This window comes from Oryctolagus cuniculus, chromosome 3, assembly GCF_964237555.1.
Source record: "Oryctolagus cuniculus chromosome 3, mOryCun1.1, whole genome shotgun sequence".
Classification (NCBI taxonomy): Eukaryota; Metazoa; Chordata; class Mammalia; order Lagomorpha; family Leporidae; genus Oryctolagus; species Oryctolagus cuniculus.
The window spans coordinates 18,404,818-18,548,996 of NC_091434.1; the positions used below are offsets into that span (position 1 = coordinate 18,404,818).

General features: G+C 39.5%; 1 long non-coding RNA gene across 1 annotated transcript; it reads left to right on the forward strand.

The window, feature by feature from the left end:
• Nucleotides 1-32,639: 32,639 nt before the first annotated feature.
• Nucleotides 32,640-98,163, forward strand: LOC138849103 (uncharacterized). The gene is made up of 3 exons (XR_011387527.1): nt 32,640-32,867; nt 40,445-40,562; nt 97,618-98,163. It is a non-coding gene; the product is annotated as an uncharacterized lncRNA (long non-coding RNA).
• The last annotated feature ends 46,016 nt before the right edge of the window (nt 98,164-144,179 follow it).

Genomic DNA, 144,179 nt, shown 5'->3' on the forward strand with positions numbered 1-144,179 from the left:
CCAAATTGCTCAGAATAACAACAGTTTCCATTTTGTGGCATCATAAGAAACTACTCCAGGGTTTTTATCTAGCCTTTAGATTGCTTAAGAGACATCCCTTATTTAAATGTTAGTGAGAAATATTTTCATGATGACAAAGATTTTAGAGTGCACCTTTTTTGCATATCCTTTCCAGACTTGAGTATTTGCATGATGGAGCAAGCAGAGTGGGCATTATTCTCTACCTAGCATTTCCTTCTTCTATTTTCAATCCTCACCTTCATCTTGGGCAGGACATATATTCCAGGGCTGGGACTCATATTATTTCACCCACCTTACACAGGAAGTTGGTTTCTGAATAGTCATTTGACCTTCATTGACCAATAAGAGTCATCCACTAGGATTTGGTTATCTCTTTCTAGAAGGCACCTTCTTATGCTAAAATTGATAGCTTTTAGAATGATGAAGGTTTAGAGCTTCCTGAAACTACCTCATGAGGAACATGTGTCTAAGAAGGAAATCAACCCAGAGCAAAACAAAATCCTAAGATAGGGAGACATATATCCTAGTAATATTTCAGCCTGTTGGTAGAGTTGGACTTGAAATCAGCCACAGCTCTGGGCTCCTCAGTACATCCTAATCTTAAATAAGTTTGAGCTGAGTTTTTATCACTTGTAGCCAAAGTACTACTTAAGCAGAGACGTCATGGAGGAACCTATTCATGAAAGTGCCAAACATCAGATTACAGCTATAGACATAGAACAGAGACAATTGCTGAAGCCAAACGCAAGGTGACATTGATGTTACCCTTTGTTGAGTGTCTGCCTCCTGACAGATGATTGCAGTGTCATAGACACATGCCCTCTTCTACCTCATCTCCAGCTTTTCACTGATAGATGACTCCTGACTGACAGAACACATTCCTAGAGTGGACAGCCAAGTGGAATGTGACACCAAGCTATTTTTTCCTCTTCGTTATTTAATAGTGCTAGTTTGTCTTTGTCAAGTGTCATTCAAAAATCGCCCAATTGTTGGTCCACTCTTGCTCGGTTGTTGATGAGAATGCCATGTGGACTGAAATCAAAGCCTTGCTGAAATTTGTCTATTTTACATCTGTTCCTGGCTGGAAACTTAATGAGATGCATGGCATAATGAGATGTGTGTCTGGAGTGTGTAATGAGATTCTTGATTCAAGTGTCTAATGAAGCCTATAGCCTAATGAAATGTATACCATAATGAGATGCATGGTTTGGATGTATACTGCAGCTTTGAAAGTCCTTTTAAAAAGTATCATCAGATATGCAAAGGTTTTTCCCATCTACATAAGTCCCTCCATATTTCTTTAGGATTTTCAACTTGTTAATTTCTCAATGTTACTGTCATCTTTTCCATGGATACTTCTCATATCCAAAATAAAAGAAAAAAAACAATGGCCCTCACTAAATATAATGGGCAGTTTGAAAACAATATAGTTTTGCCTATTGAGGATACAAAATCATATCTTTATTATTTCCATTTACTTTCTGATTTTAATATATCTAACCACGTGAATGAGTTACCTAACAAGATGGCTAGAAGTTCATGGCTTAAAATGATTACCATTTATTATGTCTTATGAGTCTACAAATCAGTTAGGTGGTTCTTTTGAATGCACCTAGGAATAGTCATGTGTTTATGATAAGCCACAGATCAGTGAGAGTCTCTGTTGATCTTAGCTGGGCTCTCTGACATCTTTAGAAGTCAGCTGCCTGCAGACTTGCCCCAGAAGGCATTGGTTAGGGCACTTGAGATTGTCTTGATTTGGTCTCCCATCCTCTAACCAATTAGCCATGGCTTAATCTAATAGTCAGGAGAACAAGACAAAGACAGGGAAAGAGCATGGCTTCGTCCCATGAGACGTTCACTTCAAATTGCCATTTCAATCTCTCAATCACTGTTATTTTAAGTGCATTATTTTGGAACAAAAGAATGCACAAGTCCAGCCCAGAATCAAGGGATGAGGTGCTGTATTCCATCCTTTAATGAAAGGCAAGGCCAAGTCAGATACAAGATAGAAGACACAAGGGACATGAACACAGGAAATAGGGAAGAGTCTGTGCACTTATTTTATGTAACTGCAAAGTGGAAGAGACCATATTTGCACCGCCTTTCCATGCCTTCATCACCAACAAAATTGAGGGAAAATTTGTCAAAACACCTCTCTGTCTACAGATGCAGAATGTTGTCCAAAGGGTAATGGTATGAACCTAAACGTCATGTAGTGCACAACAGTGAACACCTACATCCTGTGCACTGATGACGGGTGCTCTCAGCAAATACAACAGGTAATATAACAACTTGCCTGGAAGCAAGTAAGCGAAATTAGAAATAAGAAATATACTTAATTTTCCTTTTAACATGTGGAAAATACCTGACGGTGGATTATAGGAATATACCTCATGCTTGAATTAAAATCTTGCAGACATTTTTCTTCTTTTCATGAGTTTGTTTTAAGAGCACTAACGTTTTCTTTCTGCCAAGAACTACTGGTGACTTACCCCAGGCATGAGGTGTATGTTACATTAACTTGCCCTAAAATTTCTGAAGGACTGCAGAGAGTTTTAGCAGTGTGGATCTCATTTGTAATAGACTCCTGGATGAAACCCAGGACACTCTTTTGAAAATTTATAGGGACTAGTCTATCCAGCAGTTTAACAGGCAGTCTGAGTTTCTTTTTTAACATATGCTAGCCAAGGTTTTATCTCCTTCCTATCTCCCAGATTGAATATCCATTATCTCTCAAGATGCCATTACCTTCGGATGCCTCAGATTTATTTGTCTAGCTATTTTATAGAATAAAGGCCTGATAGGGTCCTCTTTAAATACACATCCTAACTACATTTGAGAAACCAGCAGTTGGTCCCATCATTTCCCTAACTTAAGATTATGCTTTTCTGTTGCATGGGGATCATAAATTTCACTCCCATGTGCATTTTGCAATTATGGAAAAGAATGAATCAAACAAAATATCCAGAGATCAGATTTTTTTTCCAATTTATTTTCCAGCTGTGCTTTCCTACCCAGGGAATAGTGTACCTAGGTACATGCACATGTGATCCCTGTGCAAAGGTGCTCAGTGCAGGCTTGTGGACGTGTTGTTAAATGAGTCATTATTTAATTCAAGACTAGGCATCAATCTGATTAACTTAATTAGTCTGTTTTTGCCCTTGCTTGGTTAGCTGACTATTTTTTTAAAGATTTATTTATTTATTTGAAAGTCAGAGTTACACAGAGAGAGAAGGAGAGGCAGAGAGAGAGAGAGAGAAAGATCTTCCATCTGCTGGTTCACTCCCCAATTGGCCAAAACAGCCAGAGCTGCGCCTATCCGAAGCCAGGAGCCTGGGGCTTCTTCCCGGTTTTCCACATGGGTGCAAGGGCCCAAGGACTTGGGCCATCTTCCACTGCTTTCCCAGGCCATAGCAGAGAGCTGGATCAGAAGTGGAGCAGCGGGGATTCGAAATGGTGGCCATATGGGATGCCGGCACTGTAAGGGGCGGTTTTAGCTGCTAAGCCACAGTGCAGACCCTGAGCTGAGTATTTTTAAAAACATCTTTCATTACCAGGAAACATCTAGGCATAATAGCTTTTTCTTAAATCTCTCTTTGTTTCTTATATGATGAGTAGTTGTGAACTAGGGGCTCCGGAATAAATACTTTTTGTGTCTTTCCTTGCAAGTTGCCTCTACAAACTGACAGCAAGCACACGTAGTTTTTTTACTTTTATGACGGTCTGTTCAAATCTAAAATGTTCTCTGAAATATGTTAGGACCTGCCTGAACAGGTAAAGTGCCCACACTGATCAAATTAATTACATTGCCACCCAATTTCCATTTCCTCACTGCATTTGATGAGTCACAGGTTTAGCTGCTCATATCCCAAAAGAAATTCCATAGACCATTCCACTTCCATGGGTAGTCAAACTCGCACATTATTTACTCCTTGTGTTATTTTGTGGAAGTGCTCAAGGCAGTCACTGGTAACTCAAAGAGTGGACACAAGTCAAAAGGCAGAGCAGGCAACAACCCTGGCAAATAAAGGCCAGCAGGGAAGAGGGTAAGCCTTGGAAAGGAGTAACAACCATTGGCTCCAGGGAAGCTGGAGATTTTAGTCAGGGAGAAGGGAATACACACATACCAGGTCACTTTCTAAAATGAAATTTTCATACTACCTGCAGCAGAGCAACCCAGAAAGCCTACTTAAAATATATAAATGTTTGGTCCCCATGCACCCCACTTAAAATCTCTGTGGACTGTCTCCAGAGATGGACATTTTTATCAAGTTCTCCAATGATTTTGTGTGTACTCCAAATTTGAGAACCAGCGTGTAAGACTGAATATTTCATGTACACAGTCAATAACTGCTCATCATTATATTCCTAGTGCTTGGCAGTTTGTAGATGATGATTGAATGAATGAAGAGACTCTATTGGTACCAAGATCAAAATCATGCAATCTGTTTGAGATGCAGTCTAAGGTTAGGAATGCATAGACACACACACACACACACACACACACACACACAAAACAAATCAATTAGAGCAGCCATCAACAAAAGAAGGCTCGATTCTGAGCCAAATACTATGGAAGTCTTGCTTGATATTGGTTCCTTTCTCACATTTTCACATGTGTAGAGGAATGGGCATTGGATTGGGAGAGAAGTCATCTTGATTTTGTTCTGTTCTACAACTAAGTTCAGTTCTTAACACCCAAAACAGCTCATTGAGGTATTTTCCTAAACAATGAACCATCTCTACTAAGATATACGTATTGAAAAGCTTGCAATAACTATTTTAATGCAACTATTTTCTCCACATGTACACACACACACACACACACAATCTTTATTCTCTCCAATTACAGATCCTCCAGTCTTGACTATATCCCAATTCTTGATGACCTCTTATTCTTGATTTTAAATAACTACAAATGACTGTGACACTGAACCAAATGTTTGTTACTGCTTGGCCTTCCTGGGCTTGGCCCTGCCAGCCTGGCTACCACCCACAGCTCCAATGTGTTAACAATCAAATATCACAGATGGTTTAAGGCTGAAAACCCTATGAGATCACATAGAACAACTCCATCATTTTCCATGAGAAAACTGGAGCCCAGGGAAGTCAAATGCTTTGCCGAAAACTTTACCATGTATACCATTGCTCTTTTTTAAAGCCATATTTGTTCTTCAACTCAGTTGAGATATGAACAGATCCTATTGCTACAATAAATTGCTGTTTGAAAAAGTGTTTCCTTTTAAAATGACCTTGACACATCCTATAGCAGTCCATATTTAACCATGGCAATATCTAAGTATTCAGCTTATCAGCCACACTTGGGGTATGATAATAAAATAGCCAGATCAAATATGATGTAACATATGTCATTTTCATACAGTCTATGCTTTCATAAGTCAGTCCACTTGAGAGAAAAATGGTAGAAGGTTTCTAAAGTCAAGCAAAGATTAAATGGTGATTTGAGGTTAAACTTGCAGGTGATGGAGACAAGCTGCTTCTCTGCTGTTTAAAACAGCAGTTTACTGCAGAGTTTACCATTTCTCAGAGAAGGTCTTATCAATGTAAATGTCAGGGAATTTGTTGGCTCTGCCTCTGACTTTTAGCAAACATGTGGATCACATTCCCCTCGTCCATGGAAATACAAGATTGTATATTTTAATCCATCTGAAGTTTCACCACAGAGTCTATAAATATTACATAACAAATCTGAGCATTACTAACTTTCTTGTGCATTCAGGATACATCTCTGTGATCACTATAATCAACCTAATTGGGCAAGACTCTCTAAGTGAAGGCAATAACATTTGTTTACTTCATTGTAGGAATGCGCTCACAGCCTGGTACCACCACATTCAAATTAGTTTTTATCCAAAACAGAGAGAAATGCACCCTTCAGTCAACACAGTCTGTTAATTTGAATGCGTTGAGATTAACTGTGTGGGTGCCCTGCAGGAAATTCTGAGAAGCTCTGCTCTTTGTCCTCTTGTGAGAGGACTCAGTGACATTTAGACCTTCTCCTTCTTTCACATTTTGCAGAGTGTAGAGAAGAGATAGCCCTCCTCTGTGCTCTGAGGTGGCAAGTCACATGTCTGGAGCTATCCCAGGGGACACATTCCTGGTTGCAATGAAAGTGACAAAACGATTTCTACTGAGTGTTGGGGTATGAGCACATTGTGAAAAATGCAAGACTCGTAGGGGAAGAGAGAAGGAGCACAAGAGTCATAGAAGTCAATCCAGACGAGGCTGGGTTGCTTACGCATCTTTTGTAGGAATCCTATGCCAGTTCAACCTGCAAACTTATCTCAGAGAATTCACCTTTTAATACCAGATGTTTCCTTCAGGATTATCACGGCTTCCTCCCTGATGGTGGAATTCCTACATTTTTTCCATTCTGTCCCACATCTTTTCCTTTGCCTTTTGTTTTATAAACCTTTGCCAGGTTCACTTTCTGTATCAAATCCCCACATACTCATTGCAAAGTGGTAATTCTGATAACAAATCTAGAGGCAAAGGGAAGGGAAGTATGTGAGGGCAGTTTAAAGGGTGCTCCTACAATTTGAGCTATTGCTCATTGAGGCATTTTTGTGCCATTATGTAAAACACACTTATTATTGTTATTATTACTATTATTATTATTATGACTATTATTACTACCATTCTTGGCTTGAGCACGTCTTTCAATATAGACCATTTAAGGACGAGGACAATTTTCTATTGAGGAAAGAGCCATGGGGACAGTTAGGAGTGGATTCATAAGAATGCTCTGCTTTGAGGCTGGTGCTGTGGCATAGCTGATAAAGCTGCTGCCTGCAGTGCCAGCATCCAATATGGGCACCTGTTCAAGTTCCAGCTGCTCCACTTCCAATCCAGCTCTCTGTTTTGACCTGGGAAAGCAATAGAAGCAGCTCCTGACTCCTGGCTTCAGATTGGCACAGCTCCAGCCCTTGTGGCCAACTGGGGGGTGAACCAGCGGATGGAAGACCTCTCTCTCTCTGCCTCTACCTCTCCTCTCTCTGTGTATCTCCAACTTTCCAATAAATAAAAAAAAATTTTTTGACAGGCCGAGTTAGACAGTGAGAGAGAGAGACAAAGACAAAGGTCTTCCTTTTTCCGTTGGTTCACCCCCCAAGTGGCCGCTACGGACAACTCGTTGTGGCCGGCGCACTGCACCAATCGGAAGCCAGGAGGCAGGTGCTTCCTCCTGGTCTCTCATGTGGGTGCAGGGCCCAAGGACCTGGGCCATCCTCCACTGCACTCCTGGGCCACAGCAGAGCTGGACTGGAAGGGGGCAACCGGACAGAATCCGGTGCCCCAACCGGGACTAGAACCCGGTGTACCGGCCCCACAGGTGGAGGATTAACCTAATGAGCTGTGGCGTTAGCCTAATAAAAATTCTTTAAAAAAATGCCCCCCCCCATTTCAGGGAGGCAACATTGCCAATGGATGGGAATTGAGGTGAAGAAACATTGAGATCAAGAGAGATAAACACCTACTGACTCCAACCTGTGCTCAATACTCCACAACACACACTACAGAGAAAAGCTTTAGGGTGCTCAAGCTACTCTGTATTATATGATGTTGAATTCACAGCATTTTGCAATTGTCCAAGCCCATGGATGATCCAACACAACAGTGAGAATGAACCCTTACATAGTGTGGATGCTGTATTAATGCTTATGCAAGACAGCCCAAAGTAGTAAATTTCCTCATTGCCTTCATATGCTTTCTTCAGGAAGCATTTCATGTTTTTATTGTCTAAGCTTTCAGGGAGGGCCAAGGAGTTTGATATCCTGGTGGTCATTTTGCCCAACTTAAGCAAAAAAGCCAATGATTACTCTGCCCTTCAAGTACCTACTCTACATAGTCCTGGCACAAAAGTGGCACTCATTAAATGTGTGGTGAATGAAAATCAGACCCTAGGACCTGTTCCTGGTTTGCTGTAAAAAATGGTAAGAGTCTGACAAAGTGCTTTTCAGCAACCATAATAAACTCTACTAGTCTGAGGGGCAGCAGCCTGAGAGGTGCGATCTAGCAGAAAGGGTGAAGCAGCAGCAACTCTTGGAGGCAGACCCACAGCAGAATCGCGGAACGCCACTTTCATTTCTCTCCTTCCCCTTTATGACATTCATGATCCTCTAACATGTGACCACTTTCTTCTTTATAGCACTTCCTGTGTTCTGCTGTGTGGCCACTTTGTTAGCTTTTGCCAACAGTTCACACCCTGGTATATCTCTTGCTATTTCTCTTATTTCCCTATGAGTCCCTGATTCTCACTATCTGATGTTTTTCAGTGGCTCATGGTAGTTGCCTAACTCAAATCTCCCCAGGAATTTGTTGATTTTTTCCTTGGCTTTCAGGAGGGCAGGTAGATCTACAGATACAGCTGGATCCAGGGTCTCACAAATGCCTCTTTCTCTCCTCTTCCATACTTTCTCTACAAAGGTTGCCATGAATGGTGATAGTTGCACATTCACCCGTTTCTACTTTTTTTAGTTTCAGAAATAAAAACAGTATTCTAATTACTGCAATTGAGGCATTCTACTAAGGATTCCAATGGATCTGGTGTCTATCACATTTCTATCACTCACAGATCACTTTTTTTTGAGAGAGATGTATGTTTTGATGGAGTAAAAAAAAATGCTATGACAAAGAATGAGTTTAACTCCACCTGACTCAAGGTGAACAGATTTTCCACAGAAATGAAAAGATCCCATTTATTTGAGAGGGAGACAGGGTATCAGAGAGGCCAAACATGTTCCCACAACCATTTCACTCTGGTGATATTTTTTGATGCTTCTGACCTTGCAAGATAGTGGCTTCGTGTAAACAAATCAAGTGAAACGAAAGTCCTTTCGCCACAAGAGTATTGCTTTCTTTTACTGGTCATGAATGTGAAAGAAAAAAAAAAATTGAGAGACAATGGATGCTGTAGGTATTTCTCTGAAGAACAACTCCCAAGTACTAAAGTGAGTCCTTGGGAGTGTGAGTACCCTGTGGCCAACTCACCAATTATACCCTCACTGCTGCATTTGCTCTGAGTTTTTTCAGCTTTGAGGTTCCTTCTTTTATGGATCCATTCTCCCAGGACACATAGGTAGGGGGGTCACAGTGATTAAAACTCCAGCCTCTGAGTCTGGGTGTCATCATCCATACATTTTGTATATTCATGGGCCCATTCTTAAAGTTCTATGGGGTTCTCTGACAAATAAACCAAGTCTGTACATTTAGCTCCTATGGTACCAGCTCAGATAGCCTTTTCTGATCACATCCAAAACAGTACTCTGCCCTACTTTTCAAATACACTCTCACCCTGCTTTGTTTTTCTCCATAGATCTTATTTCTACTAAAATTACATCACACATTTCTTTCTTTACTTACGATCCGTCTCCTCTACAACAAAAGCAGCCATTGGAAGGCATTCCATCAGCTCTCGGCTTTACCTTCTGCATCTAGAGTAGTGTCTGACGCATCTTAGACACGCAGTGCTGAGAAGTGAATGAACCAGCAAGCAAATTTATAGCAGGTATAGATCTGAGACCATAATTCTGGGACCCTTAATGCACAAAAATATAAACGTGTTCAGTAAAAATGGCAATGGGCAATTTCTAAAATTCATGAATAAACATGTTTTTAAAAGGCCTTTGATCATGCACTGGCATTTGGTGTAGTATTACAGTCTTGCAACTCTTCCTAAGTTTCTTCTGCTTCACTTAACTCATTTACTATTTTTTCCCAGAATGGTGACTAAGCTGAGGGGGTCACTAATAAATAAAATAGTATATACTGATGTGATTTTTGCTAACTTGAGTCAAAGACAAAGAATAAGTTAAATTGCATAAAACATGTATATTAATTCTGCAGAATTTTACGAACAAAGAAACTTTATAAAGCAAACCCAGAACTGTGACTTCCATTTTTCCATTGGGTAGCAGGGAGTGCGTTCTTGCTGTCTTTCTCTGTCTGGACTTTGGGTTTCTGTCCTTGAGAAGCTTTATTTTTAGATTTGAATATTTTTGCTGCAACACAGTAACAAATCATGGCGTCCACAAAGAAGAGTAAACTGAAGCAGAAAAGGCCAGTGTCATCGTTTCATCTCCCACCACCGTTATCCTACTCCTTTGTCTTTAAATTGCCTGGAAGCAGTGGGCAGAACAGAGCCAAGTAGAACCAGTAGCCTGCTCTTGAGTCTCTGCTACCCCTCAAGTGCAGTGGGAATTCCTTTCTGCCTGAGTGAAATGTCTAGTCTATAAAACTGGTTAGTAAAACATACTGTAATTTGGGATTTGGTAATACAGGATTCATTTTGACAGAACCCAGGCTGACCCACAGCATTATGTCATGAACAGATGTGAATTCTAGAGGGGTGAAATGATTAAAAACTTGTTCAGAAAGAAGAAAACTTGGTCATAGGAAGGCTTTGTTCTGTAGTGTGGGCAGTAAGCTGTTTAACCCTGTTTTGTCCAAGAGGAATTTGGTTATAGTTGGCAGTGACCCCTTAGAAGGTTAGAATTATCTTTGACTCTTTTGATATATGGAGAATCTAATGGTACCTATAAATTGGTGATTTTTTATAAAGCTTTGTAGGTAATAAGACACTCTCAAACTTCTGACATTTAAACATGTGAGGTCTTTGATAGCTTAATGGTTAATGGCAAGTCCATCAAGATACTCAATTCTCAGTTTTTTTCATATAAAGAACAACAACAATAATACCTTAGGTATGGTTTTATTGGAACGGAAACAATACATTGAGTGTGGAGTTACAGTGAAGAACAAAAGGGCAATGATCATGTGAAATTACTTTTCAAACTATGAAGTGCTATAAAAATATTACCAGTAGTTAACATTAACAGCTATGGGTAGATCAAAATATTGCCAATGACTATGCCATATAAAAATTTATTGCTAAGTGCCAGCATTGTGGTGCAGCAAGTTAAGCCACTCCTTGAGACACTGGTAACCCTTATCAGAGATCCGGTTAGAGACCCAGCTGCTCAACCTCTGATCCAGCTTCTTGTTAATGTACCTGGGAGGGCAGTGTAAGATGGGAGATCAGGTCAGATTTCCTGGCTCCTGGCTTTGAGCTGGCCCAGATTTGGCTGTTGTAGCCACTGGGGAAGTAAACCAGCAGATGGAAAAAGCTTATTGTTGTAATATTTTTAAAAGACAATACCATGCTTTATGCTTTTGATAATTCTTCAAACTGTATTTGCTTTAGTCCTAAATTGATTATTTAACCACTTCAAAAATGAAGGATAGAGGAATGTTAACTGTGTGTGCGTGCTTACAAGTAAACGTAAATCTGTGTATGTTTCATGGCAAATTTTAGTTACATACTAGATACGAGCTGATATGAAAGCTTTACTGAACCTGAGGTCAAAATGCTTTTCAGTAGAGTTCTATTAAAATAAAATTCTACTTTCTTGAATCATGTCACAAAAGATTAAAAACCATAGTGCTGATTACACTCCATTTGATTATTTGTAAGGTGAAATATATCCTTCAGAAATGATCCCTGTTGAAGTAACATTGTGTAAGATGACATCTGTTAGGAAACTGGTGCAGTTTTAGCCAGATGGCTGCATGGCCCAGCTACCTGAGCCAGGCTCCACTCCCATCCTAATGGGATTCGCTGCTCCTGCTTCCCTACCCGCCCTCAGGTGAAGTTTTAAAAGGGCCTGTTCCTGAACACGTGCTCTCTTGGCTCTTGGTTCTTCTCTCTTGGCTCTGCTCTCCTCTCTTCTCTTCTCTGCTCTCTCTTCTCTCCTTGCTAGCTCCTCTTCTCTGCTCTCTCTTCTCTCCTTGCTAGCTCCTCTCCTCTCTGTTTCTCTCTTATATTCTCTCTTTCTTTTTCCTTCGCTGCCCCTTCACTCCGGTCTGTAGGGTGTTCCCCAATAAACCCTTTCCCTTACTCCAGCGTCCGGTGTGTTTTGCAACGGCTAACATTAATATGTAACAATATCTACCATTAACTTTGGAAACCAAGATGGGGAGTAAATATGGATTTTATCCATTCAGCCTGGGAACCTATATTTTACATTATTCAAATGGGTTATAATCACTAAGTGAACACGTCATGTATTCTTGTAGGTATCAGAGGAATTATTGAGAACAAGATAGACACTGGTCCAGACTTCATGGAGTACACATTCTTTTTGCTTTATTGGTTTTTACTTTCTTTGAGAGTCAGGGAGCTGGGGGTAGGGAGAATGCTCCCACCTGTTGGTTCCTGCCTCAAATGCCTACAATGGTCTCTGTCAGAGGCCACTGCTAGAAGCCTGAAACTTGATCCAGGTCTGCCACAGGAGTGACTGGAACCCAATTACTTCAGATATCACTGCTTCCTCCAAGGATTTGCATTAGTAGAAAGTTGAAGTAAGTCAGGAGTGGGGGCCCAGAATTGACCTGAGATATTCTGATGTGTAATGTGGGCATCCTAGACAGTGTCTGAGCTACTAGGCCAAAAGTCTACTCCATGGTGTGTGTATTCCAACAGAGAAAAGGGACAATAAACAAATCCTTAAAAGAAAACTTTAATTCTTTAGGCCTCAGTTTGCCAACAACTTTCAACTGGGATAGTAAAGTCAAAATAGAAAAAATATGCAAGAGCAATGGAGACTTCATGATGTAACAAGATACTGAAAGATACAAACTTTTTGGCTGTATGGTCAACAGCTCTCAATACGGTTGTGACTCTTGTCAATTAGTACTTCTGGTGACTTTGCAGGCTTTTTGAGTTAAACATCCTATGAATGTCAAGTAGACACTGAAGCAGGGAAGTCTGGGATCACCAACCAACACTGTGCTCTCGTCACTGGTTTGAGGATGGGTCCATGTGTTTGTTCTGTGCCCTGTTTATTCCACAGCTGCATTCAACACAGATAGAGTTCTTGACTGGTCAGCCTTAGCCTGGTCACTTCTTGCTGCAGTGACTGTGGATAATGATGATGCTATTGTGGGGTTTGCACTGTCCCAGGATGTATTCCCCAGCATGTTATACAGATACCACACACTATCAAGGGCCTTCTAAGTCTCTACATATGTAAGGGTTCACAGTTCAGTCCTTATAATGAAGTTCGCATCAAGTGCATTTCTCTTCCTGCAAATATTTCCATCCATAATTGCACAGCTCTGCCTTCCGGGAGCACAGCAATTACATAATTGGACTATGTGTCCTCCTCCTATATTCTACAAAACTAAGTAAATCCTTGCATTTAATTAGGTTCCATGTGACTCTCTAGATTATGTGTATTCAAAGATTTTTCAAACTTGCTTTAAGAGATATTAATCAGTTGAGCGTGTCTCTTGCTGCCACAAGAGAACACCATGATGCCTAGTATTTATCTCCTCTCTTAGTGTTTACCTTGGAAATTTTATATGTGTAATAGTAGAGAAACATGGGTAGGGAACTCCCATATACCCATTCCATAGTTTTAGCAGCTATTGCTACAGTTTTGTTTTACCTATCCCCTACACGTATACTTTCTGGAATGCTATATTTAGAAAATGAACAGCTCATGACTTTTCTAGATGATGTAACAGCACAGCATGGCAAACAGTGTCTGGACTAGTTATGTTGAAAGGGAGAGCAATAAAGAAAGCAGAGGAGAAAGAGAGGGCTTGGCAAACTAGATAACCCACTCACAGGAAAATAATATCGGAAGGATGAAGTAGATTCAAGAGGGTCACAAATTCTCCACAAATAAGTAGAATTTAGTCTCTTCCCATGGAACTGTGATTGCTTCTTTTAAAAAAAGATTTATTTTATTTTTTGAAATAGAGAATTACAGAGGGAGGTAGAGAGAGAGAGAGAGAGAGAGAGAGAGGGAGATCTTCCATCTGTTCCATCTGCTGGTTCACTCTCCAAATGACTGCAACAGCCAGAGATGAGCTGAGCTGAAGCCAGGAGTCAGGAGTTTTTCCAGGTCCCCCACATGGATGCAGGGGCCCAAAGACTTGGGCCATCCTCTGTTGCTTTCCCAGGCATATTAACAGGGAGATGAATCAGAAGTGGAGCAGCCAAGACTCAAATCGGCACCCAAATGGGATGCAGGCACTGCAGGCGGGGGCTTTAGCCCACTGCACCACAGTGCTGGCCCCGACTGCTTAGGACTTAACCTGCACGGAATGTGGCTGAAGGGATGATGTGCAAGCTCTGAATCTACCTTCAGTAGTGGCAGACTATCCCTCCCCCCTTTTGCAATACTTACTCTTGGGAATACTTCCCAAGGAGTATCTAAGGATGTTAAATGAAATGGAGAGACCACATGGTGGTGTCCGCAGTTCCAGCTAAGTCCTAGACTGACTGTCAGAATAACTTGCTTCTGGACTCTGATGGAGGCCTTCTTGGAGTTTCCAGCCAAGTCAAGCTCCATTGTGAGATTGCAAGGAACAGAAGAACTACGCAGATGAATCTAGCCACCCCACAAATTTGTGGGCAATAAAACAAAGGTTGCTGTTCTAAACTACTAAATTTTGAGAGTAGTTTGTACCCTAGTAATAAATGATTGAAATAGATGGGTACTGGAGATATAGTGCTGCCTTGCCAAAAAAAAAAAAAAAAAAAAAAAAAGGTATATCGCACTTACTTGGGACCCCAGCGGGTGCAAGTTGGAAGAGTCTCAAGAAAACTATTGCTAAAGATATGAAGGAAAGTAGAAAGTTGATTTTGGAAGCTGAAGAAAACAGGACCCAAGCTATGTAAAGGTGTAATAATTAGTGAAAATGTTGCATGCGGCTACATAGGAGAAATAGTAGTAGCTCATGAACACATGAATCTGGATTAAACTATTTCCAGACAGAACACTGAAAAGTGCTTCACTCTATGGGTCAGGAAATCCTCAAGCCCAAACCAGATTCAAGTTCAGGGAATGAACTTCACTTTCTGTGGGAAGAGAGGCTATCTTCTGTGTGGCCTTCTTGATTCCCTAAGGGAGGATGGTACTGAAGTGTGTGTACAGCTCTGGTAGGCAGTATAGAAGCTCAAAAATAACACTGACTTTCAACTTAAGAAATATATAAGAAAAAAAGGGAAGTGCTTAAAATTTCAACACTTTGGATAGAGTCAAATCTATCGTCCAATTCTATAATTAGCAAGGCTCACCAGTTCTGCAAACTTGATCTTTGCGTTTTCAATTATCCTTGAAAGTAAATATGTGGACCAACTAGAATAATCACAGATATAAATAGGAAATTTGATCCCACTATGAAAGAATAAATCAATTTCATTTTTTATGATGAATTAAACAGCCAGTCAGGCTTTTCAGTTATACAGAACAAAAATCCTTATCCAAGTCAATTACTTGGTTATGCCTTAAAATAAAAGACCATCCTTGTCAAGATACAACCTGTTTCATTTTTATCACAGGAAGAGATACTAAGATAGGTTAATGCCTTTAGAAATTATTTATCCCTGGAAATCTACAGTGTACTACATTGAAGTAGACTGGGAATTAGGAGACATTAATCTGAAAGAAAAAGTGGCTTCTGTCTTCCTCAATTCCAGAATAAAAAGAGATCATGGTTGTAACCAATCCCGTAAATACCTAAACGGTTACATCTTTTCAGTCTGTACAGATACTCTGACAGCAGCTACATTCTAGTGAGTTGCTCTGTATGCCCTGAAGATTAACAATACATTTACAAACAGGTTTTATTTGCTCATGATCATTGACGGTTAATGATGAGGGCCTTGGGGGGAAAATTGGGCTGTAGATGAAGCTCACACTTAGACAATTTGGCCTCCTTGTTCCCATTCGTTCCCTGGTTTTGTAAAAACTCTCCCTTCAGAGGGAAAGGTGAATCTCTAGATGCTAAGACAGGAGAACGAATTCAGACAGTTAAAGGGAAGGGAGGAGAAGGAGTGACAGTGAGGTGGGAGAATAAGGATAAGGGCCAACTCTGCACAGGCAGGTGTGTGCTCTTGCATTAATCTAAAGAAGGAGGACAGAGCACCCTGACTCGACTTCTCTCACACCCATTTAATTCAGAGGTGGTCAAGGCCCTTAACAGACACTCCAAGAACGTCCAATTTGCTACTTCAATGTTGAAAAGTACAGTTGGAACTGCAAAGAGTGACCAGCTGCCTTCGGCAGTCTGCATTCAGAAAAGCAGGTTTAGCAAGGACATGGAGTGTGGCAAAGACACTAGGAAGACTGCACTATTAAACCTCTCAGCCAGTTTTCTTAGCCTACATTTCTGCTTCATGTACAGATGAACCTGCTGCTTCTCCAGGGGACTGTGGGGGAGTTCACTGACCCAGCTCCTGGTGAGGTGTCCCCAGGCCCCCACTGGTCCAGGGTCACTGTCAGGTTCAGGACCTAGCAATGGTTGTGCCTCAGCGAAGTCCTTTCCTTATACTGAGCTCCTGTGTTCTTTCTCCCTAGCCTGCATGATTTCTTCTTCTCAGCAGGTTTTGCTTTCTTTTCAAACTAAGATTCCCAGAGTGCAAGGAACCTAGATTCTAATATTGATGCTCCATTTAACTAAGTGAATAGATTCTACTGGTTAGTTCACCAAGCCATTGCGTTTTCCATCCACAAATTGTGTGGAGGAAGCCTCTTTAGTACCAACATCATCTGATGCTGGAACACAGGGCCTGAAAAACTACTGAGTCCCTGATTTTTCTTAGTCATGCCCCAAAAGGCTGTGCAGAAGATCACAGTGTCTTCTATTTTTAGGCACCCTCCCCTTTTGCTTTGATAAACACAAAAATGATTAGTCCAGATGAACAAAGGAGCACAGTCTTTGAAGAAAAATTAGCTTGAGTGTCCAACACAGGAGCCAGCTGGTATTTCTGCAATGTGTTTTGTATTCTCAGCCAAAATGCTAACAATAGCACACAACACGGTGACAAGTAGAAGTACAAGGGCCACTGAGTGTGACTATTTCCCCAATATATCATGGCGACACAAACATCTGTTACTAAATAGCAGGGATGGTCTATGGTGAGTATTATTTGACTGGCTTTAAAATACCTTTCTTGTTACTTTAGGTTTGCTAGAGACATGCTGACCTTGAGTTGAGCTAAGAAGAATGACAGAAGGATTTGCTGTTTCATTATAGAGCAGAGTTGCCTCTCAACAGTGAGGAAATGCACTTAGCATGAAAATACTTCAAAAAGTTTTTGAAAATAGAATCAAAAGATGTTTATTTTGGTGCAAAATTTTTGAAACCCATGCATATGAGGGAATATACAAAAACTTATGAGAAAAGCCTATGATGAAAAATCTATACATAGGTTATATATATATATATATATATATATATTGCACAGTAGTAAAATTGTCTTTTGGTTTCTTTTGTCTACAAACTTCTTGAAGTATCTTCATATTATATGAATAGAAGAAAAAAACAAAACACAGTGCCAAAACAACCAGTGAATGTTGGAACTAAAGTAGATTAAAACTAAGATGATCTACACTTGAATGGTTTTACTGGGGAAAACTCAGCCATGATAGAAGTTCCATTAAAAAGGTCAGTGTAAGTGTTTGACTCACGGCCCACAGGAGGGGCAAGTATCACTTTTATTCCTCCCCAAAACTTTTCTTGCTTTAATATTATTATTATTATTGTGTTCATTGTTAACCTTTCAGAGTTTTGAGCTCAAAACACAGAAGTTGCTTTCTGTCCTCCTGTGCACAGGCTGGTGACTCCATCTCTGACATGTCTTTTCCATTTACTCACTTCCTCCGCTGATACTCTCCCTTGCCCTAACTTGACTGCAGGGTCTATAGCCCTTTGTTCACATCTCTTCTGTAATATTTATCAAATGTTGCTTTGTTTTGGTTTGCTTTGCATTTTGGGCTGCCTTGTATACCTTACTGAAGCATACATTGATGTCAGATAATCTTTTCTTCATGTTTGATTCATCCACAGTGTTTAGCCCTGTTACACTGTATGGAGTAGAGCTTATATCTAGTTTATAAGTTGAATGTAAAAGCTGAGAAATTATTTCTAAAGTCCAGGCAGCCTATGGAGTATGATAAGAATAGAATTAGGCATATCAGGGCAAGTTTGATAATCAGTACAAATTTCGTATTATTTGGTGGTAATAATAACAATAGAAACAGCAAAGTCAACAAAACAATTATGGAGTACTTAGAGGTCCTGAACACTGTACTAATTGCTTTATATTTATTTGTTTTAATCTAAGAAAAAAACAAATGCAAGCTTTATTTGTTGTTGTTTTGCAAATTTTTCCATCATTTTAGATCACAATTTTTATTTTGTAAACTTAAAATTATCTGAAATAAAATATAAGAAAAGAAAGTTGTGGAACGGAGAAGTTAAAAGACCCTGCCCACCATCATTTAGCACTCAAGTCATGAAGCTCATTAGTTCTAGGTTCCAGAGAGCCTGGCCCCAGAGCCTGTCACAGTACAGCTTACTCTGCCCTGTATGGCTCTCTTCTGGCTTCTAAAGGGCAACCAGTTCTTTGGATACCCATTTGTCCCAACTTCCTCATGCTCCTGCAGGTGATACGCTGATACACATACGCCTAAACATGTACAGACATGCATACCACACACAAATATACATGTACACAGACACACAGAGAGGCTGTCAATCTTCTAAGTTTCTGATCAGCTAAAATCAAAAATTCCTCCTGGGGAAGGGACAGATGCACACCGTACACACGCACATACACAAACACACACACCACCCACAGCAGACACATAAACATACACAAGGAATCACAATAACCTATTCCATCTGTCTTGGACATACTTTGAACATATTAAGGTAAAGAACATCTCCAGTTGTTTGATTTGAAGCTTTATCAAACCAGGTGGAAGAGAGCTTGTGGCTGGGAGAGCTTTGCCAGCACTCCTGGGAGCAGCCCCCATAGCAGTTGTCACCTGCTCTGCCCATGTCCAAAGACAGGCCTCTGCCGGATCAGCTGCTCTCCAGGTTGATGTTCTTACAATGTGGGTCTTACCTTTAAGCCCCTCAAAAGACATTTCAGGGCAATATTTTTAAGTAAATTTCAGTCTATTATTAAAACACCTGTTCAATTGTGAGACCATTCCTGACATATGAGGGATTATAGGCTGGAGAGAGATGACAGCACAATTTATTAGTTGTCACATGGCTTAGTTTTGAGAAAACTAATCCCTTGTATTTCCTGTCCAATTATTCTTAATAAAATTAATTTTAAAAATTCCCTTTATATTTAAAAGATTATGCCAGACACAAGAGGTTTATTTTTTACATGTCACCATTTTGGAACAAAACAGGAAGACAGCATAAAATAATTTATTCTTTGAACCATTTTTCTGCATTTTAGCCTGTGTGATAGTCAAATGTCTCAGATAACTTCCCATTTTCAGTAAAGCTCAGCAGTTATATATTCTGCTGACACATTGAGAGAGAATCCAAACATGCTTTGTTATTTACCTTAATACATCTCAGTCCTCGTATTGATTGTCTACAATAGCCTGTTCTGAAACACAGGGATCAAGCTGGTCACACAGGGATCCTTGCCATTCTTCTCCATGCACATTAAGTCCATTAACAGAAACTGCTTAACAGTATCAGTGTTAGGTCAATGGCTTTTACAACACGGGTTCCAGCTTGCACAAGGACTTTTCTCAGAGAGAGGAGAGATGACACAGAAAGTTGAAAAGGAGACACATATGCTTGAAAATAAGGGCAGGAGGGATCTTGCTTAATTACAGGACTTTTTCCAAAACTGTATTAAGCAGACCAACATTTTAAGTTTCACAGATCATTTTCCATATCTACCCCTCCTTGCTTCTGCATACTTACATTATTTTACATTATTATCTTTTTATTTAAAATTTATTACTACTTTAAAATTTTTAGAATTTGATGAACATGTAACATTTCTACCTTTTTAAGGGTTGTTGCACAATATCTCAACACATGTAAACAGCAAAACAGATCAAATCAAGCAATTCGCATATCCATTTCCTTATCTTTTTTAAAAAATATTTATTTTATTTATTTGAAAGGCAGTGTTAGAGGGAGAGGGAGAGATGGAGAGTGTTATCTTCCATCCACTGGTTTACTCCCTAAATGTCACAGTGGCCAAGGCTGGGCCAGGCTAAAGCCAGGAGACAAGTCTCCCACATGGGTACTTGGGACCAAGAACTTGGACTATCTTCTGCAGGTTTAACAGGCTATTAGTGGGGAGCTGGATTGGAAGTGTAGCAGTTGGGACTCGAACAGGCATCCCTATAGGATACTGACATTGCAGGCTGTGGCTTATCCTACCATGCAAGAATGACTTACCTGTATTTGGAACCAGCTCTTCTCTTCCAGTTCTTTATAAATTGTACACTATTATGTATTATACTATCCCCCACTGTATTGTGGATCACTGGAACCTATTGCTTTATCTGTGTTTTGAAATCCCTTATCAAACATTCTTCTTTCCTCATACTCCCACCATTTTGCTTCCCTAATCTCTAGTGATCATCATTCTACATGATCTGGCTAAAGAAAAGGTGATATAGATACACAATGAAATATAATGGGCCCCTGACATCCTGGGGAGACCAGGATGGAGTTCCTGGCTTCAGCTTGTGCCAGCCCCAGTTGTTGTAGCCATTTGGGGAGTGAACAATCAGATGGAAAATCTCTCTCCCTCTCTCTCTCTCTCTCTCTCTCTCTCTATATATATATATATATATATATCCTCCCCTTTCAAATAAATAAGTAAATCTTTTCAAAGGAGGAAATTACAGTCCATTTTGGGGAAATAAGCAATCAGCATTTATACACATTTTAATGTAATATTAGAGGTTATAATACTGCTAATGTATATTTAAAGTAACCATGAGACAAAGAGATGATTAGACATGGAACTCAGAGTTCAGAAAAGAGGATGGGGCTATACAAATAGGACCATCAACAAATTTGTAGATGGTATGTAACTCCAGGGCATTTACTGAAACATCTATTAAAGAGTAGCCAAAGAGACTGCTTGAGGACCCTCCAAAATTGAAAGGTTGAAATATACCAGAATTCAAAAAAGAAAACTGAAAAAGAGGAGAGAAAACTTAACAATGAAACAAGAGGTTTTAGTTTTCCAGAGGCCAAGAAAAGAAAATATTTCAATGAGAGAAAGGTCAGCCTTGCTAAATGCTGTTCAGAAATCAAGAAAGACAGAGCGAAAATTGGCCACTGGGTCTGGCAACCGAGGGTCGCTGGTGACCTTGGCAAGCAAAGTTGCAGGGGAGTAGAGATCAGGAAATGTGTTGGACAAAGCCCCAGCTGAGTGATTTTGAAAGATAAGGCAATGAAGAAAGCCAGTATTACAATACATTCAAGTTTTGTTTTATAGCAGAGCCAAGAAATGATGCAGGAGCTGAAAAAGAATGTGAAATGAAGGAAGATATTTAGATAAAAATACTACAGCATGTTTGTGTGCTGATTATAATGATCCAGTAGTGAAGGAAAAATCAATGTTTCAATAGAGAATGGAGAAAATTACAAAAGCAAAGTGCTTGAATGAGAGGATAAGAGATGCAGAGAACAAATGGAAATCCTGCCCTTAGAGAAGTCTGCATGATTCGCCCACTATAACAGGAGGGAGGCAGACTGTAAGAGCCCATATGAATGCCAGAAGGAAGGTTGGTGGTAAGCAGAGACAAATGCTCTCTTCAGATTTCTTCTATTTTTCTCAGGAAAATGAGAAGCCAGGTCATCCGTTCCGAGTGCAGAGTGAAGGGGGATGTCTTAAGCTTCAGGAAAGAGAAAAAGCATCAACTGGCCACCTGGGAAACCTGGGAATGAATCGGCCAGGGTGGATCACGGGGCTGCCTGGCAATGCTAAGGGTCCACTTGAGATTTGCTGCCACTTTCCACCAGTGAAATTCAGATGTTTCAGTGTAATTATAGAATGTAGAAGAGCTGGACTTAAACAGAACTGGGATTTTTCTAGGTACAGACAAAAAGGTGAAGATGGGCAAGTGAATCAATTGTGAATGCGAATGAATGTTTATAATAATGGTTAATGGTGTCTGGAATTTATTCAAGGAGTCATGGGAGGGGGAAAATCACTAAACAGTAGGAACATGTGATAGATGTTGATGGCTCACAGGCTCCAGTGGTGCCAAACTGTGGAACTGGTGAGTACTAGAAAAAGTGACCTGGAAATATAGGGGGAAGTGTCAGAGAATAGAATAGTTTGAGATCTTCAAAACAATGCACTGGCAGGTAAAAGTAAAATACTACTGGAGAGATTTTTAAAATACCAGCCAGAAAATTTAAATCAAAAGCTCAGAGGAGTAGGGCTCAAACATTGGTGCATTTTTTTTTTTTTTTTAAGATTCCTGAATGTTCTCCACTGGACTCAGAGGTGGGAACCATTGGTTTGGGGATATTTTTTAATTTGTATGGGGCAAAGCCTGGACATTAGGTTGTTTTGTTTTGTTTTGTTTTGTTTGACAGGAAGAGTTAGACAGTGAGAGAGAGAGAGATAGAGAGAAAGGTCTTCCTTCCATTGGTTCACCCCCCAAATGGCCGCTATGGCTGGCGCAAATGTGCCGATCTGAAGCCAGGAGCCAGGTACTTCCTTCTGGTCTCCCATGTGGGTACAGGGCCCAAGCACTTGGACCATCCTCCATTGCACTCCCAGGCCACAGCAGAGAGCGGGACTGGAAGGGGAGCAACCATAACAGAACCAGTGCCCCAACCTGGACTAGAACCTGGAGTATTGGCACCTCAGGCAGAGGATTAGCCTAGTGAGCTGTGGCACCGGCCTGGGCATTAGGATTTTAGGTGATTCTGAATGTGAAGCAAAGTATAAAAATCACCTGGAGGTATCATTAGGGCACAGATTTCTGGCCCCGCCTCCAGAGTTTCTGATTTACTAGGTCAGGGGTGGAGACCAAGCTTTTGCTACTATAATATGTTCCTAGGTGATGTTGATGTTCCTGGGACAGGTCCATACCTTGAGGACCAGTGACCTAGGCTAGAGCATTAACTTCAGGAAGAAACACAGGACATGAGCAATGCTTCTCAAATTTTGATGTGCATACAAACCTTTGAGATTTGCTTTAAAAAGCAGATTTTGATTCAGGAGGAAGAAAGTAATGTCATATTCTGCATTTAGTATAATAAAATTCGTTGATGTTGATGTTGTTAGTCCACAGTCATGAGTATCTGAGGTCAGACATTAAGATAATAGATGGGTGCCGGCACTGTGGCGCAGTGGGTTAATGCCCTGGCCTGAAACACCAGCATCCTATATGGGCGCCGGTTCAAGACCTGGCTGCTCCACTTCTGATCCAGCACTCTGCTATGCCCTGGGAAAGCAGTAAAAGATGTCCCAAGTCCTTGGGCCCCTGCACCTGAGTGGGAGACCTGGAGGAGGCTCCTGGCTCCTGGCTTCGGATTGGCTCATCTCCAGCTGTTGAGGCTATCTGGGGAGTGAACCAGCGGATGAAAGACCTCTCTCTCTGTCTCTATCTCTCTGTGTAACTCTTTCAAATAAATAAAATAAATCTTTTTTTTTAAACGTGAACTAAGAGACGAGTACTTTCAATGAAAGAGACAGTTGATGTTTATTCAACCCCTGCTCTGTATGTCAAGCAGTGTGATAATTTCTTCTAGCAAATTAAATATGAAAGGGCAGCAACTTCCTAAATACATTCTAAGTTTCAATAAGTGTCCTTGCTTGATTATAAAAATAACATGTTGGTGTTACTGGAGACAGCCTGGGGTGACCTGGTGCCACTTCCTCAAACTTTTTCTGTGTAAGATTGCCAAATGCAGGGGAGATTGGATACTTAATCCTGCTTGTCTCATAGATGAAACAGTCCCCTTTTGCTATACGCCATTTAAAGTTGTGTGTTTTATCTTAAAATGCTATGTAAATTATACCTATGTCCATTTTAATAGAAAATAAATTTCCCTTCTGTCTTCTAGGAAAATTCATGTTCCAAGACGGCCTGTTCTTGCCTTCCAGTTTTGTGTGTCTGTTGGAGTATGTATAGTCAGTGTAAGATTCAACATTGGTGAGGGAGGAGGAGAAGAAGAGGAGAGGGAGGGGGAGCTGAATGGAGGGGGAGAAGAAAACATAAGCTGTAGCCACTGCAGATGGTCCTCAACTTACTGCTGATTCGACACAACTTCACAACGGTGCGAAAAGCTGTGTGCACTCAGTGGAACACAATTTTTGAATCTTGGTCTTGCCTGGACTCACAGTACATTCACAGTGCTCTTTCCAAGGCTGGGCACCTTGCAGCTAACCTCTTAATCATCAGGGTTAACAACTGATACTCTATAGTGCACTGTGCTGCCAAGCTACAACGAATAGTAGTTTAGCTGTACCAAACACATTTCCAACTTACAATGTTTTCAGTTTACCATGTTGCCAAATTAAGATGGAGTGGAGGAGCATCTGTGCTATGAATGGTTCAACATGGTTCAACATGGTTCCAGACTCTGAGCTCAAGTTCAGGGTCCACAGTGGGCACTCTGTAGCTGGCCTCTGAGGAATGATTTAACTTCCATAAACCTCCATTTATTCTTCTGAATAGGGAAACCAAGTGATAGTTCCCTAACAGTGGTTTTGTATCAAATGTAACATCTGCACTCAGTATTCTGCCTAGTGCCTGGCATGTGAGAAGGACTATTCAACTTACCAGCTGTTGTTGTTGTTAAGATACAGGGTTATAAGTAGAGCTAGATTCTGGTTCTGCTCCTGTTTTACTAGACTTCAAGAAAGTCCCATCTCTTTTTGGGACATTAGTTTTCCTCCCTGCAATTGTGCGACGAGCATACAGCTCTGCCTTTCCAACTTAAGCAAGCACGAGACATCAGTAGCAATGTCTGATTCAGCAGGTCTAGGGTAAGGTTTGGGGCTTCACAATTCTAATCAGTTCTTTCCACATGCCAATGATAATGGGCAGAACAACAAGAGCCTGTTACCATGTTCAAGAATTAGTGGAATGAAAGAATTTGAAAACTGTGGCATCATAGAACTTTGAGGTTAAAAACAGTCTTATTGATTACAGCACATTCCTGCATTGATAGAATAAGGGGATTCAGAAGAGCTGTGGCTGCTTCCAGTGAATTCAGACCCAGAATCAACACCTTAACCATATACGCCTGTTCATCTCGCCTTACTGCTGCCCCCACTCACACGGCACCTGAGAAGTTGTGATTCACTTAAATCTGGCTTAACAAATGGTTGACCAGATTGGAGCAGCCAGAGTACACAAATGGCAGTACAATAAAAATAATGGCTTACATTAATTGGTCTTTATTGTATGCCAGGATCACAGGAAAAAAGCCACATTCTGTGACTGGCACCAGCATTTGACATTCAGCAGCATTAGCATTATTCAGATCTTTCTCAGAACTTCCAAAAGCCCTCAGGGACGTGTCACATGTGGTTACAGGCCAATAGTGGCTTTGCCAAGTTTTCTCTCCCCTGTTTGAGTTTCCTTCAGGGAGATTCACTGCTGAAGTCCCCTCCCCAGACTTTGCTGCATACGTCAGGGAAATGCCTCCCATCGTGGCTGATCCCTGATCTGAAGTCTCTGTCTTGGAAGTTGGATGAGTTGAGCATCACTTACAGGAGTGGTCATGGCTGTAGAGTCACAGACACCAAGCACTGCAATGGTCTCTGGAGCCTTCGGTATACCAGTGCCTCACTGTGTTTTGGGCAGATAGCAGAGAACCACAGAGGCATCTGCCCAAACCACTAAACTCCTGCTTCCTCGAAAACCACTCCCTATGAAGACAATGGCTGTACAGCTTTCTGACTCAGAGAGATCTTGAATTTTCCAGCCGGGTGGAGATGATGGGGAAAATGACAAAGGATCTTCATTTCCATCCTCTGGTTTACTCCTCTCCTCAATGGTTAAGCAAGACTTTGGCTACCAACTGGGGTTTTCTCAAGTTTGCATCATCAGCCTGATTTAGAGGGAATTCCCTTATAAATCTGGCACTAGGAGGAGGAGAGTCAGTATTTGGTGGTTTCATGATTGCCTTTATAATTAATGAATATGTTACTAACAACTGAAAAATCCTGAACTAAGGGATTACTTTTTAAAAATGTATTCAAATAGAAATGTTGCAATGAGTATCATGAAGTTCCTTCGCATCCCTCACTCAGTTACTATCAATGTAAAAAGTTTGCATAACCGTTGCACAGTGATCCAAATCAGGGAATTAACTTTGATTGTTACTCTTAATGAAACTTATTTGAACTTCACCAATTTTTTCACTATTTTTTTTTTCTCTCTGCTAGGATCTTCTCTGCCTTTGTGTTATTTTTCCTTATTCTCCTTTGGTCTGTAATGGTTCCTGAGTTTTTCTTTGTTTTTCAGGACCTTGGCACTTGGGAAGAGTGCTGACCATTCTTTGGCCTTCAATTTTGCTTTGTCTAATATGTTCTCGTGTTATAATGTGGGTACAGGTTTTTGGCGAGAATGATACAGGGGTGATGTTGTATCTTCACTGTATAATACGAAGGAGTTCATAAGGTTGGTATTTCTTTTACCTGGTAACCTTTATAGTGATTACTGCTTAAAGTAGCCTCTGCCAGAGCCTGCGCTGTGGCGTAGCAGGTAAAGCTGTTGCTTGCAGTCTCTGCATCCCATATGGGCGTGGGTTCAAGTGCTGGCTGTTCCACTTCTGCGATCTGTCTCTCTGCTATGGCCTGGAAAAGCAGTGGAAGATGGTCCAATTCCTTGGGCCCCTGTACCCACTTGGGATACCTGGAAGATGCTCCTGGCTCCTGGCTTTGGATTGGCTCAGCTCTGATCGTTGCGGCCATTTGGGGAGTGAACCAGTGGATGGAAGACTCTTTCTTTCTCTCTCCATCTCACTCTCTCTCTCACTCTCTGCAACCCTGCCTTTCAAATGAATAAATAAAATCTTTTAAAAATAGTAGCATCTGCCACATTTCTTAATAAAGTTATATTCCTTTGAGGACAGTCGCATAGCACAGTAGTGCTCCGCCTGTGTCACTGGCATCCCATATGGGTGCCGGTTCTAGTCCCGGCTGCTCCTCTTCCAGTCCAGCTCTCTGCTGTGGCCTGGGAGAGCAGTAGGAGATGGCCCAAGTGCTTGGGCCCCTGCACCTGCATGGGAGGCTGGGAAGAAGTACCTAGCTGCTGGCTTCGGACTGGCACAGCTCTGGCTGTAGCGGCCATTTGGGGGGTGAACCAACGGAAGAAGACCTTTCTCTCTGTCCCTCCCTCTCAGTCTGTAACTCTACCTCTCTACCTCTCAAGTAAAATCTTTAAAAAAAAAAGTTTTACTCTTTTTTTGGTAATGAATAAATATATTAGGTGAGATTCTTTGAGACTATACAAATATCCTTTATTATTGACCTTTTATTCATCAATTTTAGCATCTATCAGTTGATCTTAGCTACAACAAATACCGAATTACTTCTCTAATGATGACTTTTCTATTCCTTTCTCTTTTTCATCTATACTTAGGTAAGATAAAAATTATTCTAGTCTTTAATTTATCGATGTGGATATATGAATATTCCTGTTTTATTCAGAGGGTTAAAATCTAGTTATTGTTTGCTCTAATTGCTCCACTTTGGCCACTCAGAGCTTCTTCAGGTGTAGTCCTTTATCTAGAAGCATTTTCTCTTACTGGAAATTTACATTAATATTATTTCTTTTTGGTTGTACAGTGCATCTCGCTACAGCATAATCATCACCTAAGGGACTTGTTAATATGTGATTCTTGCCTCTCTCTTCCTGTGTTCTGATTTAGTGCGTGGGATTTAGACCTTGGAATCTTTTACGGACTGTTGTGCGATGGGGCCTGAAGGCTCATGTTGGGGAACACTGGGCTAGAGGATGTTTCTGTGTATATTCTTCAGACTTTGTGTCCACGCTCTTTATGCAATTGCATGTACCTATCAATCACACCCAGGCACAACATGTACATGATTTTAGTAGACATTCTGTTTTGTGGCATCTACCAATGCCATCTCACTAGTCCAAGTGATCAATTTCAGGTCACAATTGATCATAATTATAGGTCTAAGAATCAAAGAGATCACATAGATAAGGCTAGTGTCTGCTAATACTATCTGATATAATTAAGAAGGAGAGAATGATCCAACATGGGAAGCAGGATACACAGCAGACTCATAGAATGGCAGATGTCCTAAACAGCACTCTGGCCTCGGAATCAGCCCTTAAGGCATTCGGATCTGGCTGAAGAGCCCATGAGAATATTTTTGGCATGGAAAGCCAAGACATTCTGGCAAAAAAAAAAAAAAAAAAAAAAAAAAAAAAAAGAAAGAAAAACAACAACTAAATGAAAGATCTCTGCAAGTGAGATACCAGTGGAAAGAATGAGCCATCAAAGAAGGAGGTACCTTTCTCTGAAGGGAGGAGAGAACTTCAACTATGACCTCATTTAAATAAGATCGGAGTTGGCGCACTCAAAAGGCTTCCATAGCCTTGGCAACTCATGACAAGAGCCTAGCTTGATTACTGATGCTATAAACAAGAATGTCAATTTGCTAAGTCAACAACAGGAGTCACTGTGCACTTACTCCTCATGTAGGCTCTCTGTCCTTAATGTGTTGTTCAATGTGAATTAACGCTATAACTAGTATTCAAACAGTATTTTACACTTTGTGTTTCTGTGTGGGTGCAAACTGTTGAAATCTTTACTTAATTTATACTAAATTTATCTTCTGCATATAAAGAGAATTGAAAATGAATTTTGATGTGAATGGAATGGGAGAGAGAGCGGGAGATGGGAGGGTTGCAAGTGGGAGGAAGTTATGGGGGGAAAGCCATTGTAATCCATAAACTGTACTTTGGAAATTTATATTTATTAAATAAAAGTTAAAAAAATCCCATTTTATTTATGGACAGTAATCTCATTCAAGTTTCTGTGTGATAATAAACATGTTCTACTACACCAATTTCAATGGTCATTGCATTTTACTTACTATAGTTTGTTCAATAATATTCATTCAAGCAATACAGATCACACATATATGTGTATATATGGATTTGCATATGTATGTATCACATATATAACTATTTTAACTATTTTATTTATGTTATGGGAAAGATTTCAAATAAACACTTTTGAAAGCATAATGATATTCCTCACCATTCCTTCCCTCCTGCACTCATTTCCATACTCCTGTCTTTATTTCTTATTTTTCTCTAAATCTTTAAAATTAATCACTTTTTTAAAAAGATTTATTTATTTATTTGAAAGTCAGAGTTACAGAGAGAGAAAAAGAGAGAGAGAGAGAGAGAGTCTTTCATCTGCTGGTTCACTCAATGGCCGGAGCTAGGCCGATCCAAAGCTGGGAGCCAGGAGCTTCCTCTGAGTCTTCCCACATGGGTGCAGGGGTCCAAAGACTTGGGTCATCTTCTACTGCTTTCCCAGGCCATAGCAGAGACCTGGATCAGAAGTGGAGCAGCTGGGACTCAAACCGGCACCCATATGGGATGCCAGCCCCCAATTAAATACTTTAAAGTAAATTTTTAGAATGAAATCAAAAGTTATGCACATCGCTAAGGCTTTGGAAATATATTGACAATTTGATCCCCATTGGCACTGACAGCATATGATGGTGTTTCCCCTAACAACAATTTAACTTATGGTCAATCATGTTCATTTTGTCAAAAATTATATTGAGATTTTATTTGAAATTCTTTTATGTTTTGTGAAAATGAGACCTATGGGATGGGGTGGATGTTGCGCTGTGGCACAGCAGGTAAAAGTCCTGGCCTGCAGCCCTGGCATCCTGTATGTATGCTAGTTTGAGTCCCAGCTGCCCCACTTCCAATCCAACTCCCTGTTAATGTGCCTGGGAAAGCAGAGGAGAACACACCCACATGAGAGACCCAGAAGAAGCTCCTGGCTCCTGGCTTTGGATAGTCTCAGTTCTGGCTGTTGGGGTCATCTGAGGACTGGGTTAGCAGATGGAAGACCTCACTTTCTCCTTCTGTCTCTACCTCTCTCTGTGACTGTCTTTCAAATAAATAATCTTGAAGAAAAAAAAAAAAACAAAGAAAATGAATACTACTAATATTTTTATTGGCCATTTATATTTCTTCTTCTAGGTTATAAAGTTGAAATTCTTCTTGAACAATAACACTAAAATGGAAGAGCAAAAATTTTAGGAAAACAGACTTCATGACAAAATGAAGGACTAATTGTACAATTGAGAGTTGCAAATAGGGTTTATGTATCAACTCTGCTACCAAAAATATTGCCTACAAAACTTGTGTACTGCATGTAATTCCAAGATAATATTTTTACACTGCTTTATAATCACTACTTGTTCCCTAAATTATGACTGGACCATTTCTTGAGTGTTGGAGCTTTATTGTGCTCCAATTGTAACTCGCTCCCCCATAATGTACATCTGAGTGGGTCTTTGGCATCCAATTGTGTTCTTTTAGTACCTTTAGTTGGAAGATTAAAAGGATCTCCAAGATATCCATTTATAGTTAAACATCTAGTGTCACCACTGTACTGAGAAGAGGATGTCAGCCAGTCCACTGACTCACTATTGAGAGTTATCGTATCTTTTCTTCTGCTAAAGTCTGTCATTCGTCTTGCTGCTGGGGGTAGTTTTTTGATGGCTTGTTAACGTTTTCTATGGTATCATGTACCCACTATCCATTCCAAAGTAACATTTTCCATGGGTGAAAGTAGTTAAAATAATGAAACAAAACCGAAAATTCAAGAAGTATAATAAAATTTAAGATTTCTGGGAGCCAAGAACAAAGGTGAACATATTGAATTGCAAATTTTTTGTTGCCTATGAAAGGAAGCTGAGGGGGCAAAACTTGGTGGAAGAAGATTTCACCACTAGTATTTTTATGAACAAGACACATCAGCTAACATCAAGAACAATACCTTCTACTAGCAGTTCACAGTTTGGAAAAAAGGAAACATGAGAGTACACATATGCCCATACATGTTTTGCACATACGTGTAAACATGCTTTTTTTCATTCATGAACACTCAGTAATTCAGCCTATTTTAGTGAGCATACTTTAGTAAAATGTAGTCCAGATATATGTTCTCTGAATATCTGAATTTATGTAAAGAAAGAGCTTAGAAACCCTAGATCCACACAAGCAAAGGTAGCTGAGACACAGGTACTCTTGTAAGGGTATTAATCAGGCATTCACAGGTCTTTAAGTAGGCTTCAGCATACCTGTACATCCCTAAAATTCTTTGCAGTCTGTAGATATTCTCTGGGGAGAGATCTGTCCCTATCTCATATTTTCAAAGGGGTCATTGATTCACTCTGTTTAAAATCATTTTAATAGAGTCAACAGATAACCCCCAAACACTGTCATTTTGTTTAGAGGTGGTACCTTTCGGGTAATTTTGAAAATTCTTATCCCGTAAACTGAGAATCAGAAGAAGGTATTGTGGGATTTTCTGGAAGCAGTTGAGGAAGTCAAAATGGGACGGGGGCTCTGCCCTTGCATACCCAGAAAGCTGATGATGTGAGGGAGCTGACAGAATCCTGGAGCTGGCTTTTCAGGTGGGGCCCTACTTATTGAATAACTCCAGACCATAAATTGCAATTGCTTCTCTCCTTTGATAATTTCAAAATCTCTCATTAAAAATTTATAGTGGGCAGTCATCCAGGTATTTATGACTATGTCTAGACACCTGAAAAACAGCAGACAGTGGCGGGGTCGATTTGGCAGTTTTGCTTGTCTTGGTGACCAGTTCAGATCAGCACAGAGATGTTCAGATCAATTAAGCAGAACTCAGATGTTAATGCCACAGGAGAAATAGAGCTTGGGAGTAAAATTGATTACCACTTCTGGGGCAGGCTAGGGCCATAGAAGAGTGTCTATGGCTTTTGGTTTTCAAGCACATGTCATCAGGGGGACAGTATCAGTCTGCTCTGGGTGCCTTAACAAAGTACTGTAGCCAGAGGAGCTGCAAGTTCAAGAGCAAGGTGCTCTTGAGTGTCAGCTGGTGGCCTTGTCTGTGTCCTCCGCTGGCCTTTGTGCATCCCTATCCACGGCACCTTTTCCTATTCTAACAAGGAGGCAGTCCTGTGGGATTGGCACTCTACCCCATGACCTCATTTAACCTTCTTGTTCCTGTAGTGAATGCAGTCACACTGGGGGTTGGCGCTTCAACATACGAACTTGGCGGAAGGGGAATTCAGTCCTTAACAGTCATTGACTAAATAAGAATCACTGAGAAATTTCTTGTGCATATAAAGTGACGCCTCATTGTTTTGGAAAATACTTCTTAATTACCTCTGTGGCATTGACATCCATTAGTCATTCTCTGGGAGGGGTTATTAATTAATATTCATAGGTTGTTAAGAAATTATCTATGTCTTATTGATATCATAACTGATGAAATGCCTGGAGACAGGCAAAGAACACTCAGGTCACTCGAGGGGAAGGACGGACAGAGCTGAACCTCGTGGCCCATAGAGAATTCCGACGTTCAGAGTCAGGAGCCTGGAGTGAATAATGTCTGGTAATCTGTGTCAGCAGCGTTCCCTGCAGCGCTCGGGGAATGCATGGTTCAGTGCCCAGATTCTCCCCATTACAGAGTGTGCATTTGTTTGCTTGTGGGGTAATGGGCTATGTGTAATTCTTAATGATGTGGCAAATTGGAGGATTGTGGAAGCATAGGACATTCTCAATCTGTGTGTGGAAAGAGCAGAGAATCATAAAATTTTAGAAACAGTGTGCTTACAGAACTGAGGAGTGCACTCCCCTGTGTTTCTTTGGAGCCTCACAAATGAGGAGGTACTCCTTCAACCCCTTCCGCTTGGCAGAAGCTGATGCTGGGTGTGCACACTTGGATGGAGCTGACATGGCCAGATTCTCTGTACTAGGAATTTGGAATCGGAACTGAAAGTAAGTGGTTAATTTTTGCTGATGTCTGGAACTAAAGGTATATATGCTTAGGAGCTATGAGAAAGCTGTACGTAAATGGAACAGTAAAAGCTGTTTGGCAGAGAGAGAGTGATTGGATATGCAGAGTTGCAGAGCTGAATTATGGAAAGGGAAGATGGTACAAGGAAAAGCAGAAACAAGAGAGATGGAAAATATGGAGAGTGATCTGAGAAAGTCATTCATGGCTTAGCTCCTCATGGACTGGGCATGGCCATCTTTGTGGGTGGGTACATAGCAGCAGTTCACAGAATAAAAGAATGGGTGTTATTGTGAGCTTTGGAAACCCTCAAACAGTTTTCCTGGAGCTGGTTCTGTGGCACAGCATGTAAAGTCACAACCTTTAATGCATGTATCCCATATGGGCACTGGTTTGTGTCCCAGCTGCTCTGCTTCTAATCCAACCCCCTGTTAAGGCATGAGAAAAGCAGCAGAAAATGACCCAAGTATTTGAACCCCTGCACCCATGTAGGAGACCCTGAAGAATCTCATGTTTCCTGGCTTTGGCCTGGCCCTGTGCTGGCCGTTGTGGCCACTTTGGGAGTGAATCAGCAGATGAAAGATATTTTTCTTTCTCTTTGGCTCTCCCTTGCTCTCTGTAACACTTACATAACAAATAAATCTTTTTTAAAATGGCTTTATTAATTTTACGATTGAGATTCTAGTGACATACTTACTTTTTAAGATTTTTATTTATTTATTTATATGACAGGTAGAGTTACAGAGAGAGAGAGAGAAAGGTCTTCCTTCCCTTGGTTCACCCCCCAAATGGTTGCCACAGCCAGCGCTGTGCCGATCCAAAGCCAGGAGGCAGGCGCTTCCTCCTCGTCTCCCATGCAGGTGCAGGGGTATAAGCAACTGGGCCATTCTCCATTGCCCTCCCAGGCTACAGCAGAGAGCTGGACTGGAAGAGGAACAACCAGGACTAGAACCCAGTGCCCATATGGGATGCCGGCACCACAGGCGGAGGATTAACCAAGTGAGCCACGGCGCCTGTCCCCGTGTCATACTTAGTTATTAAACAATAATGCCCTTAACTGAAAAGTGATCTCTGTTAAATATGAGTGGGAATAAGAGAAGGAGGGGATGTACAATTTGGGACATGCTCAAGCTGACTTGCCCCAAATGGTGGAGCTAGAAAGGTGCCAGGGGATTCCAATACAATCCCATCAAGATTGCATGTACCAATGCCATCTCACTAGTCCAAGTGATCAATTTCAGTTCACAATAGATCATAATGATAAGTCTAAGAGTCAAAGGGACCTCATAAACAAGACTAGTGTCTGCTAATACTAACTGATATAATCAAAAAGGGAGAGAACGATCCAACATGGGAAGCGGGATACACAGCAGACTCATAGAATGGCAGATGTCCTAAACAGCACTCTGGCCTCAGAATCAGCCCTTAAGGCACATGGATCTGGCTGAAGAGCCTATGAGAATATTTTAGGCATGGAAAGCCAAGACATTCTGGCAAAAAAAAAAAAAAAAAAAAAAAAAAAAACCACCTAAATGAAAGATCTCTGTGAATGAGATCCCAGTAGAAAGAACAGTCCATCAAAGAAGGAGGTACCTTTCTCTGAAGGGAGGAGAGAACTTACACTTTGACTATGGCCTTGTTGAAATAAGAGCAAAGTGAGCTCAGGGGGCTTCCATGGCCTTGGTAACTCATGACTAGAGCCTGGGGAGATTGCTGATGCCTTAAACAAGAGTGTCAATTTGTTAAGTCAACAACAGGAGTCACTGTGCACTTACTCCTCATGTAGGATCTCTGTCCTTAATGTGTAGTTCAATGTGAATTAATGATATGACTAGTGCTCAAACAGTATTTTGTACTTTGTGTTCTGTGTGGGGGTAAACTGATGAAATCTTTACTTAATATATACTAAATTGATCTTCTGTATATAAAGAGAATTGAAAATGAATCTTGATGTGAATGGAATGGGAAAGCGAGCAGGAGATGGGAGGGTTGAGAGTCGGAGGGAAGTTATTGGGGGGGAAAGCCACTGTAATCCATAAACTGTACTTTGGAAATTTATATTTACTAAATAAAAGTTAAAAAAACAATAATGCCTTCTAGAACACTTGTAACATTGTAAACATCGCAGTTTAAGTCTCAAAAGTTGTTTTTCATATATGGGAGTTGAAAAAAACTCCTGAATTTAAAATAGTGATTATGAGAGGCTGTGAAGGCTTAGGAGGGAATGGGTAGTGGGAGATTGGATAATGGGAACCAAAACATAATCATAAGTAGCAAGTTTAGCGGCCCTCAGTGGAGGGGGGCAATGAGAGTTCACGACAGTGTGTGATATATATACATATACATATACACATATATATTCTGTATAAAGAACTGGAAGACAGGAGCTAGTCGGCTCCAAACAAAAAGAAAAGATAAGGAAATGGAATGGTTACCTGCTTGGGATGATTGATTTATGCTCTGTATATGTGTTAAAATATTGCACTGCACTCCATAAAAATGTGCAAGTTTTACTTGTTAATCAGAAAGTTTAAATAATATAATTTTCTTTCAAACAATCTTAGAAGTGTGTCTTGATTCAAAGAACTTATCTATGCAATAAAATACTTTCAAAATAACTCAAGACTTTTATATTTAGACCTCAGAGCGATTCCTGAAGAGTTTTATTGTTCTTCCCTAATCCATTCTTCCCACACACCAATCCTATTCTGATTCATTTCCTGTCATTGGGTTGCTTTCAGAAAATTCCTGACATCTTTACCATCTCGTGAGGTCTCTTCCACAATTTTTTACTTATCAATTCTAGAACATTCTACAAGGATGAAGCCAGTAAAGAGATGATTAGAATTAAAACAAAATTCTCCCTTTAGCAGCCAGAGAGAAAGCAGAGCAATTACAATCTTAATTTAATTAATATACCTATTGTTTATAGATTAATACAGAGACTCTGATTGGGACATCAATAATCGCTTGAGTAAAGCGATGTTTGACCCACACCCCCCCACACACATGTACACACATGCTCACACACACACAGAATCCTATCTGATTAGCCCCAGTCTACATTTTATGCTCCAGGCAAAATTCTGGAAGCTTATAGAACTATGTAAAGCAGCACTTAGAAGCTTCTCAGCCCACCCTATACCATGACATTTTCTGTCTTTGCAATGCGTGGTATGGGAGAATTTGTGTTTTCAAAGGAGAATGTGTCAAAGGAAATGCATTTGTTCTAAAACATTTACTCTATAGCTTATTTCTATAAAACAGCCTAGAACAAGGGAAAGAGTGAAAAGAGGATTAAAAACGAATTTGAGATCTGGCCTAGCTGATTTACTTAGAAATAATCATTCACTTCTGAGAAGGCAAAAGAATATGATTTTGGTTCCATGTGTTAAGACTGGAAATCTATCACTAATCAGTAGATGTTTGGAGAGAAAACTGGTTGTCATTTCTCCTCAACATATAGGTCAAGAACAAATAATTTTACTAAGTTTTGAAATGCTTGCTAATCTTCAAACATTTTCAGTTAGTAAGAGAATCTGCTGAATTTACTAAAAAACTAGAGTTTATTCTCTGCATACACATGCTTGTTCTGATGCAGGCAGACTAGTGAGCCCAAGAGAAATTTCCTGAACACTCTAAATAATAAACAAACCCTCATACTAGGGCAATGAAGGCTAGAATAAGGATTAATGAAGGAATATAACAATCTAATCCAAACAAGAGACAAATTTGCAGGAAAGGAGGTAAAATTAAGCATAAAGGGATGACATTTCTTTCATGATGAGTTAGTGGAAGAATTCCAAAACTGGCTTCCCCTTATCCATCTCCATCTGTCAAATATTATACCAAAGGCCTCATCTAATAATGTTCTTAAACTACTTTGAATTTGAAATGTCACTAGGATAGGAAATAGAGATTTTTCTAAAATTCAGTTTTATATATTGGTTCTTATATACTGAAAACAGCAAGATTAAATCGTGGCTTTCTAAAACTAAAAATACATATTTTCTATGAACGGCCATGTGATATTTCTAATTGAAATAATACAAATAAACACAAAGGCTGAGTCACTGAAAAGGTAAAAAGAATACAGATAAAAGCAAATACAATAGTGTTTAAATCTGGAAGGAAATGTCCTACTGTCAGACTTTTAAAAAGATGTAGAACATATTTTCAATAAGAAATTCATATGTAATATTTTTAATATTTTAAGAACTCTATGTAGAAACTGGTCTTCCTGGAGCTAAAAAACTCTGCTGTATAATTATAATTCTGGTTTTAATATGCTCTCATTTTATCTACATTAAGGTATCCTTACAAAGAGAAAAAAGCTATTATCATGCTAATCTTAACCTTTATTTGAGCTTCTAAGTACTCTAGTTTTAAGCCCATAGAGATTCATGGGCAAATAGATTCCTGTGTAAGAAACTTTAGAAGCCAATGATAAAACCCTATTAGGATCATGATTGATATAATCAAATTTAACATACTGTATCAAAGGCACCCCCCAAAATAATTTTTTATTCTAATATCTTCTTTAATAGTTTCAATAATTGCAAACTGATGTGGTTCATATCCAAATTTACTTGGCATGACCCAAAACAGAAAAATTGAGAAGAATTTTCAAATAAACTGATTATTTTCACTCTAGGATAATTTTTATTCAGGTTAGTTGGGCAGTTAATTGTGTGTGAGGGCAGAAGAATTAAGTATACAAGTAATATTGCTGGTATACCTTAATAAGATGAACCAACTTTTTTCCATGTAACATCAATATTTTCAATTTGCAAAAGAAGATAAAGTGTTTTCATGTAAAGTTAGTGTACAGTGGTGAAATGAGCCTTAGAGGTGGAACAAGAAAATTTAACATAGAGGCTCACGCATGTTATTTATTCAGAGTGACCTTAGTCAACTTAGTGATGGGGGCTCAATTTTTCCATTGTAAAATAAGGAGTTTGTACCACAAAATATTTTTTTTTTGACAGGCAGAGTGGACAGTGAGAGAGAGAGACAGCGAGAAAGGTCGTCCTTTGCCATTGGTTCATCCCCCAGTGGCCGTGCGCGCTGCGTCCAGTGTACCGTGCCTATCCGAAGCCATGAGCCAGGTGCTTCTCCTGGTCTCCCATGCGGGTGCAGGGCCCAAGCACTTGGGCCATCCTCCACTGCACTCCCGGGCCACAGCAGAGAGCTGGACTGGAAGAGGAGCAACCGGGACAGAATCAGCACCCCGACCAGGACTAGAACCCGGGGTGCCAGCACCTCAGGTGGAGGATTAGCCTATTGAGCCGTGGCTCTGGCCCACAAAATATTTTAAAGACCCTTCAGAGTCAGGGTATTTTTGATGACAACTATAAATCCTTGTAAAACATATTTTTAAATCTAAAACATAAAATAGAAATTATCTATCAATGAGTAACTTAACAACAACAAAGAATAACATATACTCCATGCATACTGAACATACAAACTAGAAAATATGACTTAATTCCCATATTTAAGAAATCAGAGGGGGAGGTATCACTAAAGACCTGGGTCATCAACATGAAATATATGAAGTGCTAAAACCCACAAAAAAATAAAGTTACCTTTTTTCTTAACACACTTCAATTCCAGGTTAAATATAATTTCTATGGTAAACATTTGAAAGGATTTTAGCTTTGACTGTTTGCAGCACATAAAAAGAGAAATTATTTAGCTCTTCTTATTTAAATTTCTCATGTAATTACGTGCACTGAATTTCATAACTGACAACTTTCAACATTTTTAGATATTTAGTAGAACACTGAATAATTATTTCTGAAGTTTTTTCTATATTTTGGAATATAAATATATATATATATATATATATATATTTTGGTTTCAAACATGATTATAGCTTTTCAATATCTTCCAGGTACTGGTCAGTGGACATACATTGTTTAATGAAAAAAACAAAAGTTTTCCAAGAGTTTTTCAGCTAATGTATCTTAATGAAGCAGTTCAGTCTTGTACATCCTTCAATCCTTAGTCTTGGTCTAGTTGCCTTTCCTGTTTATTTCCTTCTTTATGGAGATGGAGCAGACATTTCTTTGGAGGTCTATCTATAAACTGATTATTTACTCCACTTGTAGTGCAGAAACCATGTTCTGTTAAAGCTTTAGCTCCAAACACAATGCCTGCCACAGTGTAGATGTTCCCTAAATACGCCTAACCCAGCCAGAGGAGAGCAGAAATATGTTCTCACTCCCTCCCATCCTTCCTCGCAAGGCAGGTTTGGATGAGATCAATACAACTACTCCAGTCTCCTTTTCTCCCTCCCCAGAGTGCCATACCTGTGACTTATTCTAGGGGCTACTAGGCAGCATTGAACAAAGAGTGAGTTTGGGATCACATGGAATAATATCTCAAGTGTGAAGGGATAGGAAGGTATGCCCTGTGTTCAATGGAATAGTATCCCTCAGGTAAACCTAGACAACTCTGTCTGCAGCATGGAGGCTGATGGTGGTCAACGGGAACCAGCATAATATTACTAACAACAACAACAAAAAAGTAGAGTCGTAATCTTGATGTGGTGTTCATGGGACACATTTCTTGGAGTGATATCTGTCTCAGCCATTCTCCATACCAGTTGAAGAGGACTTTTTGCCCCCATGGGCCTTGCTCCTTTCTGAATTAGTTGACTTCAATCTGGCTTCCACAGAATCACTCTATTCTATTATAGTACTTGTCCCAGGGATAAAACAAAATACAAGATGCCAGTTAAATTTGAATTTAAAACAATGAAAACATATTTTAGTGCAGGTCTGTTCCAAGAATTTCAAGGATACCCTCTATTTGCATTTGTAAAAGCTGACATCCCTCCTCAGGGACCAATACACTTAGCCTGACCCATGGTTCTCTCATAGGTTTTTCTGTTAACTTTTCTGAAAGACCTGTGGTGTTCTCCCTATTACATCATTTTATAGTATCCAGCTCCAAGCAGTTTCTCTAGGCAAGCCAGCACCCTGCATTGATTTCATGATTCCAAGGAAACATTCTACAACAAGAATTCAGACTAGCACAAAACTGAGGAGTACAGTAGTCCTCCCACCATTCTTGGAGACCAGCTGCATGTGGACTCTAAAGGGGTAAAGACAAGACCAACCCCATACACATGGGCCATGAGCAGGAGGCCCGACTTCCCACAGTACAGAGAACACACGTTGTTGCCTTCAATTTGAAGGAAAACCACAGCAGAGTTCTTTACCTTACACCAGGTAGTGGCTACTTCCATTGGAAATAGTGCCGTATTAGGAGTGGGTATGAGCCACTGGAGTTTGTTCCCATTAGGTCCTCCATGCTGGTGCATTTCCCAGGGGTGTAGGGATGTCAATAGCCACGTGCAGCTTCTACTTTTGCTACCAAGCTTGCAAATGTGCGCAGAACCAGACCAAAGGTCAAATTTAATTTTGTTTTTATTTTATGTGTGCATTCTCAGGCTCTTGTGAATATATTAGCCCTCACATAGGTGCAAAACACTGTATTTCCCACTTGCTGAAATACTTTAGTAAAATTAAAGTAGGTAAAATCTATCTTACAGGCACTCTTGCAGGATGTCACAAGTACCATTGAAGATTCAAGGAGTAAAGCGGAAGGGAGAAATGGCAGTGATCATCTATAAACTCAGAACAATGTTCAGTGATCACTTGTCTCAAAAGGTAGGAATTGCAGGAATGGCCCTTCTGTTAATATTGAGTATTAATTCAGAGGAATCTGCTGTTTCATTTCTTAACTTGAAAATAATTTATAACAAAAGTGTTTGAAATATTTGAAGAGCTATACCTTCTTGGAGTGGAAAATATTGTCAATATTTATACCAATGGGTTATTATAAATATAAACAAATGAAAATATTTTATTGTGAAGCATTGAGTCTGATCCCAAGACAAATTAGTAATCACCAGTCACGGATACACTTAAGTGCCTGTTTTGTCTGTACCCAGTAAAAGTATACCTCTGGCAGATAAACTTCATACCACCCTATACTTCAAAAGCAATGTCCTACCGATCAACCATCAATTCTCTGTTTACCACACCGTTTCTAAACTCTCTGCTCAAATTCAGCCTAATGAATTTCCTTTTATTGGAGTGAAGTTAGCCACTGTCCACCAGCCTCTCAGGTAGAACTTCATTACTTGCTAACGTGTTCATAGGCGTTTCCAACTGGTCCCTCTTTTTCTTTTTGCCTAAGTGTTCCAGAACAGAACCTGCTCTAGACAAAGCTGCAGGGACAAGGTGACACCTTCCACACACACCCCCATGTCTTCGTCATGGAATGAGTATAGTGTTGTAATAAGGGATTTTTTTTGTTTGTTTACTATAGCAGAAGCTAGGTTTTTCAAAACTAAGCTAAAGCAACAAAAGCAGACAGTCTAACGGGATCGTAATGAAGCTTAAAGAACATATGTGAAGGCACAAGAACTGCTCCCAGCCCTGGTGGGCTCCCACTGTTATTCAACTTTGCATCGCTCTGCTACTTGTTCTAGTTACAGGAAGAGATTTTCTCTTGGTCCTAATGGACCACTGGACCTCCTACCTGCCTGTCATAGGACAGGACAACTCGGTTAACCGTCCAACTGTGTTACAGCCTCTTGGTGGAGAGGAACTTACTCAAGTAGAAATGAGGATGCCTTCAACAAAAGATGAGGAATGTTTTCTAGACAAACAAAATGTCAGTTAATTGGCATCATGATTGTTAATGCAGATAATGGCATATTTACCTCTAGAACCGCTTAGGATACATGCTGCAAATTGAGACAGCATAATAAAGGAGTAAATACTGGTATACATACACCTGGATTTACCAGTTACTTACTGGGTGACTAGTCCTTTCTCAGCCTCCATTTCGTTGTCTGTAAAACAGATCTAGCTTATGACACCTCATGGGGATAGCTTCAGATAATATGTGAAAAATACACTACCTCATATCTGACAGACTATGAGAATTCTACATATGAGCAGTTTTACTTTTTTTGTTTAGTGGTAGCCTTTGTTCCCCAACAGTTTTAAAGACAATTCTGGTGGTCGGAGTTGTGGTGTGGTGGGTAAAGCCACCGCCTGCAGTGCTGGCAGCCCATTTGGGTGCCGGCTCAAGTCCTGCCTGCTTCAGTTCTGATCCAGCTCTCTGCTCTGGCCTGGGAAAGCAGTAGAAGATGGCTTAAATTCTTGGGCCCCTGCACCTGTGTGGGAGACCTGGCAGAACCTCCTGGATTCTGGCTCCAGATCAGCTCAGCTCCAGCCATTGCAATCATCTGGAGAGTGAACCAGTGGATGGAAGACCTCTCTCTCTCTCTTTCTCTCTCTCACTGCCTCTGCCTCTCTGTAGCTCTGCCTTTTAAATAAATAAATAAACCTTTGAAAAAGAGACCACTCTGGAGCTTTTTGTCATCTCTTAGGCAAGTATTCTTTCTCTCTCTCTCTCTTTTTTTATTTGACAGGCAGAGTTAAAGAGTGAGAGAGAGAGAGAGAGAAAGAGAGACAGAGAGAAAGGTCTTCCTTCCAATGGTTCACCCCCAAAATGGCTGCTACAACCAGAGCTATGCCGATACGAAGCCAGGAGCCAGGTGCTTCCTCCTGGTCTCCCATGCAGGCACAGGACCCAAGCACCTGGGCCATCCTCCACTGCCTTCCTGGGCCACAGCAGAGAGCTGGACTGGAAGAGGAGCAACTGGGACCAGAACCAGGCGCCCATATGGGATGCCGGCGCTGCAGGCGGAGGATTAACTAAGTGAGCCATGGCGCTGGCCCCAAGTATTCTCTCTTTAGAAGACCTAAACCACCTCCAATTGAGACACTCCATCACTATTTAAAGTTCTTGGTGAATTCAGTAATTAATGGTCCATCTTCATCTTTTCTGAATCTTCTATTTCATTGTTGTCTTTACCATTTTGTTTTCTACCATTTTCTTATTATTATCCCAATTCCACCACCACTGCCGCATTTGCCATTTTCCCCTTCACACACCCACTCTTCTGAGTCTCCCATGTTAATAAACAGGACCATCAACTATCCAGTTGCCCACAAGGACATTTTCATCATCTTATTTATCTGTGACACCCTTCAATCACTATCTTGTCCCAAACCTTATCAACAACCAGTTCCTATGGGTCCTGTTTTCCAAATATTTCTTGATCAGTTTCTTTCCGTACCTACCACCAGTACCCAAAACACTTGTTTCTTACATAGACAACTTTTTGGGTGAATCTCCTTATCTCTGGTCTGATTCTTCTCCAACCTTTTTCTATATAATATTAAAAACTATTTCTTAGTGGCAAAACCCTTCCCGTTTCTTCCCACTATAAATGCATCCATTGCCTTTCCCCTCCCCTTAGGATTAAACCTATGCTCTTTCTCATGGCCAGGCCACCGCTAAGCTTTTTGCATCATCTTTACCTTGGTGGCTTCACCCCACCATGTTTTCCTGATGTGCACAATGCCACAGCCAGGCTGATCTTTTGTTTCCTGGAAGAGCCCAGTGTTCATCTTCCCTTGCCAGGAGCTTCAAGCTAGCCATTACTTCTGTTTCAGTGTTCATTCTTCTGCTAATGTCTGCTCACCCATCAGGTCCCAGTGTAGATGCCAGTTTCTCACCTAACACCCACGTAATCCTCCTTCTGTCTGAATTGGAATTGGCTGCCAAATGCACTCATGGAACTATGAACTTCACTGAATTCATCAGGACTCGATACAGAGTAACATGCATTTTTTGATTTGTTTATTTCACCCCTCAGGTGAGCAGGGACTAGCTTTCTCCTATAAATCACTGGTCGATGACCCTAATATTTAATACATAATTGATTATATGAAAAAATATGTCCAACTATGCATATGTAAGGCATTCCAGTCCCAAGCATGCAAAAATTAAATAAATATGAGTTAGAAATTCTTTTCATATAAAAATTATTATCTGTATTCACCAGATGGTAAGAATAAGTCTTTTTGTAAAATTTAACCTTACTTTTGTTGGTTCCAAGTAATAAAATAGAATTGTTTTCTCATTTTTGCTGATGTTAATTTTCATCCCATTGCTTAACATATTTTATATAAGACCGATAATAAAACCATAAAATGTTTTTGTTTTAAATTAAGAAACCCTTTTAGTTCTCTAATAAATGTAATTATTTTTATTAATATTAATACCTGATATCTTTGAGGACATGGTATGTATCAGTCACCATGACAAGCACCTTACAGGCATTTATTCCACTCAGTTATGCTGCAGACAAGGAGCAGTAATTACCACCCCATTTTACAGATGAAGAAATGGAGACTTGAGGATATTCAAAAGTTATTAAAGGTCACTTGGTTGTTTTTCAGAACCAGCTGATGAGTTCTGCCTGTAGCTAACTATATCTCAAGTTCTTAAGCACTCTGCTATATTTAAATATACTTAAAGTGAACTTAATAGTTGCGATTTATGATGACAGTAATCTCCTTGATATTTTACTGTAAAGATATCTTAGGGCATTGTTAGGGTCCATAAATAAAAGAAAATCACACAAAATGGTTTCAACTCTAAAATGCCAAAGCAGTCGTGCAAATAGTGGCTCCTCTTTATAAAGGCTTCAGCTATCCTGTGGGCTGTCTTTGCTACTTCACATGTATTATCTCATTTAATCCTCATAAAAGAAATCTGATAGGCCCTGTTAGTCCCTGTTAAGAATGAGGGAGGGAAGGTTGTTCAAGATTAGTTAAATCTGCCAAAGCCCCCTGCTGTTTAAAGGTATAAACCAAAATTAGGACCCATGTGTTGACTTGGAAACTCAAGGTTAAACACCTTTCTCTAGAAATTATTATTCATTTATATATTTTATTTGAGAGAGAGAGAGCAAGAGCGAGAGCAAGAGCGAGAGAGAGAGAGAGAGAGAGAGAGAGAGATAGGAGAGCTCTCATTTGGTGGTTTACTTCCTAAATGCCCACAATGGATGAGCTTGGGCCAGGCCAAAGCCAGGAGCCAGGAACTCAATCTGAATCTCCCATGTGGGTGGCAGGAACCCAAATAATTGAACCACCACCTTCTACCTCCTGGGATCTGCATTAGCAGGAAGCTGGGATCCAGATCAGAGCCATAACTTGAGCCTCAGTCCTCTGACACAACATGTGGGTATGCTAAGCCTCATCTTAACTGTTGCACCAAACACCAGCCTGAAGTTCAGACTCGTAATGGGTGTGCAACATGCCCCTTTCACTACCCCACTCTGCCCCACTCACTGCCCCCATTCCCACCATTGCATCATTCACTCCAGCCTGCCACAACTCCTCCTCAAGATCCCAGATTTGAGGTCCGTTTCCCTTGGCAGGAAGAATTGCATCATCTTGACATAGCAGACCTTACTTTCTCCAACAGTAAAATACCTCACAGGGCTCCCTCCATGGGGATTTTTAACTTATATGTCTGTCACTGAGTTAGAACAATCATAATTCTCTGTAAATGTCCAGGATTTTAGTCATTCCGTTTGATGTATGATTCTTGTTTAAAAACTCCCATTCTCCCTATTTGGCAATACTCCCCACTTATTTGTTAAAAAAAATGAAAATTTCTAAATTTGGAAGATCAGAAAGATGTCACCATCTATCACTATTTTAAAATGTAATTACAGACTACATAGTCTATTCTGTTATGATAGCAAACTCTATTGTGTTTTAATCTTAAAATCTAAAAACACTTATACCTTATTTTTTTACTCTTTTTCAATGTCAGTATAATATCTATATTTGGGGTGTGTGTGTGTATGTATGTGTGTGTGTACCAATATATAAAATATATTTTTTCCTCAAAGGACTACTTTTTATGGGATTTTGGACTTTATCCAGGTGTTTTTTTAAAATATCACATTTAAAAGATTTCTTTATATGGCTGGCTGTTGTTTTCCTCTCACTTGTCTTTGTTACCTCTGATGCCTGTTTTCTAAAACCAAAGTTGCCAGTGTGTTCGTGGGACAGTTGGAGATCAGAGGAGAAAGTGTTGTTGTTACTTAAAAGGTGTCATAAAATGCATGTCTCCCCTCAGAATTCAATGCAACACACATGCCAGCTTTTCCATTTGCAGAAGTCTATTTCGTTGTAAAAACCATGTTCAATGTCCTTGATGCTTCACTTAATATGAAAGACTTAGTTGCCTAATGCAGGGAATTTTCTGCATTTATCCTGTCTATGACCTACGTTAGAAGAATTTCATACACTTTATTTACCAGTCAGTCAATTTGCCTGTGTGGATGGCTATATAACATAAACCCGTATTCAACTTTTATTGTGTTTCTTTTTGTAGCTTTGAAATGACTTTAAAAGGACCCTAAGTTCTAGTATTTGTTCTAGTATTTGGGTTTTAGTAACAGAGCAAGTTTATTTTCCTTCTTTAAAAATGCCACCGTTTCCTTTCTAGTCAGACTATTCAGAAACAGTATTTCCCAGAGGGACCTCAACAAGAGTCGTTCCTTAATTTTACAAAATGCTCTGCCCAGGGCTTCAGACTGGGTCTCTCCCCGTTGTGCTCTGAGCTCCACCTCCCTACTTATGGAATCCAAAGTGTCTCAGGACTCTGGCTGGTGTCCTGGTCATGTCGGACACTAGAGTCCCCTCCAACCTTCTTGAGGTACTGGGGACTGTTTGCTTCTACCTACTGTTACAGCTGCACATAGCTATCTAGCTAACTTATTAGCATTTGGCCACGTGGCACAGTAACACTGCAGTTCTGGGGCTGGCACTGTGGTGTAGTGGGTAAAACTACTGCATGCAGTGCCAGCATCTCATGTGGGTGGGGGTTCGAGTCCTGGTTTCTCTACTTCCAATTCAGCTCCCTGTTAATCTACCTGGAAAAGCAGCAGAAGATGGCCCAAGTCAGTGGGTCCCGGTACCCATGTGGGAGATGTGGAGGAAGCTCCTGGCTCCTGGCTTCAAACTTCAGACTGGCTCAGTCCTGGCCACTGCTGCCATTTTGGGAGTGAATCAGCGGATGGAAGATCTCTCTCTCTCTCTCTCTAGCTCTCGCCCTCGCTCTCGCTCTCTCTCTCCTTCTTTCCCTCTATCTAGAAATATGCCTTTCAAATAAATAAAACAAATCTTTATTTTTTCTAAAGTGACACTGCTGGTCAGACAGCCTTACCAAGACAGGTTGACTGCCATGAGCACTGGGGAATCCGTAGTTATGCTGTGGATTAATTAGTTCTCCTTATAGAAACCTAGGGCAGGAGCAGATCAGGGGCTTAGTAACCACAGCAGGAATGGAATTAGAGGCTGCACTCCCTAGCAATAGAGAGAAAGCATCAATATCTTTCAACTATGGCTAGAATTATTACAAGACAGGTCTTAGACGAAAGCTTTCCAGCCATTATTCCATTTAATCCACTTAACAAACACATAACTAAGTACTATTATTACTGCTATCCCTAATTTTCTCAGTGATTTAGATGTATCAATTTGCTCAGTTCTCCTAAAAACGATATCAAGTATTTATTACATTTTAAAAAAATATTTTTACAGATGATGAAACTCCTACCTCTAACATATACACACCCTCCATAGACATGGGGACACACAACACACCCACAACAACCTACTGGAATCAAATCAGGGTGTTTCTATTTATGTGCTTGTTACACATAACAATCACAGGAAGAACCAGTTTAGCAGATCTTGGCTCCATCCATTTGTTGCCTGTTGAAGTTGTTCCAATGTTCACAAAGTCTCTTGTTTGGAAGAAGGTATGTCACTATCAAGACCCTCCTATGCTCAACTTCCTGGGTTCTTCAGAGTTGCCAACTGTGCACTCAGAAAATTTCACAAGAGCAGAGTTGAGTAAACCACATGATAGTTTCTTGATCTGGGGGAGGGAGATGCATATTCAACACTGTGATTATTAATTTTACATGCCATGTAAAATTACATGGGCTAAGGGATGCCCTTACATGGGCTAAGGGATGCCCTAATAGAGGATAAAATGTGATTCTGGGTGTGTCTGTGCGGACAGTTCCCTAAGAGATTAGCATTTGAATTGGTGAACTTAGTAAAGCAGACAGGGCTCCCCAACGTGAGTGGGCCTTGTGGGATCTACTAAGGGCAGATGTGGAGGATGTTAAATTGAATTTACTCTGCTAGAGATGAAGTATCCACTTTCTTCTGCCCTTGGACATCAGGACTCATGGTTATTAAACAACAGGTCCTAGAGGGAACTCAACATTCTAGGTCTCCCTGACCCTCAGCTATTTGGACGGAGACTGAATTACACCACTGGTTTTCCTGATTCTCTAGTTTGCAGAAGGTAGATCCTGGAACTTTTTGGCCTCCATAACCACGTGAGCTAATTGCTGTAATAATTCTCCTTTTATATATACATGTATATGTGTGTGTATATGATCTGTTTCTCTGTAGAAACCTGACTAATACAAACACATATGCATTTCATTTGAGCAGTGCAATCTAGAGATAAACTTTCAGTCCCTTTATATTTTATAATAAAAAAGGATTTGAAAATTGATGTTTAGTTTTTTTCCCCCTTAGATAAACATTGCTAATGTAATTGCTGGGCTCCTTAAATTCCATTCCATTTATTTTTTCTGTATGACTTTTATTGAAGTTCTGTTTAAGTTCAGGCACCAGGCCACTGAAAAGCATGGGGCATTTAGGCATTAAGAATTTCTTTAAGACATCCATGTCAAGTAATTATTTGTGTGTCTTAACGATTAAATTCCATTTCTTCCTCTCAACACTTGCGTTGAGGGACACGAGTTTTGAAGTGATTGATTGAAGATGGGAATCCTTCTTCAGCGGGCTTGTGGGAAATGCTGTCCTCAAAACCGTCCATGGATGCAGGAACACTAAAGCAAACAGTGGCTTGGGCATTATTGTTCAAAAAGAGCTTTCCAGTTTTCTATTTGAGTGTATGCTGAAACCCCAACCAGATTACTATGCAAAATCATTTGCTTTCATTTTCTGGTGATCGGTATGTTTTTTTCAAATGACTATGAATATTTTTTAAAGAATTATTTATTTATTTATTTGCAAGACAGAATTACAAAGAGAATGCAGAGTCAGAAAGAGAGAGAGAGAGGTCTTCCATCCAGTGGTTCACTCCCCAACTGGCCGCAACGGCCGGAGCTGCACCAATCTGAAGCCAGGAGCCAGGAGCTTCCTCAGGGTCTCCCACGCGGCTTCAGGGGCCATCCTCCACTGCTTTCCCAGGCCACAGCAGAGAGCTGGATCGGAATTAGAGCAGCTGATCTCGAACCAGTGCCCATATGGGATACCAGCACTTCAGGCCAGGGCGTTAACCCACAGTGCCGGCCCCGATCAGTATGGTTTTATCCACAAGAATAACATGGCTCCTGCAGGCCAAGAACATTGTAATGTGTACTATTTATGGATGTATATGAAACACTCTAGTTAATACAAGGTTTGGAGGAAAGAGACTGGGGAAAAAGGAAGAATGAAGGATGACTCCCAAGTTGTAGCTTGATGATGGGTGAAGCCGTTTAGAGACAGGAAAACCAAGGGACAGTTTTCAATGAAACTAATGGATTTTTCTTAGGTCATGTTGAGTTTGGGATGTCTGACAGACCCCCGGTTGAAAGTGCCTAGCCATCAGTTGAGTATATTCAGAGCTCAAGCAAGTGGTCAGGACTTGGAATTTGTGGGTAATGAAAGGATTTGAGGTAATGAGAAAACATGGACATTTATGGATTAATTTCTTACTATTTTTAGAAAAGGATTCCTAAAGCCACAAAAACCATGAGAGAAAAATGTCTTTGGCATCAGTATCCATTCAAGACCTTTATGTCTGTGAGATTAACTGTATGTGACTTAATCCTATAAAAAATATTTATTTTGCTCTTACATTAAGATTCGTTCTAACACCACAAGATTATTTTGGCACTGGGAGGAACATGTTCAGTTTCCAGGTATAGATAATTAATCTTGCTTATTGATTGGATACTCACTCCAACATTCACTCTTCTATACCTCTGTTGAAACAGCTATTAATCAAAATCTGAAATTATTCTGTTTATTTTATGAGCATTGGTAAAAAAAATCCAGCATGAATACAATAGTTTTCTTTGATTTGTACAATATCACCTTGATAAATATATATATATATTCAAGTAATTTCTAAAGATAGTTATAACAACTATATATTGCTACATATAACGCAAAACAAATAACCCCAAGACATCAGAAGCAAATAATAATCAATTTGTGTTTAAGTATTTGGGAAACACTGAAGCCTGGCTGTGCTGTTCACACGTTCAGATGTTAGCTGGTTATTGGGACAACTGGAGCTGTTCTGCTCCATCCATGTTTTTCCAGCTCACTAGTCCTGGGATGTTTCCATGCCAATGTCTGAGGTACAATGAGTAGGCCTGAATTTAAGCATATTTTAAGTTCTGCTTACATCTTTTATGTGAACATTCCGTTGGCCCGAACAAGTCATGTGGCTTACCCCAGTGAAAAATGGTAGCATGTGCTTCAATCTTGGTGACTAAGAACTGAAAGGTTTCATGGCCCAACACATGTGTTCAGGGGTCAGGGAGAGAAATTGGGTTAGTGTTGTCATCTGTTACAATAGCATAGCTCCTATCTAAAATGGTTGTTCCCTGGAAGTCACAACTCACTCATGTTTCCTGGAGTTTACTCACAGTTAATTGGATAAGGGGCACCCGCTAGCTAAAAGCTAAGATTCTAAACTATATATGCAAAAAAAGCTCTGCTTGTGAAATCAGAATTCACATTATAGCTCCCTTATAAGCACAGATTTTGACTGTACCTTATGAATTATTTATACTGTCCTTTGTAATACTGTACAAAGGAAACTCTTTAATAAATATGTAACTAATATATTCATTGCTTTATTTGGTCAATATTTTAAAATATGCTCTTAGTGTGTTTTGGAAAAATTGGAAATAAATAACATATGATACAACGTGATATGTGACTAAAATTATATTCAATTTAAATTCTATAGGTTTTTTATATCAAAGAAAAAAACCCATGATTCTTAGTCCTGACCTTGTAAACAAAAATTTTAAACAAAAATACAAAGTTAGGTATTTTATTTCCATTTGGCCACTAAGAAACTGAAGTCTAGAGTCCTTAAGAAATTTGATTAAAATTCAATCACCTACCAAACACCTGATCCAAGATTTGAATTTTGATTATGTAAATCTCAGAACCCAGGTATTTTTTATTGAGCAAAATTGCCACTTTATAACAGGAATCTTTTCTCTATTTTTCAATATTACAGTAACTCATTATGCAATTTTGATGTGAAGCCATCATTTTACTAGAGAAGACATGAAAAGAGAAGAAAAATTTATTTAGTAAAATGGAAATTGTATATTTTTAAAACTGTAAACTGAGATTTTTTCACTCTACTCTTGCTATATAAAACTCATATTTTTTTTCCAACGTGTATAGAATTCCATTTCAACTTCCTGCCCATATTAAGCATTTTAACAACATAAACAAGATGTTGGTTATATCTTTCATATTTTGCTGATGAAATGAAAGTCTTCCATGCATCCATAATAAATTCTGTGGTCTCTGCCCTGAGAGACTAATTAACTAGGGCCACAGAACATTTAAGGAAATGAAGCACCACTAGAAAATATCAACTCCCCTGCAAAAAGCTTCCAAATGACTCAGAAATAGGCTTCATGAATTCAGCCAGGCAAGACATACATTAAAATAATGTGAATATTACTTGTGCAATAAATATAAAGAGAAAGTTGCTTGAATGTATAATTTAATATATTAATTATTAAACATTATCATTAAATTATTATTAATATAGTTATTAAAAATTAACACATATCTATTGAAACTTGTGAACACTTAACCCTAAGGCAATATAGTAAATAATCACATCAGATTTTTCTGCTCTAAAATAATAGCAATCTTCAAATTGAATGTGAAATGCACAAAATATTTTAAAGTCACGTATTTAAGCATATTTTGACAAGCAATGCAACTTTCATGTCTTTTGATTCCCATTTGTTAACATTTTTGATTTTTCCAAAACAAAAAAATCTACAAATAAGCATTCTTAAATTCTTGATCACTTTTTGTAACTTGCATAAGTACAGATACTGAATTTCTCCTTTATTTCCTATGGATAAATAATTTTTTTTTAAAGATTTATTTATTTGATTTGAAAGGAGGGAGGGAAGGAGGGAGGGAGAGAGAGGAAGAAAGAGAGAGAGAAAAAGAGAGAGATTTCATCTGCTGTTTCAGTCCTCAAAAGACCACAATAGCCAGGACTAGCCCAGGCCTAAGCCAGGAGCCAGGAACTCCATCCAGTTCTCCCACATGGGTGGCAAAAACCAAAGTACTGTTGACCATAATCTGTGCAAAAAGGCAAGTTGGAAGTGCAGAGCAATGGGATTTGACACGGCATCCTGATATCAGCTGGGGGATACTCAACCAGCAGTTTAATCCACTGCACCACAGCATTCACCTCTAGATATTTTCTTGAGAAATGTGTGGCAACAAGAAAACCTAGGTTCTCAAATCCATATAACTTTAAAATATGGTAAACTATCTTACAGATGACAGATCTCAGGTACCTACCAGAAGCAAACCAATGTGCTTTGAGGTTTCTATAATTGAATAATGTAGTTCCTGGGAAAAGGAAAAGGAAAATTAGCACAGAAGTCTGAGTCAGAAAATCACATATTGAAATTTTGCGCTTCTGCCTCTCCTGGTTGTACAAATTATCTGAGGCATTTTTAAGGCACATCAATGGGACCCCACCCCGAGATACTGCAGTAATTGATGGAACCTGGAGTGCTTTCTCAGAGCACCTATAGGAGCTGATTCCAAGTTCACAGCCAGTTTGAGAAACAACTCTAGTGCATGGAATGGCTGGGCCTGTATCCTCATCTGCAAAGAAAGGTGATTTTGTTGGTTGACCAACCAGGGTGTTTAGCCAATCAGCAATGTTTAGGAGGCTCAAATACCAAACATACTTGCGACTTGCCAGCTTTCAATGCTACGTCTTTATTTCTATTAGACTGCTTTAATGAATAATGTTCTTCATTAGTAGTGTGTGTGTGTGTGTGTGTATGTGTGAGAGAGAGGGAGAGACAGGGAGACATCAATTCTTCTCTTTGAATTTGCCTTGTTTTTTATGTAGAGAAAATTTTATTAAAGAAGTTTATAACTAAACTCAAATAGATTTAATATGTGATTCATGTTTTTCCCATTACTATGGATGAATTAATTTTATTACATATGAACACCTTTTCTGATAAATTCTTGTGTCTGTGAGTCTCTATTTGCAAATTCATTCATATTTCTTCTACATTTTAAAATTATGTTTATTAGGTTTTTTCAGAGTATATAAACAATGCATGCTAACAGTTGTTAAGCTAGAAAATATAGAAATGTATCAAAAGAAGAGTAAATAAGCTATAATCCAGAGAAGAAGCATTGTTGATTGGCTCATTTTTCCATTTACTTTTACTTTTAAAATTATGTGTATGAATACATTCCATTTGAATATCTCAATATTTTGTTTGTTATATATTTTTCAAACATCTTTTGACTTTTATTGCCTACTTATTTTCACTTTCCTTACCCACTTGATTTCACAAAACTGGTTAAATTTTTACTCTTAAAAATTGAATATTTTCCAATTTATTTCATTGCTTTAATGTTTGTAAAATCTTTCTTGACTCAATGTTTGACAAATGTTACCACATTTTCTATTTGTTTCTACCCTTTATACTTAGTTCGCTAATCCACTGTTACCCAAAGTAGAATTCATATATCACAGATAAATTTAATTCCATGTGGTATAGAATCATGGTTAAATTTCCCTGAACAATAAAAGGTTTTGTTTATTTTCTTTGAGGTATACCTTAAGCCTTTCAATTAAATCAAGAAAAATGTCTAGGATTAAGGCTAATATGTTCCTGAAACTTTTAAAAAACATATCTTCATCTCTTGATAAAGAAGCCAGTGTTGTGGCCAGCAGGTTGAGCCGCTGCTTGAGAAAAGACATCCCATCCACTTCTGACCCGCCGCTCTATTAATATGCCTGGGGAGGCAGTGGAGGACAGCCCGAGTACTTGGGTCCCTAACTCCCATGTAGGGAACTCAGATATTGTCCTAGGCTCCTCGCTGTGGCCTGGGCTGGCCTGGCCCAACCCTTGCAATTATGGCCATTTGGGGAGAAAAACCGTGGATGGAAGATTTCTTTGTTTTTCTCTCTATTCCTCTCTCTCTATCACTCTTTCTTTTTTTTTATAATTCAATCATTTTTTTTAACTTTTATTTAATGAATATAAATTTCCAAAGTACGATTTATGGATTACAATGGCTTCCCCCCATACCATCCCTCCCACCCACAACCCTCCCCTTTCCCACTCCCTCTCCCCTTCCATTCACATCAAGATTCATTTTCGATTATCTTAATATACGGAAGATCAGCTTAGTATACATTAAGTAAGGATTTCAACAGTTTGCTCCCACACAGAAACATAAAGTGAAAAATAATAGATGATTTTTTTTAAATGATGATGAAATCAGATCAGACCTATTGTCATGTTTAATCCCAGTGAGAGTCAACTTGGGAATTGATATTTCCTTTTTTTTTTTTTTTACAGAAGATCAGTTTAGTATGCATTAAGTAAAGATTTCAACAGTTTGCACCCCATAGAAACACAAAGTGAAATATATTGTTTGAGTACTCGTTATAGCATTAAATCTCAATGCACAGCACATTAAGGACAGAGATCCTACATGAGGAGTAAGTGCACAGTGACTCCTGTTGTTGACTTTACCAATTGACACTCCTGTCTATGGCATCAGTAATCTCCCTATGCTCCAGTCATGAGTTTCCAAGGCTATGGAAGCCCTCTGAGTTCTCCGATTCTTATCTTGTTTAGACAAGGTCATAGTCAAAGTGGAGGTTCTCTCCTCCCTTCAGAGAAAGGTACCTCCTTCTTTGAAGACCTGTTCTTTCCACTGAGATCTCACTCACAGAGATCTTTTGCCAGAGTGTCTTGGCTTTCCATGCCTGAAATACTCTCATGGGCTTTTCAGCCAGATCTGAATGCCTTTAGGGCTGATTCTGAGGCCAGAGTACTATTTAGGACATCTGCCATTCTATGAGTCTGCTGAGTATCTCACTTCCCATGTTGGATCACTCTCCCCTTTATTTATTCAATCGGTTAGTGTTAGCAGGTACTAGACTTGTTTATGTGCTCTCTTTGACTCTTAGTCCTTTCATTATGATCAATTGTGAACTGAAATTGATCACTTGGAATAGTGAGATGGCATTGGTACATGCCACCTTGATGGGATTAAATTGGAGTCCCCTGGTATGTTTCTAACTCTACCATTTGGGGCAAGTCAGCTTGAGCATGTCCCAAATTATATATCTCTTCCCTCTCTTATTCCTACTCTTATGTTTAACAGGGATCACATTTCTGTTCTACTTAATATGACTGGTTTAATTCTGTAATTAATACACAGTTATTCTTAAGTGTTGAAATTTCACTCTGTCTTTCAAATAAAAAATTAATAATAAATCTTAAAAAAAAGGAGACTTTGGACTTGGAGCTCAGGCATCAGTAAAACCAACCTTATGTATTCTGCTACTGGAGTGTCTATACTTAATACGTGCCTCTGGCTCCAGACTCTGGTTTTCTGCTAATGCGGGAGGCAGCTCCCTAGGTGGAAGACCTGGATTGCCTTTCAGACCCCTGGCTCCCGAATCAGCCATTGCAAACTTTTAGGGAGTGAACCTGCAGATTGGTATTTCTGTGTGTGTGTGTTTGTGTGTGTGCCTCTCTACTTCTTAAATAAATAAATAGAAATTAAAATACTGCTTCATGTGGGTTGAATTTACATTTACAACTACTCTTCTGGGCAAATCATGTTTTCCATTTATACTAATGATATAAAGTGTCTTGCAAAAATAAGTGTATTTAAAATTTTAAATATTGCATTGGCATAAAAAATTAAGTGGAGAAGGGTTGAGGTAATGAAATGTAGTGGAGAGGTTCAGGGGACTGGGGTGCCTTAGAGTCCCACTCTGCCTCTAGTATTTTCCCAGCAAATGTCCCATTGCAGTACTTCACCTGGCTGAGTGTCCAGCCCTCACCTGTAAAACAAGGGAGATGATAGTAACTGTCACATAAACTCACAGAGGGAATTCAATTATTCATTTTCCTGTAATACATTTATAATAGTGCTCAGTAAATAGTATTATTAATTATCGTCCTTAATATGATACATGGAACTTGTATCCTTCATTCTGGAGGTCACTGAGACACTAGCTCTCAAGCTGGGGTGTGCTTCAGAATAGTCTGGAGGGGTAACCAAATCAGGGAGCTCTTGCCTAGACAGGGGAGCTTAACAAACGCCTTAACTAACTCTGATGCATTAGGACCAAATTTGAGAGCTACAGAAACTGCATCAGAGAACCACTGATGGAAGTCAGAAACCATTCCAAGACGCTGGGCAACTCTGCTTTTTCCCGGGTTTCTGCCCTTTCTTCTTTGCTTGTGTTTCTGTTTTTTTTTTTGGTTTTTTTTTTTTTTTCCTGTCAGGAATAGTCCTGGGAGAATAGAAAGAGGCCAATACTTATTTGCTGGATGAATAAGTGAATGATAAACAAGAATAAAATAAGTTTGATAATACAGAAGATGATCAAGTTGAGCCCTACTGACACTTGTTAGACCAGGAATTAGAAGTCTGGTCAGGTTTGCAAAGCAGTCATACAGAGAAGAGCCAGTTTCAGCCAAGTCTCTGAGTTACACCGACAGAGCTCAGTGAGACATCCTGTTAGGAAATGTGCACACATGAATGCAGAGCTCTCCTTTGTTCCAACAATGAGCACTCTGAAAATATGATGGAGCAGTGTTCCATCCCATTCTTAACGACATCCAAATTAAACATAAAGTTAAAGATCCTTTTCTCAAATCAGTTTTTAATTTTAGGATTGTTTTGATCCATATCCCAAAGGAGTTTTCTTAAAATTTGAAAAAATGGTTTGAATTTCATTAGAAAAAATAAACAGAAATTTCCAAGAAAATAACTGAAGAAGTAAAATAATGTGGGAGGACTTTTACCATTATGTAATAAAATATTATAAAGCAGTAATGAATTACACAGTGTATAGATAGATCCAAACTTACTGAATGATTAACAGAGAAAATGTGGTTAATGGGAAACAAGAAATATTGACCAAAATAAAATGATGGAAACAAAATCATTTAAAATATGAAAATGATGACATTTTAAGATCATGAGAAAATTATTTTTAAGCAAATGATTCTGGCATTTCAAGCTATAAATATATTTTAAAAGAAGGGAAAAAATGAGAATTACTTAAGTAATATGAAACCATGTATTCCAGGTGTATTTAAATTTGATATATGTCTATCAAAATAAAGTCATAGAAATAAAGCTGACTTTATATAATGTTGGGGTAGAGAAGACCTTTCTAAACAAAAAAATCTATTCACATAGAAAATGGTAAATAAATTATGCTCAGAAGACAAACAAAACTAATAAGAATACAAACAAAACTAGTAATATGAACAAAACTAAGAAACATATAAACAGAGGAATCATCATCACTCAAATTATGCCAATAAAATGTACCAAATTCAAATATCAAGCTTGGAAATATTATATCTTTGGAAATATTATCAAGAGGTTGGGCAGTAGAAAAATCTTAGGCAGTGTTTTTGGAGTATAAATCTTCATAGCATTTCTGGACAATGGATTGGTGAATTTTTCAAAAATCTTAAAATGTACAAACTCTTACCTGTACTTTCCTTTGCAGGATTAGAGCCTAGGGAAGTTATAGAAAAAATAAAAAGCATTTACAAACAGAATTTGCTTCTCTGAAAGAAATAAAAAAAGAAAACCACTGAAAAGCTCAGCAAAAGGAAATTGACTCAAATAGTACATTTTAAAAAATAACTAACATCACAAAATGTATGTGATCACAAAACATATGTCAGTAGAATATGTAGGGTCAAAGGAAAGTATTCACAACATATTTCTAAGTGAAAACAGTATGTAAGCTTTTTTAAAAAGGAGACTGATATAACGTTTAAATAACACACTAAAATCTAAGCAGTCATTTTTTGCATTTATTAATGAATGATAAATCATGAATAAATAAATACTATTAGAAAATTGTAGCTTTGATAATTCACTGAAGTCAGTTTTCACTCATCTGTAAGAGACAAGTGGAGAAACTAAACCCACACTTATTATTCTCCTTCAACTGAATACAATGGATTAGATGCAACAAATCCCTTAGTCCAGAGTCCAAAGCTTATAAGGAAGTTTGAGGATATGATAGGCTTCGCTGCCCTGGACAGGTAGAGAAAGTTTATCCATTTGATCAAAATATAGCTTTAGGTTTGATGATGTGATAGTATTAAAATGAGAACCAGTCTCAAATCCTAGCTTAATCTTGAAAAAGTAATAATATCTGTTTAATTGTTAGTTTCTTCTTCTACGGAACAGGGAAGATACTTGCTCTGCCATGTGAGCGTTGCAAGGAGTCAAGGAAATTGTGTGTGTGTGTGTGTGTGTGTGCGTAAGCATTTCTAAAATGCAAAGTTGCATATCAATAATAGAAAGTTAGACCTGGAAGTTCCACTTAAAGCCATTTAATACCATTTTCTCATCAAGAAGACACTATTAATCTAAAGAAGGTATACATAATCAGATAGATAATCAGGTGGGAGTCCAAGTTTTGGCACCTATGCAAAAGTTCTTAGCAAACTCGATATCGAGGGAACCATTATTAAAAAATCCCACACCACTGGACAATTAAAACATTGTATGAAGATAAGTCAAAGAGTCATGTTCCTTCTCAAATAAACATGCAATCTAAAAGGAATAATAAAACCTAGTGATTTAAATCCCTATAAAATTAATGCATTGTATATGAAGAATTAGCATAAAACATACTGACATTTATAGAATTGTTTCCAAAATATACTGAAGGAATTTCTTGTTAGAGAAAACAGTGGTTTGGAATTATTTCCTCATGTGAGCCATAAAACGTCTTATTCTTTGGTACTTTTATTTAGTTGCTGTAAACCACAATTGAGTTCATGTAAATTGGAACTTAGTACTCAAATAATTTTAAGCTCTCTAGTTCCACAATGGAACCAGCTACTGGATTTTTTATAAAGATTTATTTATTTATTTGAAAGGCAGAGTTACAGAAAGGCAGAGGCAGAGACAGAGAGGACTCTCATCCTCTGGTTCACTGCCCAAATGGCCGTAACGGCTGGAGCTGGGTTGATCCAAAGCCAGGAACCTGGAGCTTCCTCGGGGTCTCCCACATGAATGCAGGGGCCCCAAGTACTTGGGCCACCTTCTGCTGCTTTCCAAGGCACATTAGCATGGAGCTGGATTGCAAGTGGAGAAACCAGGACTCGAACCTGTGCCCACAGGGATGCTGGCAGTGCAGGCTGTAGCTTTTCCTGCTATTTTACTGTGCCGGCCCCTGAATTGCAAGGATTATTAGGAAACTCCAGTGAAATGACTTCTCTTCAATAGAAAAGATACATGCTATGAATATTAGCTACTTCTATAAACTAACATGTTTGAAATGTGTGGATGAACTTATTTGTAAAAGAGCACACAAATTTCAAGATATCTCTAACGAAGTCGCTACAATTGTTATTGGGTTTAATTGACGATTTATCAGTGGAATTTACTAGTCCCATTTAAAGTAAATGATCCTCATTTTCAATTTTCTAGGAAAACACTACATACAATTGTCTTTTACATCTGAGACAGAGAAGTAACTACTCTCTGTCCTCTCCCCAATTGTTCTACAGAAAATTGTTAATTGTGGTAAAATACATACAGTATAAAAATTACCATTTTAGCGATTTTTTAAAAAAAACATTATTTAGTTGGAAGGCAGTGTGACAGAGACAGAGAGAGGAAGTGAGGGAAAGGAAGAGAGAGATCTTCCATCCCCTGGTTGACTACTCAAATGACAACAGCAAGGGTTGGACCCGGCTGAAGCCAGGAGCTGGAAGCTCCATCCCGATATCTCTCGTGGATGGCAGCAGCCAGGTCCTGGGGCCATTTGCTGCTGCTTTGCCCTGGCACATTAGCAGGAAGCTGAGTCAGAAGCAAAGTAAAAATGCTCTGATACGGGATGCTGGTGTTGCAAGTAGCAGCTTAGCCACTGTGCCGTAACAGCAGCCCCACCATTTTAATATGTACAATTGTCATTAAGTGCATTCATAATGTTGTGCAACCACCACTGCTATTTAGCATCAGAAATTGTATTGCCTCAGGAAGACACCCTGTACCCACTAAGCAGTCATGTCCATCGCCCCTTCCTTCAGACCACAACTAACCAACCTGCTTTCTTCCTTTATTTGGAAGGCAGAGTTACAGAGGCAGAGGCAGAGGCAGACAGAGACAGACAGACACACACACACACACACACACACACACAGAGAATTGACCTTCCTTCTGCTGGTTCACTCCCCAAATGGCCAAAACGATCAGGACTGGGCCAGACTGAAGTCAGGAGGCACAAGTTTCATTCAGGTCTCCCACGTGGGTTCAGGGGCCTAAGCTCTTGGCCATTTTGCACTGCTCTCCAGCCGGCACCCATACAGGATGCGGGCAGTGCAAGTAGTGGATTTACCTGCTATGCCACAAAGCCAGGTCCTCCAACTCCCTTCTAATGGTCTGGAAAAGTGACAGAAAACTGTACAAGTGCTTGGGCCCCTGCACCCATGTGGGAGACCCAGATGAAGCTCCTGCCTCCTGGCTTTGGCCTTGCAGCCATTTGGAAAGTGAACCTGTGGATGGAAGATCTGTTTGTCTCTTCCCATGTCTGTAATTCTGACTTCCAAAATAGACAAATAATTCTTAAAAAACAAAAAGCCAAAGATGTTGTCAGGTGCCTACAAATCCCAGGAGCCTCTGTGCCTCCCTTTCACCTCGGGGCCCCCACCAGGTCCTGGTGTCACCTTCCCCTGTGGTGACTGGGCCACCCCACACCTTCACCCCCGCTTCCTCCATGGCACTCTTTTCCACGGCCAGGAGTGGGGAACCCTGACTGATGTGCTGAGTCAGCATCCGCAGCTGCTTCTTCCTTCCAATCATGCAAAGGTTTGAAAAATGTGCCACTTCCTGAAAGGGGTGTTAAGGGTGAGCTGAAGGCTCCTATGAGGAGTTTCAATGTCGAAGTATGGAAAAATTCCATTTCAGCACAGTTGTTTCTGGCTGAAGGCGTTTGCTTCCTGTTTGTGTTTTTTATTTAGCCCTCACTTGATTCTTCAAATCCTGGTTGGTCACTTTCTTCACACTGAGCCTAAATATATGGCAAATGCACAATGAATGTGTGTTGAACAAACGCAAAGTGAATCCGTAATTAGAAAGTGCCATGATGTTAGCTGTGAATGAAAAGGATGTTTTTCAAAAGAAATACACTGAATGTATTTTTTAAAAGAAAAGTTGCATGTTGCAGATAAATATTGTCCTGATCTGTGCTTGCCCCATATGGTAGGAGATCTTACATTGCTGGCAACATTGGTAAAGCTGATTGTCCAGGGCTGCCCACCCAGTTTGAAGGCTATGCTCTTAGGAACTTTGTTTTTGAGATAAAGTCAAGACTTAGATAATATTTGTGGTTATTGAAATCCCTGCCAACATTTTGCAGTCAAGAGTAGACAATGCATTATGAACAAATTTTAACTAGAGTAAGTTCAAACCGGTAAATTTTCTCTTTCAATTGAGAGAGACCAACAAATATAGTCAACTTTGGTATTAAAAGGGCACAATAACTTGCATTTTGATTATATTATTAGTTTGGAAATGTCTTTGTGTTACTTTTTTAAGTTTTATTTTGATCTTTTGAATTTTGAAAAAAAAATAAGAATGCCAAACACTTTACGTACTAGCCAATGAATAGAAAAATCTTGTAAGAGAATTTTGTGTAAGGCGTAGCACCCTATAATCACCCCATAAAAATAAGAAATATTTACAAATGCCAGGTTTTCAGTGGTGCAATAAATATGCAGTGACTTAAGTAAGTTATTCAACACAACTTGGATGGCAATATACATTGAAGGATTTTTAACAAGCTTTCATTCAATTCTGATATGAATATAGCTTTTTATAACTATTAAAATGGAGAAACAACAAAAGTGCAGTGGTTTTCATCTGAGATTGCTTGTGAACCATACCACTTACTGGTTTTTACTCAAGAATCAGAGCAAATGTTTACAGCTTCTCCAAGAACTTTGATGAGTTTATGCATAAGGTGCATTTCATAAGTCCTAATATGATAAAGCTGTATCAATTACAGGGATTTATCCTTCCTAGAATGAGAGGGAAATGGACGTGGAAAAAGAGGAACACAAGTTTACCCCAACATAAAGAGAAATTTACCACAATGTTTGCCAGAAAAAGAGCATCAGTAGATTCTGATACTAACAACTTTTAAATACAACCTTTAGCCTATAAAAACCAACATATTGAAAAGATTAAATGAAACCAAGTTACTGATGATGTCATTAATCAGTTTACACCGAGGAACTATCTCGGTAGGTAAAGCTAAGCTACATTAATGACCCAGTGCAAAAATAAAATCAATTCTTAGGACATAAACCTGTTTTAACACCTCAAGAATTTAGGCTTATGGATTTTATAATTTGTTTTATGCTCTTAGAAGGTAAGGGTTTAAAGCACTGAGGTTTTACTTTACCAATAAATTTTGTCAAGCATATCTAAGAAATAAATTTTGTCAATAGAATCCGTGTTCTAATTTCAAAAGATTAACTTAAAATTATATTAAGCAAGTGTTTCCTTTTGGTAGTGAATTAAAGAAGTTTTATTTATATAGCAGATTAATCATTTATTAAATCATTAATAGAATTAAGGGAGGAAGTAAATAAAACCTGATATTGAGCAAATATAAACTATAATCCCCAAACAAATGAAGAATAAAGAGTTTATATCCAACATAAACAAATGTGGGGCACATTATTTGAACTGTTGGCTACTGCCTGTGTATGTATGTTTTGCTAAACTGCAATGAATCCACCAACAAAAAATACAATGCTGAAACCATTTTTCAGCAGTGTTTTATAAACTCAAACCAAAAAAAAAAAGTACATTATATTGTTAAGTGCTCAAGATAAGAAACTTAATTAATAGCATTTGGTACCACTCATGGTATTAATGATAATCTTTACCTAAATCTCTTTTAAAAGTCATTAAAATTTATGTTTCTACTAAGGAACTCCTAAGATGGTTCCATTGTAAACTAATCCAAAATTGCCTTCTTGGTGTCTTTCCTAAAGCAAATAGAAGATAAACGAAGAGTATCTCCACTTGAGAACAAGGGGGAAGGAAGTGATGGAAGAAAGGAGGAGGGGTAGATGGGAGGGTGTGTGGATAGCAGAGCAGACCAGAGAGGAGGAAGCAAGGATTTGCACAAACATTGACGTTCAAAATCATTTCAAATGATTAATGTCACCTACTGTGTTGTGTTGGAAAACAGTGTTCAACATGCAATATTTTACTTTATTTATTAGAGGAGAAGGGAGGGAGGAAGAGAGAGATTTACAGAGGCCAGATCTGTTTGTTTATTTATTTATTTATTTGTTTGTTTGTTTATTTATGCCTCCAAGGGTCAGGGGTAAGCCAGGCCAAAGCTGAGGCTGGGAGCCCAGAACTCAATCCAGGTCTCCCATAAGGGCAGCAAAGATCCAACTACTTGAGCCAGTGTCACTGCCTCCTGTTAGGAAGAAGATGGAATCAATAGTGGATCTGGAGCTCGAACACAGAAATTTCTGCACAGGATGTGAACATCCAGACTGGCAACTTAACTGATAGTCCAAATACCTGCCTCTCAGTGTGAGATTTTTATATTTGAACAAATAATGTATTTTCAATAGTACTCACATTGATTATAGTGAGAATCCTGTATTTGGTCAGTACTGAAGGAAAACAAGGGAAATGAAGTCATGTTTTTTTTTTCAATAACATAATAATATAATAATATATATTATATATATCTATAATTCTGAAGAAGAATGTCCTCAAGTCCTTTTAATTATATGCAACTAAATCATTGTCAGGTTAAGTTTCTCCAGTTCCAGTGGCCTCATTTTATAATAGACAAGGCCTCCAATGAAACTAAATTTTATCCCTGCTACTATTCTTTCCACTGTAATACTCTCTCTCTGGGATGACTTTTCAATCATTTGTGTCATCCATCCTAGGCAGAGGTTAACTCCCTAAGATCTTCCCAAAATACAGAAGAAATGAATTTTATGTAAAGAATATGGTTTTAGATTTATCTTGTCATTTTTCTCTTAAAAAATCAAAAGAGATGTTTTTCAAACAATTTGTGGAATAAGCTTCCATCCAACATGCATTTCCTGGGCATGTTTGTAAAAGTAAGATTCTACCCTAAGTTCTCTTAGAAGTCACCAGGTGAACAGGATGGATTTCCTGACCTTGAGCAACTTGCAGTCTATAGAGAAAGAAGGAAAATAGGACACTAACTCAACTTATAAATGCTAGAATGGTAGGAAGAACGGATTGATCTCACCTGGAGTGATCAGAATAGAGTGAAAGGGAGTCTTGAAAATTACGTTGTATATGGATCCTATCCATCATACTGGGACACATGGAGGATGCTTCAGATCTATGTTACATCTTGCCAATGAGTAAGGCCATACTTATCACTAATACTTGGAAGTTTTGAGGCTTTCCACTCCATTCCTATTCTTTATGATACAAGTTCAAAACATCTGGCTACACTAGTGACTTAATCAGTCAAATGCATTGTTTGTTTGCTGCTAACTGTGGAGAGTTGCTCAAAATGAGGAAATTGAGTAGCTTGAAAAACAAGGAGAGGACACCTGGCTGGAAAGAGTAATCATGATTAAACTGTGTTTTTCAAATGCGGAGTTTAACCTCTATAGTGCTCAAAGTGAATAAAAATGAATCCAATTTTAAAAGTACACAAAATGCACTTAGAATGTTGACCTTCTTCCCCCATTACTATTTGGCCCTCTCTGCCAAATGTGAGGTTGACAAAAAAGATTTCTGAGTTGTCTCTGGAGTATACTACCTGCATTGGTTTTTAGGAGATAGTGAAGGTTCAAATAAGTGACACTTCAAATCTCCCTGCAAAGGTGTTCTTTTAACCATTTGTTTTCAGTGGAAAATTGTAAAGCTCATAAGCTATGATGATCAATGAAAGGAAATAATGGAATTGAAAGTGTTCTCATTTCATTCAGTTATCCTCTGTAAGATTCTTCCTACTTTAGAGAAAAGATTGACCATTCCTGCTTTCAATACCAACTCAAAACAACTATTTGAGAATTCACTCTATTGCCCAGTGATTGGCTTGTGAACATATAACCATAACAGTTTTAGCACCTCAACCATGCTTATACCAGAGTATTGATGCTTGAAAGGTGTTTGTGGACTGGAAGTACCACCCCAATGTGGGTCTATGGCCTAACAGTTAAGACGTTACTTAGATAGATACTTTATCCCAATTTGGAGTACCCAGGTTCAATTCCAGTTTCTAGCTCCTGATTCTAGCTTCCTGCAGTCCCTATGAGGCAAAAGTTTTAGAGCAAGTGACTGGAATCCTGCTATACAAGTAGGATACTTGGACTGAGTTGCTATTTCCTGGGTTTGGCATGTGCCCAGTCATGATATTGAAGACATCTGGGGAGTGAACTATTAGATGGAAGTTCTCTCTGTTTGTGTATCTGCCTCTTATATAAATAAATAAGTTAAATTAAAAATAAATCATAATGGTTAGAAAATGCTGCATCTCAGAGCATAGTCCAGGCCTCTTGAATCAGGATCTCTATTTTAGCAAGATCCTCCTGTGATTTGTGTGCACAGTAAATGTTTAGCGGCACCACACTAGAATTTGACTTAGAGGGAAATTATGCTATACTGCAGAAATTTAGGGTTGGCATTGAAAAGAAGCAGCATCCCCAATGATTAAGGATCCAGAGATGTTTTTGCATCTGTGTTGTTTTTCCTTGGTCTTTAAACAAGATGATTTGATCAACAATCACTTCCATAAGGAAAAGAAGCACCATTTCCCTTTTTTCTGAAGAGTTTTTTATGAGTCTACGTCACTGTTCTTGATATGCCTGGGGCCTGCGGTTTGTCTCTCAGACAGACAGAGAAAAACAGCTTGCAGCTAACACAAACAAGAGAGTAACAGGGAATAACTCAGCTGCCACCTGCCAATTCATCCTCCTTTTAAATTCAACCCTAAAGATTCCAGAGCCTGGCTATCTCCCACTTGGCCCATTCTGGGCATTCAAAGGGCTCAGCTGAGATGAAAGTTGCTAATAGAGTAGTCAGGACATTGGTGGCTGTCACTGTCTGGCAATTGCTGGCAGCTTCCCTCTGTTTACCATTAAGGGTTCTTCTGATCCATCAGTGGTTCCTTTTGAACTTTGGCTTACAGACCAACCCCATACCAGAGTAGTTAGCGTCTCCAGATCTCAGTACTCTACAATGCTTTGAGCAATGAGATTGACTTGTGAGCTCATTCACTTTTATTTGAGAGGAATCAAAGTTTTACACAGATGTGTGGAAGAGAAGAAGAAAGAATCTTATCTACAGTTTGGGCTTCCGAAAAGTTTTTAAACTCCAAGGAAAGAAAATGAGTTGCTGGGTCCATCCACTTGAAGATACTCAGAGGAACTGAGCCAATGAACCAGATGTTAGGATATTATTTATTAAAGGCAGGGTCGACACATGTGAGTTGGGTCTTTCATCTTCTATTGTACTCATCTTACCAGTGAGAATAGCCATGTGTCTTTGTGTGTGACTGGATAGGGTGTTATTGAAAGGTCCATGTTTTGAAAAACACCATGATCCTTCATGTGGCCTGTAGCCCATGGGGACCCAGATAAACCGTCTCTTATGAAGAAATCCCAATGAATCAAAACAAGGATATGGGCCAATCACCAGAAATGAGTGCACCTGTGTAAAGGTATTAAATAAAAAAGCATTCAGCAAAAATGTGTGGAAGAGGCTGGAATTCTAGGGTTGCTTCTTCTAAGATATTGGGGGCCGGTGCTTTATTTCACTGATCTTTTATCCATTATTCTTTTAAAAAAATGAGTTTCAAGTCGGTGTCTCACAGAACATCCTTCCTAGGAACATGTTAATTCAAGGAAAAGATGTAAGGGTTTATGATGAACAAAGTTTTCATGTTCAAGTAAATGTGGGGAACATGGGATTCAACAGGTAAATGGGCTGCTTCACCTAAAAAAATCTCAGTTCCTTTGCCTGGTAGCACATAAGATGGACACTAAGAGAAGGTATAGCCGGATCTGCCTATATCCTCAACTGAGACTCCCCTTCCTTGAGTAGGTCCATTTCCGTCCCCTGGAGCACACTGGGGAATGCTGTGGTGGATAGTCTCCAACATGTTTGACAGGACTGATCTGCGATTTTGTGATCTTGGAAGCAGCCCGTGTCTCTCTCTCATTTCTTTCTTGACAGGGCTGTCCAAAGAGTTGAAGAAATACGGAAGCCATTTATTTTTTGGGCCACTGCACAGCTGGTCTCCTCTGCCTCCCTAAATGTGTATTTAGGTAAAAGCAATTAGCTCACAGTTGAAAGTCAACCTTGAATGCAGAATAGTCTGGATAATAAATTGACCTAATGGAAGAAAGCTGCTTTCCCATTATGATTCATTCGGAACTAAGATTCATATAAAATTTACACCAGTGATTTTAAATGAAATTATTTGCTTGAGAGGGAACAAAATTCCTCTCTACCTATTATCAGACAGTCCATTTAAAATATTTCTGGGAGCTGACCTCTAGAGCCTTAGTCTTATATTTTTCTTGTTCCCTAAACAAATGATACGGTTGTTATAGCCATTAAGCAGGACCGTTTTATTGGAAATATATTAAAACTACAAAATTGTGCACTCACGGTGTTTCAACTGAAGCTTTGTAATTGAGTGTTAATACACAGGGAAAAATGTGCCAGTTCACTATAAAACCTGTTCTACTAAAATGAATCCTTGTGGGGTAGTGTTTCAAATTGTGAAGAATTCTGTAATCAAAAGAACTCTAGGTTACAAGGATAGCAGACAAATGTTCTAATCCCTTATGGCTTCTAAGAACTGGACTAGAATTAAACAGAAATAATAAATTACCAATTCTGCTTTGGCAGAAGATGATGTGAAAGTACTGGGAGCTTAATTTTCAGAAGATCTCCCGAACTGCAAACATATTGGCATAATTCCTTTCTCTCCTTTTCTAAACAATTGGTAACGTTTTCTCTGTTTGAAATGACACGTCCAGCTCATGTTTAGTTTGGGGAAAGCTGTTAAATTATTTAACTCAAAGTGAGCTATATCCTAGCGTTCATAAAGGCGGTTCCTGGAATCAGTCTAATTTCGAGTCCCCATTCCCGGCTAAAGCTTATTATTACTAGAAGAATATTTGCTGACAGGCAGAGACACAAAGGTCATGAGGAAGGTCACTTTTAAACAGAAATGCGATTTATATGCTATAAAGCACTCTATTATTATTAGATAGGAATGGAAGTTCAGGGGAAGAATATGAGACATGAAAAGTCTCTTATTTCTGAAAGTTCAGACAGATTTTAGGGGGAAATTGTGCCATGAATTTCTATGTCACCAAGAGTAAGGCTCCATGGTAAGCCTACAGACAAAACTAGAGACAGTTATATAACTTAAATAACTCACTGTCATTTTATTACAATTTAGGTTAAGCTCACTAGAATAATTGATTTTGTATGGGTAAACAGAGTGCCCTTATACATTCAAAAATGTCTTTTTTCTTAGATTACTAATTGCTGGTCTTAAATCCAAAAATCTGGTAAACATGGTGGCTTACGCTGCCAAAGCCACTGCCTTGCTGTGGTCCATGCTCTGTGTGCTTCTGTGCTCTTTTACTTTTCTGTGTGTTTGGGCAGAGGCAGAAAGAGAGTTAGAGGGGACAGGGGAAGAGCAGCCTTAGCAGTTGTTTAGAGTCAATGTTAGACTGTGATAGATTTTCAAGAGTCCAAATCAGCCTTGGTCTTATACGGCCAGCACTAAAAAACAAAAGCAAACTAATAAATTAAGAAGACATCACAAACCACGCAAAGGGCCTTGCTGCTTGACTAGGGTCACAGATAGTGGTCCTGTTGGCACAAGCAGGATGGTTTTCTTGCCTGGAGGAGTGTACCAAGTTTTCAGTTCATCCATCTGCAACCCCTTGACTACGTTTCACATTGGTGATGAATTATGCTCCGTTTCCTCAGTCTAATCCTTTTCATTTATTTATACTTTATGGAGGGAACATAAAAGCCTTCTTAGAAAAATCCAACTGTTTTTGATAAAACTTGTCATGTGCAAATAATGGAGCCTTGTCAGGGCCAAGCTTCATTGGAAATTTATACCTTCTAATAATAATTAAAAGGAAAAAAGAAAATCGGGAACAAATAAGAAATATATTGAATTGGATTCAAAGCATGTTTATGGCCTTGAATCAGTGGCAATAAAGCATTTTCTATCGAGAAATGTTTAAACATGGCAGAGTAACAAACATTCATATTCAGCTTGAATTTGGAATTTTTAAAAGAGTGAAACCGTGACTTCAATTTTTAAGCCTATAGAGAAAAGAAAATGGTTAGTTCTCAATGGTGTGGACCGGGAAAGAGAAAGAGCTGTGTAGTAGGGTGAACCGACACTTGAAAAGGGGCCTTAAAAACAGACTGGAAAGGACTCAGCTTGAGCTTATTAATTGTTTCTAAAGAAGCAAAACTTACAGGACCAAAGAGAGATATTTTGGCTCTTTGTAGATGTCTATATCTGAGTTTTAATTTCCTAATTTTTTTCAATATTTGAGCAATTGATATCTCAACAAATTATTTTTTAAATTAATAGTCCATTTCATTGTTAATTAGTGATAGCAATTCACAACAACAGCTAGTGATAGTGTTTACAAATTAAAACTCTAAGGAACAAAATGGCCATTTTATGTTGATTTTTTTCCTTTTCCTTTTGTATATTCACATATATTAAATTAACATAACCTCTTTAGCTAATTGTTATTGTTATTTTAAGTTTGATTGATGTTTATTTGAAAAGCAGAAAAAGAGAGAGAGAAAGGGAGAGACAGACAGACAGATAAACAGATTTTCTATCAGCAAGTTTACTCCCCAAATGCCTGCCAGAGCCAGGTTTGAACCAGGTCAAAGCTAGGAGCCAGGAATTCACTGTGGGTAACCCACATAAGTGGCACAGACTCCACAACGTAAGTCATCACCCACCGCCTCTCTCACTACCAGGGAGGTGGAATTGGAAGCTAAGTGGAGACTTGATCCCAGGCACTCAGACATGCAATGCAGGTGTCCCACGGGGCAGCTTAGCCACTGTACTCAGTGCCCACCCCAGCTGATTATTAATTGTTCTTTGGAATAGATTTTATTTGTCTTGAAACCCTACTGGAATATAGGCCCTGTTCTTACTCTTCACTTCCCCAATAGTATGGAGCTACTGTTCATAATAGTAGTTTTCAAACCTGGCTGAATAGTAGAATGTTTGGGGATGATTCTACACACTCTGAAACCTGGCCTCCCTTCACACCAGCTGAAACTAAATTTCTGAGTAAGTGGTCCAGGATATCTGTGTTTTAAAAATTTTCATGGACATTGACCCCTCCTGCCCGCCAACACACTCACACACACTGTCCTATGAAATTAAATTTAAATCTTCCTAGGGTAAAATACTATGCTGGACCCCAAAACCATACACTTGTTTAAGTGCTCCACTCACTTTCAATCCTTACAAATCCTAAGTCCTGAGTTCAAATCCAAGCTCTGATATTTACCTAAAATCTGATCTTGATCTTGCACATAAAAGAGATGGAATATAACTTTCTCAGATGGCTTGAGAGAAGATTAAATAAGGTAGCTTAAGAGGGTTACAGGTCCTAAAGATAGGCACAGGCTGCATCTTCATGGAACTAGATTTGTAAGGGGAGATCTCAACCACACAGATGGGGAAGGATGATGTCCACCTTCTCTGATGAAATGGCCCTTGAGGGTAAAAACAGCAATAAAGAGAGAAACAGATCTGTGGCCAAAGGGAAACATTATCACATAACCGCTGATACAGGAAAGCACCTCTGAGACACACTCTGTCCATCCAGGGAGCACGCAAAGTCTCAAGGTTGCCTGGGATGTGCAGAGACTTGTTCAGACACTCCCATTGGGAAATCACAAGCAGACAAAGGTGAGAATGTGTAAGGACCACTCTCCCAATACTAGATCTTGTCTCCTTGTAAGAGAACAAGAGAAAGATTTTAACCAGGTTTTCTATACTTCTGTAGGGGGGAAGAGTAGGAAAAACTGGGCACCCACAGCCATTATTGGGAACCCTCTAGTGCTCCCGGCTGGTGTGAGATTACACACAATTTGAAGAGGACTGGGATAGATAGCCATTCCAGAAACATTGCTTCTCTTCCATTCTCCATGCTCTAATTTTCCCCTTCATCATCTCACTTTCTCTCTCTCTTTTTTTAATTTGACAGGTAGAGTCATAAATAGTGAGAGAGACAGAGACAGAGAGAAAGGTCTTCCTTCCTTCCATTAGTTCACTCCCCAAATGGCCACTATGACCGGCACTGTGCCAATCCGAAGCCAGGAGCCAGGTGCTTCCTCCCGGTCTCCCATGTGGGTGCAGGGGCCCAAACACTTGGGCCATCCTCCTCTGCCCTCCCGGGCCACAGCAGAGAGGTAGACTGGAAGAGGAGTAACTGGGACTAAAACCCAGCGCCGATATGGGATGCCGGCATGGCAGATGGAGGATTAACCCAGTGAGCCACGGTGCCAGCCCCCTCTCACTTTCTCTTGAAGTCTTCTTTATGTTCTCTTTGTAACTTAGAATAGTGCCCCTTCTATTGTTGTTTAAAGTATTTGTGTTGATAGTGTATTCTATTCCTAAGGCTGTGGTAACAGAGCACCATATGCAATCTGGATTAAAGAGCAGAAATTCATTTTCTCAAAGTACTGAAGGCTAGGAGCCTGAGGTCAAGAAATCAACAAAGCTGTTCTTTCCTTTTTAAGAAAAGATTTAACTATTTATTTGAAAGGCAGAGTTAGAGATGCACAAAGAGATGGGGGGGGGAGAGACAGAGAAAATAGAGATCTTTCATCTGTGGTTCACTCCCCAGTGGCTGAAGTGGTCAGCTTGGACCAAGCTGAGGCCAGGAGCCTGGAACTCCATCCAGGTCTCCCATGTGGGTGGCAGGGGACCAAGCACTTCAGCCATTTTATGCTGTTTTCTCAGTCCATTAGCAAGGAGGTGAGTCAGAAGTGGAGCACCCAGGACTTGAACTGCTGCTCAATGGGCATCACAGGTGGCAGCTTTACCCACTGGACCACAACACCATCCCCAGATTCCCTGGGAGGGCTATAAAGGAAGACTTTACCCCTTGCCTCTCTCCCTGGCTACTGAATAGCCATCTCCCTTCCCTATACATCCATGTCCATTTTTCCTCTTATCATAAGGACACAAGTCACACTGAATTAGGGTGTACCCTACTGACCTCATTTTAACTAGATTCCCTCTTTAAGAGTCCTATTTCTAAGTAGGATCACATTCTGATATGCATATCCTATTGGGAGGTGATGGAAGTGAGGATTTCAATATAGCACTTTGGAGGGCACAAACTTTGGTTCACAACATCGAGCAAATAATGGGCGAGTGCACACATGCTTGAGAGAGAAGATAGATTTAATGAATACATACAAACTACATTTGTGTAGTTTGCAAAACTTGAGGATTTTTTTTAAATTTTTGTAAACAAAGTCTAAACAAAAACAATAAAAAGATTTGTAAATTAACACTTTTGTTTCAGAGGTAACCCATTTATTTACTTTTGTTTTTGAACTTCAAGAAGTATTTCTTTGAGGCAAGCATGTGCAGAAACTCCATCTTACATATGCTTTCTTAAAAATATAATTGTATTTTTGCCTGAAGTAGTAAAAACAGAATTAGGGGACCATAGCAAAATATTGTGTGTTGTTTCCTCTTTTGTTTAGATACTTTCCAGCGAGGTGCTTTAGCAGCTATCCAAATGTTTTCAGACAGAGATAGTGGCTTTGCCATTTTTAATCTCAGATATTTCCTCCTGATCTCTTTTGATGCAGGTAATTTTACATTTAAATTAGTTTGGAGGAAAAAATTAGACCCTGGGTGGGCATTTGATTTAGCAGTTAAGACACTAGGTTGGCTGGCGCCGCGGCTCAATAGGCTAATCACTCTGCCTGCGGCACAGGCACCCCGGGTTCTAGTCCCGGTCGGGATGCCGGATTCTGTCCCGGTTGCCCCTCTTAGCTCTCTGCTGTGGCCAGGGAGTACAGTGGAGGATGGCCCAGGTTCTTGGGCCCTGCACCCGCATGGGAGACCAGGAGAAGCACCGGATCCCAGCTTCGGATCAGCATGGTGCGCTGGCCGCAGGGCACTGGTCGCAGCGGCCATTGGAGGGTGAACCAACGGCAAAGGGAAGACCTTTCTCTCTGCCTCTCTCCCTCACTGTCCACTCGGTCTGTCAAAAAAAAAAAAAAAAAAAAAAAGACACTAGGTTAAGACAATTGTATCCCACATCGAAGTGCTTTGGTTTTCCTTCTTGCTCAGGCTCCTGACTAACTTCCTGCTAATACAGAACACTGGAGGCAGTGGTCATGGCTCAAGTAATTGGGTTTCTGCCACCCATGTGTGAGACCTGGATTGAGTTCCTAGCTCCTGGCTTAAGCCTCAGTTCAACCCTTGCTGTTGCGAGCATTTGGGAAGAGAACCAATGGATGGGAACATTCTCTCCCTCTGTCTCTGTCTCTCTTTGTCTCTTCTCATCAAATAAATAAAAAACTTTAAACAAAAAAATTTAAATGAGTCCCAGTATAAGCACAATGAACCCTGTAGAAATTCTGATGTTTTGCCACTAGACTGTGAGTAGACTACATCAGAAAGGCTAAGCTGAGAACAGATTAAATGATCTTAAATGTACATGCATTTTGACAATATCATGTGAGCCCAAACCACAGTGACAGCTAGCCAGATTAAAATTCTAGAGTACGCCTTTTAATTTTCCAAGTGTCTGAAGAATTTCAGTGGATTGTTCTGATGGATTAGCAAAGACATGGTATCTAGTCATTGATGGTCCCCCCAGCTGTGGATTGTGAAGCCAAATACAGGGGAATAATCGGATCACAAAACTACTACTCTCTAGAATCAAAAACACCATCAAAGACAATGGCTTCATATAGTATGGCTTGTTTTGATAAGAGTGAATTTTGTATATGAGTCACTGTAGCTAGTATGTTTAAGTGATTTCTAAATTTCATGGAGAAGATACAAATAAATAAAATCATGATACTTTCAAAACGTGTCCCTAGCTGAATTTAGTATTTATCAGTATGGACTATTTAGACGTCTACAAATGTATATGTATACAAGTTTTGTCTTAGAGGCACAGTCATCATACAAGCACACTGTATCCATCTGGCTCACTAGTTTGTTAATTCTATTTTTGTCTTATTCATTTTCCCCCTGTCATTGTACTGTTGGGCTTTAAAATTTATAACAGTGACACCTATATTGAAGTTTTTAGTGACAAAATAAAACTTGATTTGGGTGCCATTAAAATTGTGTTTACTAGAGAGTGATAAAAATAATATTTTAAAATGCTAGACATAACATTTCAAATAAATTTTAAGTCTTAATTTTAGTTTTAGCTTTCATTTCAACAATATGCATGGCTCTGGCGCAGTGTCTGATCAGCAGCATTAGTATCAACCGTTATTACAAATGAAGAATAATAATGATGATGAGGTGGCCTAACTGGAGATAAAAATCACTCTGAATTATCTGAGAGTAAGCTGCATTCAGCAAAGCCTTGTGGAGGAGTGAGGGGAAGTCAAAATGAAATGAGCCAATATCCTCAAGATGTGTTTAAAAAGAAATAAATTAATGGTGTTAAGTTTTCTAACATCTTAGAACTACTTCTTTAATATATATCTGCGACAACACTACAGTACAACCTGCCCCATACATCCTTGCATAACTCAAAAATGTCTTCCATTTTCCAACAGACCACCTTGAATCATAAAACTATACTCATCAACTCATACTCACACACCTGTTCTTCTACTTCATTACACTCCCATCAGTGGTTTGTTCCGATGGATTAGCATAGACTTGAAATCTAGGCTTTGGTGGTTTCCCCAGCTGTGGATAGTGAAGCCTAATACATGCAAATAATCATTCCACAAAAAATGCAACTGTGTAGAATCATAATTGCCATCAGAGACAATGGCTTCAGTAGTGTGGCTCCACACAATTAGTCTAACTGTTTTTAAAATCGGAACATTTTTAAGTGCATTCGAATTTGCCAGATCTTAATTCATATCAGAGTCAATTTGGAAAACATATCTCAGCAATTTTTAATGAAAGAGGAGACCCAAATAGTGAATAAAGAGGGTCACAGGATATAGATAAAAGGGCATCATAAGGGAATGCCTTTAATAGTTACTTAGGGAAAAATCAAGAGGCACTCGGAGATTTGGAGACATGTACTCTCCTATCAGAAATGTTAACTCTTAAAAGAAAAAGATACCTGTTAGACCTGGACATAGTAGGAAGCAAGAGCCTCCAGATGAAAGAACCCCCAATCAGGTAAAGTTCTCACCTGGAACTTTAAAATTGGAATCTGAACAGCTAAATAATCAAATAGCTCTGTAAACCTCTCTGTGAACCCTAGACAGCCCTTAGATGAGTTTTCAGCAAACCTGGGCTGAGTTTGGAAAAATTCAAAGCAATTTTATGGTTGCAGATGGAAACCAGGCCCAACTCAGCAGTGTAAATGAACCTGAAACTCAAAGGCCATCTCAAGGAGTCTGAACCCAAGCAAACCAAAACAAGGTAATGATTCCCAGTGGATGATGGAAGACCTTACACATTGTCTTGGCAGATGCTGAGCATGGGCTTGTTTTATATTATTCAAAAGTGATAAGTGGGAAAATTAAGAAAGGTTTCCTAAGTGGTTTGTTTGGAAAGTTTGTATTATTTAAAGACAAACTAATTGACATTCAGGCATTGCTCTCTTAACACAAGCAAATTTCTCGGAAAATAATTGAGCATTTAAACCACTATGTAAAAAAAAAATTTAAGAAATTAACAATTAAACATAGGCTAAAGTAGCTCTCCTAAACTTCTTAACCTATCACAGTGCCAGATCCACAGGGCTTAAGGGTAGAAGTTATCTATGACCTTTGTGGGAATAAAAAGTATCAGCATCAAATCGTTCTAGCCTTAGTCTTTGATATCTGGCTTTTTGAGCCTTGTTCAAGTGCTCTGGCTGACCGCTAGCTCCATGAGAAATGGGGTTATGGGGTCAGTATCTTCCATGTGTGATGTAGCTGGACATCCCCATTTAGAGAACACCTGGAATCTGCAACTCAAAGGGATTCCTTGACTTCTGAAAGGTGCTTTTAGCTTCTTCTTAAGAACTTTCATGAGTAACAGCACCAACGATTCACAAAAGATGAGTGTGTGTCTCTCTCTCACTCACGCTTTCTGGAGAATCAAGGAACTGTAGTTTTGGAAAGAATTTTTGTAACTGGACCAGTTTTTGGTTCCTTTGGAAAGTCAATTTTTAATAAAAATCTTAACTTCCTCTGGTTTCAAAAGTATACTGATTTGTTAATAGAAGAGAGAGATGAGTTGTGGGAACGTGTATGTACTGGAAATTACATATTCTTCTTTGATATCTTTTTGTAGAACATTTTGTGAAAATTAAATTTGAACACAGTTCCTGCTATAGCTGTATATTGTAGACTCACTAATGTTAACTTCCCTCAGTACAGCCACCACTGTCAACATCATTGTTACTATCGTGTCCATGAGTCCTCTTCTTGCAAGATTCACTGTCATCAACAACGATGCCCTCAGCTGCCTTTTGTGAAAAAGGACTGTAGGCAGAGTCAGTTTTTCCTGCTTCTGTCTCCCATCCGTCATCCTTGGCCTCACATCTACAAGTGTCATTTCCAACCCGTCTCCTGGGTATTCACAAGTATTCTCATGCTCTTTCTACAGACTTTTCTGTTAAATTCTCCAGATAGTCTCTAGCCCACACACATTAATCTTTTCTTCAGAGAAAATGGCTACTTGCCTTCCAATATTCTGTGAAATATCAGATAAACAAGTCATGGAATAGATTTATAACCTAGCCAGTACTTCCATAAGGAATCTCAAACCTGAGTGCAGAGTAGAAACACTCTGGAAAATTAAGTCAAAACCAACCCTCGCCCCTCAGAAAAAAATTCTAACTTTTAGGCTCTAGCCAGACCAGTGAAGTTAGAATCTCTGAGGCTGGGACACTGGGATTACTTTTTAAAGCCTTTCTCACATTCCTTCACCCTTGTGATTCTGAAATGCATACATGGTGGAAAACCACAGCCTCACATAAATCAACATGCTTCTACCTACATTACAGAATCCAGAGATTCCCAAGAATTGATTATTAGAACATTCATTAAAAGATTGTTTTGTGACAGTCTAATTTTCCTGCAAAGGCATTTCTGATAGGGAGAGAAGACTGATGTTTCACAAGCATCCTGCATTTTTTATGTCAAGTTCTTAGAGGGAGCATTATTTGACAGTCAGTATTTATGTGAAATCTGTGAAGTCCCCTCCCTAGCAATGAATAGAGTGTAGCCTCTTCGGGTGGCCAGTGGTCCATAGACCATGGTTTGTGAGCCACTGACCTAGAAGCTTTAGTTTTCTTATTATGCAAAGACCCTATTACTCAAATTGCTAAAAGAAGTACCTACAAGAAAATTTATTCATGAGGCCTTTATTGTCCTTACGATAATCAAGGCATTGTGCCCAGTGCTAGAAATACCAAGAGGAATAAACATTATTCATATTTTTATGTTCTCAGTACAGAGCAAAACTTTAGACTCTTCAGAATCATGTTCAAACCACAGTCTCTGATTTAGAAAATAGAAAGATAAATTTTCTACAGGAGAAATGTATTTGAATAATGACTTATATGTGTCTTTCTCCTTTTGACCAGCTTCCAAAACTCCAAGAAAAATCAACTGAGTCCAAATGATGAAGTAAACCATAATCCTCCTTTTTGATATGAGGAGCTCTCCAAGAAGTCAATAAAATGCACATTAGGAAACAAAACTAACCATGGATCTCAAAAACATTTTTGCAACAAAATATATTGATCTTTTAATTGCATTTTTTCCATGAGCTCTTTGAAGTATTTGTGTACAGAATCTGACTTAGCCTGGGTTCCCTAGGGACAGACCCTGTGGTAAAACTTAGCATTGAATCTTGGGACAGAAGAGTGAGTGGAGAAAGAAAATGTGGCAGGGAAATATGGAGAGCAAATACAAGGTGGCATATGATTGAGGTGATCACAACTTCAAGAGAACACAGTCAGTTTCCAGGTAGACTATATGGATCACTGTCCCTTGAAGCATTTCTTCATGGCAGAGGAACAGGCAGGGGAATTGAATTCTCTTATCCTTCTCCTCTTATCTCTTGTTGGTCAGCAGCCCTTTTTTATTACTGTCTTTAATCCCCTAAATGTCTGATTTCTATTTCCTAAGACCTTCCTGGCAGTCATTATTCCATGCCCTTCTGTGTGGCAGTTCCTTTGGGTCCAGAAATAGTATAAAGATCCAGAGCCTTTTAAAAGCCAAAATAGGAACTAGAGCTACTGAGCTTTTGCCTCACCAGGTGTGCAGGGAGTCATTCCAATGACGCTGTGCCTCACTAATAAAGAGGCCAAGAGAGCCGGTGGTATTGAGAGACAACTGAGAAGTGGTGGCTGCCAGTGCTATCCTTGAACAAGCAGCCGAAGACTCAGGATAAAGCCAGGCAAATCTGAGGAAAAACAACACTGATTCTGTTACAGACTCCAAATGCCTCAGTTGGGACTAAGGATGACCTGCCCCATCATCTTGAAAGCCTGTAACATGCAGATACGTCTCCTTTAGCTGCAAGGAAACTCCTCCAACAGGGTAAAGTCAAGCAGGAAATGGTATTGACTACAGCACAAAAATCTCATTTCCTTCTTGGACCTCATCCGCTTGAGCTCACTGACTCCAAAAATGGAACCAGAGGGACTACAAGGAATTACCTGTTCAAATCCCAATCATTTTTCTTCAACATTTTTCATCCCTCCTCAGTCTCTATCATTGAATTTTATTCCTTAATACTAGTATCTTCTTGTAGAGAATTTCCTAAACTTTGTACTCTAGAATACCCTTCTGTGAAGACATATTCTCTACTCTTACCTCTCAAAATATCCTATGTCAAAGAAGCTTACAAAATACTATTTCCCTCTTGATTTTTTGTTTTTAATGTCTATTTATGTATTTGAAAAAACAGAGTGATAAATGAGGTATAGAGCATGAGATCTGCTGGTTTACTCCCCAAATGCTGAAACATTCATGGCTGGGCCACGCAGAAGCTGGGAACTCAGTCTAGGTCTTCCATGTGGTTGGCAGGGACCCAAGTACTTGAGCCTCCACCTGCTGGCTCTAAGGATGCACATTAACAGGAAGCTGGATTGGAAGCAGAGTAGCCAAGACTCGAACCAGGCACTCTGCCATGGGATGTGGGTGTCCCAAAAAGCAGCCCAACTCACTGTAGCGCAGTGCTTACCTCTCTTGGCTGTTTTTTAAGCCTGCCTCATGGAGCACTTACCAAGTGCCAACAAGTGCTCTCAGACCTTAATGTTGTGTAACTCTCATGGTGATATCTGATGCAGGAATGGCTATCACCTGCATTTTGCATACCAGGAAACTGAATCTCAAGAAAGATCAATATCCTTTTAAGTGGCCAAACTAGAATCCGATCCTCAGAATTCCCAAGCATGTGTTTGCGACATGACAGCCTCCAAGAGCTTTGTCCTATCACAGCTTCAAGGGAAGAGTGCTGTGGAGAAAGTTCGGTAACATTGTTCAAGCCCATGTTTTCTACACACAGCTGAGCACTTCATTTTATTGTATTTGAGGTTGAGGCAAACCTACTAACCTCCTGAAAGGTAGTGTTCCTTCAAGCAATGTAGGGACTATTGCCCTAATATGTGGCCATGGGTTCCTTGTTCTTCCATGTCCTCATCATTGGTGACTTTTCATCTATACTATCATGTCTTTGGGTTGAACATTTTTTTAAAAAACATGCAGATTTGAGGAATATGCACTTAGGATTTCTGAGTCTTCAGGCAGCTGCAGTCAGAACATGATAATACAGTACTAGTTCAGATGTTTCATGGTCTAGCATCTGTGCTGTCTTCATGCCCTCTGTATATTCCAGTTGCTTCTGGTATTGCATAGAATAAAACAACATAGATGAAACGTGACCAAAGTGTGACCAACTCTGCTTCCAAGCCCCCATTCTGTGAAAGCCTAAATCAGCTTGTTGTAAGAGCAGCAGGCCCAGTCAGCAGGCAAGGAAAATGAGAGAATTTGCACTGAGAAACATCCCTAAAAAGTGGTGATTCCATTCGTGCTCCTCAACCAACCGAGTCTGATTTCAATCTGGATGGTAACAGTGGGTGAAGTCCATATCTGATATGATTCTCAAGCAGGCTCCTTGCTTCTTTACCTCAATCACTATTAGAGTAACAGCTTGTATCCTCACTTGCCTACATGATTACAGTAATTTTTTTAATTGACCCTCTCACTCCTGGCATCTTCCCCATCTATTTTTCCTCAACATCTCTGCTAGTGGTTCTCACACGCTGGTATGCATAAAAATCATTTGAGAATGTGTTGAAAATGTAGATCCCTGACCTCTTCTTTAGATCCAGTAATTAGGTCGAGGATGGGGCTCAGCAAACAAAGCAATCCTTATTTTATTAGTAGTTCCATGGAATTTTAGTGCACGTGGCTCTCACATTGAGAATTTGCCTACAGGCTGTTGTATAAAATACAGTGGTCCACAGCATGATTTTTCTTCGCAGAGAGAGGTCATTCTTTGTGATATAGGAAACGAGTATGGACTTGCTCTAGGGATGAGGAGAGGCTTTTAGATTTAGAATTTCAAGATCAAAAGGAATTTGGGTAGACACCAGAATTGCTCTGATAGAACTTTTCTAGGGTACCCAGGGAATTGTTGTGTAATGAATAAAAAGTATTGAATCATGAAAACTCAGCCTAATGGATGTTGTATAGCTCACTGTCCAAACATTAAGTTAGATACAGATAGCTGTAATTTCAGCAGAAATCTCTACTCTCTCCATCCTCCTTAGAACTGTGTTGATCAAATGGTGTGATCACTGCAGCAATGAGTAGAGAAAACATCCAATTTGGAAAGACCACTTTTCTAAAAGACAATGACGTTTCAACATCACTGACAGAAGCAGAAAATACACCACATCATGCTTCTTCCATTTAGACACTTGATTATTGTCTTTGAACTGAGCCACACCCTCCAACTCTTAAACTATCAAGGAGAGTAGAATGGAAGTCTAGAGAAAGTTCCTGCTAAGCTAACCAATAGAAGCTTACCAATTCATTTCAGTATTGAAAAGAGTGTAATGTTATTCATGCTCCAAGTGATGAAACAAACCATGTCCCAATCCTGCTATTTCCACGTCTCTGTTGTTGCCCTGGATGGTTCTGATGCTCCAGTTTGACAGGATAGACTTTTCACAGCCAGTGTTAATCAACAGTTCCCATGGCATCACTCTTAATCTCATGAAATCTGGTTAACTTGGAGAGTTTGCTGGGTTTCAATTTGCGAATGTTTTCAGATTTCCATATTCCTCTTTTCTCACCCTTCCCTTTACCTGGAAATTCCAATTAACATTTTTAAGACAAACATTAAGTGGGACTTCAATGTTGAATAATAACCAAATGTATTTTCAGATGCGGAAACAGATTCAGAAAGACAGAATCTTTTTTCTAAGGTTGTGGAGTCAATCAGTGCTACAATTGTGGTTAGAAGCCCATTTTCATGATTCTGTTCTCCTTCAGGTGTCAGAAGCATCCTCTTTCAAAATCTCAGAGATGTTGAATCTGGTCAACTCTTTCCAGCAATTGTGTACCTATACACTTGGTTGCCTGTCCAGCTCATGTCTCACCTGACTCACTGCATGTGTATTGCCTTTGCAACCTGAAGACCCCAGTTACCCACAGCTCCCACCACCTGGCCCAGATATTGGATACCTCTGGATCTAACTGTGACGAACTGGCAGTTTGTCCTACTTAGAACAATTAGAGTTGGTCGGTTTCCTGATCATTTTAGTGATAAGGCATGTACCTCAAAATCAGAGTGATCATGACAAGTATTATAAATATTGAGACGTCATGATCTGTTGTTACTTACCTCATTCCAGGACATGGGAGGCTGGGGATGTTCTTGAGGGACAAGGAGGAAGAGTCCAGTTCAGACCCAAAGACATAGAGGAGGCTGCAGAGGACTCTACCCAAAGTCCACTCTTTTTATTCAGCTTAATTTCAGTGTTTTCTTAAGAGCCCTCTGGTAAGGTAAATTTTGGAAGGGCAGAAGAAATATAACTTCAGCTTCAAGGGTGCCCTGGGAGAAGGGAATCTGATTTCAGAATTTAGGGTATGTGCATTCCAGCTTTGTGGATTGTCATTTTATTTATGCTCATACTTAACTCAACTGTAGCTTCTGGGTATTTCTTTATGTCATTAAATACCAGTATTTCAGCCAGGAGAATAAAAAGTAAGATGCTGCTTTGTTTACTTTTGTTGCCATTCAGCATTTCAACTAGAAGCCCACGGGAGACCTCTGGCTGTATTCACAATGATGATGACAGAAGTTTAAATAAATGCAGCAGGTTTCCACTGGTTTGCAGTGTAGTAAATCTGAATGCATGAATGGAAAATCTCTTGGAACGTTCTTTTTTCCAGATGTAAAATGTAGTCATTGATATTTCTTTTTTCTTTAGTTTTCAAAAGCAAAGGGAGAGAACTATGGGCAATGATGCAAAGGTTCTTTCACTCGAACTTTGGCTAAGTTCCTATGATTTTCCATCCATCCCTTTAGATATGGCAGAACCATATCTGGTTTTGATGTCTCAAAATAAGCAAAATACTGTATTCTCTGCTTTTCATAAGGTATCTTGGCGACTGGGTCCCACATACTGATTTTGCAAGTGATAAATCTGACCCAGGGAAGTAAATGTCCTACTCAAGGTCATGAAGCTGGTTGGTGTCATCTGTAAGTGTGCAGCCAGGTCTTCTAACCTCTTACCCAGTGCTTTCCACACCAAATTTTATGGCCTCCCCTCAATCTCCTCAGCTGGATTCTTTCCTGGAATCCGGGCAGATGCTTAGCAATGTTGGAGAGGCAAGATGCTGACTGGAAGGTATGCATGTGCAGCACAAAGAGATATGCACCAATGGAATCCTCAGGTACCAGGTTGTATCGAGAGAATGAATTTCATTTGGTCTTTTATTACATTGGGTATGTTTGAACTTATGTGTACAGTCTCTCCTTTTACACAAATTGAGGACTGAGTTTGAGGTCAGGGTCAGCAGTATGAGGAATCTGTGTGAGGTACTGGGGCAGGGTTCATTGATCTTTGTACTTTATTGAGAAGGTGGGTTTTTCTGGAAGCTAAATGGAAGTTACTGAGATATTGAAGCAAGGAAATAAGTCTACCTGAAGCCAGATTGAGCTAGGGCATCCAGATACAGAGACAACGATACTGGAATCTAATGGGAGAGAGTTAATGTGTTAATTGTCCACAAAGTATAAAACCTACAGGTGGGGCTGGCATGGTGCCACAGTAGGTTAATCCTCTATCTGTGGCCCAGCATCCCATATGGCAGCCAGTTCTAGTCCTGGCTGCTCCTCTTCCAATCCAGCTCTCTGCTATGGCCTGGGAAAGCAGTAGAAGATGGCTCAAGTCCTTGGGCTCTGCACCCATGTGGGAAACCAGGAAGAAGCTCCTGGCTCCTGGCTTCGGATTGGCGCAGCTCTGGCCATTGTGGCCATCTTGGGAGTGAACCAATGGAAGGAAGTGTGGGGAGCAACTCAGACTAGACTGTTACTGGAATTAAGACTTATTCTATACATCTGCTCTCCCACAATATGGCGCTGGGAGAGGAGGAAACAGCTTCTACACAGCTGCCTCCAGTTCAACCAATAAACAGCAGGACCTGCTCCTGATTGGAGGAGAGCAGCGTACTCGGCATGTGGGTAGCAGAGTTGGGATTGGCGGAAGAGGACTATAAAGGGGGAGAGAGACAACATGCACCAGGAACATCTATCTGAAGGAACACCTGTGCAGCCCCAGAGAGAGCCGGCCGGCGGTGTGCCGCTCCCCCGCGGAAGTGGGGAAAGTGGCAGGGGGAACCGCCCTTCCACGTAGGTGGAAGGGTCGGTAGCCAACCCGGGAAGAACCAGCAGCAAACCCGGGGAGGGCCGAGCAGACAAAAGAACGGTGCAGGGTCCTGTGTCGTTCCTCCACGAAGAGGGGGAGCGACATAATGGTGCCGTGACTCGGATATGAAGCCTAGGCAGGGTTTAGTGTCGTTCCTCCATGAAGAGGGGGAGCGACAAGGAAGACCTTTTTTTCTGTCTCCCTCTCACTGTCTATAACTCTCTCTCTCAAATAAATAAATAAAATCTTTTTAAAAAATAAATAAACCTACAGGCAAGAAATAATAGCTTTAGAAACATTTTATCTGGCTCCTCTATAGGCTTGTACAGAAGGGCACCTGCTCTACACTGTCAGACTGACCAAGTCATTCAGAGATTCTCTGTGCTTCAGGTCACAGAGAATCAGACCCTTATTTTCTCCCACCCCCCAAACCAAGCCTGTACTTCTCTCTTTATTGTTATTTTCGCTCCTGCACCATACTCATGAGACAGGAACCAAGGGGTTTCTATTATTATACATGACTTCATAAGGATTAATGTAAAAGGATAGTTGACTCAGCATTCTTAGTTCTATCAAATGTGTTCACATAAAGCTAGATTATTTTTCTCTTCTTTATGATCGTCTTTTCTCCTATAAAAGTAAATTGAAGTAGTTCTAAATGTCCCCTTCCTTTGTTCTTTATAGCTGTGTTTAGTAACAGCTCTCCTTTCTCCTTTCATAAGGAACATCATGAATTAATAGTATAAAATCTTACATATAATTGAGATCATGTCATTTTCAGGTCATGGCTTCCATAAAACAAATGTCAATCTTATTTTTGTAAACTTCACACTTTAATTTATTTCCTGAGTTGTTATTTCTTTCAGATGACTTTTTCTATTGCCACCTAATTTGATTGTTGCTTTATGTATTTGAAAATGCACTGGGTGAGCAGTTTCTGATTGGATGTCAATTGCCAGCTGTAATGAGGATAGTTTGGTGTCATCGTCCCTTTTCCCCTTTTGTGTGTCTGCTTGTGACACCCAGTCATATGACCTTGGGGATGACTTATCTGTTCTCACCTTGCATCATGTTTATTATTAATGTTTTAGATATGACTGGCAGGACGGTTCCTTATTCCATGACTACTTTGCCCCTCCTCCAGCATCTTGAAAGTGAGTACTGTAGTTATGAGAATATACTACTACAACATGGTCATATAAGTCCACAACCTTCAGCATTATGAAAGAAGCAACTAAAAATCCTGGATGCTTTAGATCAGTGGTAAGAAGCATTGGATTTCCCAGAAAGACCAAACCAGTACTCTTGGGTAGATATAGTTCAATATTAATTCATTGTTTCGTGATATCTATTTGTTGTTTATCTTGATTTTCTTCATTGCCTTATTGTACTTGATTTCACCCTTTATTTCCCATATTGTTATTGTTAATGGAGTAACTGATGAAGTATGGTCTGCTAACGTGATGTACATTTTTCATAGCTGTCTTCTCTAGACACAGTAAAAACCTTAAACAGCCTTGAAATTAAATGTAATATATTTGCATCTGTATAGTTTTTATTTTAGCATCTGGAAACCATTTAGCCACTTATTTATTTGAAAACTGGTCTTAGACCAGTAAAAGGACATGGGCTAAAACTGTCTATACTGAGCTACCAGATCAAGGCCAGACAAGAAACTGTGATTGAACCCAGTCAGGAGGCTGACCCAGTAGAAAAGAGCTGTTCTAACACCAATTGGAAGCATCACTGATTCATGAAAGACAAGAATCATAATCTCCACCACCTGAGATTCAATTGTAGCTCCCACCATTGTCAACATGTGAATAGCAGTGAGTAAATTCCTTGCTGGTTTTCATGATTACATTTGAATCCTAGACAGCACAAGGTTCAAAAGGGAATATTTTCTCATGTTTAAGGGAACTCAAATACACACAAGTTTAAATTGCTATCAAAGATCTGTGTGAGGCCGGCGCCTCGGCTAACCAAGTTAATCCTCTGCCTGCGTTGCTGGCATACCCTGTTGGGGTGAGAGATTCTGTCCCGGTTGCTCCTCTTCCAGTCCAGCTCTCTGCTGTGGCCTGGGAGAGCAGTGGAGGATGGCCCAGGTCCTTGAGCCCTGCACCCACAAGGGAGATCAGGAAGAAGCACCTGGCTCCTGGCTTCAGATCAGCGCAGCGCCAGCTGTGGTGGCCATTTGTGGAGTGAACCAACAGAAAAAGGAAGACCTTTCTCTCTGTCTCTCTCTCTCTCTCACTGTCTAATTCTGCCTGTCAAAAAATAAATAAATGAAAATAAAAAAAGATCTATGTGATATATTTTCCATAACATTAATCTCAAGGGAATGAAGAGGGGAGTTGGATAATGTGAGGTGGTAATTGAAATTTTGGGGAAAGTGCAAGAAACACACTGGGCTTGAGTTTTTAAAAGTCAAGCAATGCATGTGAAATGTATGAAAGAGCCTTTGAAAAAGTAATTGCTCACATTTCAAAATACAGTCATAAGGTCAAATGTCTCTTAGAATCTTGCCTAATACACAATTGTATTCATAAAAGTCGGTTGGCTTCTATCTCACCTCTTACCGCTACCCCACATTCCATTCTTCCTAACCTATACCTTTATTTTACTTGACAATTTTTGGATAGAGTTGTTTTATGATAAGTTTTCATAATTAATGGAAAAAAGATTTGGTACAAAATGTTTGGCTTATATCCTGTTTTCCAGAAATGAATTGGCCATGTGTGCTGAGATGCCTTTTGTCGACTACAGTAACCTTGTGCAACCCCATTACAAAAAGGCAAACCCTTTAGAAGCAAGTACAATGTCAGGTCCTACAATTAAAAAGGAATCTGGCAAACTGAGAGCAGTTTCAATGATAGACTTATGGAAATCCCTGAGGAGATGAAACTAAGAAACTGCAGGAGATATTCATCCAGACACTATCTTCTTAAAGCTGAGGTGAAGAAAGGGGGACAGTTTTATTCCAGCTACTACATTGTCCTTCCTGGCCCCAAGCCTCTGAAGTCCAGGTAACTTAAGAGCTGAGCCTCTAGGTAAATGAGTATTATATATCACAGTTCCTAGCCCTGTGCCTTGCCACACTAGTCACTCAGCAAAACATGAGCTCCCTGTGGAAGTCATACTCTAAGATAACTCAGAACTATTTCCATTTCCTGGCATTTAAGACATGTGTAATTCTCTCCCATGCCCCCACCTTTAGTATGGGCTGATCTGCAATCACTTCTAACAAACTGAATTCAGCAAAAGTGATGGATTCACTTCCATTAATAGATTGCTGAAGGTTCTTACTTGCCTTCAGCTAGCAGATGCTCTTCCTTGCTGACTTTGAGAGTGAGTCATCAGGTTCTGCGCTACCTGTCCAAAGGCCTCCTTGACAAGGAATTGAGGTTGGTCCCCAGGTCAATGGCTAGCAAGGAACTAAGGTCCTTAGTCCAAAAAGGTTCAGAAACTGAGTTCTTCTCATAACTGGAACAGGTGACTCCTTCCCCTGTTGAGATCTCAAATGATATTCCAACCCTGAAGCCACAATTGGACTGTAGTCTTAGAAGAGATTCTAAGTCAGGATTTCCCTGTGTCTAGATTGCTGACCTACTGCAACTGTGAAATAATGAACATGTATCATTTTAAGTTGCTAACTTTGTGAATAATTTATTATACAGTAATGGTTAACCAATACACACTCCCAAAATATGACACATCCCGGCTTTTAAGCCCCCCTTTTTCTTTCTGGAGACCCCACAAAAACAGTTTGTCAATCTTATTACCAAGCCTGCACTTTCCACCGTCATCCTCAATATGGTTGTGCATTCTTGGTGCTCCACAGTTCATGGTTTAACCCTTTCTTCACCCTGGAAACCCAGCTATCAATCATGATGGGACCCCGAGCTCCTTTTCTATTGCTACTGTGCCACCCATAATAAGGTGGGATTCAGTAGCTACTTGCTATGTTTATTTGCTAGAATGTATGCCCAATTTTGAATAGAAACCCCAGCTCTTGGACTCCATGTAGTAGAATGTTACCTTGATCTTCCCTGCCCACCTTAGAGTAGCTTATTATCTCAAATCCCTATCTATATTAAACAATTAGTGGCTATGTTTCAAACCCTATATCCACAGACTGTACATAGATTTTTTTAGGAGTATCTAAATCTGACCCACATTTACATTATTGAATGAAAGTATTATTAACAGTTTTTAAAACATCAGTGAATTGAAGGCTTGAAGACAAAGCAAAGACCAGACTTCAGATTTTCTTATTCTTAGTTAAGTGATTTTTCTACATTCTTTTGCTGTTTCCCTCAGAAGATAACTAGACCACAGACCATCTGGTCTAGACAAAAATAAAGATAATCAATGATAATTTTCAAGCACATTCTCAAGGTTTTCTGTTTTTCCATTTCCATTAGGGATGAAAGAAGAAGAAAGATGCCACATACTGCAAATTACTTAGTATGACAACATGTTCTTGAGAATGGCTGTGAATGTTTTTTAAATTCCCTTCCATCTAGGATATTTTCAAGACTTCTACACATGAAGATTCAAGATCGCTTGAGTGACCTCAAGCATCCAGCATTATGCTTCTTAACTCATAAGAATTTAATGGACAAGCTAAAGATAAAAGAGAAATCTAACCTTTCTGATAATGAGCCATTAACAGAAATGGAAATTATACATATAAAATTCAATAGAGAAAACAATCAGTATTCGGTTATATAATAAGATCTATTATCTCTAAATTTGAAAAATAATATTTGAAAGACTACTTCAAACTCTTATTCAAATGATTTATGTTGATATATCTACTTAACTCAAAACACAGGGTTACTCTCTCAAAAAAGTTAAACATCTAAAAACACAATATCAAAGAGTGAAAAAGATCAGGGTGAAGTTATGTCTACCTCTTACTAGAAGGTGATTACTTTTGACAAGTCTGCCTGATGAGATCATAACCACTTTATTTAACCAACATGTGTGTGAAGTTTAATTTTACCAACAATAATATGATCACATTAGATGTTGGACAATCTAAATGGCCATTACTCAAGTTATCAGTGATATTAATAGCTAGCAAATCTTGGGCATTTAATAAGTGCCAGGCATTGTGATAATTATCCCATTAATCCTTACAGTAACACGATTGCACATAAACTATTTTTATACTCATGTAATGGATCATAGCAGCAAGATTCAAGAAGAGTTAAGAAACTTGTCCAAAGTCCCAAAATTAATAAGGGATAATAAGAAATGGAGCTATACTACAGTCTAAGCAGTTTGGACCTAGAACGTGTGCTACTACCACAGCAGTAACCCTGCTATAGTTGATAGGAAAGCAGTTAACAGCAAAGTTCTCCAGTCCATTGGTTACAAAATCACCGTTGGATATTGTGGAGCATTTTTTATGATCAGCTTTTTGAAGGGTACAATAGTAAATGAGATATGAATGCTGTTCTCAGAGGGTTTACAGATTACCATTATAGCTTATTTATAGCATTATTAATGAAATTATAGGAAGGAACAAGAATCCCAAGATTCTTTGAAAGTTGAGATTTTCTTCCAAAATGAACCATAATATGGTTCATTTAGCAGACACTGGAAGGGCCCTGTGCATATCTCCTTACCACATATCAATCCAGCACATGCCAAAAGCCAAGTACTCACAACTAATCGCCTGCAGGCTTCCTGTGGTCCTCACATTTGGAGAGGGCAGGTGGGAAATTCTAGGAAGTTCTTGTTCCCTTGAGAAGCACTCAGGTAATGACTGATGGGATTAGGGGATAAATATTCCTGTTTCCTTACCTTTCAGGTGGGATATCTCAGAACTGTAATCTACCGTGTCTCCTACAGTTCCCTAGAAAGACTGAGCCTTAGTTACCCAAAGTAATGACTCACTTAATAATGCGTGGTCTGCTGGCTTTTGCCCCGTCCCAATCCCACTTCTGCACTATTATGCCAGTGCTTTTTGAAATCCCTTCTCTAATGAACTACTTGTATTCCAAACTCTAACTAACATGATTCCAATAATATGGAAATTCGGCCGGCGCTGTGGCTCACTAGGCTAATCCTCCGCCTTGCGGCGCCAGCACACCGGGTTCTAGTCCCAGTCAGGGCGCCGGATTCTGTCCCTGTTGCCCCTCTTCCAGGCCAGCTCTCTGCTGTGGCCAGGGAGTGCAGTGGAGGATGGCCCAAGTGCTTGGGCCCTGCACCCCATGGGAGACCAGGAGAAGCACCTGTCTCCTGCCATCGGATCAGAGCAGCGCGCCTGTCGCGGCGGCCATTGGAGGGTGAACCAACGGCAAAGGAAGACCTTTCTCTCTGTCTCTCTCTCTCACTGTCCACTCTGCCTGTCAAAAAAAAAATTAAAAAAAAATATGGAAATTCATTGTTATGTTCTATTTGTTAGTATTTTCCTTGTTACAAAATAGACTTTTTTTTTCTAAGAGTGGCAGCTTTGAAAACCTCAGGTGTGCATAAAGTTTGTTGAATTATTTTATGCAGTAAGCTGGAATGCTTTATGGATAAGAAGATTGAAATATCTTTGGTATGTTTCTGAAGCCTAATAAACCTATTGTGAGGCACCTCCAGTAGCTGTCAGAACTAAAGGCTCTCTCTATGTGTTAATATATCAACTCACAGAGAAGAAATTCTTTCTCAAACATTTTCAGAAGAGATACTATCTAAGAAGAGTCAAGTAAGAAAGGAACAGGATCAAGAGAACAGGTTAGAGTGGAGATAGCCCTGTATAGTGAAAAGGTATCCCAAAAAGCTGTGTACTCTACGAAAGTCAGTTCATTGCTCAGTATCTTATTTTCCTACTAATAATTTTGATTATATTGGCTTCTTTATAAAATCATTTATATTTTTAAATAGAATGTTATACTGGCAGATCAGTGGCTGCCCAAGGGATAGGAAGGGAGGGATTATGAGGGGATGATAAGGAAACAGCTTGATTTGCTTGTTTTCTTGATTTTGATGATGAGTTTCATGATGAACTCTACTTTGATATATACATATTGTCAAAATTCATCAAATTGTACACTTTAAATAATTTTAGCTCAATAAAGATACAAAAAAGGTACATGCTCATCGGATGTTTTCCGAAGGTTTAGGATAGCAAATCCTCATATTCTAGTGTCCCCAAATCTGCCTCCAGGAAATTATGCTTTGATATTTCAGAATGTTTGAGTTGTTCAAAATTTTGCTCAGGTTTGTCTTTTCTCTACATATCTTCCTGTGGGATCTCATCAATCACCTTGGTTTTGAATTCTATCTATATGTAAATGACTCCCAAGTACATAAACCCAGGCTCCACCTCACTTCTGAGCTCCAGACTCCTACATGATATTCCTTGCAAAGCCCATTTATTTGAACGCTTCATAGACAATTCAAATGTAACATTTCTCAAACTAATCTTGACATTCCACATTCACTTCCTCCTGTAGACCCCCCTGCCGCTCTGTAAGTGGCACCACCAAAACCTTCCTGAATTAAGAAAACTTTCTGGGGCCCACGTGAACCAGCAAATGGAGGATTTCTCTCTCTCTCTCTCCATCTCTCTCTGTCACTCTGCTTTCAATACATAAATAAATAAATCCTTAAAAATACTATAAATCATAAATAAAAATATATACAACTCACACTCAAAATTTCTTTGGTTCTTCAATAATTTTTTTCAGTAATTTTTAAGAGTTGAATAATTCTGGGCCGGCGCCACGGCTCACTAGGCTAATCCTCCGCCTTGCGGCGCTGGCACACCAGGTTTTAGTCCTGGTTGGGGCGCCGGATTCTGTCCCTGTTGCCCCTCTTCCAGGCCAGCTCTCTGCTGTGGCCCGGGAGTGCAGTGGAGGATAGCCCAAGTGCTTGGGCCCTGCACCCCATGGGAGACCAGGAGAAGCACCTGGCTCCTGCCTTCGGATCAGCGGGGTGCGCTGGCCACAGCGCACCAGCTGTGGTGGCCATTGGAGGGTGAACCAATGGCAAAGGAAGACCTTTCTCTCTGTCTCTCTCTCTCTCACTATCCACTCTGCCTGTCAAAAAATAAATAAAAAATAAAAAAAAAAAAGAGTTGAATAATTCTGAGACTGAGAGGTTTAAGAGCCACTGTTCCAGGGCCGGCACTGTGGCTTAGTAGGTAAAGCCACCACCTGTGGTGCTGGCATCCCATTTGGGTGCCGGTTCCAGTCCTGCCTGCTTTAGTTCCTATCCTGCTCTCTGCTCTGACCTGCTAAAGTAGTAGAAGATGGTCCAAGTCCTTGGGTCCCTGCACCTGCGTAGGAGACTCGGAAGAATCTCCTGGCTCCTGGCTTCCGATTGGCACAGCTCTGGCCATTGCGGCCAACTGGGGAGTGAACCGGAGATGAAAGGCCCCCCCCCCCCCCCGCACCTCTCCTTCTCTCTGTGTGTAACTCTTTCAAGTAAATAAACAAATCTTTAAAAAAATAAGAAGAACCACTGTTCCATGTGATCTGCTCCTTCTCCAACCTTTTTTGCCCTCCCCCTTCCCCTCCCCCTCCCCTACCAAGCTTAGCCTTTTCTCTGATGCCTATGACTTCATCTTTTGTGGCTCCAGAAGGGGGGTCTATAAACCTGTGTGCTAACCTCTACAAAACTAGTGACATGAACTTCCATGTTCCTCACCCATGGATGAAGATGCTGAGCTTAATTACTTAATTATCACACGCATCCTCCAATCCAGAGTTCCATCAGCTTTCTCAGTTCTCAGTTGAAATGTTTTCTCTTCTGGATGGAGTCACACACTATCCTGTGGATAGAAGCTTCTCCTCATTCTGTCTCATGTAGTAGTGCACTTTTCACATGTTCTATCAATTTTTAAATGTTATTTAGTCTATATTTTCTATGAAATGTTCATTACCTATGTCCCTTATTACACTGAGGGCTTCATGAAGACATGAGCTATGTCTATTTTCATTCATATTATATATACTCAGTCTAGCTCACAGCAGCTTATAAATACTATTTCAATAAATAATAAATGAATTCTGAGTTAATCATGTAATATTTCCCCCAAATCAAAGTATATATGGATATAGAAGTATGGCTTTTTTTTTTTTAAACACAAAATGAATTGTAATCTTAACTGAACAAGAGCTTATGTTTTTTTCCTGAACACTGTTGGCCAAGTTTCCATTATAGCATAAATGAACTCTAGTTTATCTTTTCCTAATGGATCCATAGGACTGCATGGTATAAGTGGACCATCTCATGAATTATCTACCCCTATTGATGGACATTTCAGTCTTTTTTCATGGTTGCTATTATAAATAAATCTGCACATCTCTGTAAAAATGAGTTTCACTGAGGGGGAAGGTGCTGGATTAGGAAACTTGTGCATTTACACTTTTTATGGCTAATGCCAAATTGAACTTCATAAAGGCTGAAAAGATGAACATTCCCACTAACGGTTAAAATAACCAAGAAGCTATCTAAATGGTAGGATTTGAGTAGTAGAAATAGGCTGTCCTCATCAAGATTATTTCTCCCATTTGTTTCTTGCCACAGTGCTTAAAATGTTTCTTCAGGAATTCAAGGTGCTTTTTATATGCATACTATCTTGAAAGAATAACAAATTACTGCATCCTCAGCAGGAAAACTTGTGAGTCTTTAGAAACACAAATGAGATAAAGAATTAAAACTTTAATGAAGAGAAAGGAAACACTGATGTCCCTAAGGGAGAGGCAACTGGAATAGAATTCTAGGATAAGGCTCATCTATTGTCCAGTTAGATATAGCAGAGTAACACTGGACAGCTGAGAAAGAGACCTTTAGCTGTCACAAACCCAGAATAAAGGCACAATGAAGACAAACGTCTGGAGACAGGTTATGCAGCTGTTTCACTTCCCGATGAGTCATGGACCACCTATTGGCTCTGAATGGTCACTAATGCTTTCTGGCACACCCTTCTACTATGGCCCCATGAGCACTGGCATTCTAGTCTCTGAAGCCCTTGCCTGCTTGAATAAATTATCACAAACTTAAGAGCCTATGACAGTGCAAATTCATCATGTTATATCTTTTGGAAGTCAGAAATCAGAAATAGATTTCAGTGTATGAGTCAAGGCTGTATTTCTTCTGGAAGTTGTAGAAGAAAAGTTTCCTTGCCTTTTCTCATTTATTTTTTTTTATTTTTTTTTTTTTATTTGACAGGTAGAGTTATAGACCGTGAGAGAGAGAGAGACAGAGAGAAAGGTCTTCCTTCTGTTGCTTCTCTCCCCTAATGGCCGCTATGGCCAGTGCTACGCCAATCTGAAGCCAGGAGCCGGGTGCTTCCTCCTGGTCTCCCATGCAGGTGCAGGGCCCAAGCACTTGGGCCATCCTCCACTGCCTTCCCGGGCCACAGCAGAGAGCTGGCCTGGAAGAGGAGCAACTGGGACTAGTACCTGGCGCCCCAACCAGGACTAGAATCCGGGGTGCCGGCGTGCTGGCGGAGGATTAGCCAAGTGAGCCACGGCACTGGCTGCCTTTTCTCATTTCTAAAACCATCTGCATTCCTTGGTTTATGGCCTTTTCTTCCATCTAGAAAGCCAGCAGCATTGCATCTTCAAATCTCTCCCAGAATCTGACTCTCTTTACTCCCTCCTTTACTTGTAAGGATGCTTGTAATTATGTTAGGCTTGACTGTGTAAACCAGTTTCCCTTTCTCAAGATCCTTTCCTTTTTTTAAATTGGTTTTTAAACTTTTATTCAATAAATATAAATTTCCAAAGTACAGTTTATGGATTATAGTGGTTTTTTCACCTCATAACCTCCCTCCCACCCACAACCTTTCCATCACCTACTCCCTCTCCCATCCCATTCACATCAAGATTCATTTTCAATTCTCTTTATAAAGAAGATAATTTAGTATATACTAAGTAAATATTTCAACAGTTTGCACCCACATAGAAACACAAAGTATAAAGCACTGTTTAGTACTAGTTATACTGTTAATTCACATAGTACAGCACATTAAGGGCAGAGATCCTACATGGGGAGTAAGTGCACAGTGACTCTTTTTGTTATTGATTTAACAATTGACACTCTTATTTATGGCATCAGTAATCACCTGAGGCTCTTGTCATGAGTTTCCAAGGCTATGGAAGCCTCTTGAGTTCACTGATTCCAATCTTATTTAGACAAGGTCATAGTCAAAGTGGAAGTTCTCTCCTCCCTTCAGAGAAAGGTACCTCCTTCTTTGAAGACCTGTTCTTTCCACTGGGATCTCACTCACAAAGATCTTTCATTTAGGTTATTTATTTATTTATTTTTTTGCCAGAGTGTCTTGGCTTTCCATGCCTGAAATACTCTCTTGGATTTTTAGCCAGATCTGAATGTCTGAAGCCAGAGTGCTGTTTAGGACATCAGTCATTCTATGAGTCTGCTGTGTATCCCGCTTCTCATGTTGAATCATTCTCTCCTTTTTACTTCTGTCATTATTAGCAGACACTATTCTTGTTTATGTGATCTCTTTGACTCTTAATCCTATCATTATGATCAATTGTGAACTAAAACCGATGACTCTGACTAGTGAGATGGCATTGGTACATGCCACCTTGATGGGTGGAAACCTGTTGAAGTGAAATGGACACTATGAGAAAGAATGACTTGATCATCCCTTGTCCTGACTGTTGAAGAACAACTTACTACTTTATCCCTTTAGTATTTCCTTATTCTACTTAATACTATTGGTTGAACTCTTTAATTAACACACAATTATTCTTAGGTGTTTAAATTTAACTGAAAAGTGATCCCTGTTAAATATAAGAGTGAGAATAAGAGAGGGAGGAGATGTACAATTCGGCACATGCTCAATCAGACTTACCTCTAATGGTAGAGTTAGAAACGTGCCAGGGGATTCCAATTCGATCCTTTCCTTAATTGCAAGATCCCTTATCTTTTGCCTTATAAAGCAACATATTCAGAAGTTCTAGAGAATAAGATGTAAACTTCCTTTAGGAAGGCGTAATTCTACCTACAGTACAAAGGAAGTAAATTTTTTCTCATGTTATGAAGTCAGAGGCCAAAATACTGTGTGCCATCTCCCTATGAGAGTTCTCCAGTTATCAGTTGCTATGTGAAAAATAACCTCCAAAGAATAAGAGTTGCTTATTATTTTATATCTTCAAGTTGTATAAGACAGGGTCCTGCTGCATGAGACACTAACTGCAGCCATTCAGAGAAGGCTAATGGATCTATTTCCCATAAGCTCTCTCACAAGGCAGGCATATTGGTTCTGGCTATTAACTGGGTCTTTGGTCAGGTCTTTTAACTGCGGACTGGGGATTTGTTCAGGAATCTCCATGGACTATTTGATTTTCCCTGTGCAGTGGTGGATCACAAAAGCAAGAGGCCCAAAAATCCCAGGAAGAAGCTGTATTGTTTTGTATGATCTAGACTTGGAAATCACATGGAGTCACTTCTACAATTATTACAAAGTCAGCTGTATTGAAGCAGAGGGAAGGAACATGGTGCCCACATCTCCTTGAAAAGACTTTCAGAATCAGACTGTGTGAAAAGCATGTAGAATGGGAGATAGTTTAGTGATCATCTTTAGAAAATAAAACTTACCATAGGGTATTCCAGACTCTTAATTCAAACTCTTTTTGCAATAGTAATATAAAAAAAAAAAAACCTGAAAACTACACAATCCCAAGCAATTTAAGAGGTCTTCCTGGACTACCCTTGAACTAGCATATTGGTAGATGAGGTATATATTTGAACTAAAAACTTATTTTGTTATTAATATTGTCTAGTAGAAACTTGAAAAAATCCTCCTACTACCAATCAGAACTGATGTCAAATATCTTATTCGATGGAAATCATCTTTATGTTTCCTTCTACTTAACTATGTTGTTATTCTCTCCTTCCTGGTAAATGTTTTGTTATATAAACTAGAGGATTAATAAATGCAGGGGCTTTTATGTACAACTCTAGATTCATAACATTACCCATTATGTCAAAACACATAAATGGGCAGTAAGAAAATTTAATCTGTCATCGACATGCTTTACCTACCTCCATATCAAACATTTGGAGACTGGAACATTTTTGGTCACCAAAAAATTTCTATTTTCCAGCAAAGTGTTTAATCTTGGTTAAGCACAGTTACTGACTGGATCATGAAGATCCTGGAATCATTTCTAGATCTCGGAAAAATCCATCTCCCTGTTTTTTTGGTCTTTTCTGGTCACCCTAGATTTAAACATGTTTTTCCTTGGTTTATTATAGTGAAGTGAATATTTGTTCACAATGAATCATAGTTCTTTTTTTTTTTTTTAACTTTTCATTTGCAGGGCCAGTGCTGTGGTGTAGCACACTAAGCCTTTGCTTGCAGTGCCGGAATCCCACATGGGTCCCAGTTCTAGTACCATCTGCACCTCTTCTGATCCGGCTCCCTGCAAATGCACCTGGGAAAGCAGTAGAAGATGGCCCAAGTACTTGGGCCCCTGCACCTGTGTGGGAGACCTGGCAGAAACTCAGCCCAGCTGTGGCCTTTGCAGGCACTTGGGGAGGAAACCAATTTCAGGAAGACATTTCTCACTGTCTCTCCCTTTCTCTGTCTGTAACTCTGCTCTCAAATAAATAAATGAAATATTAAAACAAAACTTTTCATTTACCCTTATAACTGTGAAAGGGAAAATGCATACTCCTTGTTCTATAACCAAACCCATAGATTTTTGTAGTGGATTGTCCAAATCAGCTTCTCTCTTTGGAGGATCTTAATGTATCCATTCTTCCTTCCTAGGTTCTTACTGTTTTCTTTTCTTCCTCCATCCTTTGTATGTGTGCTTGGTTCAGCACCTGTTATATGGGAATTTCTTTGCCTGTACCTCATGAGATGCCAGAAATTAAAATAAGATATGCTATCTGTCACCAAATTGTTTATGTTCTATTGTGAAAACAGTGAACAGGAGCTATGAATGAACAGCATACCAGAGAACATGGAAGAAAGTGTGCTTATTTCTCTTACATCAGGAACTGAAGGCCAAAGATGTCTGCACAGAGAATGAGATGCTTCCAAGGCTTTGAGGGGATCAATAGGCATAGGCTGGAAAAAGGAGAATAAATTACATGAATTGCCATCATTGACCCAAGGTGTAAAGGGGTTCCAGAAAGGGGGACACATGGAAGGCCCACATGAGTTTCAACAGAACAGGAAGATGAGAGTATCAGGCTTTGGGGCTGAGTCAGGTAAAGGCTGAAAAAAAGATAAATTGGAGAGTAAAACATGGTTTGTGCTTTGTTTTGTAGGCAATTGGTCCCATCACTTTGAAGTGGCAGAGTGACAAAGTCAGTTCTGTGTTTCATGAAGCTGTCTTTGGAGGCAATGTAGATGATTGACTGGAAAGAGATAAGTTTAAAAGCAGAAAAGAGGGCAACTCAGATGTAGTTTCAATAAATTTGGGAGAAAATGTAACTTCTGTAACATTGTAATTCAGTTTCAAGTAAGTTGCACATTGCTTTCATTTATATAAACTGTATTGAAATGCATGTCCATAAGTCCACACCAGAATCCATAATTCTCTGCTGGAATTTATACATTTCTCAGTAAAGCACTATACTTCTTTTCCTTAAAATGTAGGCTGTAAAGGCAGATGTTTCCCACAAATTATATTAAGACAATATTTTCTTGGCATGTATGCACTTATGAACAGGAAAAGCTTATATACATTTGTGCAGAGACAGTTTCACTGGAGAGAATAAGCTATCTGTTAATCCTAATTAGGCAGTACATTTGCTTTCTGACTCCTTTTTAAGCCATTGAAGTCCACTTTGGGTCTTGAGCTGTGACAAGTCTGCATGTTAACAATTCATTTGAAATAAGAATTATTAGCAATTGTTTATTGAGCTTCAACTATGTGCCAGCCACCAAAAAATGGAATAATGATGGACACTGGCATATTTAGAAGTCAGTAGGATGAAAGCAGACCAGCAGAGGTCCTATTACATGGGCCAGTACTTATTTGAGATGAGGGGATCATAATTTAAGTTTTGTGATGGCAACATGATAAATAATCAATGAACACACTGCTTAGTTCAAAATGAGAAGAAAAATGTCAGGGACAAGAACAACAGGCTTCACCTTATCAGAAAGAGAAGATGAACAGAGAACAGATGAACTGAGGAACTGATTTTCCTTAGGGAAAATGAGACAGCTCAAGAAACAGAGTAAAAGGAGGTATAAAGCATGTGCTTAATAAATAGATGTTGAATTAAAATCTGATTTCACTTAGCAATACAAGGGATCCTCAAAGAGTTCCTGGAAATGTGCGATGTACAAAAATTATCCATGGATTTCATTTTTTGCACCAAATTTACTTGCACTAACACTTGATAGCATCTCTGAATAGGATCTGGATTGAGGCACTGAGAAAGGTACAATACCGGTTTGAGAAGATTTCCTATAAGAACAATAACAATTCTGCTACAACTAAAGCAAGAAAAAAAAACATCAAAGTTATGGTAAAACTTGGGTAAAAGGGATGAAATCATCAATGCTTTACAAAAAGTTTATGGGGGCCGGCACTGCGGCTCACTAGGCTAATCCTCCACCTATGGCACCGGCACACCAGGTTCTGGTCCCATTCAGGGCACCGGATTCTGTCCCGGTTGCTCCTCTTTCTGTCCAGCTCTCTGCTGTGGCCTGGAAGTGCAGTGGAGGATGGCCCATGTCCTTGTGTCCTGCACCCACATGGGAGACCAGGAGAACCTGGCTCCTGCCTTCGGATCAGCGTGGTGCGGCCATTGGGGGGGTGAACCAACAGAAAAGGAAGACTTTTCTCTCTGTCTCTCTCTCTCACTGTCCACGCTGCCTGTCCAAAAAAAAAAAAAAAAGTTTATGGGGACAATGCCCCAAAGAAATTAAAAATTTACAGATGGGTAAATCATTTTAAGAAGAGGACGAGACAGTGTTGAAGATGAAGCCCATAGTGACACACCATCCAAATAAATATACTGGGAAAAATTAACCTTGCTCATTCTCTAATTAAGGACTAATGATATCAGCAGAAAGAAAAGACAGCACTATAGACCCCTGAACTTGTTCAGCCTACACAATTCCAACTGAAAAATTAAAGTGAAGGAAAGTTTCTGTGTGATGAATATCAAAACTGCTGTACCCAGATCACCTACAGACATCAGCAGTATTTTGAAGGGGAATTTTAAACAAGTAGAATCAAGTTCTTGAATCATTTCTTTAAAGAAATGTAACAAGGGATGAGAAATGACTATACTAGTGTGATCGTGAGGACAATGCACAACCAAAGCAATGTGTACCAACAGGTGGAAGTGAGCCAGTCAGAGTAAAAGCACACTGGTCAAGAGCAATGGCCACAACAGCTTTTTGGAGTGCTCAAGGCATTTTGCTTGTTGAGTTTCTGGAGGACCAAAAATTGATAGACTATGATTATGAGGACAGTGTTTGTGACAGTCAGTCAAAGCACGAACAGAAAGCAGCCTTCACCAAAAGTACTCTTTTTATCCTAGACAATGTTTCTGCTTATTCCTCTCATCAAACAAAGCCACTTGGGGAAGAGTTTCAGTAATAAATCATTAGACATTCACCTTACAATTCTTATTTGGCTCCTTCTGAGTTTTTTCTGTTTCTTACTCTTAAAAACAATCTTTAAAGGACTTTACTTTTCCTCAGTTAGCAATTTTAAAAAGGCTTGATTAACATGATTTAATTCCTGGTACTCTCAAATGTTTAGGGCTGGGCCGAATTATTGGTACCATCACTCACAGAATTGTCTTGAACTGCATTGTGGCACAGCAGGTTAAACAGTTCCTTGTGACACTTGTACCCATCTCAGAGTGCTAGTTCTAGTCCCCACTCCTCCACTTCCAATCCAACTTCTTGCTAATGCACCTGAGAAGGTGGGTGAGATGGGCCCTCCTTGGGCCCAGCCACACCTGTGAGGGGACCACATTGAGTTCCTGCTTCCAGACTTCAGCCTGGTCCAGCCTGCGCTGTTGCAGCCATTTGTGGGGTGAAATAATAGATGGAAGATCTCTCAGTATCTCTCTTCCTCTATCACGCTTCCTTTAATAAATCTTTAAAAAACAACAACAAACAAAATTGTCTTGAACTTGATGGAGTTTATGTTAACAGATACATTTATATTTTAAATGTTATCTTTTAATTCCATTTTTTTCCACAAACATTTTTAAGTCCCCTTGTGTAACAGACTGTTTATAGTGAAGACTCTGGAGCCAAACTACCTGTATTTACATTGGAACTGTATAATTTACAAGCTGAGTTTTACACGCTTAATCATGTCCCCCTCAAATTCATATGTTGAACCTTAATCCCCAGTATGTCAGAATATGATCTTATTTCCAAAAGGGGTCATTGCAGATATAATATGTTGAGGAGTCTAGGGGACCCCTTTTGGGTAGATTTGACTGCTATAATGAAAAGTCTTGGACTGAAACCTTAAACAGCAGAAATGCATTTCCTCACAGTTCTGGGGGATTAAAGTCCAAGAGCAGAGTGCTCAGATGGTGGGATTCTGGTGAGAGCTCTGTCTTGGCTTTAGATAGCAGCCTTCTCACTGAGTCTTCATGTGGCCTTTCTGCATGTACCTGGGGAGAGAGAAGGAGAGCTCTTACTTCCTCTAATAGAGCCACTATCCTCTCAGATGAGGACTTAATCCAGGGCCTCTAAAAGACAAGAAACATTTCAGCACTAAGATTAATTAACTTGGAACTTATTGTTGACACAGGAATAAGGAAGTGGTTAAAAACAATGAGAATTAATAATTACCCATACACATGCATACACACAATCATGTACACAAACCTAGCTTGATGGGGCTGCCAAATTTTGGACAATTTGAGCATAAAAATCATGACCCTAATGGTTAGGAACCCAGTAATTACAACTCAAATACATGAGCCTACAATAAAGTAATTAAGTGAATTAACAAATGAATAAATTAGTGGGAAAAATGAAAGTCTCTCCTAATGCAGAAATACAACTAGTCCACATACAAGGGGTAGTGAAATTAAAAAATCTCCCGTAGATACTAAAACTAATGGATCATAGTTGGAAGAAAACCTGACAGCTACCTTAACCAAATGATCAAGCTTAATGTCATCAAAAATCCAGCATTATATTCCTCTAGGTATGATACACCAAAGACACAACATGCCTTCTATGGTATTCCTGTGTTTTTTAACTATACTCTGAATCCAATCATGAAGAAATACCAAATGAATCTAAATGTGTTCTGCAAAGTATTGGGCTTTCATTTCTTAAAAAAAAAGATCAAAATAGATAAGAAAGGTGATGAAATATGCACACAGAAAGACAAGAGATTGACTTGGATTAGATCCTGAGCAGGAAAAAGTTGAGAAAATTGATGCACTTTCAGTATGGAAGATGGTGCATTAGTGTACTGAACAACTGTTAAATTTTGATAACTCTACTCAAGTGATGTCCTTGTTCTTAGTACATATTCACTCACTGAAATATTTAGAGTGAAAGGCCATGGTATCCTCAATTCACTTTCAAATAAACAATGTGTGTATGTATGAATGTGTATGCAATTGTGTACACGACAGAACATGATTAAACAAAGGAAGAATTTGTTATAAGTAATTGATAAATGTGGGTATTTGAATATAAAAATTCCTTGTTTTATTCTTGAAACTTTTCTGGCACCTTGATATTATATACAAATAAAGGGATATTTTAAAATTTCTAGATGGAAAAAAATCACCTACTATGAAGGCATTCTTTCAAAAAGAAATCCCAGTAGCCAGATTTGGACTAAGAAATGATATTCCAGATGTGTGAAGAAGTTAGTTCAATGTCTGACTGCAAAAACATTGAACTTGTGATGTACAATAGCCCCCAACCAAGGTTCAAAAACCTGCTTTGTGCCAAACATGCTAGCATTTCTAAACTCAAGAGTTACTTTTTTGAGGAAACCAGTCTCATATATCCTTTATTTTCTTTATGAAAATTGTTCATATATTGGTAGTCTTAAGCTCCTTCTTTGGGTAAACAGTGCTATTGTTTAACTTTAGCCAAGGTCTGTCTGATTCTCAGATCTTTCTCAAAATACTCACTTTGGAAAAGCAATACTTAACAGGAAAAGATAACTGCCATATTCTGATTCCTAGCCACAGAATGAGATCAGGGGCATTTTGTCATTGGAAAAAGTATTTGTTATTGTCAAAACATTGAGACAAGCTGTGCTATGCATCCATCGCATTCCTTAAACTCTACAAATATCAGATTGAAGATACAGCAGTCCAAATTAGAATCTGACACTTTCAAACATAAGTGACAAAATTGAGAGACACATATCAGACAAGCAATGCAAAAATATACAGCTGTGCATTTGAGCAGAAGAGATAAAAACTGTGGAATGTTGAACATATTGACAGCTCTTGTAGTTTGCAGGTATAAAAAGCAATTTGTGATGATGTTAGCAGAGTGTCTTGATATTACCAAATTTATCTGAAGACCAATATAGTTTTGTTTTCACCTTTCATTAGTTTTTATTTCAACCCATGGATTTTCACTGAAATTACACAGACTATTAGTAGTTGAGTTGAGGTGGAATAAATTTCCCATAGCTTAGCGTACCCTATGTATATCATGGACATATTTTTTCTTTATGAGCATCATGTCTTACCATTTGCAATGCTTCCTCAAATTCCAAGTGTTATTTGGTTTCTAGTTTTGCTAGACATCCTGAGGCTGATCGTGGTGTATTTAGTTGCATTAGAATTATTCTCCACAAGAAAAAAAATAAGATATACAAGGAAATGAATGTCAAAAAGTTCATGGAAAATTCAACTAAAAATTAATTACTTGGTGCAATTTTTTTTAAATCCATGCATTTTTTTCCATAATAAACATTTACATTAGCTTTTTGGAGACATCTCATATGCAAAGATTTAGTTACTTTTGTACCAAAATAGATTTCTCTTAAAAAGATTTTTTTTTTATTTATTTGAAAGACAGAGCAACAGAGATTTGGGAAGAGAGAGAGCGCACTTTCATCTGCTGGTTCATTCCCAAAATGCCCACTGAGGCCAGCTGGGTCTCCAACATGGGTGGCAGGGGTTCAAGTACTTGAGCTATATCATCTCCTATATCCCAGGATGCACATTAGCAGGAAACCATATTGGAGTTAGAAGCTGGACTCAGTCCCAAGCTCTGTGATATGAGATACAAATGTCCGAAGTGGTGACTTGACTCACTATGTCACAAAGGCTGCTCCCAAATTTATATTTTGATTCCATTTTTCATGAACTTTTGGAAGTGTTCACGTGTGTGTGTGTGTGTGTGTTTGAGAGAGTATATATATATATATATATACATACGTATATATATAAATATATATATATGCCAGTTTTCCAACATGGTTGCACCAATTTATATTCAGTTGCAATACACAAAAATAACGGTTGCTCCACATTATTGTCAACACTTGGCATTATTAGTCTAATCAAGTAGAAAGGATTAGGTTGAGGCAGACAAATATTCCTTGTTAGATCAACTCAAAACCTACATAGAATTTTAAAAAAGATATTCGCTTAAAGAAATCAGAGAGTTGCTGAAACAGCAAGAGTTAGAAGGGCTAAGATTCCAGAGAGAAGGGATTTGAAAGGAGTTTCTCATTTGTAGCTGCTTTTTCTTAAAAGGATTTGCAGATTTTCTGTGTGGGCAATAGGCCAAGAACCCAAGGTTGTTCCGAGAAAGCACTGAAAAATAGCAACGGAGATGTTTTCCAGTTCCATGAAGCTAGAAAGACATGAGTGGGGACTCTCAAGGCCTCCAACCTAAGCCAGTGTCTCCCTCCACACTTCTGCCAAACACTGAAGCTATAAGGACGGGAAATTAAAATGGTAAGGTGAAAACATCCAAAAGCAATTTAGAATGTTTCTCAATTCCCTGCTACTGAGTTGACTACAATTAGAGTTCAGGACATACCAGGAGACCAGAGTCCCAGTTTTAGGGCTACAGTCCAAGGACAAGGGAGAAACAGAGGTCAACTGAGCTGTAATTTTTTAAACAAGGCCTCATCTGGTTGTGTGGTTAGAGAAAAGCAATTAACCCCTACTTTTTCTGCCTTGTGAAGTATGAATTCATGCTGCAAAGATAATCTCATATGAAAAATCAAATTTTTTATATGAATCGCTTTGCTGAAATTCTTATTTTTTATCCATTTTGTCCATATATCCATCAATTTCCTTAAAAATGCTAGTAGTTATTTCTTTTCTGTTTAACTCCAAGGTTTACATTATCTGTGTCTGTTTCTATATTCCCCCTTTTTCCTAATTTCAACCACATTGTTCTATCTCCTTGCAGGCCTGGATATATTTTATTGAGAAATTGGCATAGATATCTTGAAATTTACACTTTGCCATTCAGTTATTTGTTTTTGAAGTTGTGAATTGAGTCCATTTAAGATCTATATCTGAAAACTCTAGTGTCCAGTTCACTTGTGACTGTTCCTGTTGTCCTTTCGTTCTGATTCCTGCTTATTTTTGTAGACAGTCATTTTGGTGGAATGCCAGACCTTCACTAGAGCAATTGCAGTTTATACGATGTCCCATGGCAGGGTTCACCCTATGCTGCTTCCAGTCAGGCAACGATCTGACCCAACACTAGCCTGCAGTCTGTGTTGCTGTATTTCTCTTTCCCCTCCATTTCCTAGAGTGAAGCTTGCTGAGCGAGGGTCCAAGCTAAATGACCAGAGTGTTTACGATGACCTCTTTCCCTTGGCAGTCCTGAATTCCAATTTTCGTTTACTCAAGTGTTGTGAGATTGCCAAAAACTCTCTTCTCCTTTTCAGCTGCTTTTTACTTAGCGTCTTAACCTCTGACACCACTCAATGAAGAACTGGCAAATGTTTGACTGGGAGAACCAAAGAATGTCAGGCTTATTCTCTATGCCTCTTTATTTTCCATGATCTTGGTCTGTCAAGCTCTTGATTGCTTTTTGGCCTGAACTCCAGTGTTTGTCTTCACAGCCCCATGATATTTTTTGAAAACATCTCCTGGCTCCTCTGCCCCTTAGCAACCATCTCCTACCTGACTTCTCAAATTTTTACTCATACCAAAATTTTTAAATGTACTAAGAGGAAAAGAAGTTATATAGAACCTGAGCTTATCTTAATGATCATTTGGTGGTGGTGGGGGGGGGCGTCTTAACCTTCCAATCCTGGTTTCCTATGTATTTTCAATGTCTTCATTGCAGATTTTATTCATGTCTAGTCTCTCTGCCTTTTATAGTTATTCCTAGTACTACATCTTCTGCAAGCAAATCAGTCATAGCCAGAAACAGAAGTCACTCACATTTATGATTTACTAACCCTGAGTTAAGTGTCTCCATTTCACAAAGGAGGTAAAAGATTTAATAAAAGTAATATGGTTTCCCTAAAGTTACATGGTTAGCAAATGGTAGCACTTTAGTAATATTTTTTGCTTCATGTTTAGTTCTTTATGCAACATCATAGTGACCCCCATTCCTTTCTTCATGAAGGTTTACTTTATTTATTTGAAAGGCAGAGTGACAGAGAGGGAGAGATAGAGAGCTGCCACCCTCTGGGTCACTCCCCAAATGGCTGCAATGGTGGGGTGCGTGAGGCTGAAGTCAGGAGTGAGGAGCTCCATGCTAGTATCCCATGTGGGTGGGAGGGGTCCACATATCGGACCATCTTCCCTGATTTCCCAGGTGTATGAGCAGGAAGCTGGATCCGAAGAGGAACATCCACAGCTGGAGTCAGCATTCTGATAAGGGATGCTGGCATTGCATGCAGCAGCTTCACCCACTGCACCCAGTGCTGGCCCCAGTGACCCATCCTTCTACTAAATGGTCATTTCTTCAGGTGGGGAGTATGCCGTCGCAGAGGCTTGTAAAAGAAAATGATCTCTTCTCTCTCAGGTCTGTTTCTGTTGTGTACTAATGGAACATGCATGCATACATATAGGTTTGTATATATATATATATGTATGTATGTATTCTTCTTCACATCTATTGTTGGACTATAACTTTTCTGATTCAGCACTAAAACAAATACAATATTCATGTAGTTCCTTCATATTTGGTCAAATTAATTTTGTGTCAAAACACTTTCCAAATCAACCCAATTTTATAGCAACCCAATTTTAAACACACACACACACACACACACATATATATATATATAATAGTATTATTTCTAACAAAAATTTAGCATGATGGCTATTAGTTAATTTAAAAAATTGCATGCTAATTACTCACTAGATCACCAATGTTTTATATTCCCTATGCTTTATATAGGGCATATATTAACATTTTTTTATTTGACAGGTAGAGTCATAGACAGTGAGAAAGAGAGAGAGAGAAAGGTCTTCCTTCCGTTGGTTCACTCCCCAAATGGCCACCACGACCGGCGCTGCACCAATCCAAAACCAGGAGCCAGGTGCTTCTTCCTGGTCTGCTATGTGGGTGCAGGAGCCCAAACACTTGGGCCATCCTTCACTGCCCTCCTGGGCCACAGCTGAGAGCTGGACTGGAAAAGGAGCAAACAGGACTAGAAACCCGCGCCCACATGGGATGCCAGCACCACAGGCAGAGGACTAACCAAGTGAGCCATGGCACCGGCCCCTATATTGACATCTTTTTATAAAGAAAGAGAATGTTTAGGGATATTTTTAAAAGTTGCCTAAAATGACCATGCAATATCCTTGACCATGGTTCTGAATCTCCCAGACTAACCTAGAGCCCATGGAGTTAAACACCATGTAGCATTCTCCACACACATACAGGGTAAAAAAACTTGTGTATGTTAATATTTGCTGATTTTCTATTGTTATTAATGGAGAAAGAAGGAATGCATACAGGTGAATCAATTAAGTGTGTATGTACCACAGTTTCTGTGAAGGATAAACAAAAGTCACAGAAACTTCTAAGTCAGTTGATAAGAAAGAATAACAGAAGTAATAACCCACTGAAAAATGCCATTAAGTGTTGAGTGATACAGATAAGAGCTTTAGGAATTTAAAGGACAGTGTCTGTTGTTGGCAACTGCATGGAGAAGGACTCTTAGCATGTATCTGGCTGCGCAAAGCCTAGAGTAAGCTAGAGCACCAGACACGGGGGCGGCTGAGTGGAAAGGGCTTAGTGTGCTCATCCATCAAGGCAGTGTGTCAGAAGTCTCATTTTAAATCAATTAAATGAGCTTAATATTTTTTGCTTTATTTTAGAGATAGAGAGAGAGAGAGAGAGATATGATAGAGAGGGAAAGAGATAGAGACAGAAAGAGATACAGAATACTCACATCTGTTGGCTTACTCCCCAAATGCCTGCTTGAGTCATCAGAACTGCTTCCTAGGGTCCCACATTAGCAGGAAGCTGGAATCAGAAGCTATAATGAAGAATGGGATGGGAGAGAGAGAGTAGGAGGTGGGATGGTTTGGGGGTGGGAGGGTGGTTACGGGGGGAAGAACTGCTATAATCCAAAATTGTACCTGTGAAATTTTTATTTATTAAATAAAAGCTTTCTATTAAAAAAAAAAACCTGTCAAGGATGGCACTGGACAATGAGGTATGAGCTATGAGGAAACTTCCAGATATAAGGGATTCCATTTCACAGATGGGAAAAGCAAGGTTAAGAAAGAACCAAGTTGCCCAGTTTCCAGCTTGTAACTGGCAGTGTGAAGTTTCTGACGAAAGCTTGTCCCACCTGCTGCCGCCTCCAGTGCTCCCGGGGCAGGCTGGCCCGGCTGTAAGCTAATGACTGGTCTTCACTCTGAAGAGGCTTCTTAATGGCCAGAAAGCTCCAGAAAACTGGGTGCCTGAGGGACAGAATGGCAAGGGCCTTAAGAGTAGAGGAAAAGTGATGAAAAGATGATGACAAGGGGCTCTGTAGGAAATACCACAGACTTCACAATTCAGCCTGAGGGCACCTCGAATGAATGACTAAGGAGAGAAGAAATATTAATGGAGACCAGTGTCTAAACTTGCAGAATAGACAGGCTGGACTGAAGCATTTTGGGTTTGACAATCAGAAAAATAAGGTTTCAAATACAAATGCCTTGGTGAAAATGAGGAAGTCGTTATGTGGATTTTTAATAGATTAATTCCACCTTTAGCCTGTATTATACAAGCTATTGCTGTTGTCATTGTTTAATATACATGAGATTATTTGAATGAAAGTTTGTAAATGTAGATGGCATTCACCAAGTTTCTGGGACTTGCAGCAAGAATCATTCTGAAACCAAATCACGGCTTTTCGTTCTTTGGGAGGCTGTTCAGAGCTGAGAGGAACTGGTCTCAGAGGGCAGTGGAGCCAGCCACAGGAAGAACTCGGCTGCTTTAAGGAGAGGATCGCCCAGTCTAGAGCTGCCCGCTGGTCTTCAGGGAACATTGCTGCTGGGAGAAACACCTGGAGATAGGAAAGAAAGGATCCGTTAAGGGAGCAAAGAGCCAGCTTCTCAGGGGGCGGTGGCAGATTCGCTGGGAGGAGTCGTCTCTGGAATTCTCTGAGCAGACAGCTCTTATGCTCTATCTAGGGAGCCTGCTATTTTTAGTTTCCTTTAGTTGTTTCCTGGAACTTAAGCCCATATAATTTATTCAGTTTCTCTCCCTTCCCTCTCCTCCACCTGCAGTAAAAAAAAAATGTGTGTGTGTGTGTCTGCGTGTGTGTGTGTGTGTGTGTGTGTATATATACATATATATCGAAACATGAAATGTATCTCTTTCACCTTGGTGACAAAAGTATGCTCTAAGACTTTCTTTGCTATCCAGTAAGGACGGTGCTGCCTGCTGTTCCTCCAAGCAGCTCGAATCACCAGCTGGGCACCAGCGCTGTCCCTAAAATCCCCCTTGTCTGAGTGTCCACACAAAGATGACGACAATCTTCAGAGCGTGCTCAAGTGACTGCAGCGGAACCAGCAAAATGCTGAAACGGGCAGGCGTTCTGCTGCTGCGGTCGCTGCTGTTTGACTAATATTCCTCAGGGATTTGGTGATTCACTGACCTTGGGATTTCAGTGACTGCAAGGCCTCCTTAAAATTATGAACGTGCAATGAGACCTGCTTTTCACAAACCTGCTCGAGCACCCCCGAGGTAGCAGACGGCAGAGCCCACCACCCACTTCTCTGCTTGCATAGGATAAGCATCAGCTGTCTCCAAAGTCCCCAGAAGCATGTCTGAGGCAGTTGGGAGTTTAGGAGACAGGGCTCATGGTCTCATCACCCCACAGTTGCATAAATATGCACAAGAGGGGCATTTTCTTCATGTGCCGTTACATGGGCCAGCGTGTGCTCTGGTGTGGGAGCAGGGCAGGAAACAGTGCATCTTTCCTCTGTGTGGAGCACAGCTGCTTGTTATGAGATCGCTCTACCTGGTCTTAAGTGAAGGGAGGCAGAAACGGAATGATGACAGGATCAATTATTCTAACGCCTGGGACCAAGAACATGTACCTGCTGTTTATCAATAGCTAAGTCCCATAGCATTATATAGCAACACTATTAACTTTATTCAAAGTTTATCATAAGGACGAGGTTCAATAAAAGAATTTAAATGTACTTTGAGGGCCAGCGCTCTGGCACATCAGGTTAAAGCCCCGGCCTGCAGGACAGGCATTCCATATGGGCACCAGTACGAGTCCCGGCTGCTCCACTTCCAATCCAGCTCCCTGCTGATGCGCTTGGGAAAGCAGCAGAGAATGTCCCAAGTCTTTGGGCCCCAGTACCCACATGGGAAACCTGGAAGAAGATCCTAACTCCTGGCTTCGGATCAGCACAGCTGTAGCCATTGCAGCCATCTGGGAGTGAACCAGAGGAAAGAGGACCTCTCTCTCTACCTCTCTGTAACTCTTTCAAATATATAAAATAAATCTTTTTTTTTTTTACAAAGTACCTTGGAATATCAGCTGCACAATATATGAGATAGGCTTGGTATGAACTTTGCAGATGTGTCTGGGCATTCCTCATAGGAGGTTAGGGGAAATTGACGAAATAAGGTCCCAGCTGGTGTGAGCAACTGGGGAGTAAAATAGTCACTGGAAGATATCTCTCTTTCTAGCGTTCACTCGACTCTCTCTCTCTCTCTCCTGATGTTCCATTGCCTTTTAAATAAATAAATAAATAAAAGAGAATCTGTGGAGATTTTACTCTATCAAATAGTCTTCAATGGCTGTGTTTAATTAAAGGCAGGTTACCAGTAAACAAGAAAAGCCACATGGTAGGTTCACACTGTTTCCTCAGCATTCATAACCAAGACTCAATCGGAACCTAAAATATAGCAGTTTTCTGGGCCCCGTTACAACATAGAAAGCCCTACAGAGAGAAGCTAAATCTCTCATTTCTATTTAGCTTCAAGGTAAAGTATAAACACATGTACCACCGTTTATGATAAATAGAGAGATAAAAATGATCCCTTCCAAAAAGCCCAGCTCTAACAAATATATGTTGTCTTCCATAGCTTTACATCATTTAGTAATTTTAGGTTTTGTAAATAGAGCTATTTCTTAGATCTTTAGATTATTTTAGATTACTTTCAATCACAAAAATGCTCTGCTAAGATGCTCCAGGGAACCTAGCCTTCATAGAAAATATTGTTCTGATTTCCTCGTAGAAAATGAACTTCTTTATATAGAATCTAAATCACAAAAATATTTTGACTCAAAATCGACTAGGTTTAATGACTGTCTTATCCATAGTTTTGTTCTGTACAAAAAGCAAATCACTATTTTTTAAGGTCAAGATGAGAACCTGACAACCACTGTATCCTCAACTATTGAAATGCATTTTTAAAGATGTTTATGCATTATTCAGCAGGCTACCTTGAATCAAACATATAAAAGCCCACAAAACAAAAAATATAATAGATAACCAGTATTATCACCAGATGGTAGACTGTATTTGTCATCTTAATTCCATTTTACATTTGGAAAATAAACATCAGCATGAATATTTAATATATTTGCGATAACAGAGGCAAAAGGCCAATATCATTATTGTAGGAATGTGAAGCTCAGGACTACTTATCTTTAATAGTGCTATTGTTTTTATATTGCTGTACCACATTTTTCCACTGGAATAGGCTAAAATGTTGTAGACATTTGCCAGATGATTCTAGGAAGCAACTCTGTATCTTTTCTCAAATTCTGTTCTTTATTATATCTTAAAGTTTTGAAAGTAGAATATCAGCTTTAAAAAAGCAGTATGCAAAAAAAAAAAAATACCTCAGCGTACTTTCCAATAATCCACTTACCTAAACTTAGGATTTTTAAAATATTTTTAAAAAAGTGTTTTCATTTATTTAAAGGGAACAAATGTCACTTATTCCATATATACCATTTTAAGAACATAATGAAACTTCCCACTCTCTCTTCCATCCTCCTCCTGCCTGTCTTATTTTTGTTAATTTTTGTGATGAGGTACTTCCAATTTATTTTATAATCACAAGCTGAATCCTCCACTCAACAGGTAGGATGTAGAAAAACCATTGTTCCTCAGGGGTATAGACAAGGGCTATAAACCATAAATATCAAGATGTCAATTTCACACATATGCAAGGCATTTTTAATAGTCTATATATTAGTTACTAAGTAAGAGTAAATGTGTATTTGTCCTTTTGCGACTGGCTTATTTCAGTAAGCATGATGGTCTTCAGTTGGCCCCATTGTATTGTGAAAGACAGGATTTCATTCTTTGTTCATTCACTCAGAGGGTTTTCAAAAGAAGTGTCAGTGTATTCCAAAGAGCTCGATAAGTTAGTGCTTCTTGTAGGATGTTCCTTGTGCTCCTGCTTCAAGGTTTGTTTGCCTGTGTTCCTACTTGCATTTTAAAGGACAGCGTATTTTAGGAGGCCTAGCTGTCTTGAGGTGCCTCTAGAAAAGCTGGCTTCTGTAGAAGATGAAGAGGTTTAAATTTCTAGCCCATCTGAAGCAAGGGCAGGGATTTTGCGAACTGGAAGTTACATTGGGGACAGAGATGAAGACAACCCAGTGCCAATTTCCCAACTATTGATTGCCTCGAATCATATAATGTTAGGGGAAACTTTTTTTTTTAATGTGCTTTTGTTTAAAGATACATAGTTATCTATGAATTCACGCAATGGAAATTTATCGATCCACTGACTTCCAGTGCTAATGTGGAAGAATCAATGTATTGCTGGCCGAGGTGGTTACATGCAAAAACCATCTTGGAGAGACAGGGCTTCAACCCATACTCATCAGAAGCACAAGGCTCCCAGTGGGTTCTTCACATCTCTGAGAACAGAACAGAGTGAGTCCCCTCCTCATGTGTCATGCGAGAATATCAATGCTTGTCTCATAGTTTTATTATAAAGATAAGATAATCTCTTTAAAACACATTAGATACACAAATCCAATAAAGTTTGCACACATTTGTGGTGCTAAAAATATATGTAAATATGCATAAAGATATATACAAGCATCAATCTATGATAAATGAAATACTAGAGTAATTCTGAATAACAGTGTTCCATGAGCTGCATGTATTTTGAAGACTCTCATACTTGAAGCTCATCAAAAAAAAAAAAAAAGATAAAAAAAATTGCAGAGTGGAAGAGCTAATGCCACTCAGTGGTTCAAGCAGGGGTGGGGAAATTTTTTGTGCCAAAGCCCTTTGGATATTTACAACATCATTCAAGGGCCATACAAAATTATTTACTTAAACATTAGCCTAGCCGGCGCCACAGCTCACTAGGCTAATCCTCTGCCTTGTGGCGCCGGCACACCGGCTTCTAGTCCCGGTTGGGGCGCCGGATTCTGTCCCAGTTGCCCCTCTTCCAGGCCAGCTCTCTGCTGTGGCCCGGGAGTGCAGTGGAGGATGGCCCAAGTGCTTGGGCCCTGCACCCCATGGGAGACCAGGAGAAGCACCTGGCTCCTGCCATCGGATCAGTGCAGCTCGCCGGCCGCGGCAGCCATTGGAGGGTGAACCAATGGCAAAGGAAGACCTTTCTCTCTGTCTCTCTCTCACTGTCCACTCTGTCAAAAAATAAATAAATAAATAAACATTAGCCTACTGTAGATTTATTGAATTTCAAGTCCAGCCTACAATTGCCTTGGCGGGGTAGACCAAATGATTTTGTGGGCCTTACACAAAGTTCCCCACCCCTGAGAGCAACAAGCAGATGTTTGAAACAAATGACCAAGCTTTCTTTGTATTTAACTCTAGCTTTATTCTTTTTGTCTCATAAATAGAAAATTTTTTTTACCTCTTGTTTATGCCCAGAGCAGAGTAAACCCTTGTATCACAATGAGAAGAGAGGAATCCACTTAAATCAATCACTTAATAGCAGACCTTAACATAGGCTTCTTGCAGAAACACACACACACACAACCTGAACCAAATTAAAATATTAGCAACTGGAACCCAGTCAGGCAGTAGAGGAAATGGGAGAAGAGTTCTAAATCACTATTGTAGGAAGGGTCTTATTTTTAAGATTTTATTTATTTGAGAGATAGAAGAACGAGAGACAGAGAGAGGGCTTCCATCTACTGGTTCACTCCCCAAATGGCCACAAAGTCTGCAGCTGAGCTGATCTGAAGCCAGGAGCCAGGAGCTTCTTTTCTGAGTCTCTTACGAGGGTGCAGGGTGCAGGGGCAATTTTTCACTGCTTTCGCAGACCATAGCAGAGAGCTGGATCAGAAGTGGAGCAGCTGGGACATGAACCAGTGTCCATTTGATATGCCAGCGCTGCAGGCAGAAGCTTAGCCTACTATGCCATAGCGCTGGCCACTGTTATGAAGGGTCTTTAAAATGTGCATGGCCAACATTGTGGCGCAGTGGGTTAAGCTGCCACTTAAAATGCCAGCGTCCCATATGAGTACTAGTTCAAGTTTTGGCTGCTCCACTGCTGATCCAGCTCCCCCGCTGATGTGCCTTGGAAAGCAGTAAAAGATGGGCCAGGTTCTTCGGCCCCTGCACACCCACATAGGAGACTCAGATGAAGGTCCATGCTCCTGTCTTCAGACTGGCCATTGTGGCCATTTGTGTATTGAATCAACAGATAGAAAATTTCTGGTTCTATCTGTCCTTCTCTCTCTCTCTTGCAACTCTGCCTTTCAAACAAGTAAATAAATTACTTTTAAAGTTCATGACAAATGCATATTATGAAAAATTATACATAAATTTTAAAATGTTTGCACCCAAATACTCTTAAACTTCTATTTTTCTTTTCCATGAACTTTTGGAACTTTCCTGATAATTAACAACTTGTTAATTCCATATCTATGTCTTTTATTTATTTATTTATTTATTTTTATTTATTATTATTTTGACAGGCAGAGTGGGCACTGAGAGAGAGAGAGACAGAAAGAAAGGTCTTCCTTTTTCCGTTGGTTCACCCCCCAGTGGCTGCTGCGGCCTCTATATCTATTTCTTTTTCTTTTTTTTTCTTTTTTTTTTTTTTTTTTTTGACAGGCAGAGTGGATAGTGAGAGACAGAGAGAGAGAAAGAGAAAAAGGTCTTCCTTTACCATTGGTTCACCCTCCAATGGCCTCTGCAGCCAGCGTGCTGTGGCTGGCGCACCGCGCTGATCCAACGCCAGGAGCCAGGTGCTTCTCCTGGTCTCCCATACAGGTGCAGGGCCCAAGGACTTTGGCCATCCTCCACTGCACTCCCGGGCCACAGCAGAGAGCTGGACTGGAAGAGGAGCAACCGGGACTAGAACCCGGTGTGCCGGCACCACAGGTGGAGGATTAGCCTATTGAGCCGCAGCGCCGGCCCACTATATCTATTTCAATACTGACTTTCTTCTTTCCTTTGTGAAGTTTACCTTCATAAACCTAAGCTGAACCTATTTCTTCCTCACTATGGACAATTGATTCTTAACTTTATTTTAATTCAGACATTTATTGAGTACTTACCATATGTCAAACACCTCTCTCAATTTATCTGTTACCAGAATTGCTACTCAAATTCAGGATCTGTTTTTCTCCAACTTGGTGTTCAATGTACTTATTCAGTTTTTAGATGGCTTCTAATCTATGTGAACATTTGTAAGTGCATCTTGGATTTTGGATGCATTATGTAATTTGGCAAGATTGCTAAAAACCTCTTCCATCTGGAGGCTGGGTCGCACTTCTTTTTAGTCATTGAACTCCATTTCCTGAGGCTGTCATTGTCCTCCTCTGGCAATGCAAAAACCCAAGCGATGATTGGATAAGATTTCTCCCAGCAGAAATGGCATCAATGAATAGCTCTGAATGGGGACTCCACAGTAATGTTGTTAACCAATCTTTGAAGTAAATCGTGAGGTAGTGAACTGGGCAATGCTTAAACTAGGACTGTATGATGAACAGATTGCACAAACGAATCATAAATGCATACATCTCATACCAACATGCTGGACTGTAGAGACAGGTCCTTAGCAGTATCTCTCCAAGTTCAAAGAGACTGGAAATAAAGCAAGCTGTCCAAAGGAAGGGAACAAGTGCAAAGTGGTTCCTAATGACCTACTGCTCTTAATGACCTTTGTCATGCAAACAACCATCTTCTTCCAGTCTTTCCATTTACTTCTCCAGTATAGTTTGTTTATACACATGCACGGAGCCACCCCAAGCTCAAATACAGTTTTACAACTCATATTATTTTTAATTAGTAGAGATTATCTTGGGACTAAAATTAGTAAGAAAGTTAGATGTGTTAAAACAAAGTAGGTCATATATCAACTCAAATGAGGCAGCTGAGTACACACTTTTTCTTTTAGCTTGATGCAAAATTATTTACTTTTATGGAAATAAAAATGGCAATTTTAAGTAGCTTGACTAAAATAGATCTTTTCTGTTAAATTTATCCTAAAATTAATTGGTCTTCTCTATTTAGGCATTGTAAGCACTATGAAAGATACAATTCAATTGATTTTAGTAATTCATTATTATCATTTGGAGTTTTATCATTAAGTTTGGGGAACTTGAAATACTCTTAATCATATCAATACTTGATTGATAACTGCTTTGTACTAAGTGAACAAACAGCACATCAAGAGAGGGTTTGAATGAGAAATTAATCAACTATAGTTGATTGCCTTTAGAAAAGAATCTTATTGGTCTCTTTAAGAGAGCAACCTAACTCATACTTTCTGAAGCAACATTCAAGGGGAAAACCTGTATGTTATCTCCTGGGTGATACTGACTCATTGGATAATTGGATCTCATGTCATAATAAGAGAGGATAATTCCCCCAGGGCAACGATTCACTTAAACAAAATAGGTCAGGGATGTGAATAACAGAAGGGATAGTTACAAAAATTTATAGTCAGCTTACAGATTGTTTGAAAACAAGTTCAATCTCAGGAGACATTTTCATTTTCATTAATAGCCAATTATTCTTAAGCAAATGAAGGGAGAATGAAAACAGATAAATGTATGAAGGCTTAAACAAGGATACTAAAATCTTATATGCATGCCACCGAGTATATCAGCAGATGAGGGCAATACAATTAGCAGAGCATGTCAGTATGACTAGTTTGCCTTCTCTTCTTGGAATAAAAAAAAACCTGATTTCTTTCCTGCAAACCAACTTTGCACTTGGCATCATTCTAAGGCAAGTATATCCATACTTTTGAGCACAGCTTTGACCTGTGTCAATTCACTCCTTACTGTACTATCAAGGCCACTCTGAGTCCTATCCCCAACCATGTACTTGTCATTAGTATATATGCACCAACGTGAGAGACTGATCAGAAATAATTCTATGGTATAGGCATTGCCAAGGGATAAGCAACATAAACATGTTGCTTCATGCACATCTTCCTGATTTGTCTCTGCTTCTTTTCTCTCTTGCATGTAATTCAGAGAATACTGATTACACTCCAGGTATGTCTATGTCATGTGTCTTGTTTAAAGGCTTCAGAACCTGGTAGAGGGTCATGTACAAGATCTGTGTTCATTCAGATGTTCCACAAAATATAACTTTTTCAAACAAAGATCAGACACAATCTTCCTATCAGTTCTCTCACCTCTTTTTTCCTCTCATTCTCTCCCTCCTGTCCTCTCTGGTAGACTGATACCCCTTCCTTTTGTTTCTGCATGGAAAAAACTGTGACATAAATGAGAAATTTGATATGAGAGTTCAGATTCTGATAACTAGGACTGGATTATTAATCTTTGGATCATTTGGGAAAGTCAGAGACCAAGCTCTAGAAACATCCATTATGAATGATCTTAAAACTATTGATAAGGATACTCTGGCTTGCAGAATAAAGCCTTGGTTGTTATTGCTTCCCTGCCCCCACCTAGCTTATGAAATTGAGTCAGTGTAAAAGTGTCTGGGAGTACTTCTGTAACAGTGTGCCATATTAAACAGCTGTGATCCAATGTTCAAAATAATTGCTCTAAATTTTGTGAGGCTTGACTCATTGGTTTGGTTTAAATGTAAATAGGCTAAAATTATACAATTCATGACTTAAAGATACCTTATTCTGTGTTGTGGTGGGCTTTAGATAATCAGGAAGCTAGTGAGTACTACAGAATGCCAAGTATTATTTGGTTTATGATGAATTTTTGGCCAAAATGTATAAATTCAAAGAATGGAGATAAGAATGTGAGCTTGGGGGCCGGCGCTGTGGCATAGTGGGTAAAGCCACCACCTGCAGTACTGGCATCGCATATGGGCGCCAGTTTGAGACCCAGCTGCTCCACTTCTGATCCAGCTCTCTGCTGTGGCCTGGGAAAGCAATAGAAGAGGGCCAAGTCCTTGGGCCCCTGTAACTTCGTGAGAGACCCAGAAGAAGCTCCTGGCTCCTGGCTTTGGATTGGCCCACCTCTGTCCATTGCAGTCAGTTGGGGAGTGAACCAGAGTAAGGAAGACCTTTTTCTCTCTCAATCTCTCTCTCTCTCTTCCTTTGTGTGTGTGTGTTAACTCTGCCTTTCAAATAAATAAATAAATCTTAAAAAAGGGAAAAGAATGTGAGCTTAATTGTCCAGATTATTGTTATAAAGTTTTGTAAATACTATTGAAGTTCTTTTAAAGTTCCCTATTTAGGGTTAAAAGATTAAGGATGCCAGGAACAATGGATTCATAATCATTTCTGTAAAAAAAAAAGAGCAGGACTAGTTGGATATGAATTTAATAAAAATCAGTAACAATATCATGCTGTGGTAGACTGGTGAATGAGAAAGAACTTTGAGTGGGGAAGCAAGGCATCTGGACTTGAATCCAGTCTCTATCTGTCTTCACTGATTATTTGACCTTGGAAGAACCTGCAGGGCTTAATTTTCACAAAAATTCATAATTTACTGAAACCCCTGAATTCAGGATTAGAAAGGCAAGAACAAGAAGGCAAGAAGAAATTATAGGGAAAGAGAGGTGTACTGAGAGGTCAGTAGGATAGTTTGGGCTATAAGATCACAGAAAGCCTTGTTGGTTACACTGGGTTAAGATGCTAGTACTAGGTAAGTATTAGAGAATCTAAAAATCTTAAGGAGGGATACAAAATATTGCAGGTGTTGTTACAAAGAGATGGGAAGCATTGGTTTGGAAAGAAATTAAACAGAATAGAAATGTGTAGGATAATTTTTTCACCCAGCTGTGACATTCTATGCTATTATACTAGCAACAACAGCAACAAACATGGATTGGTTTCTTGCTTGGTGGCAGGCATTGTTGTCAAGCAGTGTACCTGCACTGTTTCATTTCAGAAGCCGATGTGAGAGACAGTGGAAATAAATGAAACAAGAGCTAATGTAAAAATGAGTTAACAGTGATACAAAGTTTTGAGTCTGAGTACCACTGGAATGATAATGCTATTAAGTTCAGTGGACTATTGAGTTTGAGGAAGAAAGATGTGTTAAAAAAATTTTGGTCGGATTGAATTTGAATTTTTCTAAGAAAATATAAAATGGATGATTAGAGTCTAGTGATTTCTGAGCTATTCTTTAGAGAGATAATACTGAAGGTAGAAGAAATTTCTAAAGGAGCAGAAATCAAGACAGAGAAACCTGATCAAAGAGGTTAGAGATGGGGAGGGGATACTCCTAGACTGATGAAGTAGGAAACAAGAGTGAGATGGAGAATGGTTATAAAAACCAAAGGAATGAAGAATTTCAAGAAGATTGAACAGAATGACCAGTGAAGAGATCCACAGTGAAAAGCAGCTGAGTTCAAAGAGATTTACTTGAGGTCTGCAATACAACAGTGGGAATTGGTTATAAGGAGTAAACTGAAACTTCTTTCTCAGCACTCTCCAAGAAACTGACAATAGACATTGAACACCACAAGTAAGTGAATTAGGGCTACAACATTATACTTGTAGTGTTCAATAAAAACAGAAAAAAATCACTCGAGAAGTAAGACATCTCATAACTCAGATCTTTCAAAAGAGAAATGAAGCTTATTTCTGTTAAATATTAGAAATATGGAACAGCCACTGCTGACAGCTAATCCAATCCATCTCCCCACCCCATTTCCTCTCTCTTGCTCATAGAACACTACTGTGAATTAGATTTCCACCCTGTTTTGCTTAATTCTTCTGTTTCTTTAGGAAGTCAGCCTCACCTGTAGCCAGTAAGGAATTTTTTGACCCATTCATGGTGGTCCCACACCCTTTAGCTAATTGCTTCAAGCATGGGTGTGTGGTACAACTCTAGCCAGAAAGAGGTGAAGGCTGCCATGGGCTCTCTAGGAAAGGCTTTCCCGACTAAATGAAACTCAAAAAATAATCTGACTTCATTCTTCCCAGACCCAGATGGGATCCCAGGAACTCCTGCAGCTATCTTATCACCATGAGGGAACTCGCATCTGCTGACAAATGGCAAAGCAGAGGTACAGAAAGAATTGGGAGACCCAGAGACCATTATTGAGCCATCCACTAACAATGCTCTACCTCTGGGGGGTTTCCTTTTATAAGCTATTGGAGCTTTCTTTCATTTGTGTCTGAATATAATATAACAAAAATTATGAAGATTACTTGCTGGCATTTTTTCTCTCGTTCTTAATTTTCTATTATTATCCTTTATTCAGATTTCTGGGTTTTATTCCAATAAAATTCTTTTTATAGAAAATATAACTCTTCTGTGCAAGTCCAGATTCTAATACCTACCTTTGTAATTATTATTCCAATTGAATTCTTGGCTGATTAGATTGGGAGGTGGTAGGATGAAGGCAGGTAAGAAGGGGGTGTGCTCAAAGGAATGGTTTATTATTTCCCAATTTTCCTCTGTATTTCCATGGCAGAGATTTAAAAGTCACTGTATGTAACATTATTTCAGGGGAATTACATAAAAACCAAAATCTTTATATAAATTTCTCAAGCCTTTTGTTTTGGCTCCATTTTTATAGCTTTTTTTTTAAAGGCATGGTACTTTCATTAATGTGTGCAAGCAAAGCCCCATTGTTCAATATGGCTCTCTAATGAGAAAGAATAAGACCGTACATTGGGAATAAAAATTGCACATTTTTATGTGGTGGTTTATAGACTATTACTTCTAATTGAAATGTGATGCTCACCTTTACAGTTAAGGCAAAAGCAGAAAATCACACATTATGTTCCTTTCTGACATACAAGGTGCAAGTAGAGAAGTGGACTTTGACAAAGGATAACACTTGCATGTCCAGAAAAACAGAGAGCTGGCACTGTCTTCAAAGGTTGAATTTGAATGAAGTCCAGTGTCCATAAAGAGGCCATCTGCTGTAGGCAATGCCTTAACATTATTGGAAATTTTTGAGACTGCTGAAAGCGGAGGTTGAGGAGGAAAACCCAGGACAGAGCTCACCCAGGTGAGGGAGGGCAGTATCTGTGTATTAGAGATCCAGGTTGCTGATCATTTTATTTATTTATTTATTTGCCAGCCCAAAAACTCTGCTGTGCAATCTATGGCATTGCTGCAGAATGTTCCTGAAGTTTTTATTTTAATCATTTTAATGGTCGCATTGAATCAAATTTATGGAAATTGAGTTTTATAAAGCAATATTACGCTTCAGGGTACTTGGAAATCTTCTGCTTCAATACCATGACTTTACCTCATGGAGAAATATATATATATATATATATATTAAAATTTACTTATTTATTTGAAAGGTGGGGGTTGGGAGAGGAAAAGAGAGGGAGATGAAGTCATAGAAAGAGAGAGAGATCTTCCATCCACTGGCTCAGTCCCAAATGTCCATGATGGCAAGGCTGAGCCAGGAACTCCATCCAGGTCTTCTATCTGGGAGGCAAGAACCCACCTCCTTGAACCATCACCTGCTCCCTCGCACCTGGAAGCAGCATTAGCTGCAGTTAGGGAGGGGAACCAGGAATCAAATCCTCATACTTCAGTGTGGGACATGAGTTTCTTAACTATGAGGCTAAACACACAACCCTCAATGGGGGAAATACTAAGGGAATGTAAATCAGTTCTTGTAGGAGACGTGGTGAGAAAATATTACATGAAGAGTTGTACAGCATATCTGTGGTACTAAAATTTCATGGGATATGGAGTAATGAGGAAAAAAATTTGAAGAAGTTAGAGGGAGGTAATAATGAGTTTTAAAATTCTATCAGGTTCATTTACTGTGTAAAGAACGAAAGCCTGTCCTGAAGCTTTCTCACAGAAGCTTCCAGAAGCATCTCCATGGCACAGGACACTTAGAGTCACCCTTGGCAGAAACTTGCAAAATTTATCAAAAATGTAAAATCATTAACATTTCTGCAAGTGGGTATGAATGGCGGCTTTTTCCCACTGTTTCAGAATTATAGCCAAGGATTAAAGGTAAACAGTGTTTCCAGTCCCTATGCTACCCCTTGAAAACTCATGTGGAAATATAATTGCCAGTGTAATATATTGGTAGACGGATCCTTCAGTAGTAATTTGGGGGTTCTGGCATTGTAGCCTAATGGGTTGAGCCACTGACTGTGATACCAGCATCCCGTATAGGTGCTGGTTGGAGCCCGGGCTGCTCTTCTTCTGATCCAGCTCCCTGCTGTGTCACTGGGAAAGCAGCAGAAGATAACCCAAATGTCTGGGCCCCTGTCAGTCAGGAGACCTGGAAGAAGCTCCTATCTCCTGGCACAGCCCTGGTGGTTGCAGCCACTTGGGGAGTGAAGCAACAGATGGAAGATACCTCTCTCTGTGTGTGTGTGTCTCTCCTCCGCTCTCTGTACCTCTGCCTTTTGAATGAGAGATGTTTGGTCCACAAGGGTCCTGCTCTCATACTGGATCAAGTTGTTTCCTTAGCAGTAGGTTGGTTATCTGGAGTGAGCAGTTATAAAATCCTGTTTGACTTTCCTGGCTTTCTCTTGCCCCTGCCTTCTTGTTCTCATGTGTTTTTTTTTTTCCACCAAATTATACCTTCCAGCATTTTATTTTTTAATTTCTTTAATTTCTTTTTGACAGGCAGAGTTAGGCAGTGAGAGAGACAGAGAGAAAGATCTTCCTTCTGTTGGTTCACCCCCTAAATGGCTGCTATGGCCGGCTCACTACACCAATCCCAAACCAGGAGCCAGGCACTTCCTCCTGGTCTTCCATGTGGGTGCAGGGCCCAAGCACTTGGGCCATCCTCCACTGCCTTCCCGGGCCACAGCAGAGAGCTGGCCTGGAAGAGGAGCAACCAGGACAGAACCAGTGCCCTAACTGGGACTAGAACCTGGGGTGCTGGCGCCGCAGGTGGAAGATTAGCCTAGTGAGTCGCGGCGCCAGCCCCTTCCAGCATTTTATGACACAGCAAGAAAACCCTCAGGAGATACCATTGTCACACACACTTACGCACTTAGAACTTTGCAACCTCCAGAACTGAAAAGAGCAATTTCTGTTTGTGGTGCTCTGTGTTTTCTCTGTGGTGTTCTGGTACAGCAGCAGAGGAGGGGGTGAATAGGACCTCCATAAGCCTCCCTGAGGCCCAGGAAGCTGTGGCCAGGCTCAGCAGAGAGGGGATTCCAGGATAGCAGGAAGAGAGGTTCACTGAAGGGGAGAATTCTGAGGATGAACCCAGATGAGAACAAGAGAGGAAGCCCTGCTTAAGGTCATCTCTGGGGGTGAGGAGCATTTGTACTGGTGCCAGGGCTGCATTGCATTCCCTGGTTGGACTTCAGTTTGGGCAGGACTTACTGGTTGACTTTTTTTTTTTTTTTTGTCTAGCTGAGCAGGCAAAAAAAAGGAGGAGAGAGGGAGACAGAGAAGCAGAAATGGAAAGGGAAGAGGAGAGGAGAGGTGAGGAGAGGAGAGGAGGGGAGGGGAGGGGAGAGGAGGGGAGGGGAGGGAGAAAATTCCTCTATGAAATATTCTGAATTCTCAAAATTTGACCTGTTTTGCCTGCATTTTCCGACAGTGATTAAGATACTGTGAAATGTAGGCAAAGAAAACCTAATTACAAGTAGTTTAGGACAAATCTACAGGGGCAAGAAATGAAATGAAAGGGATTTCAAAAAAAGATCAGAGTTGAGGACATCTCTCCAGCACAGAAGGGCCGAGATGCCACTCCCGAAGTTCTTAGCCAACTCACTTGTGTCCCTCCACGGCGGTGTTTAGGCCATGGCCTCACAGATGGAGAACACAGTGTGTACCCAAGGAGAAACGTGTCTTCCTTCTCAATCCTCTCTATCGCCAACTCTCAAGAGTTAAAATGTAAAGCAGGAAAAGCAGTGAGACACAAAATGCAGCCTCTTTCTTGTCCATATCCAGAGGCTACGGAAGGAGTCCTGTAAATCGAATTAGTGATGGGAGCATAAGCCAGCCTGGACCTGACCAGCACCCTTGACACTTGGACTTCTCCCAGCACGCTCTGTGTCCTGCCGCAGAGGCTGAGGGGGCCAGATTTCACAGGAAGTCAGCGAGGGGAGAAAGCACACTAGACACATTTTCCACCCGGCTCTCATCTGGGCGCCCTACCTAATAAACAGACTGCTTAGTTGGTTCTCCTGACACTGAACAACAGCCATGAATATCGTAGAAATCTCTGGCATTCTAGTGCACAGAGTGTCTATAGATACTTAAAATATAGTGCCTGTTTTTCTTGAAAATTAAAAAAGCTATGAGCAAGGATTTTGAGTATGTTTCCCACAAAAATGATAAATATTTGAGGAGATAGATGTTTACCCTGACCTGACAAGATATGTGTAACAAGATATCACAGGTAACTCATAAATATGTATAATTTTTATATCAGTCAAAATATATTTTTAAGGGGGCCAGCATTGTGGCATAGCAGGTAAATTTGCCACCTACAACGTGAGCATCCCATATGGGTGCCAGTTCAAATCCCAGCTGTTCCACATCCTAGCCAGCTCTCTGCTAATGGCCTGGAGAAAGCAGCAGAAAATGACCCAAGTGTTTAGGCCCCTGAAACCTATGTGGGAGGCCTGGGATGAAGCTACTGTCTTCTGGTGTTAGCCTGAAGTCGTGGCCATCTTTGGCCATCTGGGGAGTGAACCAGCAAATGAATGACCTATTTCTCTCCCTCTCTCTCTCTCTAATTCTGCTTTAAAATAAAAATGAATAAATCCTTAAAATAAATATAATAACTTTTAAAAAATAACATGTTTGTTAGAATTTCTTTTCTTTCATGTCTTTATAGTTTCTCTTTTCTTTTTTTAAAGTAGGTTTGGTTTGTTTTTTAAGATTTATTTATTTATTTGAACAAATTGCAGAGAGACAGCAAGAAACACAGAGAGAGATTGTCCATCTTCAATTCACTCTCCAGATGAATGTAATGGCCCAAGCTGGGCCAGACCAAACCCAGGAGCCAGGAGCTGCATCGGGTCTCCCATGATGGCGGAAGGGGCCCAAGCACTTGGACCACTTTCCATTAATTTCCTTAGGCCATTAGCAGGGATCTGGTTCAAAAGTAGAGCTGCTGGGACTGGAACCAGCGCTCACACGGGATGTCAGCATCTTAGCTGGCAGCTTTACCTGCCACATCACAACTCTGGCTCCTTTAAGTAAATTTTTGCCCCATGAAATGCAGGATAACTATTTTGTTGTTGAAAGACAGACAGACAAACAAATAGAAAGTAAGCTCCCATATGCTGGTTCACTTCCCTCTTGCCCACAATGACAGCTGCTCTGGGTTTTAAGCCAGGAGCTGGGCACTCATTCCATATCTCCCTACCAGGTGGCAGTAAGTCAATTACTTGAGCCATCACCACTGCCTCTTAGGAACTGCATCGGTGGGAACCTAGAATTAGGAGCCAGAGGCCAGGATTCAAAGCTAGGCACTCCAATGTGGGGATGCAGGCATCTTAAACACTCAGTTAAATGTCCACTTCTGCAGTTCTTCAAGCACACTTGAAACATCGGCTTGTCCAAGTCCTTTTTAGGAAATGTTTCCCATGTTATTGGACTGAGACCCACAAGGTCCTTCAGCCATGCAGCCAGTGGGAGTTGTTTTCATTCCTAAGTACCTCTTCCAAGCTTTTCCTAGCCATCAGAATTAACTGGGAACTTCAGATGTTGCCATACATTCAGTTTCTGGGAGTGTCAAGGCCTGAATTGTGTCTCCCCCAAATTCACACACTGACATTCAAACCCTCTTTAGGGAGTTCGTACAGGATAAATCAGAGTAAAAGGGTGGGGCCCCAATTCCGCAGGCCTGGTGTCCTAACAGCAGAGGAAGGGAGACCAGAGAGCTCTCTCCACACTCTTACAGAGGGAGGCATGTGAGGACACGTAGAGAAGGTGTTTATCAGCAAGCCAAGAAGAAGGACCTCATCAGAAATGAGATCTACAGACACCTCATCGTTAGTCTTCTGGCCTCCAGAGCTGTGAAAAATAAATGTTGTTGAAGTTTCCCAGTCCATGCTATCTTATTATGGCACCTGTGCAAGCTAAGGCGGTAGCCCCCCTCTGAAGCCCCTGAATAACTAAAGTTGAGACACATCCCCAGACTTCTTTTAGCAACTGAAATCATTTTTATAACCTGGTGAATTTGGGAGGCACTAACTTAAGGGACTATTCTTGCAAATATTTTCATTTGTATCTATTTCTTTCAAAGTCTTCCCTTCCACTCTTCTTAAATGTTTCCCTACATTGAACATTATTATTCCCTTATTAGTCCTGGTGACAAGAGGATAGCAGTGAATAAAAATAAAGGAAGAGATGCAGCGCTGCGGCTCACTAGGCTGATCCTCCGCCTTGCGGCGCCGGTACACTGGGTTCTAGTCCCGGTCGGGGCGCCGGATTCTGTCCCGGTTGCCCCTCTTCCAGGCCAGCTCTCTGCTGTGGCCAGGGAGTGTCAAAAAATAAATAAATAAATAAATAAATAAATAAAGGAAGAGGCCTCCCTTTCAGAAGTTAACATCCTAATGGTGGCAAAGACAATACTGAATGATCACACAATGTATTATTTAATGTTCAGTAATATTAAGTGCTGTAAAGAAAAAAGAAGACAGATAAGGTGCTAGAGAGATAAGTGGGGTTGTAGGATGCTCTTTCTCTGAGAAACCAAGTAAAGCTCTCCCACTGAGAAAGCAGCAGCTAGACAGATTTAGAAGAAATAGGTAAGCCATGCAAAAACAGTTGAGGAAAAACATTTCAGGCAGAGGAAAAGGCAAGAGAGAAGTAGCTTGATGCCTCTAAGTGGTGTCATAAGGCCTCAGGAGGGCTCTAGTTGAGTGACCAAGGTCAGAAGCCTAGGGAGTCAGGCAAGCGTCGAAGGCTGGGACCAGATCATGTATTGCATGGGCGAGGTAAGTAGGCTGGATGGTGGTGTTTGATCTATTTCTGGGTAGAAAGAGTACAGGGGAACATGAGGGGAAGCTGGAAAGCCAGAGAGGAACCCACTGCAATAAACAGGGTACATTCCTTAAGCAGAATTTCATTGAACTTTCATATCACGTAAGCAGTATCAGGGAGACAGAATTAAGCTCACAGGCTGCAGGCCACACCCCCTGCTCCCGATGTGATCTCACCTGCATCCTCCCACCTGTCAATCAGACTATGTAACCACTCTCCTTTTGGAAGTGAATAAGAGGCTGGATCTTGCTAAGCCTCCACCCCACCCCACACACGCCAGCCCCAGCACCATTTGCTGCTTCTGGTGCCTGCTCTCCCACTGCACCTGCACGCGCTCCAACAAGTGTGCCCTCTTCTCTCGCAGGCAGTCTCCGGCCTGCCCCCTGGAAAAGGCTGGTATGGAACTCTGCGTTTACTTTTCTGACCCACTTTTCCCTTAATAAAGCCCTCATATTCCTGTGTATTCCTCTCAGTTTCCAAATAAATCCTGAACTTTACCATGTTGTCTATCTCATTTGGTCCGGTGTTTATATTCTCCCATAACAGAAGAATATTAGGGAACCAGGGACTCCATGACTACCATCACAAAGAGGATCTTGTATTTGTTCTGCCTAACTTGCCATCATGTGTAGACATTTGATCTTTCTTCTCCCTCTGCAAAGGACCTCCATCTGTAGTGTCTTTTCAAGCAAAAAAAGCACCATGGATCTCCCAGCTCTGCCTCTGCTCTGCCATCAGGGCGGCACATAACACTGATTTACATTTTATGATGTGCTTGGGTAACGAGGAGAGCAGATACAGGAAACACAGCACCACCCAATTCTCAGAACCTCCTCCAAGTCCTTCACCTAGGTGGAGTTAGAAATAACTTTATTTGCATACAATGGGATTACACCTTTAAATAATTTACTTATCTACTGGTATAATTCACCAAACAGAACTTCTGCATATCTTCTCTTACAGTGCTCCTACACTTTTCACAGCATAAAATGATTTGCAGGAAGCGTTATTGTGTTTTAGGTTTAGGTTTTAATGTGATTTAAATGTAGTCATCAAGTGCTGGGTTTTACGTATCTTACCAAAAAATCTAAAAGTATACTTCTGAATTCTGAATTTAATGTTCTTTATGGAGGCACTTAGAATGTACTGACTGCTCATTCTTTTTGCAAAATCTTGATAGTTTGCACAAATGCTTCCAATGGCATTTTTTGGCTCATTCGATTTCTTTGCTGTGGTTACAGCCCTGAATCCCTAAGTTATAGGCACTGATGCAGTTTCAAAAAGCTAATTCACACCACCACTCTGGGCACTAGGAATGTGGTGTGTATAATATTCCACTAAGGGAGACCCAAGGAACATTAAACCCCCACTAGCGACTGGCCACAAGTCAGCACCAGAACTGACGCTGGCCATTTTTCTTCACTGACAAGTTTTCATTATGTGACTTTCCCAGAACCATTTAGAAATTGATCTGCCGCTGATGGAAGCTTGGATGAATGGGGAGCACAAGCAAACTCCAAGCATCAGAGCAAAGTCAAAGAATGCTGGGCTCCAGCTTTGATTCAAGGCAAGCAATCCCACTTCTCCCCACTTCCAACCTCCTGTTCCACATGGAGCTCACGCAGATTTTAGCTCCTCAAAGAGGACTTGTCCCTCTGGGGACCTCCCTCAGGTCTGGCAAGGTCATGTAAACTTTACTTTCATCTGTTTACTTATCTCTTGCCTAAATAGGTCAGAGGTTCACACCTGTGAGAAAACAGTTCTCTAGTATGACTCCTGACATTAAAGAAAGAGCCTTTTGTTTTCTGTGACACTGTGTGATGCTGGTTGAAAGTTAAGGGCATTGCTTTATTCTTTCTCTGTGTAATTCTGCATGTTTGAGGCCCATAGAAGTACATGACAGAGAGTGTGCGGAAGTGGTGTCATGGAACCCTGGAGGGCACTTATGAAGCCTGATACCTCTAAGTCCTTCCAGGGGACTGAGTGGGTACAAGAAAATGTACTGCTCCAAGGACAGTTAAAAGGGATAGCTGAGATGCGAGATGGAGCAGCTATCCAAGTACGTCGCTTTGTTTTTTATGGTGGCAATAGTGGTTGAGGTGCCTGTGTGTGCATCTGCTTGTGTGTTTGGGGATGGAATAAGAATAGGGGACAAAGGGATTATGCTAACTAAACAAAGGCTGAGTCCTCAGAAATTATCCTAGAACTGCTATACAAGTAGATGTTTAAGTAATATAGACCACCCATTTTCCCCAATTCCACCCACTTTTTGTGAATCAGTACCCAGCCAGTTCTCTAGAACTGATTAGGATATTCCATAGTGAGCAACCTCCCTTAAAAACAACAATAACCACAGCAATGTATTGAACAGCTGTTGTGGGCAAGACCTAGGGCTGGAGGCTTTTGGGAAGAGCAGTTGAATGGGCAACTGGTGAAGTCTGACTCACCAGCTACATTCTTCCAGGGTGAGATCAACTGAAGCAATGAGTAGGGGCATTTTGCTCCCAAATTTTCTTGATTGAAGAAAGTCCTCTTCACACACTACAAGTGTCTTGGCAGTGCTGCTGGATAACCCTGCACCACTGAGGAAAATCAATAGAGTCCCACCTCAGGACCATCAGCAGGGTCTGCCCCACCTGGCAAGCAGGTGCTCAGCCAGGGGCCCACAGGTCTGTGTTGTCATTGGCCTCCAGCCCACACTCTCCCACCACCTTGCGTTCCTCAGGACACAGACTGCAAGGGTTGGTGGTGATTGTATGGAAAGCAGTTGAAATTCTGAGCACTCCTGAGGTCACCTACTTTATAAACACCGGTTTGGGGGCTTATACTTGTCATATCCTCTTTTCTTTCCAATAAAAGCTTTTGTGAGTTAATATTGAACCAGGTTAGTACTTCCCATTACAGAACCTTCTGACAAATTTCCTCACCTGGCTCTGGCAGAGTGATGAGTACACATTAGGCAGCCACCCTATTCTGTTACTTCTCTTTATAGTCATTATTTCAACATATAAAAGGCTTCAGGAGGAATTTTATTTCCTCAGCCAACAGGAAGTATAACAGGCCAAGAGATTAATAAAAATATATATAAATTGGCTTAAGAGTTTATCTTAATTGAGTTTTTAGCATATTAAATCCCTAGCTGATGTTTTTTCTTTTATTTTAAATAATAAGACATTTGAAACTTAAAGCCAACCTTTCATTTTCAATTTCTCTTTTCACCTAGAAATCATGTAATTAGATGGCCAACTCCAAAGCAGGACAAAATGGTTAACAGTGATATTCTCATCGTGCAATTTAGTAGCATCCACAAAATCCTCTTTTGGATATGATCAAAAGGGAGGTACTATGGGATTTAGAAGGTCTCGGTGAGAGCTAGGCAGATTGAAATCCCACCAAGTAAGTTTTATTTTCAGTGGATCATTACGAAAATGGTCCAGCCTAAATCCTGTGCTGTGCCCAAGTCCTAAGGTTGAATGTTATTGAGTAAGATGCCTACAGAATACAGCTCCTTGGGGTCCTAACTGTAGCCTGTGTGACTTACCTGAGCAATGGTGGGCAGCTGAAGGGAGTGCTGTCAACACACATTTCTTGGGAGAATGAACAAATGAATGAATTAAACCAAGGATGTTTGCACTTCAAGAAGCATCTTTTTTAAATGTGGAAACTGATGTCCATCTAATGGAGAAACAGTCCGTATGATCAAGTATGTTGAAGAGTTATGCTCACCTGTGATTAGTGGGAGTAAATATGCAGTTTGGGAGACATGGATGCTCAATATGGTTCCTATTGCTCTTGAAGACCAATAATAGCCATGAAGATGCCAAGTCCTCTGTGTTATCCAACACCAACATCCAGAAGATGTTTTTTCCAAGTTCTTTCCACCCTACAGCTCGTCAATCCTCAGCAATGTTAGACATGAGCAAAGAATACAAAAAATCAGCAAAAATTTTGATATCGTGGACCAAAATGATCAATTTTGTTTCAATGATTCTGATCAATCCCAAAATGGAAGGGGAAATTATGACTCCTTGTAATATAAAATTATGAAATTTTTGTTTAATAAGACACTAGTAATTATTTTTCATTTAATTCAGACTTGGCTTGCCTGTTTAGGCATTGGTACTTGTCTCTTAATTGAAGAAAGATATGATAGGTTACTTACATCTGAGATCATAGCATTGTTACTGAAATGTCTTCAATTACTGCTGCACGTCCATGTCACATACATTCATGTGGATCATAAAATATACAAATATTCAAGTGGCTAAAAATGACCAATCCACAGAGCAAACTATGGAAACGCATAATTACCATTCTTTGTACAATATTACCTGTTAACTGAAAAGGCAAAAAGTCAGTTTGGTTGCTGACGTTGTCCTAATTAGCTATCAAATTGGATAACGGATGTCAGAGCACTTAAAATTACATAACACTTTTTAAAGTGTCATATAGTATTAAAATCTTAGATAGTTTCTACTTCATTTGGGATCTTTGAAAATTGTGTCACTTGCATACTATTTAAGATCAGATGTTTTAAGGGTTGTATTTCTTGGTGATGATTATCGATTTTCATACTTAATCTGATTAAATGTGCAGTATTACAAACATCTAGCTTAGTCCTGTATCTACATAAGAAAGAAAACATTGTGGTCAGACAATAAACTGTTGAGAGAGTTGTAAGTGTAACCACTAAGATATCATTTTTAGTTTTTTGTTCTCAATCTTTATTTTCACCTATATATAAACAAAACAAAACTTTTAATTGAAAATAAATATATACAAATCATATCTGTATGTCTACATCATCACTTTTTCAGTTAAATTTATTTATTTTTTTTTTTGGATAACATGTGTTAGAAAGTTTCACATTTTCCTTAGCTCGTAAAACTTTACTGATTTTTAAAACTGTTGGCTCACTCATTCATTCTCTCTCTCTACCATATTCAGCACATAGTTGGTAGGTATAGATGTACAAAAAATGGACTTCCTTTGGCCAATTAATATAAATAAAACTGCATTTGAAGGTTTTATGTCTGAGCCAAACTTCCCTCACCATGTTCTGGAGTCACTTCTTGCTGACCATGGTGTTTAACATTGCGTGAGCAGATTCTTCCTAAATAGTTGCAGAGCCCAGATTAAGGCTAAAAATGGAAACATACATAAGACATAGCATACATTTGTCCATCAACACAATACATGGGTGAATAAAGTATATTCTAGCTAACTTTTGTAATTGTATACTTTCACAATGGGGAAATACAAAAGATTCTTTGATATTCCTATTCTAATATGACTAGAAAATTAGGAAATATTATTTCAACTTACTCTCAAATATCTAAAAATTTTAAGATAAAATGTAGCTATTATCAAAGCAGGCAATAATATAATATCTGAGTTTATTTTAATCAAAATCTAAATTAAATCATAAATGTAGAGAATTAAAGACATTTACTAGGGTTTCCAAATTGTATTTTTCTAAAATATCCAAAACATCTATCAGAAATAAAGGATAATGGGCAAGTTGTAATTAATGTGTGCATAATTTTAATTGAGGATATTTAAATAACATTCTATCTTTAATTTTTGGACACTTGATTAGATCTTATTAAGTATTCTCATTAAAATGAAGCTGTTTACTCATTCAATGTCCATGCAGTTGCTAATGTGAAAAAATGTGTATCATGCTTGTCATGCTTCTTTCATGTTATATCAGGACCTAAGAATTTACAAATTTAAGAATAATTGAATTATTTAATATTACAAGGTATTTTTTGGCATTATGCCCATTATTCTAAATATTCTGTTAATTCATCCTTTCTTCTAGAACTATAGGTTGGAATTTAACCAGAAGCAAGAAAATGGTCACTTGATACCCTTAAGGAGGACTGCCATTACCTTCCTGCTCTCTGAGAGAATTTGAGAGAATAATGAAATTTTCTTTTCTCTTACCTAAGTGTTTCTGCTTCTCAAACAGTCCCTGAATTTCAAACCATGTACACCTTCCATGTCTACAGCTTCACAACTCACCTTAACAGCTTTGGGAAGTAACAGCTAATTGTTTTCCAGGTGATAAGGAACAGCATTTTCCTGTGGCCTGAAATGAATTAGGCTTTGCTTATAGGTTGTGTTGTGCCAGGACTAAGTTCAGAACAACAAGAGTCAGAAGGCCCACTGCGTGTTAGTAATATTAGGGTTTTTGTTTTGGTGATATCCAGCCCATGATGCAGAACAGGAGCCCAGGCTTGCCTGGCTGGGCCTAAGACATGTGTCAGAAGTGAGTATGGAGCTATGGAGAGTCACTAGATGGGGCTTGAAGATGAAGCCAAGGAAAATGATGGCAAGAAATACATGAATGATTAAAATGTATGGCTTCCAAATCCTATTGCATTTGAGGTCAGCTATATCTCTGGGGTTCTCACTGGGCGAGATGATACACTGCCTTCCTTGTCTTAATCCCTTTTCAGATGGGATTCTGTCATTTGCAACAGGAAATGCTCATACACTCAGATAAAGTAAGAATTCATTAGCTTACCCAAGCACTAGTCCTCAGAAAGTGTCCTACCCACTTTGACTAAAGTAGGATAAGGATGAGAATTTGTCCATTAGCCTCAAATTCTGAGTCACATATGGGATGGGATCTCTTCACCATCACCACCCAACCACTGATTTCTACTTTTGCCGCCTGGTTTTGGTAGCCTTTTCCTAGATGTCAACGACCACTTTGAACAACCAGAAGTGACTCTAATGAGAGCACTGTGAAGAGGTCTGGCTATGCAAAGCAGCCTTGAAAACTGCTTCAAAAAAAGCATTGTGACTGCACACTGACATGTTCATTACATATGGGATTTGTTAAAAGGGATAAATAGCTAATTTCATAGCCCACTGTAGAAAATAATATTGTATTTCTTTAAACAACCATCCATTAATGCTTAATTCTCATGATTTGAAAATCTTTTATAATCTCATTTTTCTTTCTGCCCCCAGCTGAGTGATTTTCTTCCTGTCTATTTAATCATTAACATAGCATCAGTGTTGTTTGTAAGGTAATATTACCAAGAAGCCTGCCTGTACACTAATAACTTAGTTAGAGGCTACACATTCCTAGTGATTATACATTCATTTAAATCTTTCATTGCACAGTAGCAAAGTCTACTTGAAGCAAATCATAGACTTCATTTTAGCCAGTGGATCACATATCACAATTTTTATAAGTACATGTTGACTTTTTGGTCAAGGCCCAAGTCCATAATCAGTCTCCCAAGAAAGAAGAAAAGAAAAAAAAAAAAACCACATACACAAAAATACAGTGGGTAGAATCATGCCTCTCAGTAATACTCTGTTTCAAAGGATACCTTCTTTTAGACTACTCAAAAGCATAGCACTTACACTTTTAGAAACCCACAGTTTATGTAGAAATTATTTTATGTTTATATATCTCTCACTAGTATCTGGTATTCAGTCAGCCTGAAAGCTACATACACACCAGATTTTATTCATTGCATGGCTCACAGAGCAGTTTGCTCCAAGTTGGTTACTTACTTATAAATCTACAAGCAGCCACACAGCTTAAGGCCTAACTCTATCATAATAACTCTCTTGCCCCTACCATTTCTTTGTTTTTATTTTGTTTTTCTTTGCTTTGGCCAAGAAAAGCAGCATAGGAATTATGTGTGTGTGTGTGTGTGTGTGTGTATCAAATGAAATCAAATCATCAAATCATACATGTGCACTTTTGTAAACTAGGAATTCCTGTTACTGTTACTATAAATCACTACCAGATGCCAACTAGCAAAATGTTCATTACTCCCCTAAATTATACAGTTGATTAATGAGGTACATTTACATTGTGGAATCTTGGTCTCTGTCATAACTCGACAGGGTTTAAGACGTTTTAAAAAAACCATGCAGATGGGGAAATAACTTTAACTATCATGCTTCAAAGGCAAAGTAAATATTAGGCATCTTGGGGCAAGATTTGGTCATCTAAGTGGTAATAACTTCCAAATGATACTAGTCTTTCTTCTCAAAGAGAAAGAAATGGTAGCTGTGTCACAAGACAGGAAGATAGATATGTTTCTGGTCCATTGATGGCTTCTAACTCATTCTATTGAAAATATATTCTAGGGGGATTTTGATGCAATGCATAAACTTTTAAAGGCAATATGATTTTTCTATTCTAGTTAGCCAAGCAGTCAAATCACATGACGATACTATTTGTACAGAAGTATTATACTACAGAAACTCCTCCTTTTTTGCTAAATAAGTGGTCTTCATTTGAAAGGGAATATTGACTTTAGTGAAATCATCAGATTGCAAATAAAAACTGTTGCTCAACTCTCTCAAAGCATGAAACTTCACAACATCACACAAGATCCCTGAATTGTGAACATTTTCACAATGTACTAAAAATGGTTCTTGTCTTTCTATTTGTGTTCCACTGCATAGAGGTAGAAGGCATTAAAAACAATACTGGTACAAAAGGTGGACATTGGCAGCCATCCAGAAGTCTTTGTCGGAGTGGTCTGTGTGCCATAGAATGATTCCCTGAGAACTGGAGACAAGGCTTATGTCCTTAACACTTTGTTCAGAAACTATAGAGTTGGTGTGGAGCATAAATACCCCCAGGAACTCTGTCATCTGCACATTTGTTTGCCATTTTTTTCTTGATCAAGTGTTTCTTTATGCAGACATACTTTCTGGAGTGTGCACGTGTGTGTGTGTGTGTATACACTTACTTGTAAATCTGAATATCTTAATAGAATTATTCACTAAGATTATTGACTTTAGAATGAGTCACAAATAAGTTTGAACACAAATCCATCACTCATTAGCTGTGTAACTTACGTCAAAAAATATGAATTCTCTGTGTCTCAGTTTCTTCATCTGCAAAAATAGGAATACTATAAAGCACATCAGAAAGCCTAAATAATTGAATTATATATAATGCACAAACTCCTTCACATTGTATTTTATGGAGTGAATTGTTGACACCCAATACTTAATATGACTTTACTCAGCCAAAATGCACTTCTTCATTCTGGCACACCTAAGTCAGATTCCTTGATGTTTTCTTTATTGCTCCAGCTGGAGTCACATGAAGAAAACTAATAACCAGGATCAAATAATAGAAGTCATTAATATTAATATTAAAAGTGAAATATGATCAGTCTTTGAAAGAATTTGAAACTCCAGCACCTTGTATTGGAATGATGCTCTACTGTCAGTTTCACCAAATAGCTGATCCAGGTTGGGAGTCTGATATTACCAGGCCAGACAGCTGCATCAGTAGCTAAACTCAGTAGGGAATCTTCTTTCCCCCAAGTCTCCCAAGAGGAGGTGCTGGGGTTGACATCCAGGTTCAGGTTCACTTGCAGAACGTGCTTGACAACTTGTATGTATGTATGTATGTATGTATGTATTTTTACAGCTAGGGGCAAACACCACCAAACTCTGGTAGAATCAAAGCCGGACAACTGTGTGAGAGTGAGAATCATAGAGCATTACCCAATTAGTAGGTTCTAAGGTGTTGTGCGAATAAAAAACGAGATACTTGACGTGAAAGCAAATTGTAAGAAAGTCTTATCGGATAATGAGGATTAATATTATGCATTAATTTGCTGAGCATATCTGGCATTACATGGTTTCCATTCTATGGTGGAGAAAATTTCCACTATAAAGAGCAGAGAGGCGTGCTAGGCAAGCAGCCATGTTTCAAGAGCTCTTAACACAAAATTAATTTCTATAAGCCCAACTTTAAGTAATTTCTGGCCCCAAATCTCTCAGCATCTGGAGAAAACCAGGCTTAACCTTTGTTATTAATGAAATAACTGAAGCATAGGGTGTTCAAGTGATCCTTTTAGAATATGCGCTAAGTTCAGGTGAAAGTTAAAACCCGAGCCTAATGCTGATGGGAGACCTGACTCAGTTAGGGAGAAAATATATTAAAAGCAAAAATGTTGGAAACTGAAGGCAATTTTAAAATGATGTTTACTTGACATAGCTAAGCATTGTTTTTAGCTCTCCAGAATATAATTCTGACATTTACTGACTCAAAAAAATTATGCTTAGTGAAATAAACCAGTCTCAAAAAAACCCACAAATATCATATGCTTTCTCTGATATGTGGCAGTTAATATAGAATACAAAAATGTATAGGAATGAAATGGATATTTTGTGGTATGATTATCATTTTTAGCCCTTGTTTTTACTCCTGTGAAACTGTGGTCTTCCTACATTTAACTTGTTGAATATTAGTATTAGTGATGAAATAAGCCCATGAATATAGAGCAGATAAAAATGATGTCTTTGCAAAAACTGATGAAGAGATGGGAGGGAAACAGCAGGATTGGGGGGAGGGGAGGATGATGTATGTGTGGTTCTCTTCTCTGAACTGTACCTGTGGAATACATGAAATCTGTTCTCTTTATATTAATCATAAATAAATAAATGAATATATAAATACATAGATAAAAACATATAGTCTTGAAAACGTACTTTATCACAGCCTGATATCATCCATTTATTCGTCCATTCACCTAATTTTTAAAATATCTACTAGAAATTTCATTTTCCAGTCAAGAGACCCAAGAGCCATTGAATAAAAGATAATTGCATGCTTAATGTAGTAGTTAAGACACCAGTTGGAATGCCTATATGCACATTGTAGTTCTTGGATTTGATTTTTGGATCTGGCTTCCAATTCCAGCTTCCTGTTCATGCAGACCTTGGGCAGCAGTTGATCAAGTGGTTGGCTCCTTGCAACCCACATAGGAGACCTGGATTGAGGTCCTAGCTCCTAGTTTCAGCCTTACCCAGTCCTGGCCATTGCAGATGTTGGAGAATGAAACAGCAGATAAGAGTTCTAACTCTCTCTCTTCTATCTCCATTTCTTTTAAATAAAAAATGCTTAAAATTTAAAAAAAAAGAGGAAGAGTGTTAGGAAGAACTTACTGATTTTCTCAATGGGAGGGTAATGTGCTGAGATTTCAATGCTCGTGGCTGGGGTGCCAAGAAGCTCTTTTACCCTTTTGAACAAAACAAGCAAACGATTCTAAAATCTGAGTGGCCAGGGAATGGTCTCAGTTCAACATTTTGGAGGCTAACACCTAAGAATTTGCTAGTGTAGCAAACAAAATACAGAAAGGAAACATGATCCCCCAGGATTGGAATTGACTGATGTTCAAGGATAAAGACATAAAGGTATCTTCTTGTGCCGCAGGGTTGGGGTTGTTCCTTGGAGCACGTTCTCAGCTTAGATTTCCAACTTTTTAGGCAAGTTGAAGACTCACAGACCCTGCTGGGATGTAATTTTAAGCACCTAAATTCTGCCGATGTTGGACCGTTGACATGTTACCATCCTTTCCATCCATCATCCGAACTATTCCTTGCGCTAATTAAGGTGGCTTATTGTTACAGGATTTTATTTTTCTTTGTTTGAATAGTGATTTGACACTGTGGCATTCTGCAGTTGGAGAATTAGAAACTAGGTGCTGCCCATTGAATGAAGTATTCCACATCAGGTCAACATGTATGAAATGAAAAGGGGCATCCTTGCTGCCACTGCTTTCCATCTTTAAAATTAATGTTGATCATTGTATATCAGTACAGCTGGACAATTACTGGCAATTATGGAAATGGCCAAAATTAATTGACTGACTGTTATTTTGTCCAGTGTCCCAGCTGTCTAACCACAGCCTCCCAAAAATCCTGTATACGGGGTCCTAAAGATTTTGTTTTATCATGAGACTTCTTGGGGAAGCTTATTAAAATGATGCTTGAGGATTCCAAGGCAGTTAGAGCACCTTTGAGGATGTCTAACTTGTAGAAGATGAAACTATTCATCCACTTGGCTCCTATCCAATGACACTGCTGCTACATGATTTATACATCAAGACCAACACAACTTTAAAGTAACTGGAAAATATTCCAGATCAAGTAAGCACTTGATCTCTAGTACTATTGATTCCCTACCTTGTTGTCAGGTATAGTTAAAGAATAAATGCATAAATAAATCAACAATGGGAGTTACTATGCACCTACTCCCCATGCAGGATCTCTGTCTTTAATGTGTTGTACTATGCAAATTAATGGTAAAACTACTACTCAAAGAGTACTTTACATTTGTATGTCTGTGAGGGTGCAGTCTGTTGAAATCTTTACTTAGTATATACTAAGTTGATCTTCTATATGGAAAGATAATTGAAAATGAATCTTGATGAAGAATGGGATGGGAGAGGGAGTGGGAGATGGGATGGTTGCGGGTGGAAGGGAGGTTATGGGGGGAAAAGCCACTATAATCCAAAAGTTATACTTTGGAAATTTATATTTATTGAATAAAAGTTGAAAAAATAAATGCCTTTAAATAATAATATATATTTAAGAATTCATTTACATACAGCAAATTCAATCTCATTAATTTCTACAGATTTGAGAGTGAAGTCCCCTTCCCCACCCCTCGACACACACATATTAAGAAAAACAGATGCCACCATGTTTTTCATTACTGATATTGCTTATGACGTGTGGGTGAGGGAACAGTATTTAAAGTCATGTGAACTGCTAGATGAGACTTTTACCACTGACAAGTTCTGTTATTTATTAAGGAAGTATTGTTAGTTTAACATCGGTTCTGCATGAACAATAGTTTTACATTTTCTGAGTCATCTCTTGAACTCGTATAAAAATAAGACAACCTTAGCCCAATGGCAATGGACTCTGACCTCTCTTATGCTTTCCATCTGCACTCCATTCATCAAGCCATAGGATTTGGAATCTGCAGCCTTTTCATGCAATTTAAGTAAGAGAGCAGAAAGAGGGAAGCCCTAATAAGCCTCCCCTAGGGACAAAGTAGGCTTCCAGCACCATCTCAGGGATTTGGGTCAGAGAAACACCAAAGCCTAACAACTTACCTGAGGACAAGGGCAAACTTTGCTTGGAAAAATGAAACTGCATCTGCTTGTCTCATCCTGTGGAATTCTGAGTCTCTGAGGTTGTTAGTTTGAAATAGATGCTGCCCATTTCCCCTGCAATGGGTTGGAAAGTTCAGAATGTCCCCCTCCCTGCCCAGGGGAAGCCTCAGAGCTTTGGGTTGTGCTCTGGCTTGAGTGGACTTCCAAGATGGGCAACGAGGATGATGGTCTCTTATCAAAACAACTTAACTGGGAGCTTAGTAAATATTCTCCTTACCAAAAATTTTGATAATTCATGGGACACATGGGCAGGATACTGGCAATCAGGAGTGTCCTGGAAATCAGAATGCTTCTTAGAAATCTGAAACACATGGTCCCAGTAGTAATAATTCAAATTGGTTTCCAAATGGTACCTCAGTGATTGCAAAATATTTCCAATTATGACACCTGAAAAATTTAGGTAAAATAATTGTTTGGGGCAAAAATGCATATTACTGTGTTTTACAATGGAATTTTTTTTTCTTTTTAAATACCTGTATGATTTCTTTTTTAAAGCACTTGAATTTAGATGTGCAAAATAAGAACATCTAGTTCTTTTCTTGGTAATTGTAGTTGTGGTTTTCTATCATTCCTACTTTTCAATGAGTAAATATTCCAGTGTGGTCTTTGTTACAAAAGATGGAAAGAATTCATTATGACATGTGATGGTTTCCCTTCAGCTAATTCCACTATTAGTGTTAATAAGGAGAAACAATGTGAGAATAATCCAAAACTCACAGGTAATCCGAAAGGCATGTGTGCCTGGTGTAAAAATGTTTTGTATTTACTTTTGGATAGGGATATGTACGACATTATTGGCATTCTCATTACTTCATATGGAATAATTAAGTTGTATTTCAAAGAAATAGTTGTGAATGAGCAATGTATTATTTCAGAACCTATTTTATTTGGAATGTAGTGAATCATTATGAGCCTATGCAATGCTAGTACTGTTCTGAGAAATATTAATAGAGTTTTTTAAGTTCATTTCCTCACTTTGCATCCTAGCTAGAGTTCCCATCATTCTGTACCTTTGTTGTTTTCTTAAATTCTAAGTCCCAAATACCCCACGGTTTGTTCAGTTAAGCTCTATTTCATGCAATACAATCAATTGATGAATAAATATTTACCTATGTCAGACTTACAACTTGTTTTGAAGGAGGGAGATGACTGAAAAGAAATAAAACACATGGTTTCCAACATTCAGGATTTGACCAAAGAATCTCTTAGTTCCAAGTCTTAGTGTTGTGGTCAGTATCACTGTGAAATAATGTGGACCTTGGCCAGTGCCTTGGCTCACTAGGATAATCCTCCACCTATGGCTCCGACACCATGGGTTCTAGTCCCAGTTGGGGCGCCGGATTCTGTCCCGGTTGCTCCTCTTCCAGTCTAGCTCACTGCTGTGGCCCGGGATGGCAGTTGAGGATGGCCCAGGTGCTTGGGCCCTGCACCCGCATGGGAGACCAGAAGGAAGCACCTGGCTCTTGACTTCGGATCAGCGCAGCGTGCCGGCCATAGTGGCCATTTGTGGGGTGAAACATCAGAAGGAAGACGTTTCTCTCTGTCCCTCTCTCACTGTCTAACTCTGCCTGTCAAAAAAAAAAATAATAATAATGTGGACCAACTCACTTTTTGGCAACTCAGATTACAATTAGTAAAATGAGTGAGTTGGAATAGGTTAGCACTTTCCTAAAGGGTCTTAAGATTTCACAGATTTGTTAAAGACTGTATAACAGGGATGTGAACTTTAAGTAGCAGGGTTCCAGGTCCTTCCTCCCTGGCTCAGAAAAAAAGCAATTATGCATCTCCCTGTGGAGAGGTAGATTACAAAGCTGTCAGTGAAACATTGTGTCTGAGGGGGTCAAGGAGAAGAGAAGAAGGAACATTTGAGAACTAGTTAATGCTCTTCAGTTCTGACATACTTGGTATATAAGGCAGTTAATTGGGACATCCACGAAAGCCTTGAAAATATATACAAAGCAATGTAGAGTGTGGTAGACACCTCAAAACAACTATGACTGGAAATCTAAGGTCAAACAGTGCCAGACTTTATGGAGAAATACATTGGGGAAACTTTGGTTAACTGGAAATTTGAAAGCTTCAACAAATACATAAACACAGAAATAAATAGGAAAGACAATTTTTATTAAGAAAATTTTGAAAAAAACATAAAGATAAGATCATTGACATTCTCCATGTAAAATGAGTATTAAATATAACAATCAATTTTTGTGTATCTTTGTCTTAAACAACGAGGGCCTCTGTTAGTACTTCAGGGGTGCTGTGGAGTGGGGACAAGGAGAGGAGATTTTTACAAAGAACAGACAGCTTCTAATGTCCTCCTCTTCTGTCTCCTGGTTTCCACACTTTTTGAGATACCCAAGTTTGATAATAAAGTTGTAAGAGAATTGACCATGTTTGAACGATCTACTCCCTTTTGAAGGAAATATCCTTTTGAAAAGAACATGAAATGTAAATTGAACAGAGATGTTTATCCATTCCTACCTCCTTATATATTTGCCAGAAATCATTCTAGCTCTTTCTAAAGGGATTCATTTTCATTTTTTTTTACCAGCATGTTTCAAAAATAGAGTAATAAATGGCTTGAGGATTAAGAGACAGCTTCATTTTTTGTTTTAAATCCTTCTGTTTCTCTTCATCATCACAGGATGATCACAAGGTCTTCTGATAGAGTATGAGAGCAAAAAATCATGCTGTTTGGCAATCACTTGACTCAATGTGTTTGAATCTCTCGGTAACCAAATGTTTTGCAGATGCGTTGTCTAAAAGAATATGTATGTGTATGCTGGGGGGAAGGATAAGAGAGAGTGCAGAACTAGCATGGCTGGAAAAGGAGGCTCCACTGGGAAACACGGGTTGAATGCTTCCTTTTCTTTCTCCATCAATATATCATTTTATTGAGGACTTGAGCTTTCTTTTCCTCAGTTCCTTTGGCAATGGCCATCTTGGAAGTTCAGAAAGTCAAACGATGCTTGTCCTTATGCAGAAATCACTGGTTGAGCAGAGGTAGATGTTTTTTCTTAAACAAACAGGTTTGTATTGTTTTCATTAACATAGAAAATCATTCACAGAACTCTCCCTCTTTAGTAAGTAGGATGCTTTCTCCTAATTTATGCCTCTTTCCTACAATTATCTAATGGGGGGCGGGGGTAAGTGTATGAATGGTCCACTGGGAAAAAAGAAATGTTAGAAATAAAACTTAAATATTTCAAGCTAAAGTTACATTATAAGCCTCCTGCTTAAACTGAGAATGAC